Source organism: Sceloporus occidentalis, unplaced genomic scaffold, assembly GCF_023333645.1.
Source record: "Sceloporus occidentalis isolate IW3139 unplaced genomic scaffold, rSceOcc1.0.p SCAF_29, whole genome shotgun sequence".
Taxonomy (NCBI): domain Eukaryota; kingdom Metazoa; phylum Chordata; class Lepidosauria; order Squamata; family Phrynosomatidae; genus Sceloporus; species Sceloporus occidentalis.
This window is the reverse complement of record NW_028317009.1, coordinates 58,333-177,008: the sequence shown is the minus strand read 5'-3', so window position 1 is coordinate 177,008 and position 118,676 is coordinate 58,333. Positions and strand designations below refer to the sequence as shown.

Here is a 118,676-nt window from a genome sequence, read left to right as displayed (position 1 = left end):
TACTGTGATAATCCCACTTCTCCCACCTTGTACCAGAACCACATTTATTCTTAACGCCCAAAATGCTCCTACATTCAGCAATGAGGTAGTTGCAGTAAAGCGTAACACTCTATCCTCGCACGTGTTCACCGTTTAACTAGGACATTATAGAAAGCGTACAACTTACCGTAGGGGACCTTGTCATCCATGTCCGTCTGGCTGCAAGGGTCACGTCCACACAGTCTAGAGTGTAAGCTTCTGAACCCGTCAGGGTTGCCAGAAACTCTGAACACTAAGTAGGTTTTGTTCAGCAGCACATAGCGGATTTTTTACACACCTCCATGCGCAAATGTGTAAATACACATAACATACGCTGTATACCGTAGGAAATAGAGCCAAGGAGCGGTATATTCTAATCCCAGGGAGGAAAAAGCCAGATGTGTAAAATGGGGATGGAGGGGAGAAGGGTGAAAGGGGTGACCAAAAGGGGGTTGAGATGGCTAACGTGGAGGAGGACAGGGTAAGGCCTGGGGAGAGGTGGAGGAGGAGGAGGACAGGGTAAGGCCTGGGGAGAGGTGGAGGAGGAGGAGGACAGGGTAAGGCCTGGGGAGAGGTGGAGGAGGAGGAGGACAGGGTAAGGCCTGGGGAGAGGTGGAGGAGGAGGACAGGGTAAGGCCTGGGGAGAGGTGGAGGAGGAGGACAGGGTAAGGCCTGGGGAGAGGTGGAGGAGGAGGACAGGGTAAGGCCTGGGGAGAGGTGGAGGAGGAGGACGACAGGGTAAGGACTGGGGAGAGGTGGAGGAGGAGGACGACAGGGTAAGGCCTGGGGAGAGGTGGAGGAGGAGGACAGGGTAAGGACTGGGGAGAGGTGGAGGAGGAGGACAGGGTAAGGACTGGGGAGAGGTAGACGGGCGATCTTCCTGGTTACTGGGGCATGATCGCTAAGAAGGGGTTGAGATGGGAAAGTCTGGGTTACAGTAATGATTAGGCGGTGAGCAGTGAGCTGGGGATAGAATGACAGTTTGGACCGCTTCACAGCGCCAGGCAGAGGTCTTGCGGAGAAGAAGAGGGTTATGGGGATTAAGGATATGGTGATGGGGAACAGGAATGAGGAGACTGGGGAAAAATATGCCACCGGTGCTCAGGATTTAGTTTTATTATACCAACATTACAGAAAAAAACTTTCCAGAACTGTTGACTGAACCTTCTTTAAAAGCAATGGTTATTTACACCGATTACACTGGAAACGTGCTGATAAACGAATGTCCGTAAGCAGATGTTTCAAGAGGACCCGACTACCACTAAAACTACGGAACAATGACTTTTCATATCAAAAGAAACCGCAGAAATGCCCCCTAGGACTGTAACTGCTTAGCACGTGTAACAAAAGGAGCAGCAGGCTTTTTCAAATCCTTTTTTTAGTTGGTCGTCGTAAATATATTTTTAAAAGGCAGGAAAGCCCGCTGCAGATGTTCTAACTGGATGTAAGAGGGTGCGTTATTTATTATTGAGTGCACTAATAATGCATTTTAATATAAGGTCTGCTACCCCCTATCTATCACCTAGAATGGCCATCATCTGCAGAACGGGCACATCGGGGGGGACGGAGGACATAAAAGAGCCGCGGAGATGGAAACTTATTTTGGTTGCCCTGCCAGGTGCTGATGACAGTTATGTAAAACATTGCAAGACGGCCCCCAGGGACAGCATGCGAAACCAGCGGGGCGGATGAATTCCCCCAGCTCTTAAAGCCATCACAATGCACACAATAATATCCGTTACGTCAGATTACCTGCATTTATCTAGGAGCACACAGATGACAGAATATCAGTGGCTCAATCACGCATATTAATAAGACACGCGTTTACATTCATAGTTCTGTATTGATGTCGGTGAACAAATAAATACATAAACGTGGAAATATTTAGTGTCCATTACAATGTACAGAAAACATTTACCGTTACAAATAAATGACTGATGGGTACAAACAGCTGATTTTTAAAGCAAAGCCGTCTTCTATAGAAATCGGCGCATATACAAAATCATCGTTCGACTAATGAGAGGTTAATCGTTGGGATAGTAAAGATAAACATCGGGCGTGTATTGATTGGAGGGGATAGAAAAGACTCTCTGGATGCTTTATCAGTTCCTGTTACTTCTCCTTCCCCCATATAAAGAGGTAGCTAAAACATGATGGCGACATGACAAGACATTAAGAGAGTCAATTAAGCGTGTCGCGTGGTAGGAAACCATAATTACCCTTTGAACCCCCTGTGCAGATAAAACAAAGGCTTTGTGTGCCGGGTATATACCCGGGTATATGACTCCTGTGGCACTGTGGGCAAGGGGCTCAATTTGCCTTATGGGGAATCCAGTTCTGGGTGGTCCAGAGGCTTTGGAACCAAATATCTCCTTCATAAAGTGAAAGCAATAGTTGGACACGTGGCAGGGCTGGCAGCCACCAAGCGATATCCGTATTTATTCTTTGGGCTCGGAGGTAGGAGCGGAAGGCCGTGAACGAGGGGGTGTTCTCTGTAGCAGACGTTACTGGCAATACATCGTCAGCACGTTCTTCTGATTGCCCCGGGTCAGTAGGACTGGAGGCCTCAGATCTTGGGAGAGAGTCTCCAGCCAGGCCATGTACAGAGAGCTGGGACACTTGCCCTTCCTTGCAATGGGCATTGTTCTGAAAAGAACAACATTTTGGTTACAAGGGACTGCAGTCTTCCAGGCAACGCAAAGGGGAAGCTAAAGCATTTAAAAGGTTTACTTCACCTTCTCTCCGCCAGGAACGTCTAGCAAGAATCCTGTTTTGTGTTTAATATTTAAGCTCAATAAAAAATGAGTTTGGGTTCAAAAGGAGGAGTTGCCTTAAAAAATGTGTTATTTCTCCGACAGTCTGGAGCAAAATATATGTCGTATGCGGCCAGGCTGGACCTGTAGGCACGGAAAACACAGTACGGGAGAGGTATTTACTCACATAACAATGAGAGCAGCATCCCGGGAATAATCCAGCAGCACCTCGTTCAGACGGACTTGTCTCAGGGACTGAGGAGAATAATTCAAGTCTGTTAATTCAGTATATTCACAATAGCACCGTGAAACCATACTAAGAAGGTTACATTTTCCCAATTCCTTTTTGGGCTTAAATGTCCTCATAATTAGAACATAGACTGTAAAAAGTAACCGAGTACTCTCGGCGTTTAAAATGCTCCACATTTCACGACATTATACATCTCACTCACTTGTGCCATTCAAGGGAGATTATTGTCGGCCGCTTGCGCTTACCTTCAATCTATTCCTTTTAAGTTCTTCATCTGAAATCTTCCAGGGACAGTCCCGTCTCATCTCATTCACCACTAGCTCGTCTTTGAAGCCATCATTCAGCATGTATGGAGCGATGAGGTCCTCAAACCGCTTCACACTAACAAAGAGATGCAAACTCAATATAGCAGCCAAAAAAAAGTTTATCTGCTGCTATAATCTGAACGTAGATTCCATAGTAACATGATTACGAGCGGCATTAAAGACCTGGCGCCATCTGTGTGGTATAGGCAGGTCAGACACTGTGATTGACAATGGCCATCAATGCTATGTTACTGTCAGGTGCCAATGCATTATAAGTGAATGTCCAGAAGCCGGATACATCTAGCACATGGCTTTGTGATCACCAGATGTAGTGCAATGGCCCACTAAAAAGCATGCCTACCTATATAGCATTTATTTCATTCTGTCTTAAATATAAATCACCCCCAGCCATAGGCACCAGCATCCCCACTAGGAAAGCCAGATATGGTGTGCAAACAGTTAAGTACCGAGGGGAGGTCTATGCACCATATAGATGGCAGATCTCACTTGCCTTTACACAAAATTAATACTATTCCTCCCTCGGACTAAGCGCCCATACACAATACATGCTGCACATTGCTGGTATCTACTTACTGCTCTGGGCGAGGTTTTTGGTTGATATCTGGCAAAACGTGGACTTCATGGAACCCGATTCTGAACGTATTCAACAGAGCGATCATCCTACAACACACAAGAAGAAGATGAGGTTTGTGCTTTACTTGCGTGCGATGGCTATGCATACAGTGAATTATATGATAACAAACACTGATACAAGAGCCAGCAGCATCCTACCGACTCTTACGTTCCACACTAGATGCGATAGAGCGTTTGTCTCACAGCGCAACAGAACACAGCCGGGGCTCGGCAAGGAAGAGGCCGATTGCATGTATGACATGTCAACTTTTTACAGGATTTTAGAACCAATATCAGGTTAGAATTCTAAGGCTATCTTACGCTTTGCGTTCTTCATCCATCCTGTTGATTTGTCCTCCTACAAAAACACGAATTTTAGCTTTCTCCCACCTCTTCTTACGACTCAGCAAATATGGGATCAAAAGGGTCAGTCCTGCCAAAAAAAAAAAAAAAAATCACAATTCTTTACGTTGAATAAAACTGCATATGGTTGTTGAAAAGAAAAAAAAGTTAGATCATCTCTGTCCTCCCCAAAGCAAACACTGTTTTATCAAGGATCCTAAAAGATCTACTTCCACCTAAATAATGGGGCCCTTCAAATTATGGAGGATAGGGTAAGGATCTAGAGCAGTGCTGTCCAACTTGATTGGTGTGGAAGGTTGGGCCCACACAAGGAGAGGTGCCTCATACGTATGGAGGTATGCCGAGAGGCCAATATACAACAAGCGGTCACCTTTTACATCTCATAGACAGCGCCTAACGCAAAAGGTGATACCGTCTTAATGTGCAGTTTCTAAACTGAGCAAAAAATTGCTGCATATCCTGCGGGCCGCCGGTTGGACAGCACTGATCTTGGGAAAGCAAGCGAAGAGACGAAGATAGGGATTGATACTTTAAGCCATACTATTTCACATTAACTCTTTAACAGGCTCTGTTAGCTCTGCCTACCTCCGTCGTCAAACAGCCAATAAATATCAATCGTCTTTTTCTCCTGCTTAATCTGGAAGATGGTGCTCGCCTGCTGTTCCACAGTAAGAGCTTCTGGATCCACTGCAATTCACACAAGATACAGGTTAGCATGTAGCGGACACAGCCGTCATGTACGGTATATATTGTGCGCGGGTTACGTGTACATAGCAGCCCACGAGGCAGCCTCCGCATAGCCCAGGGTAAGATATGTACAGCAGCACCATGGGAGGCAACTGGAAAAATCTCTGCTTATATCATCACGTGTGGCGTTAACGTACACGTCTCATGCGGGATGCAGGTGGCTCCATTCTCTCCCCCATCTTTCGCGTTTGGTTCCTCTGATTGTTGAAACACTGGATTAACTGGACAGGGTAATACAGAAAAAGCGCATGTAAACATGGTTTGTGACGATCAGCAAGATCTGTACAGGTTCAGATGCATTATTTTACAGTCACACAGACGTGAAGTAACGCATGCAATCACAGTCGGTGGTAAACCATAAATTATGTCCCAAACTACACTCAAGGATGAAGTTTTTGCAAACACATACCATGGACTATTGTAACACACAGTCAAGGAAAGGTATGTGTTGGCAACACACACACATTTGAGGATACTTACTGTGAGCCTGCATGACACGAGAGATATTGAGGCCATCTTTCATCCTCAGCAGACACAGCCCATAGTTAAAGTCAAATGCATCGCTGCAATAAGAACATAAAATGAATCTGTGGGAAAAACCGGACGTTCTACCCCTTAAAGAATATCATACTTACTGCAGTATTCCTACGTAACTCTCGATGTTCCTGGGGTGCGATGTCTGCCAGTTCTTCTTAAATCCCATAACAAGCATGTTTGGCCGGATGTGCCCCAGGCCTGTTGCCTTCAACACGAGAAAGAAAAAAAGCACACTTTGGTTTCATGGCTGCATAATATGCTTGTATCCTGCTGTTGCTAGACTAGAACCACCATTAGAGTCTGTCTGAGGATTATGGGAGATACAACAGTAGAACATCAAAGTCAAGAAAGTAAACAGATTAAAGAGGTACTGCTTCTTCTATACAACCCTGCTGCCAGTGTGAATCTACACACGCCCCGTTAACAGCCTTAACTTATATCCTTCTGCTTCCTCTTGCCAGTCATACTTTAGGGTGAAATCATTAACTACAGGGTTCGGCTAATTATAGGATGATGTAGAATCAGAAAAAAAGGCCCTCAGCATGACAGTATCACCTGTTGGTGTAATTTAATGACACTTAACTAGAAACTATAAGAATTTCAGATAAACGAGACCCTTTTAACTGGTGTGAGGTTTTTTTCTCTTGAAAAAAGGAAACAGGTTTACCTGAATGAGCATTTGAACTCCACTGCGTAGGTCATCAGCAATGAGTCCGGTGTAAAAGGCTTTAATCTTCCTTTTGTTTAACCACTTGACATGGCCGGCTGGGTTCAACTCCTGTATTTTCTGTTTTCGGGGTCCCTGATCAATCGAATCGCAGTAACACGTTTGTTTAAAAACGACACTCCAGCATTCGTATGCACTTTAACGTATAGGATAGTTGCATGGTCCCGTTAAATTATTGATGTGATTTAAGGGAATCTGTATAAATCACCTGAGATATAGGTATATACAGTATACTGTTTTTTAACATAGGGTCCTTTTCACATACTTACAATAATTACGTTGCCACAGACCATCAGACTCAGGTTCTTGGTAAAGGTCCCGACAAAGTCCACAAGAGCCGGGCGGAAGTTTGGAGGTCCAGTTAGGACCAGACATTGAGGCCTACGATGGGATGACATCACGCACAGATTAATGTTTACACCAAAAAAGGTGCATTGATCAAACTGCCTTAAAGGATAGCGGGATATGATGCGATGACATGTGGCTAGTGTAAGCAATGTGGGAAAGGACACATTGTTTAGTGGGAATGGACAGATTGTTTAGCGGGAATGGACAGATTGTTTTGGCACGCACTGTAAATACGATGAAGGTAAGAGTGGTAAACGAGGTTAGGATGGATTGTGGCGAGTATGGAGACAAGAAGCTTGACCACATTACCTGAAGTTTTTGATGTGCTCCTCCACTTGATTTAGCCCCACACAGTAAGACAGAGCCATGTTATAGGATCCGGCCTGCACCGATGATCCCCAGTTCGCTTCTACAAACAAAATAGCACAAGGGAAGGCATATAGGAGACATTAAGGACACCACGTTTGCCATCATTCCCAAATACACACATGAGGTGCTTAATTCCGATTCACTACCAAAGATTATCTGAGCCAAGGTGACTCAGTTAGCAAACTCCACCTGCGCTTACCCGAGGAGATCCTGAAATCAAGCACCATCAGAGGAGCTTGTGGACCAACATCGAGAAGTCCTGCTGCATTTAATGTTTACAGAGAGCAGCGCAGTACAAGTGTTACATGTGTATGCAGAAGGACAGCTTTGTGAACGTACCGGGCTTCTTATAGAGTACATAGGCCAACAAAAATATGACAATGCCGATGGCAATCAGGGCTGACTCCCAGGCCAGAAGGAACATGATGACCACCGATATTATTGCTCCGAAAAGCGATGCCCATTTGCTGTAGTATTTAAACGAAGGCCTCCAGCCTGCAAGGGAAGCAACAAGGAAGCGTGTGTATCTACATCTCTATCGATATGTCAGATATGCAGTGCACAGTGAGTTATGTACCATACTTTGCCATAGAAAATGAACGCACCATTATAAAATCCATTGTGCTTTTGTAGACACAATAAATAGACACTGATGTGTGAGCACAGCAGACCACGAGGTTAAGGATCACCAAGCCAGGGACTTTTGCCGTTCACGAGTTCAGCCACACTGGGCAGCACAGAAATATACTTTGTGTCTGTGTGCCAACTTACACCGCCGGTTCCATACAATGCATTGCATCCGCTGTGTATGCCGGGCTTTGCACATGCTCAGTAAGGGATCAGAAAGAATACAAGGATTCAAATGAGCGTACAAGTCGGGCAAGACGAGGCACTTACCTGGGGAGTTAGTGATGGAGGCATGGAAACAGCTAAAATTAATAAGAGCATAGGAGCACAGGAAGAAATTAGAGATGATCGGGGCGATGGTATTCAGCTCGCCTGTAACAAAAAGAACAATGTGTTATCCCGGAGTGTAAAGTGGCAAGTTTAATAGTGTTTGATGCTAAGAAATACCAAAGACTGGGTATCGTGTTAAAGAGAAGGTGGATTTAGGAATAAATATTCCTAATACCTGATGACTTTAAGGTATACAGGCAACATATTTGCAAGAAATAAGGGATATTACATAAACATTTGAATGCAAGTGCAGATTTCGGAGAGTGGCGGATACATATTCCAGCCTTGTAGCTATATAAAATGTCAACAAGCACATCATGGGCACAAGATTATGGAAGTGGTCCTAATTTGGCAAATCAAAGTGGTCCTAGGTGGTGATTGACCCCGATCACCATTGCCAGTCCACCGCTTTGGTTGGGCGCTAATAAACATAAGGCTGAAAGGCGTCTCTATAGAAGTCTGCTGTACGCACCTATGAGGATGAATGCAGATGCAATGAGGAAAGCGAGGAGATATCCACGAATTGGCTCATTATTCTTTCCGTAACTTTTGCCAAAGAATCCGATCAGCGGGTAAAGATTGTCTTTACAGAGACACTGGAAGAGATGGAGAGAGGTATATTAATGTATGCAGTAGTACTTATTGGGACAGATAATGTTTAAAGAAACCGAAGGCATCAGTAAGGTAAATCCTACCAAATAAAGAAAGAAACGGGTCTGGCAACTCACGCTTACTTTTTTTTTGGAAAAAGCTTCACACAACAGGCACTTAATCATAGCTTATGACCCAAAATCTTAATTTATTTGGATTTACTAAACACGGAGCACACATTGGCTTCCTACCGAGGAGATGCAATAGCCCAGAACCTTCTTACTAATTCCTACCAGAAGCACTAAGGAAAGATATGTGAAATGTCCCTGGCAGAGAAAATAAAGAGGGTAATTCTTAAAGGGATATTCTGAGGAGGTGAGGGAAGAAAGGGTAATCTATATAGAAAAAGTAAGCACAGTAGATGGAGGCAATTGTCCAGAAAAAAAAAAAAGTGTGTTTCAAATTTAAGATGAACCCACACTACAATCAAATACCATTTTAAATATAGATTTCATAATATCCTTTTTTTATTTATATTAAGCCACCTTTTTTGTGGAAAACACAAGAATGAAGTAAGCAAACAAAACACACGTACAAATCCCATTTCTCCTTGGTAGTGTCCTACAATACTATGGATAGCGGGACGAAGACATTGCACATACACTAAAGGGTTCATTAACAAAATAGTGAGATTGTTACGAGAAGAAACATTTTATCTCACGCACAGTTAGTGTGATGAGAACAGATTTCTGTACCTGGAAGACTTTGGGTGCAGAGACCAGACAGGCTAAGGCAGAAGACAGCGTGGCTCCGAAGATTCCAGCAGTGACAAGAGGTGCAAAGCCAGACACCATGCTCATAGTCTGCAATACACACACAGGCCAATATGGCATTGCTTGCGCTACAACGTATACAGATACACAAGACTATATGTATCCAGTGATATACCAATTAAACCTCTTAGCAGTAAAACATATGCATACTTGCGCTGGTACAACTTGCTTCATATGATTATATAAAAATGTTTGCACGTGTGTGCTTGATATGTCCCTCAGAATACACACCTGGTAGTAATTGCTCAGCCCCTGTTTACAGTCCTGCTTCAGGGCACAGTCGGTGAAGTTCCATCCAAATTGACAGCCCAGACCCACACAGGGGCCTGCTTCAGTGATGGTGTCATTCAGGCTTCCAGAGGCGTCCCGAATTACACAGGACCCTGCAAAGAAATAAAAATAAATGTGTGAGCAATTACTTTTTGCTCAAAAATTACCAACAGAAATATTTTATACTAAACTCCTTTTCTATTCTAAAACTGATGACAAAAGAAAAGCACTAAAAACAGTGTCATTTCCACAAGACAGACCAACAATGTGTTCATCGCCACTAGCGGGTTAAAAAAGGGGTTTTATTGGTGGCTCTGCTCATTACTTTATGGCCTTTTTGGCATATTGCATATATTGCAATCCTGATCCAGTATATATTATTTTCTAGTATTCTTTCAGACCGTGGTGGATACACCAGGAATGTCTTCACCTCTGTTCTATAAACTGCATTTAGCAATTTAAAAAGGTTAGTGACCATCAACTAAAATCCGCACAATGGCACAACAAAGCCTAACAATCACGATTCAGGAAATCAGTAAACGGCGGTAATTACCAATCCTACATACCGATGGTCGCAGATATAACCAGATAGGACACGGTAGTCCAGAAGATTGCCATCAGGGTCCCTTTCGGAATGGCTACAGCTGGGTCCTAAATCAAATAAAAAGCATACATTGTACATTGCAGCATAATGGACATCATTTAATCTGCTAATCTCCAACATTTCTTTTCTTATACCTTCAGGTCACCAGAAATGTTTGCACCGGCCAGAATCCCAGTAGCCGACGGGAAGAAAATAGAGAACATTCCAAAGAAACTTCCATCTTGTCCTCGCCAATTAGGAACAAAATTCTCTGCAAAGATGTCCGCTGCAAAAAAAAGGTTCTTGTTAACTGTTATTCCTGTATGATGTCAAACGTAGACTGCGACTCCCCACCGACAGCAGCTTCTAATCAACACCACTTTCCCAATTATTCACCTCGATAACTGAAAAATCCCTTTGCCATTTTTTCTTCGGTGGGTGGAATCACTGTCCCAACCAAATAATTGACAAATGATATCATGATAACTATGAAGAACAGAACCTGCGCCTGAGGAAAAAGAAAATATATTGGACCAAACGGTTTGTAAGATAAAATACTGACAAATAGTCTATGGTTTGCCCCTCTCCATGTCCGCTGTATTGGCGCTCTCCGTATTCCATACTGAAGACACGGATATGGTACAGAGCCCAGACACCAAGGAGAAATGGACAGCACATGTGAATCTCCAAATATCTCTTTCACCAAAGAGTTTCTAATTTTTAGATTGACTTTGAACACTCTTACTTTTGCCTCCCATTCCATGCCGGCCAGTGATATACCAAGCAGGACCGTGACTGTAATTATCCCAATAATCCGGATGTCATTCACTGGATCGACAATGGCTGATCCATATTCCTGTAAATAAAAAAGGAAATGGGTCATCTACCATTGTATTGACTTTCACATTTCGAGGGATGACACCAGCGCACACATTTTCTTACCGCCATCAGGTCGCGGACAGTCTCGGCAAATCCTACGGTGTGCATAGCAACTGCTACAGCGTTGGCAAACGCAAATATCAAGCCAATAGAACCCCCCAGTTCAGGTCCAAGACTTCTTGAGATCAGAAAATAGGTGCCACCTACATCACCAAAGATTTGTTGGGTGACAAATCATATTGCTTTAATTTCACGTTTTTACATTTAAAGGAAACTGATATACTAAAAATACAAGCAAGATTCGCTTTCGCAGCTTCTGGCTGTCTGAACCCGCTAACAACCATCAGCAATTTAATAATAGGGGATAAATATTAACAGAGATACAGAGAAAAGGAAGTGAAGACGATCGCTCCTAGGGTACACAGAAAAGTTGGGTTTCTATTATATATATATATATATATATAGCTTATTTTAATCTGTAAACAGTTACTTGAACTGTAAAGTGTTGAATAGAGGAAAAATGTCAAATCTGCTTTAATGAGTTAATTAGTCTTACCTGATTTGACTTTCCCGTTGGTGGAAATGGCAGAAATGGATAGCCCAGTGATGCTGGTTACAGTCACAGACATGAAGATAATAAGCCATGTCAGCGCTGCGGGAACATGACACAATAGCCTAACATTACATCCATGCATACAGCCAGTCATTTTCCATGGGAAATCCCGATTTTGAATAACAGAAGCAAAGATGTCTGTCTGTTGCGAGGAAGGGATATCAAAAGAAGAAATAACCACTGTAATTGTGATGGGGTGCACGTAATGCTACCTTCCATATCTTTGCGGTGAAAAGTCCCCCCCTGCCTCCTCCTACCAAAAAAGGAAACTTTGCAGTTCTACTCACCTATACCTGCCTGAGCCGTTATCCACGGCAGCCGAAGATACAGAATCACTCCCCAGATATTCAACATGCAGCGTATCTGCAGGGAAACAATGCATTCGTCACTTTGAATGGCATCATAAAAAAAAAAACTATCTCAGTTTCCAGTAAGACCGGCATTCTCTCTGATTTCATTATCAAAACAAACACCGGCCCTAACTTCAATATTGATCACAGTATAGGCCTAAAATTGTTATAGACTGCACCCTTTATTTTGGATACATTTGAACACACAGATTATCAGTAAATAGGGTGGCATCACAGCTATAGGAAGCACATGGCAGGTGCTGGCCATCGGGCACACCGGGCAAATGCCCAGAGGGCTGCTAACCAACAGAATACTCACCCAATCTCTCTAGACTGGGTGCTGCAGTGTGTGGACGCCATCTGTATATACCCGGCCGCACGCTACATGAGCATAAAAACATAACGCGCGGCATCGCACGTCCATCCCTTGGCTGTACTAACTGCATCATGCGGCCACTGGCCTTAAAGTGCCGGGGCCGTCCCCTTACCGCTCGTCCAGTCTTATTTATGATGGAATCATCTTGGAAAATGCAGTTTGTTTGCCACGATTAGGATGAGAGTGAAGATTAGCCATGAGGTGCACCATTAAACTTACCATCACACCTTTGATCCATCCAAACCTAACAGGCTCTTCAACCGCCTTTTCGTCCGCATTCCCAGCCTCTCCTTCCGGGGTTTCCAGGCTGGCCTCGTAACCCGGAGGCTGCAGGTTTCGGCTGGACTCATGCTGTGCAGAGAGAAAACAGTTCAAATCTTTTGTGCGCACATAAACCCACAGCAAGAATAAAAAGTGATCAAAGAAGATCAGTTTCTAGCAATGCCATTTTTTAACAGATGAATGGACTATTTTTGTAAATGCAATGTATTTGCAAAAATAAAATTACTAGCCAAACTAATAGTTACATATTTGTTTCGGCAATACTCTGATCCTCACCTCCGTCTACTTACTCTTTCCCAATACCTACTCGGGACCCAAACACCGTTGTCCATCCTTCCTATCCTTGTCTCACTTTTTTTCTTAGAATATTTGGGGTATATGGAAGTAACAAGGTGCTTCACTAAGTTACTTAGAGGAAATAACATTTTATAAAATATTTTATTTCTTCTGTAAATAATGTTCCCAATTACATGCGGCAAGATTGCTTAAAAGATCTTTGTAAAGCAGTGTCTCTGAACACACCAACAACTCAAACTCTGCGATGCATTGGTTTATAAGTTATATCAACAGAATGATCTAGACATATATCTGTACCCCCCCCCCCCCCCCAAAAATAAAGATACCACACAGACAAGTGAAAATTGCTAGTATCCTTTCACCGGAGTAAAATAGGAACCTGAACATACGGAAGACGGCCACTTAACTCTAGAGATGGGTAACCGAGGCTTATCTAACTATTCATGCACAGTGGTACATGAATACATTTAATTATATATACATACACACACACACACACACACACACACACACACACACACACACACACACACACACACATATACTAAGTCTATCCCAGGCGCACCATCTACGGAATGCCACAACTATATTAACAGCAAAGGTTATTGGCAGATAAATGTGACCACTTATAGAAGACACTTCTGAACAAAGTGGTCTTTTAGCATCCAGTTGAAGGTTCCTGCACATTAGACATAGTTTTTTTTTATAGTGAGAAAACATTGTTTTTGCACTTTAGTTTTAAGCATCTACAGAGTTCCAAAAAATGCCAGACATGTGTTACTATCAGCTGACAACTCAGGAGAAATCCAGGTAGACTACTTTACGCACTCACATGCCAGTCGGCTTTATCACATGTACAGAATAAGGCAGTTAACAGGTTGGACTGCAGGCTACATGGGCATATTTGGGTAAAATGAACCTTAGAGAAGTCTGTATCTCAAAAATCCTACGCACAGGTCAGATAAGTAGAATAACCGCTCTATACTACTTATACAAAAAAGGGATTAATGTAACTGCCAGCCATCAGTTTGCCAAATTATTTATCTTCATATTGAACTGGTCCGTACCTAATTTATGTGTTATTTTTTACCTATGGAACTATGAACTATGAACTACACAAAATGTTTGTGTGACTTTTTCTCCAAGTCTCTCACCTTTAAAATGGAGTGAAGATCCTCAAGGGTTGGTCTGACCTTTCTTATTTCCCCAGAGATTTCGGTGTTGGCATAATGGTCATAGTTTGGCACGGCATCCACTGTATTGTACCCAAAAGTCCTCATGTACAAGGTGCTGGACTGCGTGAGATTGGGGTTGAATGTGTCATAAGTGGTTTCCTGAGGTCCATTTGAAGAAGATTTGCCACTTTCCTCTGTGCTGATCAGCGAACGGATTGTAAACCTGCCGCTGGACGGGGCATTGTCTGCAAGAATCTCATTCCTACTCTCCGCCATTTCATTCCAACTGGATTTTGGGCAACTAATTCCATCCAAGTTCAGAGTGGGGGGTTTTATACCATGAAGAACCAGTGAGAACCAAACCTGCAAACGCTAACAAGAACAGAGGACAATTAGGCAAGCTTACTTAGAATAACACAGCCTGGGGGCAAAGAAAAGGGCAATTACTGAGCAGAACAACCACAAACTCTGATCAGCAAACTGATTAGGGCAGCCATAATGAAAGACTCACAGAAAAAAAGTTAGTAGTCTCAAAACTCCTGCAAGTACACATGAAGCCAAAGGGAAGTTCTTCTGGTATTTTCTATTTGTAATACTCCAAATAACTCTTAATAACTACGTGCATTTTTAGGGGAGTATCAGCTAAAATACCAGTTATCTATATATACACATACATAAATATACACACATGGTATATATCTACATACTGCAGAATGGGATCTATACTTCCTTAACAGCGAGGTGGAAGAACATTATGCCCCCTATCTTAAGTAACTTTGGAAACACCAGGTACCCCAATTGTCTCAGAGACGTCTGTCTCAATGTGAAAGTATTTCCTTATGTCTTACAAGTTGTCAGGCCTTACCCTTGGCATTCTCTGCATACAACCTCCTTCAAAATGCCAAATTAAAAAATGCAGAGGATCCGGGTCATCACAATCAGCAGCAAGGGTGCCAGCCCCGTCACATTATCCAAGTGGTCATATACTCTGTAACACAAGGTGGTAGCAGCGAGGGTTTACATGTCCAAACTGTGTGCTTCCAGGTATTACCAATCTACCACTACTTGCATCGGTAGATCAGATACAGCTCCATGGCTAAGACTTTAGACAGTCATAATAGACAATCGAAATTACATATAAGAAGTGATCAAGGTGCCGACTAAAAACGTGGTCTCTTTGTGCAGAAGCTAATCGAACATTCGTGCCGATCTGGACCATTCTTTTGGTTTCCATGGTGACAACTTCTGGAACTATGCACCAAAGTATTTCCCTTTGCAGACGGTGACCCTCATTCATCCACACTGTATAATTTGAGTTTTACCTAAACAGCCAAAACAAGTAACATTTGGATTCATTTAATTGATAATACGGCATTACAGATTTCCTTTAATTAATAAATGAACCTATAAAGTTTCTAATTTATAACAAATTGTGCCCCCAATTTTTCGTTTATTCTCAAGGTCTACGTCAACAAAAATAGGTGCTGTTCCACATTAATTAGTGTTTTTGTACATCGGTTTTTTTTCCCGATTTCCTCGGAAGGTTTAATCGCATGAAAATGCACACTTTTCAGAAGTGCTTTCTGTTTCTATAGCAACAACTTATGCGGGCCCAAAATTGCATCACATGAAAATGAAGCATTCCGAGTATTCCAAAAAGATATAAATAATAAATATAAAACCCAAGTGTGATTGTCAATTAACACTGTGCTTTAATTACGACATATAAAAGGAAAATTAAACAAACACACTTTGCTCTAATACCTCAGAACAGGTTGCCTCCTGGACTTACTGATCTGAAAAAGACAAGAGTCAGAAAAGAATAAGCAAGAACATGAAATAAGGTATCATGGAAACAACGGTGATTCACAGTAAAATTATTCTTCAGAGGGTCAAAGCAACCTAATTTTCCATGGATCAGGTTACAAAAATCATTAAAATTACTGACGGCTTCGGTCACATGCAGTCGTAATTGGTACAAGAGATAAAATCTTTATCAAGAACAATTGAGACGACAGCAGGCACATTCTTTACACTAGAATGAGTTGGCAGGGTCCTGGAAAGTTAATGGAAAACGTCTGTTTTTCTGCCCTAAAGCCAACAGCTTTTTTTTTTTTTTAAACTTGAAATAGTGAAATAATTCATTTAATTTTCATTATTTGTTCTCCTGAGCCGAAAAGCGGATGGAGGAAGAATAAATTCAAGGGAACTGCAGTTTATGATACCACGCTGATCACATTATAAAAAGGCTGGCTTTTTAAATGACATTGAGGTCACTTGAGGTCATCGGTACATATTAGAATATCGCGATACCAGACACGGCATGTAATAAATCCAAAATAAACAAGTCAAACAAAACTGAAGCATACGATTAAGAGAAACCTAAAACTCATCCCTTTTCTATTTTCTACATTATTTTGCATTTCAAATATTTATAAATTTGGTGCCAATAAAGCTAATAAATATTTTAATGCAGAGTTCCGTGTTAAACATCACAAGATAATGTATATAAAAGCTTGGCGAAGGTACCTCTGCAACTTCTCATCTGAGCACAGGTGATCCATAAATTAGGACAGGTGTGCAAAGCTACCACTTACTGGCCCACCTGTGCTCAGACCGTGACAACCTGAGCTTTGTACAATGTACATATAGAGGACATACTACTTAATATTAAAACACGTCTGTTCTAATAATTCAAACTTACCAATATGACGGCATCGCAGCAAAAGAATCAACTTGGCCTACTTAGAAACGTAATCACGTAAACATGAACTTCCGTATAACGTCTGCATCTACATGTACCAAACACAATGGAAAAATATATCTTATTGAATGATTACAGCTAAAGCACCCATGCGTTACATTTTCTAATTTGTGATAAACTAAACCTGATTTTATTTTTTAAGCAAAAAATAAATAGAAGCCTTATGCATAGACCACAAACACCACAAGGCTAAACCAGGCTTCTTGTACACAGTACATTTTTATGACTGCCTCCTTCAAGCTTCACAGCCATATGAACTTGTTGATTAAGATCAAGCAGAGATAACGAGAGAACAGTATTATTCCCATTACACAGGTTAGTTAATATATCCCGCAGCACGTACTACATTGAATGCACAGCTCTGTAACTAAGTCTAGCCACCAGTGATATGAATACTAAATGTGATTGACTTTCCTCTGCAATCAGACATGTATACAGAACGTATACTACAGGACTGTGTTGAAATGAAGCTGCCCTGCTTGATGCATTTTCATGTATGCCCAATAAAAAAAATGTAATCTGGTCACCCTGTTCATCAGACATTAACCAACTGCTCCTAGAATCCAAGAGTTTGGAGTTTCTTTTCAGGCAACTGTGAAAGCAGTTAATGCACGAGAACATTGACAACTTATATCTCAAAGGACCACCACTAGAAATGATGTGCTTCTAACACCTTTGTATCCAAGGCACATAAAGAAATGCCACATTTCAAACTTTGAACCAGTAAAACAGTTTATATCTAATCCCGAATGTTTAACCCTAATGCTTGGTGGCTCTAACTTAGCCACTTAACATGCCACTGATTTTAATAACATCCTTTCAGTTTGAACGAGTTGTGACACAAGGAGTATATTTTAAAATAAAATAAAATAGATAACAGAACAAAAACAAGATGATTTTGGAAACGGATTATTTATTTCGCTATAACAAATTCCATTATGGGACACAGTATTTGGAGGGTGCGGGTATGGAGATGGTAAGGTGTTATTTAGGGGTCAGTTCATAAGAACTTCCATCTGAACGAGCCGAGCATTTGTGTCCCCAGACATCCTGTATGGAATCATCCCCGCGAATGTGATGAGGGCGCGAGCCTGACTGCGCAGGACCTAACAAGACATGAGAGTTGTTAAGGGAAAAGAAAAAAAAAAAAAAAGATTTTCCTACTAAATTCATACAGCTCTTCACTTACAGAATCTTTATCCTCCAGCATTCTCTGAGGTCGACCAAGTGTGGAGGGCCCACTGCCCTTCAACCTCTTGTACTGAGTAAACAAGATGTTCATTGTTGCTAGAAGAACTTCAGACAAGTTATGTCTGATCTGGGAAATAAAAGTTATATTTACAATTTACCTCTGTGTTAAAAAAGTTAATGTGCCCTGATACAGACCTATACACCTAGTGCAGTATCAAGAGCTGACAAGAGGTGCCCAGATTCCTTAAAGGCTGTTGGAACCAGAGTTACTGTAGGTAAGCAATACTTTATGAAGTGACATTAGGGTTGTGCTAGCTGCCATGATGACTTTTTACATTTAAAACCCACTGTATAAGTAGTGATCAACGCAACAAAAGACCCGAGGAAGTCAGTTAGCCCAACATTTAAAACCCACTCCACTCACCTCGTCACTGAAATTCTTGAAAGCAGCTACTCGTTCTCCTACACTGTCCTGGCTCAGAGGCACCAGCTTCAGCTTTTCAATTACCTCGATAAATGTAAAACACCATAAAACAGACATCCAAAGAGTTCCTTTGCAGAGGAGTATCAAACTGCACATTTGGTAGTGGAATTACTGTTGATCGATGGCAATAAATTATGTTTAGATGGATTTGCACAAATAAGTAACGAAGACAAGTGTTATTAAATTTGTGAACTTACATCGAAAGCTTGGTCTACATGGCCAGCATGGTACTCATCAAAAAACGTAATGAGGTCCAGCAGCAGGTAGAATGTGGAGTTTATAGATTTTTCTGCACCGATACCCTGTTTTCTATATCTGAAAACAAATGGGGGGGGGGGTCAAGTGTTAGCCCAAATCATATTAAAGAAAAACATGAAAGGAACTGACACGATAAACTTTGGGCAATCCGTACCTTTCTGCAATAGAAAGAGCCATGTTCTTCAGCCTGTCCCTGTTAGACTGTGGAGTATTCGCATGAGATACAACAGGGCTCAGTAACTTATTGGTCAGTTCCAAAACTTTGTCTGGATTCTAAAAAGAATAAAGTTTGAACAATAATGAATACTGAAACACTTCATAGCCGTATGTGTTATATTGACAAACTGTAGGTACGCATGTACGTTGCACTTTTAGGTTATTCCAAAATACTGTTGTCGGTGATAGGACTTTGAACAGATTACACAAGGCCACTCCCCACGTATTTTGATCTGCAACCACTTAATAGTTAAAAATATAAAAGAAAGCAATTATGTAGCTAGACATAAAAAAATCTTCATTATACATTCTCCTTTGTTTTCCAAATAATAGGCCAGAACATGTGAAGGTAAGCTTATGGACAAATAATATTACTGGGAGGAATCACTAAAAACATTCTTTGTTGCGCTGACAAACCCCAGGACACTAAAGATCACTGGCGATCATCTATTCTGACAAGAAAGTGAACATGACAGAATTCATTAGATGGTGTAAGAACAGCTGGAATGCTTTTCCCAGGCATGAACTATTACAAATTTATATAGTGACACAACAATACAGGCCCAGGTCAAAACTCCTGTAAAATTCCACCACTAAAAGGGGGTTACCTTTGCCAAGTCATAGAGTTTAGCGGCTTCCTCAAACAGCCCCTTGCTTTCTGCCACGGACGCCACATGATTAATGATTGGCTTTGTATCCTTTGTGAACTTATCAATAGCTCCAAGCTGCCAACAAAACCAAAAAAATGTTATAACTCAAACCGTATGTCTTTTTAACGGAAGAAAAAGCTGCAATGCAACAGTCTAATAACTGTGATGCCACCATCAGTTTTGCATTGGCAGCAGGCATAAATAAAGCACATTTCTTAACAGGAATAACTGTGGTTCATAATAAATCTTTTAAAAGAAGCTACTCCTTTAAAATAGTTTGCTTCTACCAAAAGAACCTTCTCTACAGCAATATTTGTGTCACTCAAGACTTTACTTCAGATGGATACAAAGCTGAATTATATCAATATTGTTAAAATATGTTTCCTTGTGTACAGTTAAATGTTTACATCAACTCATACTGACCAATTCCAGAAATATGCCAGAAACATATAATTAATAATTAACGGCCCTTACAATCAAACGTGTGCAGTGAACATAGATTACCTTTCGGCTCCCATCTTTCTCCAGTTTCCCCAAGAGCATGTCAAACTAAAAGAGAAACAAAAATTAAAACCAAACTGTAACAGGCAAAAGAAGTAAGTGAAGAAGAAAAACATATTATAGCTGTGAACATGCATCTACCTCTCTGCTTTCAATCACCAGCTCGCTGACACATCTCATGAACATGTTTTCTCCCTGACTATCTTTTTCATTCCTGTAAAACAGAGAGATGCGAAGATTATTATAACCATAAATATACCACCGCAATCTAAAGTCATAAAAATAAATGAATGAATTTAGAGGAAAATATGTTGGTTGCTATGAAACAAAAGAGGTTGTGCATAAAGATAATCACATGCTATTTGTTGCAATGATCACACAGTGACCCACAGAACAAGTGGGATTACCTGAGGAAGTAAAAGTACTGCAGCGCTTCTCTGGGGTCTGTGGGCTCAAACTTCCGTGTATATAGCATCAGAAGACGCACAAAGTTCAGACGGCGGATACCTGGTGGGTCCCCAGGCTCCTGAGTCACTACAAAAAAATAAAAGTATAATTACTACACATGCAAAGAGAATATAGAAGCTAAGTGCCAACAGATAGGTATTGCACACAGGGGTAACTGGGAAGTTATTGACCCTCCTCTACCATGATTGATGACTGCAGGACTCATTTATGGAGCAGAGGGAATATAGCATTGATGCCACATTCTTTTTTGTGGTTGCCCTAAAAACCACAAGTGATTCAAAGTTCATGTTAAAGACACAGGAAGTGGGGGAAACAAGTTTCAAGTCACACCACAAAACATATAGCCAAGGAGCACTAAACTGCTTGGATCAACAAGCTAACAAACACTACATTTACTAAACAAATAAAGCTTTGAGACCAAAATATAAAATACTGACATAGACAAGTTACAGATTCTCTATAAAAACACTTACACAGTTGTGCACTCTGTCCTGATGATTTTAGCAGCAATTTCAAATCAAAAAGGGCAAGTGCCACATGTACAGCGTGACAACGTGCACGTTCTAGGCGGAACAGGAAGGCAATGGCGGCTTCAAATTGAGCGGTAAGGAAAAGTACTTGGAAGTAGAGGAATGGTTGTTGATTAACTGCAAAATGAGACTCCCCTGAAACAGACAAAAAGAGTGGCACTTAGTGTCTACCTCAGTACCCCCTTTAAGCAAGGTTGGCATGTATTATGTGTTAAGGACACATACCATAATCTTCAAACAGCTGCTTCTGAAACTGTGGAAGTGTCAGTTTGTCCTGGGGGGAACTGTTCGCATCTCCTTCAAAACACACCTGACTCAACTTAAAAAACATACACAAAAATATTACGGGGGCAGCCAGGGGGAAAATAACAAATACATTGTTATATATACACACATATATATAGATACACACACACACACACGTACACATACACGTACACACATATATAGATACACACACACACATATATAAATGCAGATCCTTAGACATTCTGAAAGGATAGCAGTATAAGGAGAAGCATTTGGTTGGGAATCTGTGAAAGCAAAGAGCTCATCTTTGTTGAAACATATTAAATAATATGCAAGTACCACGGCAAAATGCAAAAACAGATACCGAGTAACTTGTTATGCATGTTAAAGTAAAGTAGGATACCTCATCTAATACCGAGTGAACATTAAAAGAGTTTGGTGAGCTATTTTCTAGATCAACAAAAGCAGGTGGCTGGCTCACGACCAATATCATAAGGAGTGTCACCCAAAATAAATAAATATGAGGTTATGTTTAAAGAGCAGAAATGATGTAACAGGAAATCGTAGAAGGATTCTGCTGCTTTGTGTCTACCAGCTTATCTCCTTTATACACAAAGGCATCCTAGTCAAATTGTTGTGTGATACATTAGCATCAAACGTATGTAAATATCCCTTTTTATCAATAACTCCCTTTCAAACACAGAGAAGATGGGTTAACAGAGCAACTGACTTTTAGCCACAAGTAGTCCTCTGTTTTGTCAGCCACCTCGCAGTGGTTATCTGTCACATCACACCGGCCAATGATACAATACACAGCTCTCTTGTACGGATCAGTACTAGATCTCACAGCTCTTCTGTAATGAAGCCGGAGCTTGCTCTCAAATGCTGGAGATAACCTGAAAGGAGAAAAAGTCCATTTGTGCATCACGTTACAATGACAAAAATAAAATAATGCTGGAAAAAGTTTTTTGCATAAGATACGCTAAAGGCAGTGGCAAATCGCATCTCTATCTCGAGATTATATATATATATATATATATATATATATATATATGTCTTCTATGCTCCAACAATACATAGCTGGATTTACTGTAAAACATGCAAGTGCCTGAAATAGAATAGCCAGCCTTCTATGTATGATGAGTTCTTACTAGTATGCCCAAGATAAAACAATTTACCAAATGTGTAGCATAAATTATGTACAATATGTAGCATCTTTATACAAGAAAGTGAAACTAATTTGGGGGTTCACTTACCCTCTGTCCTCACTGTGAACGTATTCCTGAAACCAGTTCTTGAACTCTCCCAGCTGATGCTGCGCTTTGTTCACTACATGTAGGGCCGCCATTAGGTCACCACAGCGCATGCAGTAGTAAATCAGTGCCCACACTGGATACCCATCAACTTCCCCATCCTGCAAACAAAACAACAGAACTTTGTAAGATGCCAACTATTGGAGACTATATTCAAGCATTTACAGTTTAGTCATCACCGCACCTGCAGTCCAGGTATTGGGGATGGCAATCTGATATTTAGGAAACTTCGCACAAGGTTGAAGGTTCCAGGGATGCCACCTAGCTGAGCCTGCTGTAGGTTAGCAAACACGCTCATCAGTGTGTAGTTTTTATAGCTGGAAAAATTGGAAAACAAAGGGCAGCTCAATCAAACCACTCAGAATATTTTCATATTTTTAACTATCTTGTATGGGCTCATTTATGACCATCAAAGATGATTTTGGACATATTACCTCTCTTCCAGGTAGTTTAATGCTTGCCGCACAAATGCCATCTGCATTGGTACACTACAACGACTTTTCAGAGGGTCAGCTGCTGGCACCAAAAGGACATCAGTCATATGTTTCACCATAGTCCATAAATCAGACACATTCTGTAAGGAGAAATGTGGAACATGAGGCACGTATTTCCAAAAGAGCAGGTTACCTGTGCAGTATTACTGGGCTGGCAGTAATCTGTGGTCACTGTAAAATTATAAGGGCAATACCTTGTCATCCAATCTCTCTGCAACCGTCGTGCACAGGTCCACAAGGCTGGGCTGTAGGTGACCACTCACCACCTTCTCATTGTACACATAAATCTACAGAAAAGAAAAACGGACATCTAAATATGCAAACCCGCACAACGTACAAGAAATGTAAAATATATATATTTTTTAAACTCCTCACCTGTCGGGCATATGCCATTTCCACGTTATCTAAAGAGCTGCGTCCGGGTGCAACGGATTCACTGACATAACTGGTCTGGTACAAAGAAATAAAGAATGGGATTTTACAGGACGTCCACCGGTTTAAGTCTGAGGATTTATCAATGCAAGCAAGGCTTGAATTCCTAAATACAGCTTGGATTATAAAAACAAACAGTACACTTCCTACTTTCATATACTGTCAGGAATCCAAGCCTTGTTTGCATTGATATACATTGACACTAATGCAGTATTACATATGGTACAAACCTCACTCTCCTGTGTGAAGTCCAGAGCATCCTCCCCCGAGGCAAGTAGAGTGTGGAGGATCTTCTGCTTTACGTGTTCCCATTCAACAAGCATGGACTCTCTGCGGTACTCTTCTGCCATTGCAAACGTCTACAGAATAAACAATTGAATGCAAACAATTCGCAAGCGTAAGATGGAAACTCAGAGCACCAGAATGATATCTGAATGTGCATGAACTAAGTGGAGCAGGTATGTCCTACTGAAGCAGAGAGACAAGATGTACTTACCCTCTTTCTCGACTCTTCAATTGCAGACAAAAGTGCATTGTCCTTTTCATTCTTTAGGAACCCCTAAAATATATTATTTTACACAACTATAAGTACTGAAATCTGTTATACACTAAAAGGTAGCTAAACAAGTGAAATACAAGTAAATAAATTAAATAAGAAAAATAACATATATACATACACAAACACACCACATTAAGCAAGACAACGGAAATTATATATTTCATATAGACTGTTAAACATTTGCAACCTAAAAATAAAATACAGAAATCTCTGCCAGTTCATTGTCTTAGCGGATGGCTCCTGACATCTAACTAACGCAATGGGTCTCTACTGATGCAGATGTGAACTCTAGCAGCTGAGCACAGGATTGACCCCATCTGTGAAACTGGCATTCTAGTATGCGGGATAACAGACAGGATAGGGGGATTAGCAGTTTTTTGACAGAAGTACTATTGAAGGAACATGATAGGTAAACTGACTTCAATTTAACTAGATTTAGCTCAGTCATATAAAAAATAAATTAAAAATCCTCAGCTCAGTACGTATACCATTCCCAGTACAACTACTTAATTAAAATTCATGCACCTGAATGTCCACTACAGCTCCACCAAAGAAAAGTGTATAATAAACAACTTTTAATTGTATTACCTGTAAAGAAATAAATACAGTGACATATCTCACCTGGATGTCGGTGTCTTTTACTGGCTCAAGAGGCTCAAATGTTGTTGCTGCACTAAGGCTCTCTAGTCTTTGAGAGATGTGAGAAATGTCCAGACCTCTGGACCCCAGAAGAACAGATCTGTAAGGAAGGCACAATTTAGACTTGTTTTTCATCTAGCGGGCTGAAGCACAGACCGAGTACTCTAGGGGTGTTCTATTAGCCGTATTTAGGAAGTAAGAGGTCCACTTGAACATCTCACAGAACACTTTGAAAACAAGACCTCCTTAGCCAAGATCCATCAAACTGGATAAGGCCTCTCACAGCTCAGTCATTCGCAGAAATAATCTACCTCCTCCACGTATCTGAACATGTTTTCTCCCTCATTTGATCACACAGAAGATACTTATTGTGCTCTTTTACAATCCCATAACCAGCAACATCTGCACTCCACAGCCCTAAAGCTCGCCCCTGGGATCCTTACGCTTTAACATTAGCCGACTCTTGCGAGGTGCGGGTCATAGTCCTGGAGCGCAGCCTTTCTCCAGCCTGCTGGATCTCTTGCAGATTCCTTTCGACATGGGGCAGCTCTGTAACACCCTCAGTCTCAGCAGCCAACTGCTCTGCCTGCTGCAGGAGCTCTCCAAATCCTTCAATATCCATGGTCGGAGAAGATCTGTAGCAAGAGAAACACCCACTAAAAACTACAACAGTACCGTGCAGACGGAGCTTACAATCCATACAACATGAATGAAGAGAGGAAAAATAGCAGCTAATGTTTGTTCCGCAAATGATACTTACCATCATATATATAAATATACCGATTAGAAAAATGTTATGTACATTAAATATATTTTTAAAGCACTGACACATTATTGATTGTACTGGTATCACTGCCTGTCTTTCCAGAACGCGTACCTATGCCTGTCACTTTCCTGCTTCTATCTGTCATTTTACCTGAAATCTCTCTCTTGCTGGCACTTGTATCCCCACATGTCTCAGTCTGCCTCTTACTTTCATCCATGACTGCCTCTCTTCCTGGCATTTTATTCAAGCCACTCTCTCTGGCACTTTTAGACAATACTATCCACATTGACTCTGACTGGCTGTCATTTCTATCCATGCCTGTCTCTCTGGCAATAATACCCCGTGTCACCCTGCCACTATTACCCATCTCTCCCGGGCGTTTTTTTTAGACAGACACGTCTCTCATGCTGGCACTTCTCTATTAACGTCCCTCTCTCATTATTAGGCAGACATCTCTGCTGAAACTTTATCTCGACATGTCCCTGTCTCCCTGACACTGTTACGTGTCTCTCTCCTTCTCCCTCTCACTGACTGACAGACAGCCACGTCTCTCCTGCCGGCCCTTCTACGCCACCATGCCCGTCTCCCTAACACTTCTACACGTCCCTCGCAGCCACTTCTAACCCGACACGCCTGGCTCCCACGCCGGCTTTTCTCCTCCATTAGCCCCTCTACCTTGCCCCATTTGTCTTCGCGCCTCCCTTTTCTGTCATTTCTACAGACTTTGTCCGTCTCTTCTGGAATTATCAATTTCTATTACTTCATTAAGTTTCTTCATTATTCCCACCTCACCTCCGCTGTTATCCTCGCGCTCTCAGGCCCCTCTCGCTAATTGGTCCGCTTCCCTCCCAGCATCCTCCGCGCGCGACACATAACTTTATTGACAAAACAGTACCTAACAAAGTGACAACATGCCATGTCAATGTGGGTTTACTAATGGCCATGTTGCATTACTTATTCACCCAATGTATTAAAAATAAAAATAATAATATTTATACAGAGCAGACACACGCTATATCTGGCTTTCATTCAAGAACGAGATAGAAAAAACCTCAACCAATACCTATTAGATCCATGTCTGTTATAAGTTAAAATGTGCATCTCAATTATTAAAATGTAAAAAAAATATTTTGATAAAAAAACAATTTTTTAAACATTAAATATATATATATATATATATATATACGATTTTTACAGACATTTCATTGTCATATTGGAACCCAACATGGTAGATGAAAAGAAACAAAGAAGCTGGAGCTTACGGAAAAAAGAAAAATATTAACTGAATATTGCGTTTCCTTTACACGACGCGTTTCATTACATATGACGATGTGAAATGCTAAATCCTTTATTAATTTCCATGACGATTGCTCTATATTTACAGCCTTGCCCATGCAATGCCATTTAGGAATCCAGTTCAATGTCTATTTGTAGTCAATCGATTTACTCAACTGAACCCCGTATAGTGGAAACGATAGAATAAAGTAAAGACCTCGCTGGATCAATGAACTTTGGAAGCAAATAGGAATCTGTGCCCGAATCTGGATTGCGCCTGCGAAAGGGCAAATGATGAAATATGATGGGCCATGTTGGTACACGGGCTCCTGGTTATAACCGAGGCTTCCTTCTCTTGACCCAGGTCATTATACATATGTATCTCTGTAATTTCAATCACCTTTCTTCATTGTTCAAAATCTTTAGAAGACTTGCCTTTTATCGTAGAGGATATCACACATTAATGATCTTTGTAACACTTTTGGAACTGGTGGTTCCACTGCAATAGTCAATGAGTTGAACAGAACACAGACAGGGGGTCCAGGTATCAGTGAAATCATAAATATTATGTTTATTCAGTCAAATAAACAACAATTTGATACACACCGCCTCCGCTTATTAATTTTTTTTTCTCTGTGGTGTTTTGCGTGCGGCTGTAGACAACGAGTCCAGAGGCAGGGAGCGCGGATGTCATGTCTTATTTCAATCAGAAAATGATGTAACTAAGGTGATAACTTTTAAAACAGCCAAGACGATGAGACCACTATATTTGGGACGTTACCTGCTACCACGACCAATAATTGGATGTCTTTTAATCTACTCACAAAATATTGTTGTATACATCTGCTAGTGAAGTTTTTAAATATCAGCTAAACTCGACCAGAGTGAAATAGATTCACATCACGTGAGACCATTACACGAGTTCCTACAGAAGAATACGAGATGTTCATGGGTACGCGGAATACAGGAACCTTCCGAGAGACCAGCACATCCATCTGGGGATCCACTGAGCAACAACAAGCTGTATACGGAACAAGACAATAGAAGAACTTGATTGTGAAGGATGTAAAGAGTTTAGGAGCTACAGGAGATGGTGAACAATCTGGAACACATCAATGTAATAAAGTTAATTTGTGTAACTTTCCAAATATACTGAAAATATATTTTGATATCTTGTTATTACCTGGAAGGAGTGAGCCCAGTATCCAGCTGTTCTACTGGAAACACCAAGCGTTTGGACTGCGTGGCGGGCGTAGGTCTCTGGCGTCGGGGCGAGAATGGGAAAGCGGTGTAATTTTCTGCAGGAGGTCATCGATTTTGTTGCTATGCAAAGTGGCATCAGGGTCTGAACAAATATCCCTTTGGGAGAAAGCTCCAAATGAAGGTCCCGGCTTAGTCTATCTAAATAAACCTAAAGATGTGAAAAACAAAACATTCACCCTGGTGATCATTATTGCCTTGAAAATACAATTCTAATAACGGCCGGGCTCCGAGCCACGGCGATAAAGTTATAGACAAAAGACTATCCTGTATTATGTATGTATTGATGAATTACCTTGGAAGCACAAGATATGGTTAGTTGAGGATTTGATTTATAGCAGGTGCCACAAGCCACGTTGACAATGGCCCCCTTCTTCCGCTGTACCATACCCGGTACCACTATATGCACCATCATTGTGGCTGCAGCTATATTGACATTAATGATCTCCCACACTTTGTCCTCTGGGACCTCGGTAACCCTCTCGGGATATTCATACACAACTCCGGCGTTGTTCACCAAGATGCCGACATCCACGTGTTTGAGGCCATCCCTAATGGCAGGAAAGACCTCCCGGCCCTTGCTGAAGTCTGCCTCTATGAAGCTGGTTTGAACCCCATACTTAGCAGCGATGGCCTCAGACACTCTCTGTAACTTCTCTCTATTGCGGCTGATCAGGATAATGTTCATGCCACGGCTCGCCAGCTCCTCTGCGTATGCCTTCCCAATACCATCAGTAGCTCCTGGGGAACAGCAGAAAAAAAAACACCCCTTACACATTACTGATTGCTGTTTGCTTGGGGTATAATGCTAGCAGGCGGTGGTTAGTACTACTTGCCTGTCACTACAGCCCACTCTCCGTACTTGTTAGCCAGGCTGGTCCTGTGGAGCAGAAGAGGGTTGATGTGCGAGCGGAGTACATTGTAGCACTCACATAGGAGACAGAGACCTTTCCACGACACGTAACAGGCTCCTACAACGGTCAGAATTTCCACTTGGTGGTGACACGACCTGGCTATCTCCTGGTATAGAAGGTGAAAGCTGTCCACGGCCGCCATTCTGCGATTAAACGTTTGTTAGAATATCACCCGATGACATCAATCACGGTGTAACCCAAATACAGCGATGACCTAAAACGTTCATTCTGAGCACCATGCCGCAAACCCATGTCTTAAGGACATCACACCAATGGCCCTCGTTGGGACCCATATCCTTCTGTCTCTCTTTCCTAGGTGCTCAGAATGAATATATATATATTTATTTATTTATATATATATATACTTACTTATATATCACATTTGCGAACCCAATGTTTTGTATATAAACAGCAGATTGTGTTTATAAATTCCGTTCTGAAAATGAAACACACAATGTACATTAAACACATAACATACCCGTGACATTTTGCAGGCATCGCATTTCATGATCAAATAAAAAGTGAATTTGCCTATCAATTATTTCTACAATAATATTTAAGGTTGTTCCGCCCCAGCAATCATATCACCCGTATCACTGGATTCGCCCAGTATTTTTATTAAAGCATGTAAGACCTATTCTCACCATACCACCCCGATGTCACCGAGTTGTTATGTATTGATTTAAAGAGCACCACCATATTCTGCAGCGCTGTACAACGGAGTGCAGCTTATCTTAGATCCGTAGAATTTGAGAGCAGATAAGACCCATCTAGCCCGCCATATTTCCTGATGTAAAGACGCAGACCTTAATCAGTCGTTGATCTCGTCTTAGCAAGAGCAGTATGTCTATCCCATGCATGTTTAAATCCCCTCACTGTATTAACCTCTACCACTTCTGCTGGGAAGCTGTTCCATTGATCTCTTAAAGCACCTAAGTGGTTAAACACTCCCCCACTCCCAGTGGGTTAGACTGTCATTAATACTCTATTGCAAGTTTGCCCCCAGCTCTCCCGCCACATGCCCCTGACCTCTTGGGTTACGTTCATGCGGTGACTTCAGCATCCAATGACAGGAAGCAGCGCAGCAGTAATGTGGCTGCCATAAGCTCTGCCACAACATGAGGTCCCGGCAGCGCGTGTGCAAGCTACACACTAAACAGGAGGCGTGGGGGCAACAACACGCGTGTGCAGTAACACAGACACCGTATCACTGTACACGCACCCGGCAGATATGTGTAGAAGCCCCGGGAACGCAACGTTTCGAGAAATAAAACGCAGCCATTTACTTCCCTGCAAGGACCTGCTGGTGTTAAAGCACGCCGATCACTATTAACCCCGCCAGTGCCTGCAAAACGCCCAGCCTCAGAATCCAGGCAGTAATAGAATGCTATTATTATCACGACGTACGCCCGGTAATGCGATAAGAACGTATTATCGTGATAGTAATTAATAAAGAATAGATTGTAAGCTTGCAAGAGCAGATCTCTTGATTATTCTGTCTCGGCATGTCTTACAGACATAGATGATGCTAAATAAATCAATGCAATGCATACCTGGGAACCCGGGTACACTACTAGGAACGCTCCCTCTTCTGGGGAGTGGCTTTGTAAGGGGGCAGGGCAAGGGGTGGGGTTATCCCTAGGGAGGGGGAGTGAGAAGGAGGAAAGTGACTCAGAGATCCCTGAAAGCAGTGTTTCCCCCCTGGAGACTCTGGGTAATAATAACACAATGAACAGCCCTGGACAACACATCTCACCTTTAACTTAAATACAATTAGCCCTTTATTTAGCTAAGGCAGTTGGGACCAGCACCAATAAATCTGGTTGCTGGGACTGTTGCAAGCGCACTGGGGCTGTTGACAGCTATAAAATGAGTATATTTGGAGTTTCCATGTCTGCCCTTTTGAGGATTTCCGAAAAAGATTTGCCTCCGTGTGCATATCATTTACCAACACTCCCCAAATGATTTCACTTTGGGGTCTGAGGACATTCTGTTAATGCTTTATTTCTAGTAATGTACAAAGGAGCAGGAAGTGTACACCGGGTTTGGCAAAATAAAAAGAAAAGTATCAATAATACCGGAAATTCACTTATTTACAAACACAACATTTTTTTTTTTAATCACATTCGGAATGCCCGTCCACTCCTGGCCCATAAGACCCACTGCCTACAAAGCAGGACAGTGAGCAGGTAAGCGGGACAGTGGCACAGTGCCCAAAAAAGGGACTGTTCCTTGTAAATTAAGACACTTGATGCTTGATAAGGATGTGAAACATGACCAGAGTAACCGTAACAGACCACATCGAGAAGCCTCTAGCAGTAAATCCAAGGAATCATCCTTTGCGACATTTTTACAACAGTTTAAAAACATTAAAGAAGATTCTACTGCTGAGATTCCGTCAATTAAATTTATACGCAATCCAATCATTTATTTTACACATTTAATGCTCTACTTAATAACTGATGAAAGTGCAGCATAAAAAAAAAACTAAAATTTTCTATGCGAGAAGATATTGCCTTATTATTTTGCGCCGATGATGTAAATATTTTATTAGCTTGTAATTCATATTTCATTTTATTACAGATACTGTCGTTTTAGTGAATTTGATAAGCTCTGTTATTCTTTCCAGCAGTGAAGAAGTCACAACGCAGCCATATTTATTATCTTTGTGGAAGTCCCAGAGTATAGAAGGTGGAGAACCGGCATCATTATACACTTCATTATAAGGGAGTGACATCACATTCTCTGTAGCAGTGACATCATACCACAGCTTTTTTCCTTTCCAGATTGACACGCAAAGTCCCTGCAAGTTATTTCAGCAGAAAAGGGCTTTTTTAGGTTAGAGGAAGGCAAAGAAAAGGGTATTTTTAGCCAGTTAACATGGAATGCACCACCAAGTGAAATATAATCATTTAACGTTAGCTTTGGTAAAGCTGATTGTCTTTGGAATCAGGAGATTTTCTCTTGAGACAATACTGTATATGTCTTATTGATCTTCAGGATCAAAGGATATGGATACTTAAATGGCTGATGCATTTTCTTTAACCAGTTAATTGTATATCAATATTTACAGTAGTAATTACTACATCTTACTCTTAGGACACGTTCCCAGTGGGAATAGAGACTTACAAGTTGCAGAAATCCACTACATCATGGATCTCTTACCTTGCTGCTGATACTACCTTCCATAATCTCTAATACTACTATTGCAATGTATTTTTAGCTCTCATTAAAGGTGTTGTTCCACTTCTCTAGCATGTTCAGCAGATTAGGAGGTAGATCACCAGATACCTTCTAATTCGTGGATCTTTCTCACACTCAGCTCTATAATAGCACATGTATTAGCAGCCATCCAGAAGAAGTCTATTTTAAGTCTTTTTATGGCTTCAGGAAAAAAAAAAAAAAAACAACCAAAATTAATTAAGTGGGTAACTAACTCAATTAACATCAGACACCGTAGGTATTAAATATTTGCTTGCTTTGTCTCAGGCTGTTAAGCAAATATTTATTGTTCGGATTAATAGGCCTCCTCGCATCTCTGTTAATTAAAATAAACAAAACACTAATTTGTTTTGTTCCCCAAAGAGCCATCTAATGTAGTCGGCAATAAATGATGCCGTAAAGAGGCCTGTGTAACACTGTCACTCTGTCAACGGAGAACATGGCATCCAACAGTGACAGTGTTTTAGAGGTGGGGTCAAACTTGGATGCCATTTTAGTGGGTGTGGTCAGATATGGATGTCATTTAGTGGGTGTGGTTAGGTGTGTGGTCAAACATGGATGCCATTTAGTGGATGTGGTTAGAGGTGTGGTCAAATATGGATGCCATGTTAATGGGTGTGCTTGGAGGTGCGGTCAAATATGGATGCCATTTAGTGGGCGTGGTTAGATGTGTGGTCAAATATGGATGTAATTTTAGTGGGTGTGGTTAGAGGTGTGGCTTTGGGGTAGGAGCAAGACTTTTTTATGTGACTTTATGAACTATGGATAAGAATAAATGTAATTTAGGCATTTAGAAGAATACTGTCATTTACTTACACAAATTACTCTATCTCTGCTGCTTAAATATGTATTATTGTGACATTTAGGAGTAGACGTGTGATGCGCTCATATGTACCAAATGCTCTAGAAAAGGGGGACATCAGGGAAGGAAAGAAAGTAGGAAGCATGCATTTAGGTCCAAAGACCCATTGTCCTTTCTACATGATAGTGTGTGTGGGTTTGTCTCAAATATCGGTAGGTTTGCATTTTATCCGCGCCAATTTGAGTATCTTGGCATATCCTGAGCATATCCAGGGCATACCAGCTTCTCTGCCAGGTTGTCACGTTAACTTGTAGCAATTTTATTTGGGGGGTCCACAAAAGCCCAGCGTTTCACATATAAGGAACGGGGTCTCTTCACCGCTTCTTTGGCTGCACCAAGGAGAACATCACAACCAGCTGGACCGAAGCAGCATTTTTATTACTCCTCACAGATTAGCTCTACTCGAATACACATATTTGACATCCCAAAAACGACATTATAATAATATTATTTCTTTTTAAACATACCTTAAACAGTGGAGTCATTTTACAGACCAAGGTTATATGAGCTTTTAGCTTTGCGATCACACCATGGACCCCAAAAACACACGTTATGATTTTTTAACCCACGTAGCATGTGGCCGAGGATAGGCAGCTGGTGGTCGCACATTACATTACTAGGACGGCAGATCTGGTATGCATGAAAGGTGTTGGTAGCGGCATTTGCCCGGTGTGCCAGGCCTGTAAACACCACATTACCTCCTTAAAGCTGGAAAGTATCACACAGCTCCGTGATCCCGGGATCAGTATTTCATGGTCTATTAACAAAACACAAAGACATTTACTTTCTAATCAATTTAACTTTTATTTATTGCTAGTTGGAGCATAAGCCATGGAATTTGCACCTTCTGGAAAGACAAAATATATATATATATTTATATATCATTTTTTTGTGATGGGATAGCTAATAAATATTGAGATGCCAATGATCATCTGTCCACGGTTTAGAATAAAAAAAAAAAACAACAAAATGCGGAGACGCAAAGGACTAAAGTTGCAGGTTATTCTTCTACGTCAGATATGTATAGAGCACGATGAGACATTGTCAGCTATCCAATACTACAGAATAATAAGCAAGTCATAAAAAGAACGCTAGTTTTGTCCCTAAATCAGTTGTGTATCATTCACATAATTTCATGAATCATAGAAAATATAATTCTCAGCCTTCATCAAGTTGAGACTCAGATTACAAGGTGAAATTTAGCAACCGAGCATCATCAGAGTATCTGCAAATGCATGGAAGTAAAGCGAAATCCTAAGGGCAGTATGTATTTGTGTGTAAAACACGTGCGATGTAGACCCAAAACAGAAACCTATATGATATGTTTTGTTGTACATTCCTAAACCAGAGGGCATGCCTCTAATCCTTATTATTTAGCATGGGATCAGAGGAGATCTGGGCCTTAGAGAGCACAGACCTTCACAGTCTTCTTATCGTCTTCTTATACTCCGAGTCATTTCTAAGTAATGCTTTTCAGATCATATGAGGTTTTGATCGAATAATGTAGACTTGAATAAAATTCCATAAATAATATGGAGAATATTATGATGGATAATCATGTTAGCCCAAGAGAAATTGAATCTTTAGTTGAAGTTGATTCCTTTATTGGGCCAACATTGATTTCAAGTGAAGAAGACAAAGCGGAGGGAGCGAAAGCTTATATCACTTTACATCTTTGCTCCATGTTGATCCAGTAAAAGGTATCAATTTCAATTTAAGACTTGATTTTGGCAGGAGTGGGATTAAAAGGGCAAAATCTTTATCACAGACAATTATTTTTCACACATTGTTAACCGGTTTATCTTGTCCAGCATCAGAGAAAACATGGGTTCCTTGCCGTGTCGGCTAAAAGTAGAAAAAAATAATAATAAAAAAACAAAAACAGAGCACCGTAGTGTCTTAAATGTTTGTACTATTAATATTTATCTCCGACGAGAAAATCAGAAAGCGCTAATTACAAAAAATCAGAAAACCTATGTGGGTATACAATGAAAGATGCCTGAATCTTAAAGTGGGTCTCCTAGCTGAATTTCATTTGTTTCATTGGTAAATGTATACATTTTCATATGCAATAAAAGGACAACATCAGAATAATTCAACTAATTAAATTGGTTCCCGTAACATCTGTACATGGGATTAGCTCTTATTTACAGACTTTTGAAAAGTTCAAAATGGCCGCCACAGATTTGTCAAACAGTAAAGGCAGTAAATCATTTTTAAACATGAGAAAATCATATAAGGTCATAACAAATATAAACAATTAATGTCCTACACAAGGGAAAATGTACTTCCCTGTACGACAATGGCATCTCATTTATTTGGTTTTGTTTTGTATTTAAGTCGGCTTTTTTTTTACTTAAAATGTTCATCAAAGTTCTGTTTTAATGGACACAGTTATCTCTATGCACACAGCACCAGTAGAATAAAAATAATTAAGTATTTTACTGAAATGATGTTATATAAAGTTATATCATGATGATATTTATTGAGCTGGGCATTTAGGAGGAAAATGGCTATGAGATGCCATATTGGAGCTTTGCTTAGTGCTAACATTAGAAATTATATTAAACGTTCAAGGTTGAAGAGTAGGAATTGTAATTTGGCAAGAATGATGACCCCTTCATAAAAATATGGATTAAGGCGCTTGCTCTCCAAACAGTATTTTTATAATGAATTATCGTTTCATATAGAGCCATCATATTCCACAGCGCTGTACACGTTTTAAAAAATAAGTTTATATATTTCTGTTTGAGCACATCTAGTTCATCTAGAATAATTAAGGCATAGTTTGTGAGGGGAAGTTTGGAGTTAAGTAGCCTCGTTAGGACATTTCAGTAGACTATCACAGAACAGCCTGTCTTGCTATGTATTTGCTTTGTGTACCGGCTTGCGCTGTTTTGTGTTTTACAAGAGAATTAAATACACTTTTTTTTTTATAGGAGTAAAAATTATACCACACTTTTCATAATTCAACCTTTAAATGTTCAGTAGGACAAAGACATCTTAGACAATGAACTCAAATGCTGTAGAAGTCTTCCACGTCTATACAAAATACTCAATATTTTTTTTAAATACTCTCTCCGCTAACCCTACAGTTTTTATTTCAACGGAAAAGCCTTTATGGTATTTCGGTTTTCAACAATCACAAATAATAAAAGGACAAGTGTAAAATAATAAAAAAAAATACACGTTTATCAATTTGGGTATATAGAGTGGACGTCTTCTAATCCCAGCTTCTCTCCAACAAAATATGTACAATTACAGCCAAAAGTCTGTGGGAGTTCGGTATTTTACCGCAAATGAAATGCAGAGAGTAGTGTATTTTCTCATAAAATTCATTCACAGTTCGCAGACGGTTTATTTTTTTTGTGAAACGGTAGCTTTTTTTTTTTTCAGCAAATGTCTTTTATAATGAAAACCTAAAGAAGGTCCACAGCTAGCTCATTGAGCTTGCGTCTAACTCCTCTCTCCCACTCTCAGTGTCAGACCTGACATGTCTCTGTACAGATGAGCAATATGTCCTCACATGGCCGCAAGTTGTCCGAGTACCATTCGGAACTGTTGGGTACTGTTACTGAGGTCCTTGACCCTATCCACCATGTCCTTGGCGGCTGAGGGAGACGGGTATTGAAGTGCTGCTGTCTTGGTGGTGAGGACTATCTCCTTGAGCTTATCACACAATAAATTGCTATAGTGGGTGATCTTGTTACGAATGTCCTGAGCTTTGGCTTGGCGTGACAACGTGTCCCCTATGAAAACGAGCTTGTGGGCACTGAGGATGACAAACTTGCTGTGAGCAACAAAGATTTTGGGCGGCTGGTTGCTGCTGATTGAGCTATAGAAGGCATCGATGGCATTGGTAAGGGTAGTCACGTTAGCCTCACATTGCTCCTGGTAGAAAAGGAGAAGCTGGCGATCAGAATTGCTCAGAGAGCTACGAACTTGACTGTAGTGTTGAGGAGGTGTCCAGTTTGACAGGTCACTCTCAATAGGTCGAGCAACTTCCTCCTCGAGCCGTTCAAACTGCTTTAGCTGATTAAAGAGCAAAAAAACAAAGGTTAAAAAACATAATTAATTACAGGAAGATCAATGCCTGAATATATACAGAAGAGTATGTTCTACCGCAGAAGAGATACAATATGTTGCCTCACGGATAAGTAGGTTTGACATATGTTAAAGAAATAATGTAATTCAAAGGAAGACCCTAGAACCAGTGAGATCTACTGGAGTTCTATATGGAAAGCTAATTAGTAGACATTAATATGTTTCATTAGTGCTCCAGCATATTCCATAGTTAGGTGCATCATGATAATGTGTTTACCTGTTGCTGTTCTAAGTGACCTTTTCCTTGTCGTATAATATTTCCCTTTTCAAGAAGCTCCTTTTGGGTTTTTTCGAACTCTTCCTTTCCCTGCAAAGGAAAAAAAAAAAGAAGATTTCTACAATTACAGTTTTAATCAAAGGTCTACATCGTAACGTGTTTCTTACTCAGAATAGAAGTGCTGCTGCTGTGTAAGAAATTAAAACGCATGCTATTTATTGGACGGGGTTCTTTAACAAGCTCAAACATGCCATTGGTATGAGATTCTTCCGATGATAAATTTGATCTCCTTAATGTTAAAATGGAATACGAGACTACATCGCAAAAAAAGTTTGCTGAGCCATTCCTGGAATGAATTTCCAACAGGAATTGTACGCTGGATTTATACACGCACAGGATAGTCGTGGACCTTGAATATGGCCAATGGCCAAAGAAAGTGTGAGATGTAACCACAAGCAGTAAACCGACAGGAGACCAACAGGTAGCGGCTGACGATTCCCACAATGAGGTGCCTTTTATATGTATGGAGATACCCAAACTGCACTGGAAAACCAATGCCCTGGGTATTTGCGAGAGCCTCTTCATCTTGAAGGTCAAACTAAGCTATCTAGTGAGTCGTAACACAGCCAATGGTCGAAGTGATTGTTTAAACCACCACTAGATGGTGCACACCAACCACTTCAATTTAAACAAAAATTGCTGGACTGTGTCTTTGGATTGTCATGTAATAAAGACATTGGTGGTTTACATTACAACCTTCTTTACAAAGAACGGCGTTTTACTCCAGTAGGGAGAAGAAGACCACTGAGATGGTGGAGACCTAGTGGTCCCATTATGGAAGGAGCCATAACACATATTTTCTAGTGGGCCAATGTTTCATAGTATATGCATAATAAATGCAGGTTTCCCGCAAAGCAGATAGCTTTCACAAGGACAACATCAATTATTCTGTTAAAAAAAAAAAAAAACTATTTGGAATCTTGAACCGAGGTGAACTTTACTCTGCAAAACATGATGTCAATGTTGCTTATATATGATACATTATATACATTAGCGGAGAACAGTTCAAAGAAAACGTGCTGTTCTTTTTCCCATCCCTTTTCTGCCCTATGGGCTTCTGAGATGTATGTGTACTTTGGTAATGGGAATCTCTTTCTTCCTACAGTTCATTGTACAACATAGATGCCTTGTAAAACCGGATCCAATATCAAACGCCAGGCCTTTCTAAAACTCACAGCGTCCCCTGAGTGACGCGTTTGTTCCAGAGCACAGCAGATCTGTTCAAGAAGGCAACCTTCCCCGATCTTTAAAGAGGGTATCGGAATGTAAAGGAAGGAGAAGGGATTAACAGCCGTCTCTTTGTCCAGCCCATGAGAAAAAGATTTACTCTGCTGTGGGATTAACTAGATCAGAGATATGCAGGCTAAAAAATGTAACATGTGGACACAGTTTGATGTTATTAATCCATTAAAAAGGCCAAAGTTGGTCAATAGTCATAGTGGCGCTATTCACTGTAATGCAGCCAGAGAGTGGAAAAGCAATGGAACAAAGCCTCGCTCTTAAGTATGGGCAATATGGCTTCCATTGGCACATCCTGCCCTACTGATACTCCGTCTCTGGGAGGGAATGCCATCGCTTTGCTGCCTACTATGTGTTGTCTTACTGCTGCTTGGGGGATGATAGAAACCCTATAGATAAATAAAACCCAACTTGCGCTGGCAAAAAGAGGCATGTTTTGCCTATTCTAAAGTCCAAAACTACCAAACAATAATTGTGTTTCTTTGATTATGGTTATTGTTACATATGATAAATCCACAACACCAGAACCGAAAGGCAAAATGTTCATGCCGGATGACAGTATGGTATACTACTACATTATATTTATATTAAGCTATTCTAGTGAAAAATTCACGTTTCTAGTGGCGTAACGATGTTCCTCCTACGTTGAAGTAGACACGTCCCTTTAAAAGCAATATGCTGAACCCCTCCTTGGCACAGAAAGAATAATGTTGTGCTCTAACAGTATTTTTACAAAAATCTGATCTTAGATGTCAGGAAGCGCTGCAAGCACCTCCATTAATATGTAGATCGCATTCAGCGTTGTGATGTGATAGACTTCTGCTGGCACAGTGGAGATAGCATTAAACAAAAAGTTAGACATGCAAATAAACAGGATACATTGTTTTTCGCAGACGCAGCGTTTCAGGGAACAAGCTGTCAACATAGGGTTTGAACGACTTAATTTTGAGAAATAAACATCGAAATGAATTTAAGATGTATCCAATTTGGGGAATATATACGGTAATTGAAGACCAAACTACTATATAGTTCTTTTGTGTTGAAATAATTTAACAAATGGATTAGGATTATGTAGGGCTTTGGGGGGTAACCATTTCACTTGGGGAGGAATACTCATGCACATCTTGAGAACAGGAAGGTAAGACAACGTTCCTAATTATGTAGGCGTAATATGGGTTCTTAATAGGTATACATTTCTAATTTGAACCTGTAACACCCTACGTAGGCTGGAATTGTGAAGTGTAGGATTTGAGTGAAGCAAGAGATCCACTTTAAGAAAAGACCCGGCACAGAAGTATTTGTGGTTGAAGAAAATAAGTGTAGGAATGTGAAATGTAACCTAGAGAGACATTATAATGATTATAAAATCACTAGACGAGTAAATTAGATATCATTAGATGGAATTCAGTAAATTCGGAGAAAATGAGCCATTCATATTAATATGTTGAATACACGCAAAACCATTGATCTAAGGCTCAAATTTCCCAAATGACTGTCCAGCCCTTCTGTAGGACACAGTTCTTAACCTGAAAAGCCTTCAAGAAGCCCGTGTTGTTACCAAACTTGGCAGCTACTGTTGTCGTAACAAATCCCAAAATGTGCCAACGTTTCTTGTATAACACTCTTGTCGACCCATTGTAACATCATTCACAGAAATATTCTCCTAATAGGACTATTCCATAACACACCCAAGGGTGACGCAAGTAAGTAAAAGCCATAATAAAGAATTCTTATACATCACTCTCTCTCATCATCGTTGGCTCATCCAAGCATGACCCAGTCAATCTTTAGCCATTATTGTGCCACTGCAAGGGCCAAACATGACTCAATTTAATGAGGTGGAAATTGAGGTTTCTGCTTTTTGATGCTTCATATGAACGTTACATGAGCGCCTATCTTGCCAGTGGTCAGAGTATTGTGAGGTGGCTGTGTCGAAGCTGCAGTGGAGGTTTGTTCTGCTACAACATGGACCTCCATTGATATTACTGCTTGGTGGCCCACCCAGGGAAGATTAGAGGATCTCTCTAGCCCATGATCTTCACTGCCTGCAAGTGTGGGGCAATGGGGCAGCTATCCGGGACAGCCCGAAAATCAGGACTGCCCTCCAAAAACCGAGACTGTTAGGCAGTATGTAATAATTGTACGTTAACTAAATAAAATAATTAGCCTCTAAACATACAAATAATTAAAACAAATACACCTGCATCATTTGGTGTGCCACAATCATAAACTGTGTTGCAATTTATTATCTATGTATTAAGTTGTTAAGCTTGACAACTTTTATTGTTAATGTTGATGTCTCAGTGTGAGAGGATTACATAATTACTGAAAAGCCTTTCTTCTTTTGCCATTAGGATGTAATATCTATTGCTAATGATTGTCCTTTGATCTGTACATAAGAGCCACAGGGCACATTATCTCATCCCCATAGACATATTACTCATACTGTATCTGTATGAAGAGACGACATAAATTGTGCTTCTAGCTGTCCACGGAGTGCGTAATCTGTCTATTGTACAAAACCTTTTGAAGTTACTTAAAAAGCACCCATTCAATTGTTCTTGGGAGGAGTAATACGTAGCCAAAAAGCCAAATCGTTAACAAGCAAACACCAAGATTTTGCTTTGCTGCTTGTGCACATTGATAGATGTTCAGGCCATGTTGTTGAAATGTGATAGATTAATTGTTTTGTTTAAAGGTGCTGTTCCACTAATTGCTCTCTGCAGTATGCTAAGAAAATAAACAACAGCAGATATAATTTTGATTGCTTTAAAAACAATATTACTAGCTTTTGCAGAACCATGGTATCGCTTTCACAGAACATTGGCTTTTGCCGTCATGGTCCCTGCATTAAAATAGTTAACCAGTTACACTTACCTGCAAGTGAACATAGTCATAATCCTCCATCCAGCCACTCTCATTGTTCTCATACTGCCCTTCCGGAGATTCTTCTGCTACGAACTTAGGGGGTGATGGCAGAGGCCTTGATTGTATACTAACTTTTTCTGTGTGTCCTGGTTGACCAGCTGACAGATTATTGTTATTATTAGCCAATTGATTGCCATTTTCCTGTCCAGACTGGGAATCACCCAAAGAAACATGGTGCTTGGTCCTTTTAAAGAGCAAAGAAGCATTTCCATGTAGAAATGAAGCAAGCTGTTTGGTGTCATCTGGTATCCCTTTGGAATACATGACAAAACGGTCAAGGTCATCAGATGAGCCTTGTTTATTGGTTGCCAAGATGCTCAAAACCCAGTTGCAGCTGTCCAATGCTTGGCTATGCTTGAGAAGATGCTGGTAAACCTCTTCCATCTTCTGTAATTGCTTGTTGAGTTTGGCGTGAAGGGTACGGTCAGATGCTTGGGCAGAGTTTACTACCGCTCCTCTGGCAAACTCTAACAAGTCTTTCACGGAATTTTTCACACCCTCGACCGCCAACTGGATGTTCTGAATATTGACCTCCATCTGTTCTGGGCTTCTCCAGGTGCTGCTGATAAAGGACATAAGGTATGAGATTGAGCTACTAACTCCATGCTGCAGCTTGACCAGCAACTCCATGGCTGTCTCTAAATCCAAATTCAGTTCTTTCCCTACTGGTTTTGATGGAATGACAGCAGATTCTTTCACAGGGATGGTATCAAGCGAAGATGTAGAAATGTTACTTCTGGTGCTTCCAGTGCTTGATGCAGAAAGTCTCTTAAAGCTGGTAGCTAAATCATCAACAGGCTTTACTTCCCTGTCTACCTGAGGAGGAACATCATATATGTAGTCTGCCTCATTATCCAGGGAAGACTTTCCTCCAAGAAACTCTCTTGGAACATCATAAACGTCATGCAGGTAGTTTTGTCCAGCAGGCTTTCTCAGGCTTGGTGGGACATCATAAATTTCTTGAGAAAAGGTTGTATCACTGCCTTTAACTGCAGCTGGAGGAATATCATAGATGTCTTCCGGGATGTATGGCTCATGGTCATGGGCAACATGAGTTGGAAGTTGTGGAGGAGCCTGCATCTTCTGATGTGAGAAGGAAGGTGGGAAATCGTATGTATCTTCTTTGGTAGGGCCGTCTGGGACATCTTTACTAACTGAAGGTGGGATATCATAAATCTACAAGAACAAAACAAAAATTACAAACTATGTAACTATCAGTCTGAATTGTTTGTTGTTAGACACATACTAACCATGTTATGAATTTAAGAAGCACTGGAGTAACAACTGATTTTGTTGAAATGTATGTAGAAAGAGCCCAGTACTCCTTTGCTCCAAGCAACCATCATCCTAGTTTTGCTTAAACTCACTTATATTATTTACATCTGATTAAGTTATGGGAAAAAAATAAATACCAGCACTGTCAGATTAAATTCACATTTTTTGTCAACTGGCATCTCATACTATCAAAGGTAAAACCATAAATTACCCAGCAGGATCTGACAACTGAGAGTCGGCTGCCAAATACGGGACAGAATGTAGGAAATTCACTATAAAACAGATGGCAACAAATAATGAATATAAATAATATCTAGGGCAAGAGTTATAAATGTCCTTTGGTACTGTGGTCCGATTGTTGACGTCATACTTATGGTAGGCTTTCCACCCCAGTGCTGCAATTGGAAATTATACAGACACCTAATAAAGCTTTAGGAAAAAGTTATGTGAGTAGAACGTTTAGCCAAGCATTCTGATGTAATATGGATTACTAAATAGACATTCGTCAGGACTCTGTTAGCATGTTGTCCATCGGCAGTCTAGAAATCTGTAGCTTCTTTGGATCACAGCAGAATAATGATTATGGCCATTATTATTTAAATAACTAGAAATACGTTGATGCATATTAAATCCAAGTAAAAACCGCCCATTATGTTCCCTAAATAAGTACTTAAACGTCAGTGTTATCCAATTCTAAATCTATCAAAACATTCTTTTTAAGTTTCAATCATGAAAAAGCATATATTTCATAAAGTCGGCAGTGACGGATGTGTTTAATTTTCACTGGGGTCTCAGGTTAGTTTAAGCTTCATGCATTCTGCCTTTTGTAGTCTGAAGGTAACACTGAGCTAATTTAGGAAATGGAGCCAGCATGTCCTCCCACCGTATAAAATAGATGTATTTTTGCTTCTGCATATAATCCTGTGATTAAACTTGTCACACTATATGTCTGTGTGGGTCAAACACCCCGAAGCGATGAATAAATCACTCATTGAATAAATCACTGCATTTACTTAATGAAATCCATAAACTGATGAGCCGACTTGCTGTTTAATATAATAATGTAATTAATGTAGTGTTACCATCCTATAAATACAACTGTAGCCTTTGTTTTATTTTATAAAAAAAACAAAAACCTTTCTAAACTCTCGTATGATTCCTATAGCTTTGAAAAAGCTTAATAATCAACCTTTCATGATTGAAGCCTAGCTATGCTCATCCGTTAAACTGAGTAATGAAGGCTGGTTAGCTAAAATGGATTTTAAAGAGGGTTATAATGTTAACCCACAATGTATAAATGTATATTTATATAAGGGCATTTCTGGAGCCCTTCACCCCATAGACAGAGTTGGTGATAAAGTGCTACCTATCAATATTAGATGAGTTATGGTCCCTGCTAGAACACAGATGGGCATTATGCTCCCTATACAGTGTTAACAATGTTTAATGCCCATGAAGCTGTTGACCAAACATATTTAGGAAGATTCATTTTAATAAGGAGTCACTTTACTGGTATTGACCTATAGATTAAAAGGATGTTGTTCACGAGTTTAATTTGACTGCCATGTGTTAATTAAGGAATTTTCCTATCCTTTTATCAAAATGAGCTTATTAGGTTCTCATTTGGTCGTTGGGTCTTCATTTGGATCATGTGCAATTATGAGTATCTTGATGGATGTATGTCTTACCAACCCTACAAACTTTGCAGGGAAGGGCAACCAGACAGTTTTACTCAAACAGTAAAAAAAAAAAAACAATATTGCTGATCATGCTGATCTCCCTGTTGCCTTGGAAGTTAGAAATGCAGGTTTCTGGCACGCTTGGAATCAATTGGAGTCAACAGAGTCAATTTAGTGCCCGACCCGCATAGCAAAACATAGCTCTTCTGCCATAGACAACCTGCTGGTAAAGGCTGTGGCATGCTGGCACGATCTTACCATAGAGTGAGACTGAAGCTGCTCTTGTAGGGTTTTTTCCACACTGGGTGGGATGTCGTAAATCTCTTGGGTTGGCTCTCTGCTGACAGGGCCTTTTACTGCCATTGGTGGGATGTCATACACCTGTGGAAAACCCCAAATTACATAATTGTTTATAAGAATAACATTTCCCGTTGACACTTACCCACAAGAGAACATGCAGTCCATCCTTAAACTGAAGGAACTAATGTGGCAGTTATGAGCTGCTGCACAACAAATAATAGATAAAGAATCCAGGCTGTGCTGGAGACAAATCTTATTTAGTCCATGACCTTGGGCTTTCTCGTAGCCCTGGTCACCACGCCCCGGCCTACATAGGCATTATACAAACAGTATCTTATATAGTTGTGGGAACCTGCTACTCCATGGTTCATAAAACTGATGGTACTAAAAATGCTGTGCCACCAGTAAGTCAGCTCCTCTGTATAAATAGCTGCATACCAGAATTAACACAATAACCCAGTAAACAAGCGACTCCTTTGCACCAACCTCTGGGCTGTAATTGTTCACCAAACATCTGGTGGGCACATCGTAGATTTCTTGAGATCCTGCTGGGAGAAGATGTCTGGGGATATCGTACTCGTCCTGCTGCTCTGTCTTGGGTGATTCATACATATAGACTTGGCCAACTCTGGTTGGGAGGACAACCTGGAGAACCAACGAGAAACGGTGAGAAAAAATGTATACCTAGATATACAGAGAGGTTAATATGTATAGTTATACAGTTACTAATCACCTTTGCTATTATATAGTAAGAGTTGGACGTATGATGTCCTATAGCATTGAAGTACTAAAAATACTTTGTCAAAACCCCAAATTTCCATAATTTAGATATACAAGCCTCTGACTGTAATGGGAAGGGAAGTACAGTGGTTTTTCGGTGTTACCTATTACAAACTTTTAGCAAAAACATCATAACTTTAAAAGGCGCCCTATAATCACTACCCTTGGGGTTCATTAAATGCAAACATTCTTGCTGTGTGAAAAGGTAACGTGTTGGAACTTTATTGCCCCAGGTCAATGTTCTAGCCCGATACATACGTCCAGTAAACGTGTTTACAGTCTACAATGTTATCTAATAAACTCCAAAGATCATTTCGACAATGTTCTCTGTGTCTTGTTTCTTACATATACAAAATCTATGGTCTAACAAACTGGAGCTCGTAACTGTTGACACATGGATTGATGGAGCTCCAGCAAGACGCCACAAGGTGGTGACAAAACTACAATACAATGTCAGGCAGTCCTTGTCCAAATGCAAAGACAGCTGCCAGGACTGGTGATGTTGACCAACATCATCTGATCCCTCAACACACCTGAATACTGGGCAGACCAGTTAGATTAACCTGTGTTCAGAGGTTCTGGACTGAGAATCTTACCCATAAACATTTGACTATAAAACTGGTGGAAATGCTAAACTGGAAGGGTCCGAAGAGAGAGAATATAGTAAATTATTGAGGAGACCAGCAGAGGCGCATGTTTAATATATTTTAACCTCCTTCAATTCACCTTCATGTTATTAACTCAATTTATTTCCTTCGGCCTCCTTTGCTTCTGTTTTTGTCCTTCTGAAACCTCGTTCCTACCAATGTCCACATCCCTCGAATTCTAGAATCCCACCGACCGACTCAGTATTTTCGTTTTTTCCATTGCGGTTTTAACTTATTGTATACATTATACCGGCAAGTAAATGACCTTAATAAGGCATTGAGATTGCATTTGCTTTCCAGAGACTCTAAACAAAGCTCTTTCGACCTCTCATTAGAAGGCATCATAAAATATTTATAGAGCAAGGACAGAAAGATTAGAAATCGCATAATACAAACCAGCTTCAGCTTTACAAAGAACTTCGAGGGTCTGATGCCACTCAACCCTCCCGGTTGCCATCGCAAAAAGACGAAGGAATGCGACGAACCACTTTGTCAGGTAAACATTTGTATTACACAACTTGTCTTTATTGGGTTAACAGGACAAAGCAAAGTGCAATAGTAAAAATCCTACAATTCCCATCAGTCTTCCTTGGGTTACCATAGCAAAGACATCTAATTATATGGATATCCATAGAAACAAGCTATATACAATGCATTCTTCCACACCAAGGGTTATGCAGGCCAAAGTAATTCGGAGACACGTCGGCTGCTCTAGGAATTCACGGCAATAGGTTGGGAAAAATATTACGAGTAAAAGGTCACCGGCGCAGAGAAGAAATCTATATGTTTAAAGGTAAACAGAAAAAAAACAAGCGTCACAACTCATTCTTTTTATATTAGGCACATTGGGTCTTTGTTTTAATTATTTTTTATATATTATATATATATTTTTTGTTCTAATTACTAGCCCGTTCAGTTCCGGCCGAGCGACAAACATAAAGGCTACATAAGAGTTTCCAGACCAAGCAGCTTCCAAGATGCAGCTCAGATGTCCCCGAGGCCTGAGGTGGCTTTAGGAGGCCACCTGCTTAATATCATTTTTGTTCTCCATTAGACGTTCTAGACCGGCCTGTAACGAGGAGCTTAATACCTATTGTGTAATCATTTTAATGGCTGTGTACCTTATATTGGTAAAGAATTGTACTGTGTTAGCCATGGAAAGAAAGAGAGGAAATCTGGTAAAGACGATACCTTTTTTGGCTAAATGAAGTGTGATAGATGGCTATCGCCGGTACCAAATGTGATCCTTTAAAACGATAATTGTAAATCGCATAGTTGGCCATATATAAATATATATATATATATATATATATATATATACATCAAATAACATGGTTCCTACAGTGTGTGTGCTTATCCTATCATTGCTTGGCTACTGGCATTCAAAACATGGCACTAACACGGCCAGGTATCGTGGCATGTAGTGCATGGCTTGCCATAGAAAAGGAAACAACAGTCTTTGTTTTCAATGATTACGCCGGTTTATAAGTGATATCACATGGAAAGGCTCAGACCTTTATTTTCGGGCAGTCTGTGTGTCACAGCTACATGTTTACCAAAAACAGAAGAGATTTCCGACACAGCCTCTGCGCCGGCAGCACTGGAGAGGGCCGTGCCCTAATTCACAACACATGACATTGCACGCTTGTGTCTGACAGTCGCAGCTGGTAGGAAGGAGAAGCCTGGCACCGTTTGATCTGAGCATTCAATCTGTCGGTGGGGTGAACAGGTGGGGCCCCGGTACATTGTAACGCAGGACTTCGACACGTTTCCCCTGTTGCCACCTCCAAATTGCTCTTGATGCGCTGCTAATCGAGCGCCACATATGCCATTTTTGGCATTCCTGCTCAAATAGTCATTGTAACCACGACGGTTTAGTCACTGCGCCCCGAGGAACGAGGCACTCCAAAGAGTTCTGTAACTACACCATGCGGATACACCCTTTCAGTGTCTCAAGGAATTCATTTGCAGAACTGGTAGCCCTTGGCTCGGAAGATTTCCCCAAACTGACGAACCATGCGCAGTAGCGTAAGAACTGTGCCTGCTCCCTTGTTCCTGTACACACCGCGCAGCAGGAAGAACCATATATGGTGATATGATCCATACCAGGGTATTTTTTACACATTAACCCATTAATCAACCCACGGGGCTGGGTACTAAGTCAGTGGGGTGCCGAATAATGGCAGCCGCTACGCCTTTTGCTAGGGGCAGATTGCCCTGTCTCTCTTTCCTCCCATGATGCCCCCTCTTGTTTGTAGGATCTCACAGAACATTTGCAGTGTATGTACGTATCGCAGTGTTCTACAGCATAAAAGTCACAATAATGGGTATAAAAAAATGAAAGCTGTCTAAAACGGGGTAGGTATTGTTACCTGGGGTGCCATTTAATCCGAGACCTGCCCTACCAATCCAGATGGCCAGATGTTATTAAGAGGATGGATATGAAGGAGTGAGTTGGAGACCGTGACCCTGGTGGGGTAAGTACGGGGGTCACATCACAAGCTCTGCATCATCTGGTGAGCACGCATGGTGCCTTCTGTACAGTACAGATTTGCTGCATCTAAAGATCTTTGAAGCTCCAATGATTTACTTTAAATTAAACCTTTAATTAGAAAAGAGCTTGTTATAACGTACCAGAATATTCCCAACGGATGGGCCGACCGTATGTTAACATGAAAATCTAAGCTCATTTGCATGCTATTTTTTTTTTTTTTTTTTTAGGGAAGCCTATTTTTTGAGCCATGTTTTACCCAAAGCAGCGAAGTCTGCTCTGCTAATTACCATTATAAATAACCAATCCCTCTGTGGGTTTTTAGAAATGCATTTGTTTGAAATGAAGCCTAATGTACCATTTGGGGATCAGATACATTCCGCGTATATATCGCCTACATATAAGGTGGTTGCGTGGATAGGGAACATCTGGAAGTCTATGAGCTCTGAACTATGCCTTCCTAAATGAAAACAGAATGGTATCTCTCTTTCTTATCCTAATAAGCCAGACATTGAAAAAACGTAAGACTTAAAAGTCAATTTGGAGAAACAATATCATTATTATTAACAATAATAATAATAAAAAATAAAATGTGTTTGTATTATTGAATTACATTATAGAGTTGGCAAGGACACAGGCAGAGGTTTCGGCTTAGAATTGCGTACTTCTGCCTTCAACCCTTATATGCAAATGACTTGTTCTCCAGCTCTCCTATATATATAGCTCTCCTATATATATAGCTCTCCTATATATATATAGCTCTCCTGTATAGCTCTCCTGTATAGCTCTCCTGTATTGCTCTCCTGTATAGCTCTCCTGTATAGCTCTCCTGTATAGCTTTCCTATAGCTCTCCTTACCTTATATTTCTGTCCCAACTGTTACGTGATGTGCTACTTGTTATGTTACAACATATGCAATGTATATATGTTTCAGACATTCTATATATGCCTTCTTCAGAAGCTGCGGTGTATTTCTTGGCGATGGTGCGCTCCTTGTGGCGAGGCTGCACAACTTCAGTCCTCGAGGGCCACAAACAGATATTCATATCCCTGCTTGAGCACAGGCATCTCAATGAAAGCCTTACTGGACCGTATGGATACACCGAATTCCAGGCCTGTTTTTTTTTTTTATTTCTGCGGCCCCGTCCTGTGATGTCCCCCCCCTTATAGCCAGCTCTGTATTGTAGACACGGACGTTTAAATCCAGTTTTCAGGAGGCATTTAATAGTGGACTGGGAATCGTAAAATCGTCATGTCTTAGCAGTAAATCGCGTGGGGTTTTCCAGCTTTCGAGCGTGGAATGAACAATCCCCTCCACATGGAGGGTCGCCCAGTTTCGTCCAAGAGAGCTTCGCATTTTCCAGATGCCTGAAACTATTCTGAAGATCTTGGCCCTAAGTAATTATCAGAGGGGCAATGATACTTGAACGTAAAGGCTTGAATTGACCCCTGAGGATAAATTCCTGCAAGAAACCACTTGAGTCTTTATTACAGAAATGCCAGACCCTGATTTTGCCTACACTGCGCAGTTTTCTGCGTTATTTTACAAATTTCGTACGTTGGGCTCACATCACTTCTTTCGGCGACACCATGCTGTGACTATTGACATTTTTGATCGTTACGCTCTGGGAATAAGTCTCGATCCCCCCGCTGTTACCCAGAACGCATATGGAAGTGTCGTGTTTTTAGAGGGATCTTAAAAATGTATTATTCTATTTCAATTTAAGCAAATTATGCTTTTTTTTTAGTTGTTTCCTAGCAATCTAACAACAAATAGGAAAATGTATGAATCCCCCCCACACACACACACTGAAATTTAAAGGGTTAAGCCGAGCTGCTCTGTAAAAGCTTGCGGTTTGGGATAAGCCTGCACAAGCCGAGTCCTGACGTTTAATGCTGCGCTGGCAATTGACGTTCCAAAAATACAATCTCAGGGCAACAGCCCAGAGTACCTCCAGAGAGCAGCCGCCTGGAAAATTCCTGACGCACAATCCTGTGGCCAAGGCCCAAAAGTTCAGGCTTGCCCCCTCCGTCAGCTGGCTAGAGGGGTCTCTGAGACTCTAAGCTATCAATTTCCCTGAGTAGGACATCCCAACGTACACGGGGAGATCCCCTGTTCTGCATGTGTGAATGGAGGGGCTAATGCGCAAAAAGGGGTTGTTTGATCTGTGTTGTTTTTATAGAGGTAAACAATCTAAAGAGTACAGTGTGAGACCCTCTTAGAACAGTAACGGCTGAGAAAGGATGTCTCGTGTATGTGGAAAGTGTGTAAACAAGGAACAAAGAACAAGAAACATGCCAGTAGACACGACCAAGGTGACACATTAAGAAGACATGGGCATAAACATTGTATTACAAGAGCAGCCTGGCCCAGTGAGCTTACAGCTTAGAAGAGTTATTAGAGGCTGCTTTGGAACCACATTGAGATCAAAGTCCCATCGACATTGTAATGTTAACTAAACGCAGTTCTGCGGTTGGGTGTCTCCTAATTTGTACTGCGAGATGTTTACTCGCCTCCGAAGACCTGCGCTGGACAAACAATGGAGACAATGCGAGGCTGTAGCATGCGCTGTGTGCTGGGTACACACAGAGGGGCCTCCACTGGACAAAAGGATCGGAAATAGCTGTGACGCTCACATCTGTCTATGGAAAGGTCAGTGCGGGAGCACAAGTCCACCCCAGCCCCCAAAGCCCTGCCGCGCCATGCATTATTTTATTTCTAAGCAGTCAGCGGGGTACGGTGAACATATACGGAGCGCTCAAAGGAGAGACAGATCCATGCATTCATTTTTAGAACAAAAAATATATATTTCATCTCTTCTAAACGAGGAGATGACACACAAAAGCCAAATGGACAGGTGTAGATATTATATATGAACGGGGAATTCTCACTTGACAAGCTTCGAGTTTCATTTTTCTGGGTTCTGCCCATTGTACAGAGCTGTGAAATATGATGGCGCTATATATTTAATATATTTAGATGGCGATGGAATAGGACGGCGCTATATATTTAATATATTTAGATGGCGATGGAATAGGACGGCGCTATATATTTAATATATTTAGATGGCGATGGAATAGGACGGCGCTATATATTTAATATATTTAGATGGCGATGGAATATGACGACGCTATATATTTAATATATTTAGATGGCGATGGAATATGATGGCGCTATATATTTAATATATTTAGATGGCGATGGAATAGGACGGCGCTATATATTTAATATATTTAGATGGCGATGGAATATGATGGGTCTATATATTTAATATATTTAGATGGAGATGGAATATGAGGACGTTATATATTTAATATATTTAGATGGCGATGGAATATGACGACGCTATATATTTAATATATTTAGACGGCGATGGAATATGATGGCGCTATACGAATCAATAAATAATAATAGTAATAAGTATGTCTATCTGCCTAGCTGCATATCCTTCAACGTCCAAACAGCGAATGGGATTTTGGGTTTATCATATTCTGCTTTATCTTCTGTGTGTTCACGCTATCACGCAGAACACTTAAAGCCACGCAGCACCTTCCATTGACAGAAAGGTTCTCCGGGGAAAAAGCATTACATCATCTGCTATTTATATCTCTCATCCCATTCACAGGAGTAAGCGTGATGGCTGCGTTGGGGGAGGGGGTCGTATGTGCGTAAAAAAGCACGGCATGACAGGGGCACTAGGGATTGATAAACACGCTTTGAGATGAAGGGGTGGAATCGTCCCTCATCGCTGTGTGATGAAGCAGGCAGCCAGCTAATTACCATAAGCCAGATGTGAAACGGTGTGTTTTTCCCCCCCGAAACGCACAGGACCCAAGCTGCCTGCCGAGGAGCACTAATGCTGCCTGCTATTAACAGAAAGCACGAGGTCATCAACCTACATCAGTTGAGACCTGATCTTGAGTTACATCGTGGCAGACTCAGACTTACATCATATTGCGTTCTATATATTATGGCGTAATAAAAAAAAAAGGGAAGGGTTGCTGTCTTATGTTCCTAAGACTTAATCATCATCACCGCGCTGCTGTATTAAAGACCCAGCTTTGCTATGTTTAGCAAAAGATTGTACTGTAATGTTCAGTGGGTTTAATATAATTAATTAAACATTCCGTACATTTTCATTTCAATAAGAAAAATGGGTTAGAATTTCGATCGGAAACACAAACTTATTTGTATTGTTTTTTTTGTTATGTACAGTGAAAACCACGATTTATTCCTTCCACTTATACGGGGGTCACAACCTCTAACTGGACCCAACTTATTTTAAGCCCTCTTCTGTACGTAACTGTTATTCCCTTATTTATCTTCCTCTCTATTCTATAAATGATTATTATCTTTTGTTATTATCTTTTATTTCTATAGCGCCAACAGTGTACGCAGCGCCTCTTGCGTCACATACATTTAAAGGGTCTGATAAAACTAAAATATGAAGACTAAGACGAAGCGATACATTAGATAAAGAGGGCCGTGCTTGCGTGCAGAACGGGCTACGCGTGAGATCTGTACATTTCCCTTTGAAGAATTGGAGTTGAATGTCAAGGCAGTGCATGCTGGGAGCCGACGCGGCTCGCGGTGATGGAGGGTATCTTACCATATCATTGTACGGGGGGCCGCGGTAAACATGGCGCTGATAAAGTTGTATTATGCACAGGGCCATCTGTCTGCCTTTTGGAAATGATTTGTGATTTTTCATATTTTTCTCCAACGCTACCTGCAACTGTCTGCCGGGTAAAACATTGTATCGATGACGTGCCAGCCTAATGAGCCATTTAGCGTGCTTTAGGAACTATGCCAGACTGCAGCGAGTGGTATTAAACCATTATTTAACCCGGTATTCACAACCATACAGAGTGGAGGTAGCATTTTTTTGTCTACCATCTGTGTTCTAGGAAATGTTGTTTTGATGAAAGTGGCCAGAAAGAAAATATTTCCTGCTGCAGGAAACACATAATAGTAACAAAAAAAACTGGATCTGTTTGTAAAGTTGTAAGATGTTGTTGCAGGTGGTTAGAGAAATTATGAAGTACAGATACTGAAAAGAGTATATCTGTGGCAGGTCCTGGTGTAGAAACTCTGCCCGATACTTAGACGGGGACAGGGGCTTTCTCTAAAAAGACATGGGGCGTCTGCACACACCTACGGAGGCAAGGACCCCTCCTCGTCTTTCGGTCAAAAGAGAAAGAGAACAGAATGACGGGGTCCCTTGGCCATCTTCAGGGCAGGAACCGGGCCAATGTTCCTTCCTTGGCATGTTCTGGAGAAGCTGGTGCAGAGCACATTTTAGCCACAAAGTTGGACCGCAGCTGGGCACTGCTGAATTGCAAGGTCTGATGCCGTAACGTGGCGAGGGCCACAATGGGAATTCCCTCTCGACTAAAGCAGAATGAAGCCCACGGGGGCCAGAATGGACTAGAGTGGGCCCTGACAGAGTGCTGAGCAGGGCTAGGCTAAGGCAGGAATTGTGGATTTTGGGGGAGGAGTTTTGGTAGGAGGATATTTAAGTTTGGTGATCACAGGGTTAAGGATCCATTTTGTTTAACCTTACCTGGTGGTGTTTGTCCCACCCTCCCTCCCATTATGTGGTTGAGTTTGGGGAGTAGTGTTGCTGCATTAGTCACAGTTGTGGGCGGTAGCTTGCCAGGTATCTATGGGGTTAATGTGGTGGTATGATCCTTGGTGGTCATAACCGGTGGGAGGTTCCTTGCAAGGAATGGTGCTTGGAACCTCGGGTCCGGGTTGGGGCATCCTGGTATGTCCCCTCCCAAATTGGTGTGTGGTATGGTGTTGCTGCATTAGTCACAGTCGTGGGCGGTAGCTTGCCAGGTATCCAAGGGGTTAATGTGGTGGTATGATCATTGGTGGTCATAACCGGTGGGAGGTTCCTTGCAAGGAGTGGTGCTCGGAACCTCAGGTCCGGGTTGGGGCATCCTGGTATGTCCCCTCCCAAAATTGGTGTGTGGTATGGTACCTGGATAACTTGGCAAGCTAGGTTGGTTTTGGTTACGTCATTGTCTCTGTTAACGCATCTATGTTTATTATTTCAGATTTTACAGGACAATGACTGTTAAATAAAACGGCTGTGGCCTTTTCAAACCCATCTTGTGTGTTGGTGTTTTATTTAATTGAGCAAATGAGCCAAGCCTGGCCCGTGAGTCGAAGCTACATCTGTCAGAGCAGCCACGTCCCTGTGTGCAGCAGATCGCGACGCAGGACGCAGGACGCAGGACGCAGACGCCGTGCCACCGCAGTCTGACCAGCTCAGCTTTGAAATAGCAATTAGAAGATAACTCATGCCACTCACACATGGTTTCCCCAGATTTATCAGTCTGATTGTGTTCTGCAGAAGAACCTTCCCTGCTGTGTTATTCGGTTATTCTTAGAGATTAATTAATCAAGCAGTTTTTTTGGGGGGTATTTTCATAAATCAGCACGGTTTAGGAACAGCATGGTGCGAGGATGTATGTACATTACAATCCAGTTAAGTATACGGGCTGAATATTACAGTGCACTAAATGTTTTTAAACAATGGCCTGCTGTACTGCAGCAGCCTTCTTATGATTTGGGCACCAATGAAAGACTGAGTACTGTCTGTCTCCAAATTCATTGTTAACCAAAACATTTTGGTTTATTCTCATTCTCAAAAATGTAACGTAACAGTACTATTTTCATGTTTAAAGCATATTGGAGTCCAGTGCATTTTTCTGCATGCAAATCAGTGCAAGCATTGTTTGGTTATTGGAGTTAGATAATAAGACTCCTCCCCCAGCTGCCTCTACTGAAACCAGGAAGTGTACTTTAGTATACTTCCTGCTTCCTGCACCAGTGCAGTAGAAGCAGCCAATCGTACGTCTAAAAAAAACCCTGATGGTTTTCAAGCAGATATATATACATACATACATGCGGTGCTTAATAGTTTGGGTAGAGGCACCCACTATTTACTTACTGGAGTTCCAAACTCCAATAACTAAATAATACATGCTCCAATTTACACGGTAACACAGATTGGAGTCTTTGCAAACGATTTGAAGACTTGACTCTCCTTTTAGCTTAAGAACCGAATAAATTTATTAAGAGCCAAATATATTTTTTCAAGATCCAGGAAGGAGAAATGTTGTATAAATTACTAAAATGAGGTACTAGCAATGACAATGATTTTTGGAAATATGGTTCTCTATCCATCAAGCTAGACAAATATGAGACGGGTTATTAACATAAGATTTCAAAACATCTGTAAATGTTTAAGTGTAATATTGACTAAATTTAGCTGACACAGAAGGGGTAAAGCCCCATCGCAGAACCCAACCTTCCTTAATCTCTCTGTCGGAAGCAAAGGATTGTGACAAGGGCGTTAGGAACAGCCAGAAGGGACGAAGAGCTTACTTTCTTATTTTCATACAGGGGCTGAGATTCCTGGTTTCCTACTAGAACACTGGCCGGGGCGACTTCAGGTATGGGTATATACAGTATGTATTGGCAACATATATCTTGGTACCTAGAATTAGATCAAACTTTAATGACATGCTTCTAATCTCGGTTATAAAGACATTAGCGCCTACAAGGTCCTACTCAAGTATTTTCCCAAGATATTTTTTTTTAGTTCTGAATTCTTGAAGGTCCATCTTCGTAAACCGACTGGGGAGGACACAGGTGTACGTCTTGGGTGTCAAGGAGACAGAGTGTATCGTAATCTTATCACACACTACTTTTTTTGTTTTATTTTACGAGTACAACATGTTAAACCGGCATCCTCTAATTACCGGATATGAAGCCGTTGTTACAGCTATTTGGCTGAAGGAGAACCCATTGTGTGAGAGTAACACACATCAGTGTTTTCAAAGATAAGAACGCCATACTGATTAATAGCCAAAAGAATGTAATTTCTCTTCGGCTGGTTTAATGAAGACGCCACTGAGATCCTACGGATTCTTTTCTGGTCATCTGATGAAGAAGACACTTTCTTCCCCGCCCGATGATACCCATTTAAGATCAGCATTTCTTATTTGTCGCGGCAGCATATTTTGCCGGTAGTCGCAGGCTAAAGGAATTAGAGAAATGTCCAGCACTGTGTGGGCTATCCGTAAAGCAATGAGGATCGACATGTTTTGTAAGGATACAATCTGGTTATAAGATCCAGACGTACCTAGAAGCAAAGATTAAAGGAATTGTCTGGAGCTAATTAAATAAGCCCTGGCATTAAGATGGAACTCGCATCGAATCGTTAACATTTCTCTAGCGAGAGTCAAGTGTCGGCACATACAAAATCTACAGAACCAATAAAGGGATGATTTTTAATTACATATAAATACAGAATTATACATAAGGAACAACTGTTTGAGCCACATGGCCTACATGTTTTCAATAACTTATGTGATTGTATAGATTGTATAGATATTTAATTCGTATTATTGTATACCCAGCATTTATTATTCAGTAAGACAAAGTAAGGGCAGCACCTTCCTCTGACACCCCAGAGGCTAAGATACGGGTTGGTTCTAATAAAGTATTGTATGTTTTCAAGCACTAAATATTTTTTTGATGAGTGGGGCTTTGGGAGGGAGATTTCCATTGCACTCTTTACTTTCTTGTTGTCAATAGCAGGAGGATACCTCTAGATCCCTCTTTTCTCAATATCTTTAAGAAATCTTACTTTTTTCTGGAAAAAGTTTAAAAATGGGCAATTGAAAAATTTAGAATCACAAAATTAAAATATAAACTTTTAGCTGCGATTCACATTAATTTAATGGATTAAAACAAAGGCAATTGAAACTGACCTGGCATATGAAACCGGATGAACATAATGATCCTGTATAATAATTAGTGACAGCAGTGACAATGCCTTGATCTAAAAATTGAAAGTCACAATTCCAACCAAATTCCAATAAACTTCATTCCAAAGTTTTTGCTTTATCTTGGTCTTAAGGTGTAAGCCGAGGGGTTCCAAATCACCAAATAGACATATATATATATATATATATATATATATATATATATATACACAGTATAGGGGGCTAAAGAGCAGGCTTTTTGAAAGTTTTTATGTGTTTTTTAATAACTATATATCTAATTGTGTAAGAATAATCATATATTTTATTTTTAAAATGTCATATTTTGTACAGTTTCTATATACATTATTGTTGGAGTTGTAAAAAACCATGATACCTTCATAACCTGGGGGGGGGGGGGACCCAGAGCTAAGAGGAGGAAAGAGGGACAAAGAGATGTAGATCACAAAAAGGGATTCAAAATAAAATACTTGTTGGTAGAGATCAGGTTTACATAGCTATGGATTAAGGGGACTCAGAGGGAGCCTTATTAGGAAAATATTTATGCAAAGAAAATATTAGAAAACGTAAAGAAAAAACAAAACATATACACTGTTACAAAATCCCCCACTGTTCTTACAGTAGTTTTTTCGCGGTGGGTGGCACTGACCCTGATATGTAGAACACAAACATGGAATCTATCATTAAACCTCTTGGGAAAACATTAATCTCCGTAAATCATGTTGGCACGTCTCTTCTCGTTGATTGGTATAATCTGCTTCCTTTGGGCAGAGAAAGCTCTTGCATAAGTAAACTAATTTAATTCTACAAATATATGCAATTAAATGCTTTACTCCCTCCAAGGACTACTGTAAACATAGCAGCGGCTATGTAAATCCTTACATGTTTTTTATTCCATTTCCACCTAATTTACGCTTCTTAGACACTGTCTAAAATGTGTGAGAAATGTGTTTCGGAGTATGTGTTAATTAATATGAACTTTTCTCCTTGCTTCGTTTCAAGCCGCGTGCTATCTGTGGGTTAGTATCGTGTGTATTCTACTTTGGAGATATGATTCCATTCAAGGTCTATAGATCAGATATCGATTATAGCGAGAAGGTTTTCCCAGTGCTTTCGTAAAGGAAAGGGAATGGAGAAGCCATTTGTGGTAGCTAAAGAGTGAATTTAGCTTGTTGTGATTGAAGCCAGGGACTGTACGAAAGTCTATCTGGATAACCTTGTGATAACAAATGAGCTTTCACTGGATGAGGGACATTTTGTTAATGTAATGGCTTTGGGCTCAGTTCTTTGTCAGGCAAGGTCCTCTAACCTTGGACAGATATTTGTCTTCAAGACGGAAGCTACTCTGTGTATACAAGACGAAGAAAAGTGAAGCTGCGGATATTGGTGGTTCCTGAAATCGCACTCTACTCCGGTTCCGGGAGCCAATATTTCAGTGCTAGGGTTGTTTTGTTTCGGGATGGACTAACTGTGCAGACAAGAGACACAAGGAGATTTGAAACAGGAGCTAAGGAGGTAGAGCAGGAGACAAAAGAGAGACAGTGATGGAATGGGGGATGGGAGGAAGAGAGGAGACAAGACAATAGGACCAGGGACAGGAGATAAAAGGGATATAAACCCCAGAGAGTATAAGAGTCACAGTGATTGTTTACGTACAATGCAAGTGTGTGGCAGTACTGGGAAAGGAGGGACAGAAAGAGTCTGTGGCCAGAGAGGCAGAAGGGAGATATTTAGGAACTGAACTCAGGAGAGGGAGCAGATACTAATGAGGAACAGATTGAATCTAGATTGAAACAAGAGCCATCATGCTGGAACTAGAAAGGAGAGGGACACAGGAGGTGAAGATGGAGCAGAGGGGGTGCAGGAGCTAGAAATGGGGAAGATAAGGACACAGGAGGTGAAGATGGAGCAGAGGGGGTGCAGGAGCTAGTAATGGGGAAGATAAGGACACAGGAGGTGAAGATGGAGCAGAGGGGTGCAGGAGCTAGTAATGGGGAAGATAAGGACACAGGAGGTGAAGATGGGGCAGAGGGGGGTGCAGGAGCTAGTAATGAGGAAAATAAGGACACAGGAGATGGAGATGGGAAATAGAAGGATTCTGAAACTGGACATAGAGAGGAGAGGCACACAGGAACCGGAAATGGAGCAGAGAGGGATGCTGGTACTAGAGATAGATAAGAGACAGACACAGGAGCTGGAGATGGGGAGGAGAGGAGGCAGGAGCTGGAGCAGAGGGGGGTAGAAGAACTGGAGATATTTGAGGGAGAGGTGGAAAAGAGCAGGCGATGGATACAGGAGCTGGAGAAGTACCACAGGAGCTGAGAAAAAAGAGACACACGTGAAATGAACATGGAAAAAATGACGAGAGACACAGGAGTCAAAACAGACATACAGAATATGGGCTTAGGGGACAACTCCAAAAATGAGAGTTGAAGGAGAGAGATGTGAAATAGTGTTCAGACTGAGTAATTAAGACACTTCAGGACATGTGAATTTCAATGTGTGTTTATGGCAAACTATACATTTCATGCCCAGAGCGACATCTGTTACTCCTTACAGAGGCTTTTTTGAATGTGTATGACAAATTGTCAATACCAGGGCGATCTCAATGAAATGGATGCATTTAGAATGGAATATAAATGGATTTCATGGACATCATTCACCCTGAGGTCGTACAATACAACCCCTACCTAACACTGTGTTTATCTAGCATCCGAACGGCTTTGGCTCTTTGTCCAGTAGAACATGCTCTGCTATCACATTCAGAAAGCAGCCGGCAGTATAACTCCAAAAAAAGCGTAGAGTGAACACAAATAGATAGTATGGCTGCGTGTTCTATACACAGTAGAGATATGTTTCCATATCGGCATTCCACGCACATCCATATAAAAATATTTCTCCCTCTAGGGAACCGTTTACTACTCAGTAACACATTTCACAGCTATTTGAACTATTTCACGGGTGTTGGACCTGCAGAAGAATAGAGTCACCCTATCCAGAACGGCAGAGCACAGACAGAGCGTGTTTAAAAGGCTTGCCAGACCCGCAGTGGCCCATCTGCATGGCATGCATATGAAATGAGCCATAATTAAAGTTAATTTGTAATTAGCAGCCTGCCAGCTGCATGCTATCTCCTAAAATCACAATCAACCCTAGACTTATTCTCCTTGTTTAACTCCTTGTTTTTTGTATCATATTAAAAACAAAACATTGGGTAAATACCCCCTTTAATCCCCTTCTACTGACCCCTTGCCCTTTCAAAGATTAGATTAATGTAAATAAATACAAAATATGGTTTACGGAGTAACCTAAAATCCAAATACATCTGACCCTATTGTAATTATTGCGCATTGCTGTATCATATGAATAACCCTTTTGTAACAGACAATATATATTTCTTTTTAAATACCAGTTTTATTTTACGGTTGTGAATGTTGTGGGACTAAATCGGAATTTTAAGCCTCGGCAGTATTGATGATCTGCTGTATACGTGGATTTAGTTTCCTTTTTGTCAGTGTATAGATTGAACATGATATTGCCATAGACTAGCAGCATGTAGTATTCGCAGGTGGTCCCGTTTTAAATGGCCTGATATATACAGGATTTTCAGTTTTATTACGATACATTGTATTATTGCATAATATTATAACTTAATATTTTCTTATTTTTAATCCGCATATATACCGTATTGGCTCGGATATAGGCCGCACTCGCATATAGGCCGCACCCTAAAAGTTAGGTGCTTTTTTAATGAAAAAGGTTTCTGCCTCCCCCCCGAGATATACTGCCACTCTGTCCCGAAGATGTACCCCCCCCCCGAGATATGCTGCCACTCTATCCCCCCCGAGATATGCTGCCACTCTGTCTCCAAGATGCCCCCCCCCACCAGACTTACCGGTGCAGACTCCACGGGGTCTTGCGGGGCCGGCGGGGGACATCTACCCATAACACTTCAACTTCCGGTGCCTGCACTTCCGCCGTGGGAAGTACCGGCAAGGAAGATTGTTCACGCAGACATTCACCGGCAGCGACGATGCAAGCAGAAACAACCTCCGCTGCCGGCACGTCTGCAAGATGTGCTTTAAAAATCTCCCTTGCCGGGACTCCCCCCGTGGGAATTCGCGGCAAGGGAGATTGTTAAAGCACATCGAGCAGACGTGCCGGCAGCGGAGGTCGTTCACGCTCATCGCGATGCACTTGGACAACCTCCCGTGCCGGCACTCCCCCCCCCCGTGGAAAGTGCTGGCAGGGGAGGCTGTCTGAGCGTATCCGCTGCGGGGGATCTGTATCCTAACCCCGCTGCCTGCCCGGCGCACGGAACTGCATGTCCCGGCCGTCGGGCGCTAGACCCCGAATATAGGCCGCACCCCCACTTTAAAGACTTAAAGTGGGGAAAAAAAGTGCGGCCTATATTCGAGCCAATACGGTATTTAAAAAAAGAGGAATTTTTAAGAGGTACGTTTAATGATGCTTAAACTTGTATAGGTAGTTTACAAATGAATCAGGACAAGTTCAGGTAATATTGTTCGTGTAAACCATAAACATACCCTGGAACTCCGGGTAAAGCCCTGCTTGCCGGGGTCTCCGAGTCAATTTATTCTGTCTCCGGGCACCGGCGCAGCATTTGGCCATCAGATGTAAATGTCATAAAGAACTCTTACTCTCTCTCACAAAAAAGGGTTGAATTTTGTATTTTCTTTGTGGACAACAGTGGTTATAACTATATAATCTGGACATAACATGAAAACCATAGGAGAGACACCAAAACACTGCCAAAACCAGTTTCCATGAAACCATTCCAAAACAGCTTATTTGTGTGCGTTTCTTCCTCTGTAATTATACAGTAAATTACTACCTTACAAAATTACCATCTGTTTTCTTTCTTATTTGACATCTTTCTTTTTTTTCTTCTTCTTCTTTTAAAAAACTTATAGGGCGTTTATATATTTCGTAAATGATTTCCAACACCCGCTGCTCCTTATAAAACTAACTCCTCCTCTTCCGTAGACTTTCGGAGCCAATCGGGTTCCAGAAAAGGGATAAATCTCTTAATGAGGAGGAATAATTATATAGAGTTACAATCTCTGTTTCTATTGATATAGAAGAAATCTGCGACAGTGCAATGATCAGATTGCAAGTTAGTCAAAGGCACAAGTTTCAATGATTAAAAGATAACGTATCTCATTCACTCACACCATGTGCATCTGTCAGATCGCTACCGCTTCGTCAGCCAGATAAAGTATTTATAACTTTAATTAAAGTAGGTGCCAAAAGCCTGGAGCCAAGACTGTGCTCTGGTTCTGTTACAGAACAGGAAATCTACCTCTAGAGTTGTCCGCTAGGACATGTACATAACACAAGGGTGTCTGGAAATTATATATTTATATATATATGAATATTTCCCGAATTGACATCTAAAAGAATTCTAATGGATTCCTTTTATTCCAAGGCTTACCTGGAATATTTTTGTAAATATATTGCCTCTGTTATAGATTGTTTAGTACCGAGCCGACGACAGTGAGCGGCAAACGGTTTATGAAGCCATGCTTGGACTTTTCCATGTATCTATTGGGGGTGGTTGCACAACCTTATGATAAAAAAATAGATTTCTGCGGTAAAATATTGTTGTGCTTCGATGCTCAGAACTGAAATGAGGATGTCGAGAAACTACAGCTGGTACTTGTCTTACTGTTAAGAACCACCAGTCGTGAAATACTACTTTTTAGGAATGCTTAAGCGTCAAAAAAAGTCTCTTTTATATATAATTAATTAAAAAAAATGAATTACCTTTCCTGGGATTTTCTTGGCATCACTGCTCCTTATATCCATGGATGGAGGTACTTGGTAAATGTCTTGTGGCTGGGTCATTGAAGGTGGGACCTGATAGATGTCTTGTCCTGATCCAGCAGATGGTGGAACTTGATAAACATCCTGAGGCTGAGGAAGGTTTGTGGAAGCCACTGGGACTTGATATAGATCCTGTTGGGGGTTCATGGATGGGGGGACCTGATAAATATCTTGAGAACTTGTGAACTGGTGCTGGGAAGATGGGTTTTGGTATATGGTTGATTGTTTGGATGGGGTGGTTTGACCAGGGTGTTGTGGTGCCTGGGGGGTCTGATAGAGAGTCTGTTGCCCTTTTGGTGTTGCGGGCACCAAATAAACGCTCTCTCCACTTTGACTCTGGTATGCAGAATGCATGGTTGTATATTGGCTTGATGTGGGCATCACATTGTAGACACCTTGGTGATGATAAGGCAGAGGGGTTTGAGGTGGCTGTTGCTGCTGCGGTGACTGCTGCTGCTTTTGTTGTCCTTGATCACTGCTACCCTGCTTCTTGTCATACATTCCCACAAGTATTTTTAGCCTGTTACCCGGCACAATCCCCTGCCTCCCATGGAGAGAGCAGAGCCACCAACCATCCAGACCCTGAGTGTTCCTCTCCAGCACAGTCATGATATCCCCCTTCCGGAAGGACAACTCGTCTGGAGACTCCGCCACATTATCATACAGAGCTTTTGCCAGCACGTTCTGCAAACACAAGATGAAGATACATGTAAGTGATTCATTAGATATATTTTATAGTCAAAAATTACTCACTAGTCCACTTTTTGAATCATTTTGACAATACTGATCAGATAATACTATATTATAGATTATGTACAAAGATGCTACAAATTGTGCTTGCAGCATAATGATATCAATAAATAGAATTATACAAGGACAATTCACATCAATTTGATGTAATTGTGAGGCTGGCATAGAAAGACAAACCTAAAGTTCACTCATTGAAGCACACAGGTCAAGTGCTTTCACACGGGAATGACGTCAATCAGTAGTATGACATTTCGTGTTGTAAGTATGCTAATATTTGTCTCTCCAGGACACATCAAGCTTGAATGATAACATTTTATGAGGCAGGTGTACTGATTATATGTGTCCGTGAGACGATACAACTCTGCATAATGCATCACACTGGTTGTATGTATCACCGTGTCTAAAGGTGAAGACGCCTTTGCACGGTAACATAGTTACATGAAGGAATGAAGCTTATCAATTTTATATTACGCATCCTATATTTAACGATAGGTCCTTAGAGATCCAAGGGAAAGTTTTCCTTTAAAAGCATCTATATTAAATTCATCATTCTCTGCACTAGATTTCAAAGTTTAGGAGCCCCTTGGATTTTGGTATTTGTCATCTAGGCAAAGCTCTATGTAGCCACCTGCCGTGAAGAATTGATTTTTCCACGTACAGGGATACCTGGAAAGAAAAACGCTCCATATAATCCGCTGAAAGCCTTGCAGAGTTTCATAACCGAGTTAGAAAGCCTGCTCCTTAGTCAGCCCGGGGAAGGAATTTAAAATATCTTACATTCAGGATTCAAGGGTCACAGGGCTCAAGTTCAAAGGCACTTTTGCTAATCTCTGTGTTTGCGTGGGAGGGGGGGGGAATATTTCCATTGCTCAGAGAGGCTAACCAACACATTCCACCATAGAGCAGCACACAGGGCTCCGTCTGCTGGATTATTTCATGGAAGAAAAGGCAAATAGGGCAAAGGGAAAATCAAACAAATTCAACCCTGATCTTCCAAATTAACCGGTTTTAGTTAAAATTAAAGAGAAAATGGGCATGGAATTTATTCATTCCTTATTTAGTTTGTCTGTCAATTTTAGTTTCGTCATACCCTCGGAACGTATGTATCGTAGGAAGAGCTGCGGAAATTGTAGGCACTATATAAATAAATAATAATAATCATAGACAAGATATATCATGCTTAAATACCCAGGCTATTGTACCCATCACAACCGTGTAGACCTTTAACTTTATTTGTTTTGCCAACACACCCAGCAGTTCAGTTACAAATTAACTTCTTCCAGATAAGTTTCTGTCCCTTGTTTGCCCAGGGAGAACCCTAAGAATGTGTCCGGATACCCCAAATCCAAGGAGGTTCTAGTAAAACGTAAACAATTTCCGTGAATTGCTCAAGACGCAGAAAACTCGTGGTAACCGAGACGTGAGCCGGTTCCCTGTAAATATTTTTACATATGTAGACTCTAGTAGCTTACAGATAATATATACTGTATCTGCGTGCTATGTCCTCCGTGAGCCATGTTTGAAGTGTTGAAGGGTTAAAGTGGAGGATGTGAACCACTCAGTCCCATTTAAGTTTGCCTATTGTTGTGCTCTATACTCTTCCTGTGTATGTTGGGGGAGGTCAGGCTGGATCACAGCTGGATCTGTGCACAACTCCATCTCATCAACGTCGGCGCGAGCCGCAAATATGGGCTCAGCTGCTAGTCCGTGTGCCCGAAGAATGAAACAATTGACGTCCACGGACGTTGACTTCCTTATGGTGTGGAGAGTCCGGAACTAGGAGCATGAATGAGCGACTTAGTGTATAAAGCGGCACTTCCTCCGAAAATAGATTATATTTAACATGAGAGGCACAAAGCGTCTTCAGCACAATAAAGGAACAGTTGTGTCCTGGCTTGAGTGCTGGGGGCAGTTTGTGTTCTGCTTACAAGCGTGCCGCTCTCTATAAAATGAATTAGCATGCGTAGCACTTAATCTCCATCAAACGTGTCATTTTCTAACATTAACTAAATACGTAGAAATTTCCATGGTATTATAGAACTATAGGCTGTTTTGCAGAAGACGTGGGCATTGGGGCATCTTTCTTTCCTTTGTATCTTTCATTTTTGCTGTCTTACAGCAACCCTCTGCTCATAAGCTGCTTGAAGAGTGCAAACATGGCTTCCCTAAGGTTGCTTATTGTGATTGTCCACAAACCTGTAATTCTCTCAATAAACAGAAAGCTTTACACCACCTTCTTCCATCTCATTCCACATTAACCTCTCAATAGATTGTAAGCTCATTAGAGCAGGGCCCTCTTCACTTTGTGTACCAGTTTGAGTTAATATCTGTTAATCTCAGCCAATTTGTATATTATCAATGTTAATGTTCTTGCTAGTTTTCTTATTGTAACAGTCACATGGAATCAGCTGGAGCCCTTTAAATAAATGTAATGTATTTGTGAAGACCGGATTAGCCAAGTGGCATATTAGGTACACCCCTAGTATGCTGTAGTGAGCCATACTCATGCCAGGATATGTGCTACCCACTTCTGACCATGCCTTTTTGAACTTGTCACCCAATTCTTTTCCGTCTTTACCCATTTTAATGCCCTGCTCCAGCGACAGATCAGGTGCTGCAGTGTCTGGGCCAGAATCCCAGTAAGGTATTAGCCATCTTATTCAGTAATCGGAAAGCAATGGATTGGATGGGTTATACACAACGAGCTCTGAGTATGCCAGGCTTCATTCTGCTAGCTAATCTTAACTTGTAGATTTCCCTGGAGCTTTAACCTGAAAAAAGGTATTTATCACGCATATAACGTAGATAAAATCAGGTCTCTTTGTCTGTTGTGTTAATGCAGATTCAGCCCAAAAGCCTGCAGCAAAAAGGAGGCATATTCTCAAAACAATTATGTGAAGTGTCGCTTCTGAACACACAAACCAACCAGCATCCAATATTATTATTTAAATGTATTTTTGTATATATATATTTTTTTTTAAAGAAAGCAGTCAAGTGAAAATCAATTACCTAGAAGGATAGACTATGAAACGTTACATCATAAGCTAGAAACAATTTATAACATCTGCCTTCTTCGGTTACAGAATAAATGATGCCAAATGGAGGTGAATGAAAATATGTGACAAAGGCTTTATTAAATAATGTGATTTTAAAGAAAAATGAACTTCATAAGCGTTCCAGGTTGAAGGCCCATAACTTCCATGGGACAACTTCAGGAGTCCACCAGGTGGAAAAGCCCCTGCGCCACCTTCCACATCTAGAAGAAGATGTGACACCAGCACAGGATGAGACTGCCGACCCCGGCCCTTGGTGACGGCTCTGAAAAACTGGTCACCCTGGTGTATTAATAACCCTTGTTTTTGAGAAAGGGGTTTTTGCAGAGGTGGAATGCCTTAGGAAATATTCCTTGGCTTTTTTTTTTTTGTAAATATCTAATTCTCACGCTCTGTCACATTTTCAAAATTTAGATTTTCGAGGCAGATAAATTGAAATGTGTTCTAAAAGAACACCCCACCTTATCATGATCAGCGTGAAGATACAACAAGCTCAATTTGCCGATGCAGTAAAATGTCAAAAGAGAAGTCCCTTCCCCCTACTCCCCAATGAATATATGGATATATACATATGTGGCTGGATCAAATATGATATATTGCTAGAGTTATCCTGTTTAGCTTACATTCACAACGCTCAGTGATTCTTAGAATAAATTGGGTTTTCATGAACGCCAAGCCCCATTACAATGTAGTAGATGTAAGCATAGGGGTATGACCAAAAATACCAAAAAATTGGAAACTGGATCCATACAGGCAACTGTAAAGACCCAGAGCGCCCAAAGATTGTGTTCAGGAGTTACGGTGCAGGAGCGGAGTCTCAGGACAGGGCCTGGTGGAGGGCGACCGCACTCACCCAGGTGTTGAGCACCTAGGGTTGTGCAGCCACATACCAGCGCCCCGACATAGCAGCTGATGATGTCCAGAACCAAACTTGACTGGATGTGGAAATCCGAACTAAACTTGGAGATATCCTGCAGGCACCCTGGAGCAGGCATGAGACATAGCACTAGACTCATGACAGGGTGCTGCAGGCTGGGAGTATGGAAGCTAAGCAGAGTATCAACAGAAACATAGCAAGCAAGGACAGAGCAAGGAGGAACGAGGACAGAGCAAGGAACAGGGAGACCGAGCAAGGAACATAACCATACATGATACAGGGCACAACAAAGGAGAGGGAACAAGGCAAGGAACACAGGGGAAGGAGTGAGGAGCCAGAATCCTCGGACGCTTCTCCTTTAAACAAGGATAGGACTACTTAACTGGGACATGGGGAGAGGAGAGAGGAACCGAAATCCTCAGATGATTCAGGGAAGAAGGGCAAAGGTACATAAGAGAACGACAAACATGAATACAGGAACTAGCCTAGGACTATGTGATAACAATTGGAGATTCCATCACATCATATGGCCATAGTATGCTTAGCCCACCACTACGCCAAAGTACTCCAATGACGGTGGGTCCTAGTGCTAATCCCTGCATACGAAAGTACTGATAAACAAAACATTAAATCCAAACAAAGTGTTGCTTTAACCCCTTCAGGACCGGGATTTTTAAGCTAGGGTGTCGCTAAAGGACCGGAGCCGTTTTTGTGTTTTTGCCATGTCTTTCTTCAACTGTAATTTTTCTCTTATCAAGTGGTGCACCCACACAAATCATATATTGTTTTTTTCAGCACAAGTAGGGCTTTCATTTGAAATCATATTAAGCTGGGTAGTACATTGTTTTATTTGAAATAAACTGGAAAAAGTGGGGAAAAAATGAAAAAAAACGCATTTTTTTACAGTTTTGTATACATACAAATTGTACACACATTGAACCAATGGGAAAAAATTATCCCAAATATATTCATTAAGTTGTCCTGATTTGGAAACCACCCAACATGGCCAGGATTTTTATCTATTTTGACCAGTATAGGGGAAAATATTGCAAGGCATGCATTACGTTTTTGAAATGTAATTTTTTTCAAATTTGGCATGGTAGTCTAATAACTGCAATAGTTGTCACAGATACTGATTATCCCCCCAAAATTATATGTTTATGAACAGTAGATAAGTCAAGGTGTACAACTAGGGTCATTTTGACACTTTTCAAACAGGGATTTTATCGCCAATTGCTGCCAAATTTTGAGGTATTTTTATATTTTTTGGGGTTTTTTTGCATATGATGCAATGTTGCTTTAGATTTTATATTATATTTTGTAAAGAATATGTGCAACTGCAGAAAAAAACACCAAATTGTGTTCACCAACATCCCCCGGTTCCAACAAGGCCCCACATGCATGGTTCATGCAATTTTTGAGGAAGCTATGAGGGCAAAACTGGAACATGCGCATTTTCGTTTTCACATTTGGAATTTTCAGAAATTGGTTTCCTGGGCCCATATCCCATTTGGGAGATTTTGGAAGCCCCCCAATGTAAATTACCCCATAAAAGTATATATTTATGAACAGTAGACAAGTCAAGGTGTTCAACTAGGGTAGTTTTGACAGTTTTCAGTTAGCCATTTCTTCACTGATGTCTGCCAAACTTCACAGGGAAATTATTTTATTGTGTTTTTAACGCATACATTTCAATGTTGCACTGAATTTCTTGCACACCATAAGTGCAACAGTGGAAGAAAACACCACATTTTGTTCACCAACATCCCATGAGTCCAACAAGGCCTCACATGCATGGTTCATGCATTATTTGAGGAAGCTATGAGGGCAAAACTGGAACATGTGCATTTACATTTTTTTAAATATTTTTTTTTATCAGATTGCTTGTAAGTGACAGGTTTAGGCCGCTGACATCAATCAGGGAGACCGATCAATAATCAGCGACTTAAAATGTCACCGACAAGTGATCAGGTAATAATTATGATTTTTTCATTTATTAATAATTTGTGTTTTTTCATAATTACCCTAGATGACCCCTCTCTCTTTGTAGAGCAGGGTCATCCGTGGGCTGCCATAATGATCCGATCACTCCTATTGGCCAGGAGCGATCTGATCAGCCCAGCATTTGACCTGGAAGCACCCTGGACTTTTTTTTATTATTATTTTATTAATTTTTTTAAATTAATTTATTTTTAAATTTTTTTTTATTATTATTTTTTACATTTTTTTTTAACTCTTTCAATGCTGATGCTCCATTGAAGCACAGCATTGACTGGTATTTAGTCCCCACAAGCTTGTGGGGACTAATATTAACCCTTGCAATGCTGCGATGGGGGTCATACACAATCGCAGCATTGAAGGGGTTAATTGAGGAAGAGGGGGGTAGGGGTTAACTGAGGAAGGGTGAGGGTGGGGGGGCTGGTCTCCACACTCATGTGGAGACCAAAGAACCCTGTCTCCTTGTCCCTGAAGCTGCCTCTGGCAGCTGGGACACAATCTCCAATAGACTGGAGATTGTAGGGGAGGAGTCTCTCTGATCAGTCCTACAGGACTGATCAGAGGACTTCTGGGGGCTCGTTTTTGCTGTTGCTGGTCTGCCTGGGCTTCCAGGCAGACCACCAGCAGCAGAGCCCCCTACAAAACGGGAATTAACCCCTTCAATGCCGCGATCGCGGCATTGAAGGGGTTAACGCTGCACTGACGCTCTCATGGAGCGATCAGGCAGCAGGGGGGTGTTGGATCAGGTCCCCACACTTGTGTGGGGACCCATTCAACACCCCCCACCCTTCCCTGAAGCTGCCTGTGGCAGCTGAAACCGCGATTGCAGATCTTTCTGCAATCGCTGTTTCTGCCTACAAAATCACTCCGTGGGAGTGATCGTAGGCTTGGGGGCGGGTCTAGAGAGGCTGTGCTGTCTGCCCAGGACTCCTGGGCAGACAGTAGCAGCAGCGCCTCTACGATCACCGCGATCGTGGTGATGTGGGGGCGTTTTTTGGAGGAGACGTACCTGGTACGTCCCGGTCTACCGGTGACCAGTAACCAGGAAGTACCAGGTACGTCCCGGTGCTGAAGGGGTTAAGCTAATGTTTTTGGCAAAGCCATGTTTATTTGTGGTCAGCTGCAGCCTAGGGCATCACACTCCTTGTCCATCATTAGCTGCTTGTGATTCAGCCTGCCTGAAGGACGTCTGCTCTATTGTTGTGAAACTCTGGAATTCTTTTAAAGCGTGATGATGATCAGCTATGGAATGCGGGGCAAGGATCAGGTTTATTCTTGCTTTGCTTTACTTTAATGATGAATCAGTGACAGATTGAGCTACAGAGGACAGGGTCACCACGTAACTATTCTGCCTTCTCCATGCTGTCTCCTTTAACCTTTTTGGTGAGCAGAATGATCCAGCTAGGTCACGCTGGCATCTACCATTTTGGCAAATCCTTTTATAAATGGATATTCCGCTAAGCATCTATAGAATATGTCCAAAACCAGTCCTTATGATCAGAACTCAATGCCTAGTGTAGCCCATCTGGTGTCCAGGAGTAAATTATATGACCAGTAAGCTGGTATGCATGGTTGGTTGATCTACCACTTTTGAGTCTGTTTACTGTAGTATTAATGAAAGGGAAACCTAGTTGTGAATATCTTAAGTTTCGTCGTAAGGTTGCACCTCATGAAAGTCTCCAGTCGTGTTCTCTGCAACTATTCATAAAACAGAACAAATGATGTCATCCATATTGGATCAGGGATCAAAAAGAATGTCTTTCTTAAACTCTCCAGGATTAAGTGTAACCTTTTTAATTCACAGAACTACAGCATATGTATTAATGTATATCCAAAGGAGAAGCAAAGATATTGGGGTCTACTGTCAGAACCGCAAAACCAAATGATTGCAGCTCCATCCGTGCCCCAATTCTAAATTAAGCAATGGGCACATGTGCAGATTCTTCTAATTCACCCCCCATGTGCCCTGCTTTATTACACCTATTGATAAGAACATGTTTCACAGATATCTACACATTCCATGTGGGCAGAAAGCTTATTTCCTCCCTTAAATCTTCTATTTATAGCTAAATTGTTAACAAAACCTGTCACATCCTGCTCAGAACATTGTCGGAATAAACCCTTTCCTCTGTCCTTCCACTGATAATTTTTAGTATGACGTTGGATTAAGGGATTTGTGAACCTGGAGCTGAAAATTGTGATGGTTCTTTATAAAAAAAAAAGGCCGGCGGGTGCTTTAAACCAAACAGAAGGTACAAACCCAACAGGCACAAACACTTGGTCGACCCCCTAAATTTATCAAAGCCTTTCTCAACACTCAGGACAAGTGTCCTCTCGTGATTCCAAACCTCTTCGCAGATACACCAAGTCTTTGGAGCGCTTATTCTCGTCACTTTTGAGACTCGCCTCACAATGTGGTCATTCAAAGGGCGATCTTAGGAACTCTTCTGAATAGAATCAAATGTACCCAGGACGTCTCCTTCTACATCATGCTGTTAGATCTTCATTTTTCCATACCACTTTCTATCAATAAGTCATTTCACTGTGATTGGGGCATACATCACATTCTCGCATTGTTTTTAGTATGAAGGTTGACCAAGCAGCGCCATGCTATATATTTTGGGGGTTTTTGGAGTTATGTTTGTGGGGTAAGGATAAATTGTGCCCCTCTGTGCCACGCTGACACGGTTGTAAGCTGCTGCAGCTTGAAGGAGCTACACACTTACGAGATACAGATTTGGTTGCGCCCCATGGCTCTATCTCATAATCCCATTGATTCTTCTTGCACGATGCTGCATCAACGCTCATGGGCTGCAAGTCAATAACAGCCACTAAAAGCATTTGTGTCTCTGCTGTTGTGTTTGACAACTCGTGCTGTCGGTGTCACAAAGTTCCAGATGGGAAGCCAGGATGTGAGAAAGATGGGTACCAAATTTAAAAGTGTCATTTGTATCCACGCATGTCTATATAGATCCTTAATGACAGTTTGAAGGAGGAAAAGAAGCAGTGATACTATTGCTCACAAGAAGGTATTTCTTTCATGTTTAAAGGTCACCTATTAGGTACGGTAGGATGAGTATGTAAAAGCTGTGTGTTGTACACCAGTAGTCACACGCCGTAGGTTGAGCGTCACTATTTTCACTTGTTTTTTAATTGATTTCCAGGTAATCCAGTAACTATAGGATGGTGCTCGGCCTCGCTCCATGTGACAACAGCAACCTCATCAAATAATGCCCGTGTAATGCTTACCCACCAGCTCCACAGGCTCCTTGGCTACACTTCTTAAACTAAAATGGTTATTTTTCATACTGCATACAAGGAGGCCAAATGTACCGTTAAAGCCAAATTTTGCATCTAAGAGTTTATATGTAAAGTCATGTAAAGTAAAGACTCTCCCTCTTTTAGAAGAGTTGTAGTGAGATATCTGGGGGGAATTCTAAGGAGTGGCTTTAACAGTCGGCGATGGAACCTAAAGGAGTCAGACGCGGTTCTAAGAACATTTTTGTAAGCAGAATTCGAACTGGACGAACTTCAGACTTTGCATCACCCGAATTCTCCACGGCTGACGTGTTTCAAACAGTAGTTGTTTCGGAATTTGGAACCGAAGAATCCTGGATAAACACATGACTGCAAAGAGGCTGGAGCTGGAGCCATTGTGTCCCCACCTCCCTTTGTCTTCCAAACTCACTCCCCTCGAAGTTGTGTGTATATTCACACAGTAGCCGGCCTTGGAATTTCCAGCCAGAATCTTTCCAAATAAGGTTGTTATGTCTGTACTTCCTCGGTATAAGAATTACATCCCAACGCTCAGGCTTGGGGGGGGGGTGCTTGGGGGAGGCAGACCTAGTATGAGAAAAATAACTGGTGAACTTCAAACTGTTGTAGATACCACTGAACCGAGACTTACATTCTCTAACGCCAACTTCCGTGCTAGTCAAACATTATCTTAATCCAACTTAAAACTAGAAGGAATTGCCAACAGGTAAGAGCAGCTTGCGCAACTAGACCTGGCCTCACCCCGAGGCTGTTCTTTTTCCAGTCAGCTGTAAAATATCAGACCGCATAAAGTTCCTAAGTCTTGTTTTAAATAAAAGGACTCTTTTTTTCCGTGTCATACATATGCTACATTCACCTCTGCTGGGTGGCAGTTTTTGTATACTGATCTAGTCTTCTGGACTCTAGATTCAGGGGGCTTGTGATAACTTGTGATAATTGGATCCAATGGTTACATTTTTTTTTTTTTAGAGAAATAACCATGAATTCGGAAATATATCACCAAGAGAATCTCATTTATTGTCATAATCTGGGGGTCTATTTATAGAGGCAGGTGTGTCTAGCCTCACTCTAAAGGCCACCATCCCACCACACCATGCTTTCACGATTTTTCCATTTCACATGAAATCAAACAAAAAACAGAGTCCGTTGCTAAGCTGTGTCAATTATCACCCTGTATTTCAACTCCCAACTTAAAATAGCCCCATAATCTAAATACATTAATGAATTATGTGTGCTTAATGATGAGATCATATATATCCCGGCAGGCAACAGACGTCTCCTTCCAACAACACATCGCACGTTATGGATGTTAAGGTTCTATAGCCATCTTAACAATACGTTACATCATTAAAGAGATGAAGAGGGGGAATCGTGCCAGGTTTGGGGGTCTGAGGGACGCTGTCATCTTCATCTCTTTTTTATTTTTTTCCTTTAATTTTTATTTTTGTTATTTTGTTACGTACAAACAAATTAAACATTCAATAGACAATAGACAATTACAACAAAAGATGAAGAAAAGTAACAATTAAAAGGTCTAAATATCGTCCTTAGGTGTAAGTTGTATAATACACCGTAGGATATCTATAAAAAAAAAAAAAAAAGAAGCCGGGAATATGTGTTGATTCTTATATTACTCCTATATTATTTAATTTACTAATCCAGTCCTCATATATAGTTGTTTTTCTTTTCTGTTGTGGACTACTCCATTGCAAGCCTTTCTCCATCTGTAGTTGAACTAACACTGGATTTCTCAATTGTAGATATAAGAATGGTTTGCTTTCTTTCCAATTTCTTGCTATCACTACTTTCGTAGCTGCCAGTATATGAATAGTTATTATTTTTATTTTTAATGATAATTCAGATGGGAATATATCCCATATATATCATCTTCATCTCTTCTGCACAATCATGCGTCACTTTGCCAATAAATGAAGCGGACGCTCCATTTCTAATATCTCCGCTCTCACGGGTGTCTCATATAATCCATGCAATTTCTCAGCCTTAACCAAAATACAGTAATTGCCTTCTGACTGCATAGATAATTATAGACTGCATTAGATGGGACAGAGTAAGCAACAGCAAATTATGGGCTAGGAGAAAAGACATCAAAAGTACTAAAACAAAGGCTCTCTATAGACTCGTACAGTAATGGCCCTATACACAATATATATGAGCTGTAAGCGTGACCAGGAGTGCATTGTTTTTAATGTACTACAATAGAGAAGTGCTATTCTATATTTAAGCAAAGACCATATTAAACCTGCATGAAGACAGGTATGATATCACCAAGGGTGCCAGTGACTGCTGCCCCGATCCCGGCATTCATGGCAGGCCACCGGGGTGCGTTTTCTCCCCTAGCACCAGTCGGGCATGGTAACATACTTCTCTGCTAGGCGGTGTTATCACCCTAAAAGGGGTGGGGCGCAACGGCGCTATATCTACCCTAGGGCAAGAGGGGCAGCTGCCTCAGGCTCCGCAATGTAAGGGGGCACATTCTTCATAATGTTATTTATTTGTTCTTTAATGATGTTGCTACAATATAAATCTTATCTGACCACAGAAGAGTCCATGTGAAATCCTCACCTAGCTGCCCTGTTATAATATGGGCTGGGAAGATTATATCTGATGTCATCAGACAGACCTGAATGACATCATATATTGGTTATTGATAACTCAAGAGCTGTGCTGTATCTTGTTTTATTGGGGGGGCAGACGTCTTACAAAATGAAGAACAGCACTGATATTGCTGAATAAGAATAATGAAGACAGAAAGGGGGGGATAACAGTAAAAGTTGGTGAGTAGATAGGTGGAACAGTCTCCCAGAAGAGGTGGTAGAGGCTAAGGCAGCAAGGGAATATAAACACGCATGGGATAAGCATGAAGCTATAAGTTCTGAGTCTGTACATACATGAAGTATTGGTAGACGTGTCGTCAAGTTCTATGCTCCTATGGGTGCAGCTTTTCTATTATTGAATGCAGATAGGATGACCAGATGGCTCCATGAAACAGGCACCCGTCGGAAATGCACACCTCAGGGCTGTATTAAAGTCATTGCTGTCCTGTCAGATACATTTTATATATGGCCCCCAGTTGGAGGAGCCATCTGGTCCCCCTGCTCTATTGACGGTATTTTCCATAGGGCAATTCTGGGACAAAATGTTAAAAGTGCGGTAATTCCACTGGTTTCCATGGCGATTGCTCCACATTTACAAACTGTGATCAAGATTTGCCTTTTAGGAATCCGGTCCCTGTTTGTATCCCCTTAATGCTCATAATAAAAATTATTTCTTTTTATAGTAAATTAAAATAGAAAAGTCTTTTTTTTATTAAGGACATAAAGGTAAAATGATAAGACTGTGATCCCTGTCTCTCCGCAGATTTCTGTCCCTGAGAATCGCTGCGTGAGATAAACATAATTTAAGGTGTTATGAAAACTTAATGGCCTCATCTGCTTGTTCTGTTGGAAACATAAACCCGACAGCTGAGCGGAGCTCTTCATTTATCCCGCTCCTGACTGCTTGGGACATGTGAGAGGGTGAAAGGGACAGCCTGACGCAGAGACAGCAGCTACTTCTACAGATTGCATTCTGCTGCAAAATCAATGATTTCCAACCCGCTCTGCATACAGCTAGATTAGTGCTACGGATCATGGGAGTTGTAGTTCGGCATTAGCTATTTATACACTTTTGTCTGCGGTCTCCTCTCTGCCTGTCTCTGTCTGCCCCATAACTTGTGAAGTACCTGCTACGTCTTCTCAACATGTACGTCACCTTTATTTTATCCTTCATATCCTTCGGGCTATAATCATATAACATAAAAGCTTTTAGAGGGCACCAAGTCCCAGTATCCTGTCTGTACATCCTGGTATCTTCCGATGTACCAGTCTGGCTGCAAGCGAGGATTTTAGTCCCACACAGCTGGAAGACCATATTTATCTGATGGTTTTATTTATATAGCGCCAGCAATTTCCATAGCGCCTCTTACCGTCCATACATTCAAAGGGTCTGACAGAACTAGAACCGGCGGACTAAGAAGAACCGATCCACTAGATATAGAGGGCTCTGCTCAAAGCTCACCACGGCTGCATGTGATTGAGTTAAACCAGTAACAATAACCAAGTAACAATGTTGCGTGGTTTAATAACATTAATGTGACATTTATATAAGTAACGAGCATTAAACGCAGGGAGTGCAGATCAGAGGATATGATATTTGTAAGCACAGATGCCTGTTTATACTAGCCAGGGGGCATGTGCCGTTTCACTAAGTGCAACTGCCCCAACCATCTCTTTTTCCGCTGGGATTCATTTAAACAAGATACAGGCGCAATATGTCTATTATGCTGCGTTTGTAGAAGGGAAAATGCAATTTGTAAAATTGATGATTCAGCTGAAAATGAAAGCTGTTTTACAGTGCGTTCAGTAATTTATTAGAGGTTAAGTCTCTCTTTTTTTCTGTCTATAAGTATAGGTTTTGGACCAAAACACTACTTCCCAGACTTCTCAATCATTTATAAACTTGAGAGATGATGATGATGATGATGATAGTCTTCCTGGGTGATACCAGTACGGTGCTTTGCTGGTTTAAGGAGTGTTTGCTGGACCTTGAGGTTTTCTACAATCTACAATTTAATTCAGATATCTCAAAATAATTGAAAAGAGGCAAAGAAAAGAGTTGGGTTTTTAGCATCTAGATGAGAATGAAAGTTCTTTCTGGCAAATGTGCCTTGGGGTAACTTGGTGTACCTTGGAGCTTCACCGCGGCCATCTCCAGATATGGACCAGCAAGTTCCCAGCCAAATGAGGAAACATTAAGGCATCATTGTATAGCCACACGGGCCAGTTTGAAGTCGGCGGTATACTGGCATTTTTTCATTTTATTTAACCCACTAAGAAAAATGAGTATCCAGTTGTTGACCTTCATGCCAACCCTTCTACCTGCCCTGGATCTACAGGATCCCAAACCAGGTTGTGAAAGCAGTCTAGTTGATTCTATGTAACTTGATTTATTTTTTGAAACCTATCCGTGGAACATGTTTGTGCTTGGCTTGGGCTACAGAATAGAAAACGCAGAGCCAGACCACAGTCTTGAACAATAACGGTCCACAAAAGTAGCTACAGAGAAACTAATTAGGTCTCCCGTCTGTTAGTGCATGTACTGGAACAATCGGGCATTGTCTGCGGCAGAGGAGTCTGGAATAGTTTGCAGCTAATACACAAATAGCTCTTGTGTATCTCTCATCTCCCCAACTGCTTCATATAAGATGTATGGGATCAGTGCCATGGGTCCTTATCCCAGACACTGCGTGCCACGTCACACGCCGGCTCACACGCTGCTTAACCCTTTCTCCATAATGTAATTTCACAACCATTCCGTCAATGAATGTTCTTACATTCTACAAACGTCTTATGTGCTCCAGACGGAGGGTGGTGAGATCTTTAAAGCGTCACCTTGTGGGCACATGCCACCATTTTCCAATAAACTGCGGGATGTAGGTGAAACAAGGTGAGAGAAGACTTTTTTCATCTTACTTATCATTATGAAGTTCAGCCTTGGACGCCCATCACTGCTTGAACATATCTACAGATGGTTTCTCCTTCAAGGAGGACCAAGGTGGCCTCGCATAATGCGTCATTAATTCAGACAATCAGGTCTAATTGCGGTACAAATGTATTAATTATGGGCTTGGCCTTTGATAATGCTAAGTAGAGGTGATTAAATATTATTTATTTGTAATTATTTATTTATATGTTAATAATAAAAACAAACAAAAATAGATGTTTTATAAACAAAGTACAAGATGTTGCCCAATCCTGCTCTGTATGCAGTAGGAGGAATACAGCTGATCTGGATCAGTGGTGCCAAATTAGCAAAGAACAGCAGGGGACCTTTCAGGTCAACAGCCGACCGTGGGGCCTTAAATACAGAAGAAGGAGCCCACATGCTGAACGTAACTAAAGCAGCATCCCTGACATGTTTGCAGGGCTACTGTGGCAGTGAATTAGTATAGATTTGGTGCGAACTGCAAAGACCACCCCATATAAACACAGTTATTTACACATACACACTACAGGGCAGGTCAGACCCTCCCAGCATCAAAGCATATTGCTAAAAAATTTACTTTGACGAGTGCAATTCCAGGACCACCACCCCATTCATTACAAACAAACGACGCCGGTGTGACATATACGTTTGAAACTAACTGAAGTACCTTTTTTGTTTGTCACTGTTAGAATTTTTGGGAAAGCAGCTTTTACATTTAAATGTACACGCTGCATTCTCTAGCAGCTGATTGGCTGGGTGGGTGTGAACCAATGCTTTGTTTTCCTGGAAGGTAATTATCATATATATATATATATATATATATATATATATATATATATATATATATATATATATATTAATGCTAAAATACCCTTTCTTGCATTTGGTAACCCCTTCCAAAAAATAAATAAATAACATAAAAAAAAAAAAAAATTCTCTCTCTCTCTCTCTCTCTCTCTCTATATATATATATATATATATACACATTTTTAAAAATATGAACATCCTTTTAAATGGGTTTATTGAAATTCAGGTCAGAGATTCTAAGATCCCTATTATAAGCTGCACGGGAGATTTAAAGCCTGCATCGTCCCCCGTTTAAGCTGTTTTTATAATGACTGTCCATTGCGTGCAGGAAGCCTGTCTATCTATAGCTAAGCCTGTCTGTTTATCTCTGCGTTTGTGCCCTCACTGTATTTCTGCCGTCCGAATCCCTAATTGATTTCCTTTATCATTCATTTAGACGCGCATGCACTAATTACCTGCTGCGTAAAGAATAATTTATATATAACCCCCGCTCCATCCCCTCCGGGGCGCAGAACCCTAATATTTGTATCTGGTATCTAGGTTTCTTTTTGGCAGCAGTAAGGGGGGATCTGCCGGAGTGGGGGGATTGATACATAAGGATGACTGCTTTGGGAGTCTTATATCAAGAAAAGGAAGCAGTTCTAAAAAGGTCACCTTAAATAAACCACCCCATTAACACTTTCTCAGCCAGACAGCCAGACAGACCGGCGATGCCAGTAAAGCTGAAACGGCTACAAGTGGATAATCATAAAGCGTTATGAGGATGAATAATGTATTTTATTTACACAGAGAATTCTTTAACATTTCCTGCTGTTTGGGGACTACGAGAAACTCTGGAGGACTGGCTTCTCCTAGTCAGGTTGACTCCTAAATTTGAATGTCTGGCTCCTTAAGGATTTCTCTACCCTACTTCTCCTAGTCAGGTTGGCTACTAAATTTGATTGTCTGGCTCCTAAAAAAATCCAAATACGTCACAACAAATGCCAACCGAGGCTTCCCGTTTATATAAATGGAAGGGACGGAGAGGGCAGCTGATTAAGCTGATGCCAAGGTATTTCTTGCCACTTCATTGAGCGACACCATTCACTGCTGCAAACTGTGTTGTGTCTGGCTCACGATAAGGAGTTTTGAGTCTTTTGACGATGATTAAGGCAGATTGAGCCAGACACCCTGGAACCGTTTGTTAAAGTTTCATTATAAACACATTTTTTTAAAAATGACCTGAGTGTTCTTTTACAATGGAACCAATGGACGATTAATTCACTAACACCATTCTTAAATGGACATGTTAATTGTTCTCAGCCGTTTCAGAACACTCCGTTACTGTAGCTGGTTAGAAACTGGTTGTGCTTGTGTAGTCGTCGTTATACACACTCCATATTTCCATATAAAGGTGGAATTCTGAATCAGGAGGAGACATTCAAGCATACAAACGTGATATCTCATTATCCCGGCTACAAGGAATCTGTTTATCCTATAAATAAGGTTTCCCCGTTCATGAATGACCCAAAGGGCTGGGTTACTAGATTGCTGAAGGATGGGGGATCTGAGAGACTGAAGACAGGTGAGGAGGACTAACCAGAGACTCACACGGTCACAGAGAGCCATTCATTCTGAATGTCGGGGTCTAGTAGGAGAGACGGCATGAGAAAAAATGCATTCTACCAAGGCTTTGAGTGGGAATGACTGATTTCTCATGAGTACGATTATTCTCCAGTGAATAGGACTGTACCCTCTGTCCAGTGATAAATAACAGTCTTTCATTGATCACCTTCTGTCGGAGATCTGTGCTTTACATGGAGAGTTCTGCGCAATAAGTCATGAGACAGACTGGTCTCATAAGAGACTACTCTTTCATGAATGTCTGAGTAATAGTCCTCTTTCTGCTTGGTGCCCTCTTATGACACCGGAGAGCGCATGTAGATCAGATCGCCACCACCAAGACTGTGCATTGGTCTGTCTCTTGATGTCAGACGGTCCGGTGTAATGCTGACTCCATCGGCTGTGCTGAGGTTCTCTATTTTTGCGCATTGACTTTCCGTATTAAACGCTGCCCCCCCCCAACCGGCTTCATGTCCGTCTCCGAAGTCCAGACTTCCTAAGGTCACGCTGCTTCTGTCCCACCTTCCTTCCTACTTTCAGTTCTGTGCTGTGTGCGGCACAAATCACAATTCGCCAAGAAGAGAACACAGAATGCTAAGCGGGAATGCCTAAACGGCACCTGAGATTGTAGCTCGGTCAGGACTTGTTATCCAGTTTGCACTTGCATGAACATGCCTACAATTTACCCCAAGGATACGAGAAAAGCTTAGGAACACATAGTCCCTCTGTACACAGGAATATCGCAACAACATGCCATTTTTTATCTCTAATTCTCCGAGCAATAGCCAAAAACCCACCCCATAAAGCACATTATTGTGCTCGAGTTCCCGGATGGCCATACAACTCGCCATATTCAACTTTGGGAGTTATAATTAGCGTCGCTTCTCCTTTAAGAGAACTCATGACCACTTGGAAAACAGATATATTCAATATTACTGTGCTATTTCCCAACCGTGTGACTAAAACGGGGAAGTTTTAGGGACATTCATTTCCGCAGACGGAGGAAATTCCAAGCAGCGGTTTATTTACAGACATCATAAACATTAATTCTGGTTTGTGATCTGCTAGGTACGTGCGCAACCGGCCAGCAATGGAGATCCTGTTTCTGCCGTGTTTGTTATCTGCCGGTTAATGATTAACGCTGTGCAGTTTCTATACAGCAATCAGCGCTGGGGGCCGCTCGCTTGGAGAGGTTAAACTATGCCGGCTGTTCTATAACACTGAGATCCGAGCCAATTATTTGCAGGGATTTGAGCCGCTGCCAAAAGGAAATTTCATTTCTAGCCTCGGTCTAACTCTGCGACTTGGATTTGAAGTCCAGAAAGCACAAGGCTTTGTAGAATTACTTCCACGGCCAAGGAATTAAGTTTGCCGGAAGGGTTAGTTAGTCTCGGCCATTCGGGGATCATTCTTTCGACCAAAATGACCCCATGTCAAAAGAGTTGAACACTCTGTATCCCTCTGTCGGTATGTCCTGCCCAACTTTCTTATGGCTGACACTAAAGTTTGGGGTCAGTTCTTTCTTATTTAAAATTGTATTCTTAATGGAAACCATTAATGGGAGAAGATCCAAATCTAGCGGTTTAAGATGCCCGATGATGTCATGTAGTCAAAGCGAGGCTTTATGTCTGTTGGCCTTACAGACATAGCAGAGGTCTCCTTCTAATATGGAGTTTAGCCACATCGCTGGCTGAACGTCATGGGAATTGTAGTTATAGACGCTGTTGTGGTGGCCGACACTACACACTAACTGCAGCTCCTATCATATACAGTCAGACATTACTGGCTGGACACCATTACATCACATTCATTTATATAGAAGATGGCCCTGCTCTTGGGAGCTTACAATCTAGACTGGGGTAGTTGGGGCTAATCTCAATCACCCCAGCTATTGTTAACAAAAGTTCTCATGTTGGTTTATTCCAGCGTTAAGGAATATGATGGCGCTATATAAAGCAATAAATAATAATAATTCCCTAAACGTTGCATCGGCCTGAATAGACTCAACACAAAAATCATCAAATCCAGCTTTTTCTAAGATTTCCATCTACTCTTAGCAGACGTTCTAAGTAGCTTTAGGTCTGTTGAGGAGGGCACAGCTGTGCCAGGATGGTGCCAGGTCATACACAATGTCACTTCTTATACTCATCACTGTTTATGGGGTGCGCAGCCTTCCAGTATCCAGCCTGTTCATTAATGTGTGTTTAAGTGTAAGCCTTGTGTTCCTACATCTTGCCAAGAATCCTTCTAATTCTCTAATTCTCCATGGCTACCTCATCCCATAAAGCTGTCATTATATGTTCTTTACTATCTTTACAGCCCTGTTAAAGTGGGGCTTTTTGTGCTCCTGTCCCTTTAAATGTACATTACTTTTAACACTAAAATATCCTCGCTGCACCAATATAGTGCTTGCAGTAAAGCCAGGGAAGGTATATTTTTATAAACATATTGGAAGACGTTAGTAAATATTTGCTATAACTGTTTTCACAATGTATCATTTAGTAATTTGTATTAAAACATCTTTGTTACAGGTCTACCATGTAATGTAAGTAAATCTCCAGCAGTTGTGTTACTTTTTCGTGCTGTAATAATGGGACTAAACCATGGAGCGGAACGCTGCTTTCTAGTACGGCAAGTCAGAAGGCCAAAAAGGATATCATTTACAGGGTTGCAACTCAATACAAGGAAAAAGTGATGTATGATTTTCACGACCAAAGCACTTCTCTAAGTAGCTGCGGGCGATTAAACTCATTTTAAAAAATAATAATTGTTAAACATGAATAAATTGTCATTTGAGTTGGAACACCTACCAGAGATATGTTTACAGCGCTACAGAATTTGATGGCGCTATATAAAATAATAATAATATTAATGTTTATTATTGATCTTTAACAGCAGGATTAATGTGATATCTTAAAACAGCACTAATAAACAAGTCTCTACGATATATATAAAACATATAATATACTAATATGTAAGTCTGTATAATATATAAAATATATATATAATATTGTAAGCTTGCGAGCAGGGCTCTCTCCACCAAATGTATCGGTTTGTCTTAGTCTGTCAATTCTTCTCTTGTCATATCCCTTGAATTTATGTATTGTATTAAGCGCTGCGTAAACTGTTGGCGCTATATAAATAAAGGATAATAATAATAATAATAATATATATATATATATATAATATATAATATACCAATATAAAGTCTGTATTATATATATATATAACATATGTCTGTATCATACATATAATATATACAATAGTGATATATAAATCTGTATTTATGATGTATACACACATGTATTGAAAGATACAGTTTGACAAGCTATACATATGGAAGCGTAGCTGTATATATGGTTCGCTAACATAAATACACCAGGCTCAGAAGCCTTCGAGTCTTATTTCATCTATACAGTTACTCGGTATACTGCTCTCTTACTGGCTGTCATTATAGAGATCCTAGGCATTCCTTTCTGGCTGTCTCATCCACAAATGGCTCTCTATGGCTCACTTCCAGCTACCCTCCTATAGCTCTGTCTGAATGTGGAAATTGATTGTCCTGATCTGGTACTTTTAGCGTCTGGATGTCACTTATAGTTATGCTCTCTTTAGGGTCTTGTTGCTTCAGGAGGATCTCATACATAGTTTTAGTGGTCTTCTTTTTGCATCGTTCTTTAAATGTCCTGAACATTGTTACACTGTAGCACCCGCTAACTGACACTCTTTTCTGTCTCTGTTTGGTCGCTGTCTCCCGAAGCCATTTTTCCATAAGTTACAGTCTATATTCTAGAAAACGAGTTGCTCTGTATCTGGCACCTTTTACATTTGCTGTCTCTTTTCCATTTCTTCGCCTCTCTGTTCTCTCTCTCTCTCTCCCAGAACCCAAATGCTTTCTTGACTGTTGTACCCACGTCTACCTGACTGTGTCTCTCACAACTCCTGCCATCTCTTACTTTACTTAATTTGCCTTCTGCTTCTATTAACTTTATCTACGTGCTCTCGAACTGAGATAAAAAGCCGCAATCTTGACACTCACCAAATAGTTCATTGTCTCTGTTTTGTGGGATCTGTTTGTAATCCAGTCGTTCAGTAGCGATCTGCTCGTAATCCAGTCGTTAGCCGGGGATCAGTATCTGGTGTGGACCCCACAGACACGTCCGGTTTACTCCTACTTTATACCAGGCATCTCCTGCCCAGAAGGTCCCCTTCTCCTGCACGTCTTACTCCTGAGGAATTGACGCTCTTGTATATCCTGGATGGCTGTGACAGTCTCCGGCTCCCGGTGTCTCTTTGTCTATCTATACTTACTATATCTGAACACTAGAATTTGTCATGATCCCTTTTGGTGTCCTTCTACGTCTTGATGCTTCTTGTTAATATCTCAGTATCCTGATCTGTCTCTCTCTCTCAGACAATTGCCGGCGGTCTATGTACTGCTGGCTATCTCGCTATATTCCTGCCTTACTAAGCACACAATATTCCGCACTGCATGGTAGGCACTCGCTCAGCAATCTAAGCAATTCTAGCTGTCTCTTTGGCGTCCCCTTAAGTGTATTTTTTCCAGGTTTGTCTCCCAGTAGAAGCGGTAGTATCCTAGCGTTCCTGAATTTGGTTCCAGGCGGTCTCCTGGTATTCCTGGCTGTCTCTCTGGCAGCCTCTGTCTCATACACAGACTGAGCGAGGGAGGAGAGGGGAGGAGATTCCGGGGGAGAGGTAACATTATCCCATCAATGCCTCAGCCCAGACCCTTTTTCCAGGACGCGCTCCCATTGGTTGTCTTTGCTTTCTAATGCAAATAAGGAAAGGGGGCAGGGGAGGAATTTTCTCCCTATGGTGAAGGAGGTGTGAGACTGCCACAGTCTGGAACTCCAAGGCATAGGATTATGAGAAAATGTATGAATGAATGGAAGGAATACAGCAGAAATGTCATTTTTGTTGGCCTTTCACCTACTACATAGAGGAGAATCTTGTGGAAAGGGAGCTCAGCTTTGGTTGTGGCTGGAGATCATGTTTTAAACGTTAAAAAAAACATTGCCAGATCCGAATTACTTTATACTTTTATGTATCTCGTTAAGTTGTTCCAGTACTTGAGTCTTCAAGTTGGCCGACATCCTGCTGACTTTGGAGAAGACTGTTGGGGCGTCAACTGGTGAAAAAAAGACTTCTTGGCATGGAATAATGGCACCATATGGAGAACTCTTGCTGGACCCTCTAGCCAGAGGCTAAGGGTACCTCATTAGAGCTGAATGCATACGCCAATCCCGGACGCTAAGCCAAGACTGGAAATATGTTAAAAGGAATACTTACGGATGTATTAAAGCCAACAATACAAAGCACAGGATCACTTACTGAGTAACATAGGCAGATTTACTGAGACTAATACAGTAGGGTATTAAGTATGAAAACAGACTATAAAAAATATATATAATAAAAATATATATGTGTAGAAACATAACAATAACGATCATATCGTATTAGTTACCTCGCTCAACAACCTTTAGTTCTAAAGCTTTCTGATATATTCTATATGCAACATAAAACTATATACTACTGGGAATTCAGACAAAACTAGCTGTAAACATACATCCAGTGTAAGCATCATTCTGAAAGCTTGCACAATGTTAAATCCATTGTATCAAAATGTTTATTTTTTAAAAGTTGGAATAAGAGAGGGGATTCTTAATGAATTTCTGCTTGATGGAATGGATTGTTGGATCGGACCTGAAATCACAAACCGGTCCAAACTATTTTTTAATAGTAAACTCCCTAAATCAATACATTGCAGGAAACTTTTAGGTTAAAATAACAGTAACTTGTGATATCCAAACTCTGTCATCAGGTGGTATTGATCGCCAAGTCCCATATAGCTCAGCTTCTGGACCTACAAAGTATAGTTGGCATGGCAGATCAGAGCTCCATTTGGATCTCAGTGGGCTATTTGCAGCCGAATGGCAACTGTGCATCCTTTTACATGACAGAAGCGTTGACTGGAGCGCTATATAACGGGCTGTGGTTCACGGCAGACCGTACCCTGATATGCCTTTTGGTTAATCCCCACTGTGATAATCTACACCGGCCGGAAGAACAGAACTTCTCTGTCTATGGGAGAAAGTGAGATAGCAGACATTGCCAATTCTTCAAAGATACTTTGTAAACACTTAACAATAAGTGTGGTTATCTGGATCTGCAACGTACCGCTTGATCAACAAGAGCTTGTTGAAACAGAGCTCCTTCCCAGTCCCTATACTGCGTCTGCTCACTGTATGGGTCTGATACTCTAGATAGCGAAGGCTATGAATCCTTACAAGTTAACGCCAAACAGTTTATTCCCGGTATTGTTTTGTGGGCCTTGTTTAGCCAGGATTTGCATATACAAAGGTGTAATAAGTAAAACAACACAAGACATTACAGGGTCAATACAATGGAGAATGACGTGGATAACAAAGCTTATTGGGATTGCTTTGTTATCTCCACACATCTACTGATCTTGGAGGAGAGGAGGAGGATTTAATGGTATAGACCAAGTTCTACTAGTAATAGTCATTATAAGATTCATTTAAAGCTGGTATGGATTCAGTTTTGGTTTTGAAACAGTTTTAATACTTGGTGGATAAAGTTGCACAAAAGATGCTCTTCTGGCAGGGGTTTTATGAGTATTTATCATTTTATAGTCACATTGGAGGGAATATGTGTTGAAACTGGTTTAGAAGTTTTCCTGGGAATAGGTTTTATTAGGTTTGGTTTGACTCATGCAACTTTTTTTTAAGTTTTATTATAGAGATATTGGATCACTAGGATGTGGATAGTGAAAAATGGCTTTTTCGATTGTTCTTGAACTACAACTCCCATAAATCTCTGCTCAGACGTTTGCCGGTTCTGCTCACAATGCTTTAAGGAACATGCAATCCTCAAGCCTCATTTGGTGACTGATTTTGTTTTACGTCCGGGGATAGCGTAGCTTGTCAGCCTCCGAAGCTGGTAATTGAATAAACCGGCATTAACAGATTAACGTCCGAGATTAGAATTTTTTCAGGCTCTAGGAATAAACTGGACTGGTTGAAACAGCAATGTTTGGGATATCATAATTAATAATTTGGGATTAATAACTTGCTGTAAGGCTTTCTCTCTTTCACGTTGCATATTTCAGACACGTATAAGGGCCCTTAGGACCTGCATACCTAGATTTACAAGAGAAGATGAAATGTAGAACCAGCCATCAGTCCTGTAAAAAGTAAATACTTTATGGCTGCTAAACCTTCAGCCGCCGCTAAAGAACAGTGACATGTTCATTTGCTCTTAAATACAGGATCTCAAACTTCTATCTTGGGTTCAACGCATTTGAGCAGTTTTTTTTTTATAAACATATATATTCCCACTCCCAAAATACGCACTTAGAAAGGGCAATCAAGTTACTGGTTCTCTATAGGAAGCACTCAACAAAGCAAAGCCCTGGACCTTTAGTTGCTTTGGTACCTCGGATTCTTGGCAGAAGGTTCTGTGCCAGTGGCAAGATGGGGCAATGCTGGGTTAATTTCTAAAACCAGCCTCAAGGGTTGTTAACAACTCTTAGCCTTCAGCTGTCTGATAGTGATCAGAGCTGTAGCATGTCCAAAAGAAGTTAAGAGCGTGCCGGGGTTAGTCATCCAGTTCCCCATTCAGGTTGCCGGCTGACAGCTATTTCTATGATGTCCTGAAGAAGGCATAGACTAAAATTGTATCCCGGCACAATGGGTTTTAGATCCCAAACCTGGAGACTCCCAGACCCCCTGATACTTGGGAGATATATGCTCGGCTGGAACAGCCTTCAGTACAGACTCCAGCTTCTAGCCGCGATGGGAGTCGGATACTTGCCTTTACCATTGTTGGCCTCATATTTTACATCTTTCAACACAATACAGTTTGTGGTCAGCCATGTGGTATTAAACCGACCTGAATCTCTGCTGCTGATAGCTTGAAACAATTCAATGACATTATCAATTCCATTTATGATTTCACTTATTTCTTTGCTATCTAGCTGGCTACAGTACTTTAGTGAGCGCGTCTCTGCCAGTGTCTTGGTGTCAGCCTGCTTTCCTCTGAATCTCCCTTTAGCTATGTCAGGAATGTGCTGCACTTTTTCATATCCCTAGGTCATGGATTATTTTCTTTCTCTTCTTTCTAAACAACATTTCCTCCCAGTAAACACCCCCTCTTGCATGTGAAGCGTTCACGCTCGTTATTAACTTCTTTAATCCCAGAGAGCTACATTTACAGTTCCTGATTGAATTGCTAGCACACGGGGCTACTGCCATTCAGCTCAGCTGCAGGACGCGTATAAATCACCCCCATCCTGATACCCTTAACTGAGTCTAAAGGGATACTACCGTATTTCTTTTAAGGACAAAATTAGACAAGGTTTCCTTTAGTGCTACATTTATAAGACCGTGTTATGCACAATGCTAGCTGATTGTTCTCTAATACCTCCAGTGCCAATCTTATCTGTTATTAGGGACCCCCTTTGGTAAAATGTTTCTTCCAAATCCCATTGAAATTAAACACTTGATAAAGTAAACACTGGCCCCATCGTTATTACTGAAAGGACTAAACATACGACAGGCAAAATAAGTCTTGCTAAGGACGATGGAATGTTCCAGAAATACAGAAGCCAAGAAAAACCATTTGGTCCACACGAGTTTGCAATATTGTGTGGCCACCTAAATGTGTGTGGATCGCAAGCGTTCGTTAAAGACATAGAATGGAGCGCGTAAGCGATCCAGCCCTAAATGATCTCCCCCTAGTGGCCACATGTAGAGTTGCAGGTGTTAAAAACTCTAAACATACACACAAGTACACATCCATGCTTACACACACACACTGACACACACACACACAGTATGGATCCCTGCAGTCATATACAAGTCTTAAAATAATCTAATAGAAATGCAGCCAGTCGTAACTGAAATTAGTACATTTTGTTCTGCAGAGTTAAAATCAATGTGTGTAATCTGACATCTGATGCATTTTACATATGAAAACATGAAATATTTAGGGCACCAGGACCCAGCTTTAAAAAGCACCACCTCTACCTGGGGGCAGATGCATGTGACAACTATTGTCTGCAGTGGTTTTTTTTAATGCTTGCAATCCCAGAAATGTCTGCAAGGTACAGACACATATTTGGAATTACTGCTCTAAGCGGAATGTCTTTTGTGTTCAGTCTTTGGTCTCATCACCAGCTAATGATTGGACTACCTGATTACAAGGACATTGGACTACCCGATTCCAAAGCCATATCTTCAAAGTGACCTTTTTTTTTTTAGAGCTCATAGTACTTGTGCAGTCCCATTGTACAGCTCTACGGAATATGACGACGCTATGTCACACAATAAATAATAATATGAAGTTTGCGTTCCTCTTACATAGGCTGCTTTCAGTTGGTCCGCAATGTTAACTAGTAAATGTCTGTAAGCCTCAAAAAAAAACCCCTCTTGCTACATCTTATTGGGAAGCGTTCTATTATTCAGCCTTACAAAGCGTCTAATCTCTCTGTTGGCCATTTGTAACGTTGGATATTGCATAGAGCTGTATTCTCTCTTTGCTTGAGCTTAATAAAGCCACAGGGTTTTAGTTTCTACAATCAATATTTTGTGTCACAAGACACAGATCCGTAAACCCCGCCATTGTGTGCACCTTTTGAAAATACATGACTAATGGGATTTTCAGCGCATTGCAAGTGAAGTCATTGAGAGGGCAACGATGCTGAATATAATGCGGAACACCGTTATCTTACCTACAGTGACTGCCGCTTTTCCATTCTGGTATTGTAGAAAACTGATAACACAAGAACCGAGGTTACGTTATCCCATTGATCTGTACGCCAGATTCGGCACTCCAATGGCTGATTATAACGTATCCAGATATCCGACTTAAAGGGGCTGTTTACAGACCCTGACAGACTAAAGACGAATGTATATTGAAGTACTATGTGGGTACTATGTATTCTTTAACCTCTTTTTTTAAAAGAGCACTCAGGTAGAAGCGTCCCTTTTAATCTGACTTATTATTTATTGTTTGATATAGCGCCATCATATTCCATAACACTGTACAACGGACTTCTCTCCTGAACCCTTTGTTACACTAAGGGCACTGCCATACCTAGAAAGTATGCCTATGATTGTATGAATACTCTCATTTTAGGACTGAGATCAACATATATCTCTTGCAGATGCTCCTCAAAGGTTATAAAGACAAATTAATAAAACATATCAGTTTACCCTGCTTTTGTAGAGATTTAGATTGTAAGCTTGTGAGCCGGGCTCTCTCCATCTAATGTATCGGTTTGTCTTAGTCTGTCAATTCCCCTCTTGTCATACCCCTTGAATATGTGTATTGTAAGAAGCGCTGCGTAAATCGTTGGCGCTATATAAATAAAAGACAATAATAAAACAATAAATAAAAATAATAATAATAATAAAGCAATAATAAACAATAATAAACAATAATGTGTCTTTACACAAGTGATTTGGAATATCATTCAAACCAAGTCTGGGCTCAGAATGAGCATATTTGGGGCTGGTATAATAGTCTCATAGATTATTTGCACTTCTTATTCTAAGACATATCTATTTTGGCATCAGTGTACTTTATTTTGCTTATTATTCCGTAAAATATAAATAGGCCAGTCGTGACACGGATGGCATTTGATTTCAAGGGAACCCTTAATGTAGCCTTAAATGTCTTAAAACTTGTTTCAGACAAAGATGTCACTATTCATCAGATTGTAAGTTATTTACAGTTGTTTACATTGCGAATTGCTCATGATGTCCTGATTTTATCTATTTTCCAGGGAAACAAAAGAATCACTATTCTATTCAGAAGCATCTAAAGTGCGTATTGTGTACCTAACTCCAGTCTGGACCTGTCATATGTCTCTAACAAATTAGACTATGTTGGGTGAATAATTATATATATATATATATATATATACAGGCCCGGACTGGCCATCGGGCACACCGGGCGTTTGCCCGGTGGGCCGGGCCACGGCAGGGCCGCATTGACTTAGGGGCTAATGGAGCTGCAGCTCCAGGCCCCTATCCTACCTACGGCCGCATTAACGCAGGGCATAAGGGACACCTGCCCCTTAAGCCCGCCGTAACTGCGACCGGGTCCGCCACTCTAAGGGGCCGGGAAGTCCCCACCAAGGCCGGCCTTACGGGTCTGCGGCCGCACAGGGTTTAAATTAAAACATCGGGGTTTTTTTAACTTTATTTAACATCCTCCATGTTAAATAAAGTTTTTTTTAACTTTATTTAACATGGAGGATGTTAAATAAAATGGAAAAAAAAACCCGATGTTTTAATTTAAACCCTGTGCGGCCGCAAACCCCTAAGGCCGGCCCTGGTGGGGGCTTCCCGGCCCCTTAGAGCAGGACCGGCCTTTGGGGTGTGCGACCGCACAGGGCGTCACACTCTAGGGGGCGGTCCGCACCGGGTGCCGCTCATCAGCGGGTGCCAACTTGCGGCACCCGGCACCCCTCCAGAGACGGACAGTAATGTCCGCCGCTGGAGGAGCAGGCTCGCAAGGGAGCGGTATCGGAGGTCTTTAAAAGACCTCCGGTTCCCTTGAGTGATTTTAAGCCGGGTTCAACCCGGTTTAAAATCACTCAAGGGAGCCGGAGATCTGTTAAAGACCTCCGATACCGCTCCCTTGTGATCCGCGCGGCAACAGCTGCTGTGTGCCGGGGTTTGTTGTTAGATCCCGGCGCACAACACTGAAGCCGCGCCCACCGCTGTCCGTGCCCTCTGAACCGGAAGAAGACAGAGAAGACAGAAGAACTGAAGAAGAAGAACGAAGAGGAGGAAAAGGAGCTGTAAGGAGAAGAGAGGAAAGGTAGGAAAATATTCAGTGAGAGTGGATTAGTATATATGTGTGGATTGGTATATATGTGTGGATTGGTATATATGTGTGGATTGGTATATATGTGTGGATTGGTATATATGTGTGGATTGGTATATATGTGTGGATTGGTATATATGTGTGGATTGGTGTATACGTGTGGATTGGTGTATACGTGTGGATTGGTGTATACGTGTGGATTGGTATATACGTGTGGATTGGTATATAGGTGTGGATTGGTAAGTGTGTGAGAGTGATGGGTGTTATGCTGTACCATTTCCAATGTCTTTTTCATGATCTAATTATGCTCTAAAAGTACATCATAACTCCCATCACTCTATACTGTTCCATACAGTGGCAGAGCTGGGAGGCAGAGGCCTTGCACCCTCACCGCAGGACTCCTGAAAGGTAAGTGAACTTCAAAGAGGGAGAGGGTAGATAGTTAGGAGGGGGTAGATAGGGAGAAGGGCGTGAGACGGGGGAAAGGGGGTAGATAGGGGGAAAGGGGGTAGATAGGGGAGAAGGGAGTGAGAAGGGGTAGATGGGGCAGTAGGGAGTGAGAAGGGGTAGATAGGGCAATCATACTCCTATCATGCCAAGTCTGCGAGTATATCCTGGAATCTGGGTATGCCTGGGCATGATAGGAATGTGATTGCTGTTAACAATCATATATATATACATATAATATTGTTTTTTAATTGTTTTGTCCTATTTTGGTGTGTTACTTACTTTAAATAAAAGGTTTTTTTTTTATTGTGTGGGGAGGTCATATTCGGTTTCGGACAGGTAAATGCTGCATTTTCGGTTTCAGTCCAGAATTCGTTTCGGTGCATCCCTACTACTAACCCAGACAATGAAGTGGTAGGCCTACACCACAACAATGTTTGGCGTAGTATATAGTGATTGGGGTTATGCTGCACTATTGTCAATGTCTGGCTCAATGTATAGTGATAGGGATTACGCTGTACCACTGTCAATGTGTGCCTCAGTATATAGTGATAGGTGTTATGCTGTACCACCGTCATTGTCTGCCTCAGTATATAGTGGTAGGTGTTATGCTGTACCACCGTCAATGTCTGCCTCAGTATATAATGATAACAGTGAGAAGAGGCAGAGGTGGTAGATAGTGATACAGGGGGATAGATAGTGAGAAAGGGGAGTTTTGTTACAAGTTTTTATTCCTTTCTTTTTTTGGGATGGGGGGGGCACCAGAGGAGTAGTCCGCACAGGGCGCCAGAACACCTAAGGCCGGCTCTGCCTTAGAGTGGCGGACCCGGTTGCAGTTGCGGCGGGCTTAAGGGGCTCTGCCTTAATGCGGCCATATAGGCCCAGTCAGTCCGGTCCTGACTGGGCCTATTTTAAGGTAGGAGACTGGAGCTGCAGCTCCATCAGCCCCTAAGTCAATCCTGCCCTGCCACAGGGGCGGTCGCAGTTGCTGCTTGCTCTGGCAACAAGGTAAATAGGGTGAGGGAAGGGGCTGCAGTGAGAAGGGGCAGAGGGGGGTTAGGTAGTGAGAAAGGGGGAGAGGGGATAGATAGAGGCGGTACATATTGAGAAGTGGGGAAGGGGGTTACATAGTGAAAAGGGGGAACATAGTGAGAAGGGGCAGATAAGATGATGAGAGGGGGTAGTGTGAATGCGTATGAGAATGAATGAATAAATGTGTGGATGAATTGTGTGAATGCGTATGACAATTAATGAATTCATGTGTGGATGAATTGCTTGAATGATTTGTGAGACTGCATTAATGAATGTGTTAATGATTTGTGTGAATGATTAAATGCAAAGATGGTACATGAAGGGTGGGCTTTAACAATAAATAAATAAATAAATATGGGCTGCTCAGGCTTTAATGCCCGGGCCTATTTTTTGTCCCAGTCCGGGCCTGTATATATATATATATATATATATATATACACTGTATATATAATGGAGTCTTTAAAAGAGGGTGCAAGTAGTTAATGACCAATGACATGAAAGAGTTAAGCAATGTAAAGCGTTGCCTATGTTTGCTTTGGAGTGAGCCTGTCTACCGCACAAGATATAAAGGTCTCATTATCATAACACAAATGATTACTCGGAAATGTCAGCTATATATCGGCTAATAATCATTCAAGCTTAACTTCCCTGGAAGCAAAATGCTAATGCATTGCATACTGCCCCCCCCTCGGTATACCTCCCCACCAGTATAGCGAGTTGGCTTTACACAGTCCAGGGGAACTCCAGACCTATTTTGAGGGTCTCGTGTAATTAGTTAAAAGTGTTGGACAATTAGGTTTCACTAAATGCTAAAACATCTTTTCTGTAGGCAGCAGATTAGCGTCTTTAAGTTCAGGAGCATGCTATATTTTGGTATTCTTATTACCCTCGAAACCAAATTCCATAGATTACCCTCTTGGGTGATCTCTTGGGTGTTTGCTGGCCACAGGGGCGATCTCTGATCTTCCCAACTGGCCAATTTACACTACGGAGGCTGTGGCTGCATTGAAAGCGGCTGCGTACTTTTAAGACCACGGGGTGTGACTGCATAGCTCAGCATCCTTTAGTGAAGAAGACGGCTGGTTTATGCGTAGGGCAGTGCCAAAGCGACATACATTGCTGATTGTGGGTCTAAAACATACCTGCATTATATTCCCAAGATCTTATATGTTTCCAGATGCATACAAATTAAACTGCATGGCTTATTAAACTAGAAGTGGCCTATATGTGATGAAGACCAAGATACAAAGTATCAACTCTTTTGGGATCAGGACCCATAGGGCACTAGCCATATAAAAAAATGGATGTTATTTCACTAACTTTTTTTTTTTTGTTGTTTAAAGTTATCGGGTAAAAATTAAATGAATATGTATAGTAGTGGTTTATATTATGTGTAAGTACTAATTCTGAGCCTCCGAATTTGAATAACAAAATCTATTACCATCTGTTACTACTGAAGCCGGCATACAATACTTAATAATATATGTAAAATGCTTGAAACTAAAACACATACATTTGTCTCGTAGTTAATCGGAATTCTATATTGTGTTTAAAAACATCTGCAAAGAAGAGGCTCCTGTCCACTTAGTGGCCCTCAAGCCACAGGACATCACACAGAAGCCTATGAGCTATAGACGTACCACATTCAGATTATTGCACAGTGCGTCATTGTTTAGCATTCTGCAGAGCATTGCACTGCCGATAACTATATACCTTTTCGTTTAGCATATCACGTGCAGGGCATTGCAGTGTCTTTTAACGCCTCCGGTCCTGCAGCACATCGGTGCGTAATTATAGCCGCGCCGCTCTTCGTATTTTTTGTTAACGTCTAGGAAGCTTGATAGGAGAGGTCTGCTTCTTTTTCTCTTTGGCAGTAATGTAATTCAAACATTACTATTCCAGGATCAATTCAATAAATATAAGAAAAAAACGTTCTTTAAAATCCTGTTCCGCAGAGTTAATCGGATAACGGATATACTGAAAAGTGGGCAGAGGAAACCTCCATGCAGAGCTAGCCCAGTGAACATTAATAAAGATGTAAATAAAATATATTTCCAAAATCGATTTAATTATATCTGCTCCAGGAAAAATATACTCTGTTCCAGCAAGAATGAAATGGACATTAACGTCTGGCCGCAGTGATTACAAACCAATTATCTTTCTATCCGATTAAGTCCATGGCCTCTAAGCTGTCTTCTGCCACCCAAGTGATTCACCTCTCTTGTCTTCTTCATTCTCAGACAGCCGGCAGGTGATATTATTCCGATGTTTGACCATGAACAGGTCTTCACTAGTTCTTAACGGGCCCTTCTGCTGGTTTGTTAGCCTGATCGTGGCCAACAGAGATGGTTTTAACACAATGCCTACCACCTAGATGTTCTTCTCACCACCTCTGGTTAGGTTCTAACATACTTCCTTCCAATGCCTTCTTCTCAAAAACTTCTAAATTCACATTTTCTATTATACGGGAGCGTTCTATTGTGTCTCCTCGAAACGTCAATGGATGGTTACTCCATGAAACGCACCTAGACTTAGACTTTTTCAAACTTCAGTCCTTAGTTGTGAAGGCTTGTCTGGTTTTGGGAGTGAAGGTTGGGGTATTCTCTTTTTGTGTTGTAGGGTGTTTCCAGTAAGTGGAAAATAATGACCATGTGTTGTACGTAAAGACGGTAATATACTGTTTAGAATAAAACATTTCATTGGATATGTATCACGCATTATATTGGGTCTGTATGTTTGGAACATTGTACTGTATGAGATAGGGGAAGAACACAATTATATTCCCAACTTATTTATTGCTTTGGAATTTTTACCTGGCTTTATGACGTGTTTTGACTTGGAAGAAGATGAAAAGATATTTCAAAAAGGTAATTATATGTCATAAAAATTGTATGAAGCTTGGGTTATGCTACATAATGTTTGGAAGATTATAAATTAAATGCTATAAGGTCTATGAGATTTATTAGACAGCCATGCTGTAGAAAAGCCATTGAGGGGTTCATCAGTAAAACACCAATGGTGTAGGCTATACCATCTTACAAGGTGGCTATAAATACATTGTTCAGACAAACATCCATACACAAATGTATGATTTATTAGTGGTTACATAAATAAAATTATTATTATTATTAATATTACAAGCTTGTGGAAAGATCTGGGAAGGGTTCTGTAAATGTGCCAAGGGAAAGGCGGATTTGATTAACGAGATGAAACCTCTCAGCCGATGTGACATGTACAGGCCGTGACTGCCTAGTAATACCTGCCCAGTTCTACAATCCTATCATTACTCCGGAGTAATCAGATGTAGCATGTGTATTTTTTTTTTACATACACAATATATGCATTCACTGACATGGAACATCAGTGTTCTACATGTACTTTACCATCATATGTTTTCTTCTACCTTTCTACTCCGTGGCCTTCCAGCTGCTCTTGGCTTCTATCTCCTATCATTCCAAGGCATTGAGTGGATCCCTGAGAATGATGGGAGCAGACAGAAAGGAATGTTTTTTCTCCCTGTGATGATAATTCACAGAAACATAAGTAAAATAAGCAATTTCAATTGTTTAGTTGTGTCAAGTGGAAGAAGAATGGAACATCTCCTTAGATGACCATCGTTCTTGGTATTTACAATGTTGGGTTATTATAATTCTTCATAGACTCGAGGAACATCAGTGTACTCCCCCTCAAAAAAAAGCTCTGCTGCCGGGTGTAATAAGGCACTCTCACCTTCACTGGATGACTGTTTCATCCTTGTTGATCACCATGCAGGTTGAGTAGAAAAAAAAAGGCCGTAGCAGAAGCCCTCAGAAAGTTTTGTTCGCTTTCCTGTAGGTTTTTCTTAGGATGTCCGGCAGATCAACGATACTAGAAAGTAGGTAAAACCAATGAAACAGAATGAGCTTTTGTTTTAGCATTTAAATTCTATTTGACCTCCTAACTCTAACCTCGACTAGATATATGAAATCGTGGATGCGGGTTGGAGCCTTTGATTCCTTTTAAGTGCTTAAGGGATCTCCTGTACGTTACTCAGTATGTATTGTTTGTGTGAATACAAATCCCTTTGATTTACAATCTTTCTGAACAACTTGTTGCAGTAAAACATTGGAAATAAACTGGAAAACTCCGAGCTGTGGAAATAAAGCCATGTTATTTACAGCTAGAGATTGCGGGCTTAACTCTACAGCTCCCACAGGAGGTATCCAGCACTTTTATACATAAATCACTACTTTAAGAAAGTTTTTTCCAGCAACCTTGTGTCACCTAACATCTCGCCAACAACTTCGAGTTAATAAGAGGGTTTTAGGGGCCATACAGGGACAAAGACAAAACCACGTTCCTGGGAGATCGAAATGTCTGCGGAATTCTGTTTGACGGGCACAACAATCAGGGCAAGACATATTGCTTCGGAAAAGTGGTTTGAGGATTGGGCAGAATTAAACGAGAGGCGCTTTGGTGGACCCTAAACTGGTAATAAATCCAAAAAATAAATGTATACAATCCCCAATTAAGCAGATTTCAAATTAACCAGTCTTGTTTCCACTGTTGTGCTCGGACATGTGCTTGCTAGTGTTGCTGGTCCATACGCATATGAAAAGTGCATGTATGTGTGCGTGTACGTATATGTGCGTATAATATATACGTATGTTAATCAGTAAATATAAACCTCTTTTAGTGTGACATCTTTTCGTATTTAAAGGTAAATATGACCGGGTGACTGGAGCAGATGAAGAACTGCTTGTATTATATGCCATATTTCTCCCCGCAATGCATACAAGTCTTGATTTAGCATTGTAGGCAGGGAAGGGCTTAGTACATCAGTGACCTTTTGTGAAGTGCTGGATAATCCGCTCCGTGAGCGCAATAATGTGCGTCTAGGGAGAAATTATAGCATGAAGCATTATGTAGAGGGTATTATTAGTGCAAAGGAGAGGGATGGGTTTCACGCGCAATGAAAAGCATATTATTACTTTTGAGAATGTTCGCTCTCTTAAAGGAAATTATCCAGAAAAATAAGTTCGATATAATTGACATAGAGAAAAGCTGTTCTTATAGTGCAGGAGGGGTTCTTTATGACTTCCATAGATGACTTGTTTGATGTTTAAATTATAATTTAATGTATAAGCTTGCGAGGGTCTTCTTTATCTAATGTATCTGTTTGTTAATTCTAGTTTTGCGTACATTGTTGGTGCTGTATAAATAATACCATAATAATAATCATAATACAATGGGCTAGGCGTGTGGCAAGCACATGCGTCGATCAAAATCTATTTTGCCCTGTAGCTGAGGTTTTCAAGCCTTCGTTGTGTGATCTTTTACTGTTACTGGAGGGACATCTATCCTCACTGTTCCGTGAAGCAGCCATCAATTGGGGTGCTTTTGGCTTATTCACACGGAGGGGGTCAGACCCCTGCCCTCGGTATTCCCAGAGTCATCGCTGGAGCTGACTGGAGGAGAGCAGATCACGTGCAGGGAGATGTGCTCAGCCAAAAGCACGTCGTGCATGGAAAATAGCTGGGAAGGGGGCATGGGGCAAAAGCACATGGGAGGATTCCGTAGGATCCACCTATGCATTTTCAAGGGGGACATCGTAAGAAAACGTAAAGGTATTTCACAGGTGGTTGGAGTGTCTAAGACACGCTGGACCAAGACGGGAGGACCCTGCTCTTGTGAGTTTGCAACAGACTTAACAGTAGGGATAGTAAGACGTCATTTAACGCACAGGTTGTGCTTTAGTTAACGCTTCTGGATAGGATAGAGCGCCCCCATCAGGCAGCTGAATACCTCTGCACTACACGATGCTCTTCCAGGGGAAGTTCATTGTGGTTTTTGTCTCTGTTTTATAGGGTTCGGTGCTTTGGATGTTGTTCAGACCATCACTCCTCCTCTCATCAGCAGGTTGCTGGTGCTAAGTCTGCAATTAACACTGGAGCTTCAGTAGAAATAAATAGATTTGTTTGATCTTCCTGACCGCAGAGAAGAACAAAGACATTTATCAATGAAATAAATGAGTCAGTGAATTGCTGGCTTTATCTGTACCAGACAGCTTGTGTGTAGATCAAACAACACACTTGAATTGCTACTGATTATCCTTCCAAGCTAAGATGGCAAAATTCCTGTGGTTTACCCATTTTAGTTTTGCCTTTTTTTTTGTGTGTTCCAGAAATTCTCCTTTATTGTTCGCAGTTCTTCCTTTATTACTGTGGGTTTGTGTTTTAAACAAACGGGAGAGGTCCGCAGCCAGCAGATGGCAAATTTCTGTTTAGTGGCAATGCTGAAATATTAAGTCATCGGTTTTGAAGAAAAAGCTTATCATTCAAATGCTATTTTCTAGTATTCAAAGCCTGTAGTGTGCATCTTGTATATGATGTTTTCAATACCTCCCAGAGTTGCTGATATGCCAACCATGCTGCAGTAGTGGGGCTTCCGTTAGAGGGAATGGGGCTTTGGTTGCAAGCAGCAGAGGTCACTTTTTTATGCAAACTATATATATTATATATATAACATTTTCTAACCTCACGTCTATAGGAATGTGAGAATGGCCAGGCTGGCCATAGGGGACACTGGGTAAAATGCCCCATAGGCTACTGGGTGACATTGCACACCTGATCTGCCATGGGAGGCTGCATGTGGCCCCCGACTGGAAATATCCCGCCGCATGCAATGTGACCCTAATAAAAATGCCAGGGCCACCTCTTCATCACCAGTCCGACAGTTGATGTGAGCAGCGATGATATCTTCTTGGATTTCTTGGTGGTCCTCCCTGTAGAAATATATCCCTCCTCATTAATGCAGATAGATTCCAACGGAAGGAAGGAGAATCTCAGCTTTGCTTTTATTATTCACGTATACATTGATAAAATGCTCAATGGTTTTGACTCCAAAATGTTTTTTTTACCCATTTGTATATTTACATGTGCAACGGTTCTAAGAGAGTTTATAAACATGATTGCGTCCAGAACCGTTTTGTGTTTTGTAACCGGTGCGTTTTAGGAAATAACATTTATTAATTCCATTTAGATTGTTAGCAATCACCAACTAAAAATAAATAAATTCTGTAAAGGTAAATATTTTGTTTTATTTTGGCTTAAACTGTAGAAAGGAAACCAAATTGTATAATTTCCCTGATTTTGATTTATATGAAAACGCTAGGAACTCTGGCTGTTTGCAGTGGCTGCCCCTGCTTTATTTTTAATTTATCTTTAATATTGTAACAGTACAGCGGCCGGCCATCTTCCTGACATTCCAAGCCCTCTTAATCTTACAAAAAATTTGCAATCAGCCTAAACTGGCAGACTTTCAGAACCGTTACTATAGAAACCAAAGCCAGGATTTGACTAATTCTGTGTAATGAATATATGTCACCGGTGGCATTACAGAGCGCAGTGGCATGCCCGATAACTCTCTAGATTTCACCCGGTGCCTACTGGTGCTACCAGTCCGTGTGTCAGTGTGTTTTAAGTTTGGATAGGGGAGCGACATCTGGCTATGCCCCCCTCCTTGTACTGATCCCACCCTCTTAGCCCTTATTTGTTCTTTAGTGGGCTAGCTCCACCTTCCTAATGCCGACACACCCCTGGCTTCCTCCTATAAGGAGAGGAAGAGCCTTGGGGAGCCACCCTTGGAAGTTCCTCGGTATGCCAATGGAGCATACGGGGTCACAGACAAGTCTCGCAGCTCCCTGTAAAGAACTAAGATCAGGGATAATCTTCGGGTGCTTTACTGGACCCCCCCCCCCCTCATTAAAAGGCCTTGTATTTGCCAATTCTCTTCCTAAAAAGTTCCCTGTAGGTCCAACAAAGGTTGAGACCGCTTCTCAAACATTACATCTGGATTACTTTTATACATAACATTGTAACATAGTAACATAGTAACATAGTTCATAAGGTTGAAAAAAGACCAAAGTCCATCAAGTTCAACCTATATACATATTGTGTCCCTACTGTGTTGATCCAGAGGAAGGCAAAAAACCCTTATGAAGCAGATGCCAATTGCCCCATACCAGGGGGAAAATTCCTTCCCGACTCCAAATATGGCAATCAGAATAAATCCCTGGATCAACGTTCTGTCCCTATTAATCTAATATCCATAACTTGTAATATTATTGCTTTCAAGAAACACGTCCAGACTCCTTTTGAACTCTTTTATTGAGTTTACCATCACCACTTCCTCTGGCAGAGAGTTCCATAATCTCACCGCTCTTACTGTAAAGAACCCCCGTCTGTGCTGGTGTAGAAACCTTCTTTCCTCCAGCCGTAGAGGATGTCCCCTTGTTATAGATACAGTCCTGAGTATAAATAGGTCCTGGGAGTGATCTCTGTACTGCCCCCTTATATATTTATACATAGTTATTAAGTCCCCCCTAAGCCGTCTTTTTTCCAAACTAAATAACCCCAATTCTGATAATCTTTCTGGGTACTGTAGTCCTCCCATTCCCCTTATTACTCTGGTTGCACGTCTTTGAACCCTCTCCAGCTCCACTATATCTTTCTTGTACACTGGTGCCCAGTACTGTACACAGTATTCCATGTGTGGTCTGACTAGTGACTTGTACAGTGGTAGAATTATTTCCTTGTCGTGGGCATCTATGCCCCTTTTGATGCACCCCATGATTTTATTTGCCTTAGCAGCAGCTGCCTGACACTGGTCGCTACAGGTAAATTTACTGTTAACTAAAACTCCTAAGTCCTTTTCCATGTCAGTCGTCCCCAGTGTTTTCCCATTTAATACATATTCCCAGCCTGGATTTTTCTTCCCCATGTGCATAACCTTACATTTATCTGTGTTGAACCTCATCTGCCACATCCCAGCCCAAGCCTCCAACCTATGCAGATCCATTTGTAATCGTGCGCTGTCCTCTATTGTGTTAACCACGTTACAGAGCTTAGTATCGTCTGCAAAGATTGATACTTTACTATGCAATCCCTCTACAAGGTCATTAATAAATATATTAAAAAGAATAGGACCCAAAACTGACCCCTGTGGTACCCCACTAGCAACAGTCACCCACTCAGAGTATGTACCATTAATAACCACCCTCTGTTTCCTATCACTGAGCCAGTTACTTACCCACATACACACATTCTCCCCCAGCCCAAGCATTCTCATTTTATGTACCAGCCTTTTATGTGGCACCGTATCAAATGCTTTGGAAAAATCAAGATATACGACATCCAGCGATTCACCCCGATCCAGTCTTGAGCTCACCTCCTCATAAAAGCTGATGAGGTTAGTTTGACAGGACCGATCCCTTGTAAACCCATGCTGATATGGAGTCATACATTTATTTTCATTGAGATACTCCAAAATAGCATCTCTTAGGAAACCCTCAAACAGTTTACACACAACAGAAGTTAAACTAACAGGCCTATAATTCCCCGGGTCACTTTTTGTCCCCTTTTTGAATATTGGCACAACATTTGCTATGCGCCAGTCCTGGGGAACAGACCCTGTCACTATAGAGTCCTTGAATATTAGAAATAGGGGTCTGTCTATTACATTACTTAACTCCCTTAGAACGCGGGGGTGAATGCCATCTGGACCTGGTGATTTGTCTATTTTGATTTTTTTTAGGCGGCACTGCACTTCTTCCTGCGTTAGACAGGCGACATGTACTGTGGCATTTATCTCATCCTGCTGTATATTACCTGGCATTTCATTTTCCTCTGTGAATACAGCAGAGAAGAATATATTTAATAGATTAGCTTTTTCCTGATCCCCATCTATAACTTCTCCCTCATTACTTTTTAAGGGGCCAACGCTTTCATTTTTAACCTTTTTACTATTTATATAGTTAAAGAACATTTTGGGGTTTGTTTTACTCTCTTTGGCAATGAGTCTTTCTGTCTCCAATTTTGCTGCTTTTATCTGATTTTTACATATTTTATTTTTTTCCCGATAGCTTTTTAGTGCTTCCTCACTGCCTTAGTCTCTTGTCTCAGATGTTTGTAGTTAATTATCAGTGCTGCATGTCACGGTTCACAATGCAACTTGGTGAACAAGCTTAATCGTTTCTATTGCAACATAATTACTAATAATTTATGATGCCATTATTACAAAGTCAATAATTAGAGATGGTGTTGTACAAACATAGGTTAAGAGCACTAGACACACTGCAATCTATATCACCGTTTTTATAAATGAGGTCAAGCCTTTTTTTCTTTTTTTGAGACACTTCATACAATTTCATTCCTGAAATGCTTGTTTTCGTCATTTCAAATGCCTCGGTGGCCAAACTTGCAATGAAGGGCCTCTGGCAAAGTTTGGTTATTAACAATCTGGAGCCTTCGTTGAGGTTTACTGCATTCGGCAGCCAGTTCCAGCCGATCTGATGGCATGTCCCTCTCTCTTCTTTCTACTTAGAATGATAAACTAGTTGTCAGGCTCATTATATTGCAGCCCTTAACTGGATGTTGGAGTCCAGAGCGCAGGAGTGTAAGAACGCACTGATTTAAATAAACTTCACAAAGGACACAAGCAGAGTGTTTGGTTATAGGTTATACTACAAAAGTAAAGCAAGGCATCTCACCAGAAGCAGCAGAGTAGGAGGCATATCATGCATATGAGGGTAGAAAAGTCCAGGCAAGTACTCAAAAGGGTCTGGGACAGGTAGCAAGCAAAAAAGGGGAAATCCAGTAGGCAGTCCAGGTGAAAGCTGTAGGCAGGTAGGCAGGTAGGCAGGTAGGCAGGTAGGCAGGTAGGTAGGTAGGTAGGTAGGTAAATCCAACAGGCAGATCCAGCGTCTGGCATGAACTATGGCTCCAAAGAACTTAATGAACTCACAACTCTGTTACAGGGAGGCAGGGATATAAAGCCTGTTCATTAGGTCAGGTGTGAGTCGTCTAGGCTTCAGGTGAGGGAGGCAAGGTAATAGCAAAACCAAACAGCTGAACAGAAATACACAGCACATTAAATTATATACATAGCAAGATATGCATACATGGTGCAGGATGCCACAAAGAACAGGCAACAAGGCAAAGAACACAGGGGATGGAGTGAGGAGCTGAGATGTATAAGGGAAAGAGGGCAAAGGTACATAAAATACAGACAGAAATAAACAGGACAGCAAGCTGTGGAGAGGAGTTTAACTCCAGGCAGACCTCTTAAAGGGACGGCCACGCCTGGCAGTTTCCAAGGCTGGGGCTGAACCCTGACAGTACCCCCTCCTCAAAGACGCCCTCTGGGCGTATACAGAATAACCTGGTGTGATATAATCCTCCAAGTCAGATTCACTACCAGTTAGGGAGTCCCATTCATCGTAGGAATCCACTGCATCAGTCTCTGGCACAGCTGGAGGGTGCTCATCACCGTTAACAATAACCGCTATCCCCCCAGCAGTTCCCTCTTTTGCCTTGGGGAGGTCTACAGGTGTGGTATTCCTGGCACTCAGTGCCTTTTCAAATACCTCCAGATCGTGCTTGCGCACTATGGTGCCATTGGAGGCATAAGTACAGTCAGGTGGTAAGGCTTCATTAGCACAACAAGAAGTATTGCTGGTACTTGCCACAGTAGTTCCAGTGAGGGTAGTAGACACAGGCTTCTCAGATGGGAGCAAAGAAGTTGCCTCTAGGACATGATGTGAAGAGGCGGCAGGGTGGACAAACACAGTCCCAATATGTAGAGCTTGAGGCCGAGGTGGACGTGTAGGGCAGTATGTGATGAAGTGCCCCTTCTTACCACAATAAAAGCACAAGCCATTATTCCGTCTTCTAGCCTTTTCTTCAAGGGACAGTGTAGTTCGGAGTACCCCAATTTGCATGGGCTCCTCAATGTCCAAGGTAGGTGCATCAGTCATGCCAGGAGCATCAAGGCTATGGGTAGGTGTGCCTATAGGATCCTCTGGGATGATAGAAGTACTCCTAGGAACTTTTGTATACATAGACACCTCATACGGATCAATATAGCAGGGCAAACTTAGGTCACGCTTATGTCTTTTTGAGCTCTCATGATCAGCAACGTAGTCCTTGCGAAGGCCCTGTTTGCGGGAGCGAGTAGAAGGACAAGGAACAGAGGGATGGTGGGAACCTGCTAACAGAGAGTCCATAGCCTTCAAAAAGGAGTCCCAGGTGTCCAAAACAGGGCTTTTGGTGGTTAGCAGTTTGTGTGCCCAGGTTTTCAGTTGCCCTGACAACAGGGTGATAGCAGTACGCACTTTAACAAAATCTGTAGCATATGTGCGTGGTTTTAAGGAGAAGAGTAACTCGCAATCCATCTTAAAGGTGCTGTATTTAGAGCGAGTGCCAGAGAATTTCTCAGGTAGAGCAACATCAGGTTCAGGATATACAGGTTCCTGTGTATGGTGTACTGTCTCTTTAAATAAAGCAAAGTCCCGCTGCAATTCATGAAGAGATTGGGATAGCTGCGACACCTGCAGGGTAAGGGTACTGAGCGTCTTACTTAACTCTGCGGACTCCATAATGGTGAGTTCATTCTGTCAGGCTCATTATATTGCAGCCCTTAACTGGATGTTGGAGTCCAGAGCGCAGGAGTGTAAGAACGCACTGATTTAAATAAACTTCACAAAGGACACAAGCAGAGTGTTTGGTTATAGGTTATACTACAAAAGTAAAGCAAGGCATCTCACCAGAAGCAGCAGAGTAGGAGGCATATCATGCATATGAGGGTAGAAAAGTCCAGGCAAGTACTCAAAAGGGTCTGGGACAGGTAGCAAGCAAAAAAGGGGAAATCCAGTAGGCAGTCCAGGTGAAAGCTGTAGGCAGGTAGGCAGGTAGGCAGGTAGGTAGGTAGGCAGGTAGGCAGGTAGGTAGGTAGGTAGGTAGGTAGGTAGGTAGGTAGGTAGGTAGGTAGGTAGGTAGGTAGGTAGGTAGGTAGGTAGGTAGGTAGGTAGGTAGGTAGGTAGGTAGGTAGGTAGGTAAATCCAACAGGCAGATCCAGCGTCTGGCATGAACTATGGCTCCAAAGAACTTAATGAACTCACAACTCTGTTACAGGGAGGCAGGGATATAAAGCCTGTTCATTAGGTCAGGTGTGAGTCGTCTAGGCTTCAGGTGAGGGAGGCAAGGTAATAGCAAAACCAAACAGCTGAACAGAAATACACAGCACATTAAATTATATACATAGCAAGATATGCATACATGGTGCAGGATGCCACAAAGAACAGGCAACAAGGCAAAGAACACAGGGGATGGAGTGAGGAGCTGAGATGTATAAGGGAAAGAGGGCAAAGGTACATAAAATACAGACAGAAATAAACAGGACAGCAAGCTGTGGAGAGGAGTTTAACTCCAGGCAGACCTCTTAAAGGGACGGCCACGCCTGGCAGTTTCCAAGGCTGGGGCTGAACCCTGACACTAGTACTCAATTTAATGGATATGAAGTCAAGATTTGCCCAAGGAGTACCTATACCTAAAGTCATCATTCCAGAGTTCCTTCCAGGGTATTCTTCCATCCCAACCTCTAGGTAGACCTCTTGGGTTTAATTGAGACTCTGGATTATAGAAGAAGGTCAACCAGGAGACCGGACTGATGCCAGAGTTTACAGCTCTTTCCTTTTCCTTCCTTTTGTAAAGGAATTTTATGGTATTAAACTATGTTTTTTTACTATTATTTCTGTGAATTGGGATTATTTCTTCATGCTACAGAGCCTACAGCTGGTTCTTAGAAGATCTAAAGGGGAATAACAAACCTATTCATATTTCCCTGTACAATATGTAATGGGATATAATAATTACTTTTTGGTCTGTTTTAGGACAAATTGCAGCTAACATTAGGTGTCTTACAAATGAAGTATTATGATCTCCGGGTCACAGGAATGAACACAATGCTCATTTTTTCACACAGAGATACTATTTCCATCATTTACATTGATGCAAGAACTCCATTCTTTATGGCCAGAACACACAAATCAGATGAGGTTCCGATGCTCCAACAGCCTCAAATAATCTCCGTCTTTTAATCTCTGCGTTTCTTGGTTGTGTGTCTTGTAAAAAATCAACGGCTGCTCTAAAAACAGAGGCACCAAATTGAAACATCCTTTACACGCAGATGGTGGTGTACATGCCATCGTTGTCTGTCCCTCGCACCTCCCGCAAGAATGACCTGTGGGGACTTGTCAAAAAAATGTATTTTTAGATTAGATCCCAGAAAAAATGTTATCATGTCAGTTAAAGATGAGGAGACCAGAGGGGAACACGACATTTTCTTTTTCATTATTAATCATATTGTATGATACACCTGCACAGTACACAATTCTGTTTAGCTGGGGTTAATACGCAGCAGATGACGATCGATCTGTATCCGAGACTGGATCGTGCTTATCCATGCCTTATAGTAGAGTATATCTACGCAGCCACCATCTACCATTGATTTCTCATTTGGGATGAATGTAATGGATCAGTGAAATTTCTGTGAGCTCCCTCTGTAACACGGCTCCTGGCATGATACCGCAGCTTTGATAACGTTGGAATGGTCATTTTCTCTGGCAGTTTTATACTGAAGCAATTACCTCCTTGTGAATTCCCAGTGGCTTAAATGTAGCTATAATATTAATGCAGAATTCACAGTAGGACACGTACCCCTCCTCTTGTGTGGGATAATGAGAAGCAATACCATGTAACGTGAAGTCTCTGCTAATACAGAAGACCACCGAGGCTAAAACCCTTTTATTTGGCAGATCTAGATAGCCATATAGGTAAACTGCAGGCATTAGTCACAGACAAGAGACATAGGATGGATGGCTAGACACAGCAGGGTACGGTACACTAAATGGGAGCAAACAAACGAAGGAATCACAATTCACGAGAGTAGTCTCACAGCAAACAGAACCACAGCAGGGTGACTAGGAACTGCAGTTCCGGATTAGTGGCACCCAGGGCGAACCACCACACAAATGTAGCGGAGTCATGTAACGAGGGGGAGCTGCAGTTGAGGTAAGGTGATGAAGGGAGGGAGCATGCATGTATGACTGTATGTACAGGGGCAATCATGGCAGAGACATGATATTTGGGGACAAACAATGCAAAGACAAGCTGCTTGGGCTGGCCTTCCTCCGTGGTTATACGCATTTTAGGATATACTCGGTCCAACATGGCCCAAGTATCACCCGCATTAACAGCTTGAGTATTTACAAACCCATAGCCAGGTTCATATGTGTCTATCTTGGTGGTACCTTGTGAGATATGGACTTTACCTAGTTCAATGGTAAGTCCCCAAAGAGTTCTACTGATCTTGGAGCAATCCAGACTTAGACTAGAGTTCTTTGATGTGTGTCATGGGAATTTTGTCCCCTTATACTCTATTTCTGAGTTTCATTTATTTTCTTAACTAAGCAAGCATTGACTAAAGTATTAAAATATTTGATATTAGTACCTGCATTTATGTTGGTTTTATAAAGAGATTGACAATAATACATACTATCACGGTAAACTTTCAGCAGAGGAATGCTGTGGACCTTTATGAAGAACATGCGTTGGTTAAAAGAAGAAAAAGAGAGCACATACATAACCACGACATATTAGTGAAACCCTCATAAAGCTTTGAGGTCCAAGGAAGCCAAACATAGGCTTTTTTATATGGGGAAGCATTAGGGTTCTGTATGATAATAGAATGATCAAATAGCCTTTCCATTAGTCGCTATGGTGATTACTTGCACAAGAATCGATTGTTATATGTTGTATATTATTAAATACCTCATTAATCTTTTACACATTTTTTAATTTTTGTTAGAAAAAGGAATAGATTACAGTCTATGTCCCCATTGTAAGCAAGCTCCAGAAAGACCGAGACTAAAGGCAACAACAAAGGCAAATATATGATATTTTAGCAGAATATGTTAGTTATTCAGGTTTAGCTATATCATAAATAAATTTTGTAGGTAGGAAATGTTGTTGAGTAACCATTGATCTATATGCCGCGGTCACCATCTGTACACTGGACTCTAGGAAATCAGTTTTATGAATTCATTTTTAAAATGTGTGTTAGACTTCATTATTAGCATACTGATTACATGTGGTTGTAAGGGATTTGTAACTCAGAACCTTTAATAAAACACTTAATAATTAAGACACATAACACCAAGCTGGATGAAAACAGGCAGTGGTCTTTTATTTAGCTTTACAAAATAACGATACAAAAAAAATTTAACCAAAACATTTACCAACAATATAACAAGCCCTTGGCCCATACCCAGCCAACCGCCCTGAAGGCCAGCAGGCAAAACATATCTATTAACCAGTCCACCAGTCCATATCGATTGCAAAAACTGGTGTGCGGGCAGGCGTCTGTTCAACAGCTCCTCTATGCTGCCACCTGCGGCTCTCCTGTCCCACTGCTGTTCACCAGACGCCGAAGGTCGGTACCGACAGCTAGCAGTTTGCCTTGGGCCACCACATAACACATCTATTTATATATTATATTCCCGTCACTAGCACGTCGTGAGCTCGTTTCCCAACCTGGGTGGGTAAAAAAAAAAAAATAGAAATTTCCTACAATATAAATATAAAGTTCACCTTTATATTCCCAAACATAATGACGTCTCATTGACCTACGTATCCCCACAACATGGTGTCTTTTCATTTCATTTCAGACATTGTAGGCACCAGAAAAGGAATTGAAGTCACCTGGTTCTGCGCAGAAAGTGGTAAGTCCGTTTCTTGGGAGCACACAGGTTACTTTGCTTCTACCCGTCTCCTTTTTACAGTTGACTTCCACCTACCGTCCATACCTGCACGTTCCCACAGGGGCTCTAATACTCAATAATAGCAGTTATTAAACAATACACGGTGTTGAACTATTTATAAATGAGCCAAAGTCACGTAGACCATTGTTTATTAACACAATGAAAGTTTTACATGATGATTTTGGGGAAAACTAAATGAAATGAGCAACTCTGATCTTTCTTGTATTAACCCAGATAATTTTTTCTCTTTCTTTCTTTCTTCTTCTGCGCCAGCTCAAAGCCCTCATCAGATAAAATGTCTTCTTCCTATATGCATTGTTCCTAGCCAAAACAATGCTAGAGACGTACTCGTTTGTTCTTCTGTTTTTTTTAATATTTCTCACCCACGTCACTAATGTTTACAAACATCTTCTCCATTGGAGTTTGCCTTCGTTGGAACCCTACAAACTACCTCTTGCCCCATAAGGGATCCATCATCCTTCTGTGTTTATTGGTTGTGAGGCTATTAATCCAGAGCAGACAGAGCTAATATGCTAAGGTCAGGACAGGGGTTTGAGAGAGCCATTCATACTACGCTTGTGTGTGTTCCATCTCACCAGACATGTCTGCTCCCTTTTCAAACGGCCCCTCAGTTTAATGGGCTGCATGGATTCTACTAGGCTTTCTGGGTTAAAAGTGTCAAAGCAAATACATTCAGAGAGAAACAGCATCAAACATTTTGAAACTATGCTCTGTTAACTTGATAAAGTTCTTCCTGCAGATTGGTTTGCTATGGTCTAATACGGGTCCCAGCTGTACGCAGGGTGCCTTACTCACCATTTCTATATCGTCTGACACTTTTCAAGTCCCTATAGCGATCTCTTAAAATATTAAACATTCACTTGAAAGGGTAGCAATCATCTTCTTAGACGTGTGGTTATACTTTTCGCTTCAGTTATAGAAATGGTTGGCTGTGTACCTATAGTAATAATGTGTGTTGGTAACAAAGCGATAAATGCTAGTTCGATTTCGGTGTAATTGTTTTTGGAACTAAGAAACGTAATTACTATGTTCAAGTTTCTATAGCATTTATGAAGGATCTATAGGAGGCACTATAATATCCATTGTTATGCTACCGAATTTGAAGGATACCTAAAGTAAGTCACAAAAGGTTAGGTAATGAAAACATTGATACCCACTGGCTTTTTACACGGAGAAGAGCTTGGCCTACTCATTTCTTCAAGCACACGAACGCAGACTAAGAAAAGAAAGAACCTTTCTAGTTTGCTATTTCGTTCTAGCCATTTCGATTTACCCCATAGAGTATCGTAACCAAGAAAGTTTACTTTTCCTATCTAGTTCAAACATAAGCCAAGGAACCAGATATACTTGTCAGAGAACGACACATACTTTATTTTCTTTTACGTTTAGCGTCCGGTGGTTTTATTCTAGCTTTCAATTTACATGTTTGTACTTGCCGATGCTATACAGACCTGCCTTTCCTTTTCTAGGTCAATAAGATAGCAGAGTATCTAAATTCCTCGTGGTCTTATCTCCTCAGCCAAATATACCAAGATCCCGGAGAAAGCTCAAGGTGAAGTTAATAGAAAAGCTAAGCACCTGATGTCATAATGTAGATGATCTAATATACGCTACAGGTATCCGTAGCAACAGCCCTTATCTCGGTTTGGTTGCTATATCTACCACGAATATTCAGTTATCTGTCTTCATAATCTTCCTTTTTGCGAGGTTGGGTTGGTTAAAAATCCTGCATGTGATAATGTTCTACTTTGGAAATGCTTTGAAACGGGTTCTGCTTTTTTAGTTTATATTCTGGACACCATGTGGATTTATGAAGTAATCCTGGGAACCTAGAATGTAATGAAAGTTCTGCTTTCAGAAGCCGCCATAAAAGACCCTCTCGTGAGGAGGTCTTATAGTTTTCTGGACTTTGCTTCTGAACATCACGTAACTGAAGACACCGGCAATGCCCCACATTGAAAGATATGCCAATGGCAGACCGGGGGAATGCTCCCAGCCATGTTTCTACTTCACAAGCTTAACTTTCTTATCGAGAAATACTAGTGGTATCGGCTGTGATAAATCTCTGATGGAATTTTAAATTGGTACAAAGTATAACAATCGTATTGGATAGTAGCCAAAAGAGGCAATACTGCTTCATCGTTTTCAGCTAACAAGATCACAGAGTAGTCCTAAATATACGTCACGTGTCTTTCATATGTTAAGTTTTATAGCCAGCGAGGGGCTGCCTTAATTATATACTGACTTGAAGACGTTACGGCCAGCGACAATGATTTAAGATCTGTCCGTGTTTTGATTGGCTACAAACACCAAAAAGTCAACTGGAATTCTTCTTTTGTTTAAAGCATCTTTATTGCCTCTTTTGTTTCTCTAAGGTTATCGTTAGCAGCTTTTCTGAAAACATAAGAACATTACTGCTAATTTCAACACGTGCCAGAATGAAGGACTGGTGCGGAGTAGATCTTTGGACAATGTATATACTTGCGTTAAATGAAACGTGAACTTCAGCCGTAAACACAGATGCCATGGTAGGACCTTCCGCATTCGATTCTTTCAAGATGTTTGGTCTACTTCGGATTTAAGCTAAACAAGACATCTATTTTAAGGCTTACATTGAATTGTGTACAGTTTTGGGACAAGCAGCTTTTCTGAATTTTGTTTTATATTTGTTCTAATGATCTGCTGTGCTTACGATACACAACGTATACGAGATCCTTTGCCTTATTTTGTGCTGATGCCGAATCTCCATTAGTGCCGGTCTTAGTTTGTTGTTTTATATATATGTGTATTTTTAGATTAAAATATCCATATGTTTAATGCAATCCTGGTCTTTTATTTAATCTGACATTTTTATAACCATGTTCAACCAACCAATTTTGAAACTTACCATTGAGACCGAATCAATTATAACAAACATCCCCGTTTCTTAAAGGGGTGCTATCACAGGTGATCTTCTTTGGTGGCGTAGCTGTGCAGGCAGTAGGGGACCCAGTGTTTGCCTGGCTAGCTAGTGTTATGTGAAGTATTCCAGCTGAGTCTTTGATTCTTCTGCGTACACAGGCTCCGGTTTCTTCAGTCTTCTCTGATCTCCAACGTCTTCCAGCTGGACTACTCATCTATTGAGGGTCGATGAGACACCGCTTGCACATATATGTGTGTTGGAGAAATTAAGGATGTGTTCGGGGGTCTTTTTGGCAACCTACTACTTCATAGCTGGGGTCTCCAAGCCATGTGTGGCCATTTTATTTATGCTTTATCACTGAAGTCTTCTGAGCTCCAGGAAGCTTTCAGGTTGCAAAAAGAAGACAGGGAGTGCTAAAGGGAACGGTAAGTCAAAACCATTGAAAATGGTTGAAGATAAAGCATTAAGACGGTATTACTTACATACTTAAGGCTTCATTTAAAAATAAGAACTGGTCAGGGTGGGCGGAATTTTCCCTTTAGATATAGATTGTTACATATACATACCCCCCCCCCCCCCCCAAAAAGCAGTTTTTAAAGTGACTTTAATACAATTTGTGACTGCAAGCTATAAGAAGAGGCGAACGGAAGTAAATCACATCGACCTGGCCCTATTTTTATTCTAAAACAAATTACAAAGATCCACGTGCTGGAAGATGCTTCAACTTGCTTTCTTGTAGACTTAGAGCAAATCTGAACCACTTAAACATACCATGAATCTTTATACACAATGCGAAAAAAGGTTATTTCGCTCTACCTTGACCCATGTTGCGTATAGGGAGGATTTCCCTACTGTGTAATTTAGACAACCTAATGTAATGTTAGTGATCTCCTTACTTGCTAGATTTTTAGACCAGTATAGCATGAAGGTAAATCACAGAGGAGCAAAAGACATTTTGACTGGTACACTGGAGATTCCTGGTTCAGGAAACGACATGTTTTACTGCCAAGTCATGCAGAAGGATCTCATTCCCGCAAAGAAATACAGATTATGTAAGATGAGTAAATGTTCACAGCGAGTTTGATACAAAAATAAACACACTGATTCTACATTAGGACGACGAGCCTGGTGATGCGGTAAATGCACAGAGCGTATATGGATCCTGTAGCAGATTTCACGTTCGGAAAGGCCTGTCCAACTTACACACGTCAAATACAATTAAAATCTACATTTCTGCAGTGTCTGGACAAGTTAGCGTAAACTAGACCCAGGTCGACCTACAGATAACGAGGGGAACAAGAAATTGCTCTGAACTATGATGGCGTGACATTGCTGGTGGCCTATGGCTGTATCGCCTCTATGATGAACCTGTCCTGTCAGTTCTGTGCTTCTGTTCACTGATCCGGGTGCACTGCCCTTATTCAAACATGTTAGACTGTATATACCATTCTCTGCTCTATGCAATGTTTAGTTTCCATAGTCTTATTAAAAAGCATCCCAAATTTACAGTTTATGTATCTTCACTTTGGTTGAACTCTGCTTGTCGCATTAAGTATTATCCAATACATAACATCCAAAGTTCTGGTTGCAGTTGTTGCGGAACTAGAAGAGGGCATTCAGTGCCTTCAGACCCAAGTCTTCACTATATTGCTGGTTGTCAAGTTGGTTCCACTGCAGAGAATGTCAAACTTCTTGGCTGGAAGCATAGCCGTAAAAAAAATCCAAGCCATAGCAGAAGGTTGCCAGGCTCTACCTTCTCAACTGGATGTCCTCAATCCTTCTTATTGTCCCCTGAACTCATCATCATTCACTAGAGGCTTGGTTTGTTAGGTCCCTTGCCGGTGTCTCCCCAAACATCGAAGGAACATTTACCTCCAAAGATTTTTGGGTAATTCTAAGACCCAGATAAGCAATTGTGCAAGAAGGAACATGCAGCTTGCTTCTACTGGAAGTGGACCATAATCCCTGTGATCTTGGCAAAAACAGTATTTTAACAGAAGACCTCTTTCGAGCGAGGCTTTTAAAAGTAGCCCACTAGTCTCTTTATTAACCCCTTGCATATTCAGTAGCAATTATCATGAAATAAGAAGTAGTGCCTGCTTTAGAAAAAAAAAGCAAAGTAAAACAATTTGTCCCGTGAGGCTCTTATTATAAACCGATAGCATTCCTCCAACTGCTAATTGGTAGATGTGTCCATGAAGCTGAGCACGTAGTGTGATAACGTAGCTCAAACGTTTGTGGGTAACATTTTGTACCTAAGCCAAGTGCAATTACATGAAAAAGCGTAAGACAATTAAGCACCGTTCACAGAAAACACATTTAAATAATTTCAAGTCTTTTGTTCATTAACGAGACATTGTTTTTACGTTTGTGTCTTTAAAATCTTTTTACTAGTAGTGACATATTTTCGTTTGGCTATCAGTACTCGTAATCAATGTGAGTTTTTGAAGCAATAAGTCAAATCGTAGCACTTGGGGAAGCACCAAACCATGGCGTTACTCGTAACAAGCATTATTTAAATTATACATTTTAATACATAAATATGGAAAACCGATTACTAACTTAAGAACTTTTTTTGTGTAATGTCACATTATTTCCAGTCTTGCATTTTTTTAATACTAATTCAAAACCATTTTTCTCATCATAATCAAAGGTCTCTATTAAAAAAAAACCAACCTGAAGACATAATAAAATCTCCATATTATTGTCCAAATATACATCTCTCTAAAGTTGCCCCCTCCCAAAACAACAAAAAAAAAAACAAAAAAAAACAACTTACTGAAGAGTGGTCAAAGGACTAACTGAAGAAGCTATGGCTTCATGTTTTTAAGTCTGATGTCACGTTCCTGTTCAAACAGTCGATAATCTACTCTTTCCAGGAAAGCTTTCCTCTCGATATACCTGCAGAATTGTAAATACAGGGATAGAAAGGCAAATGTTTTATAAAGCAGGTAAAAATGTTGTGCTGCCACATCGCGTATTTGAACTTTGTTATTTAGGGAAAAAAATCAACTGAAATAAGCAGCCAGCGGTGGGCGAGGTGCACGCTGGGAAACATCTCAGCGGCAGAGACAGGAAATTAGTATGATTTTACAGATATCTTTAAAAAACTGCCATATGGGGTGTTAAGATGTTCTATGCACTGTTGATTAATGTCTAGGTTTTTTTAGCAAGTTAGCTTTATTTAATCACAGAGCTCCCCGATTGGCATACAAATTAGACCAAAAGCTTATTGGTCTAATTTATCTTTGGCCGGTTGGTTCTAGAATCTCGGCGTTACAGTGAAGTATTCTGTGACACTCTGAACATCGCTGGGATTGAATAAGTTAAATGCTGACCTTCAGCGGCATGTGAATAATTGAGAGAATTTGCAGGGCTTGAAGCATTTGGGCTGGTTACATAACAGAAGCCGGTGCCAGAAGAGCAGGAATAAGCTCCCCTCCAGGACACAAGAAGCCAGTGAGTTCAAGAGCGTGCTGAGTCAGGCCAGCCTTGGCACCAGGCGCCCTGATCTACTCAACAGAGGAGGAACGCCAGCTGCTAACGCGGCAGAATCCCGGGCCGGGGCAGGAATCCCGGGCCGGGGCAGGAATCCCGGGCCGGGGCAGGAATCCCGGGCCGGGGCAGGTGCAGCCGCCTCCTCCTCGGCACACTTAACACTGGCCAGTTAGTTTGTGTTGGCAGAACAACGGGGGTGATCTCTGTGCCGCATCACGATATAGACTGCGATAAAAAGAATTGACCACTGCTTTGGCCTGACGATGCACTCTCACTTGTGTGTCAAAACACCATTTTGCTACTGTTAGCCAACTCTTTACTTTGGTTGCCGCCATGTTTAACCAAAAAATGTAGATCTTTTCTATCGGACAGATGTAAAGCTGGGAAGAGACGTAGGCTATACCTTTATGGGGGGCTTCGTGAATTACTCCCATACAGAGCAGATGTTGGAGAGCTTAGCCGACACCAGGCTCAACGCTCCAAATACTCAAAGCCCTGCTGCGGCAAGTGGGTGTTGGCTGAGATACGTAACCCTGGCGCTCACAATACAGTTTAATACCAGGATATGTTATGATTGCCCGGTTATTCTATGATAATTAGGTGCGAAGGGCTGCAGTAATCACTTTGGATCAGCCTGTGCCGCGTTTACAATGCACAGCAGAACATAATTTCATGAATAAACCA

General features: G+C 41.2%; 5 protein-coding genes across 5 annotated transcripts in view; all 5 read right to left on the bottom strand.

Moving 5' to 3' along the window:
* Positions 1–2,522: 2,522 nt before the first annotated feature.
* On the bottom strand, positions 2,523–14,484 carry LOC149299060 (solute carrier family 12 member 3-like). Its single transcript, XM_089486692.1, has 25 exons — positions 14,236–14,484; positions 12,722–12,853; positions 12,064–12,139; positions 11,720–11,815; positions 11,227–11,366; positions 11,030–11,140; positions 10,681–10,792; positions 10,440–10,570; positions 10,268–10,352; positions 9,663–9,814; positions 9,354–9,461; positions 8,480–8,603; positions 7,948–8,049; positions 7,390–7,545; positions 6,991–7,090; positions 6,603–6,714; positions 6,274–6,408; positions 5,705–5,811; positions 5,532–5,632; positions 4,908–5,009; positions 4,281–4,392; positions 3,921–4,007; positions 3,267–3,402; positions 2,959–3,026; positions 2,523–2,664 (listed from the first exon to the last, which is right to left on the bottom strand). The coding sequence occupies exons 1-25, from the start codon at positions 14,359–14,361 to the stop codon at positions 2,523–2,525; spliced, it is 2,853 nt and encodes a 950-aa protein (XP_089342818.1). The 5' UTR covers positions 14,362–14,484.
* A 3,531-nt stretch (positions 14,485–18,015) lies between these two features.
* Positions 18,016–25,626, bottom strand: LOC149299059 (nuclear pore complex protein Nup93). The gene is made up of 21 exons (XM_089486394.1): positions 25,448–25,626; positions 24,987–25,104; positions 24,303–24,365; positions 24,037–24,165; positions 23,750–23,824; positions 23,569–23,661; positions 23,315–23,454; positions 23,065–23,197; positions 22,824–22,981; positions 22,298–22,463; positions 21,544–21,637; positions 21,262–21,453; positions 20,728–20,854; positions 20,462–20,534; positions 20,324–20,368; positions 19,778–19,894; positions 19,108–19,226; positions 18,893–19,010; positions 18,636–18,719; positions 18,210–18,338; positions 18,016–18,126 (listed from the first exon to the last, which is right to left on the bottom strand). Exons 1-21 carry the CDS (start codon positions 25,624–25,626, stop codon positions 18,016–18,018), a joined length of 2,463 nt encoding a protein of 820 aa, XP_089342520.1.
* A 2,500-nt stretch (positions 25,627–28,126) lies between these two features.
* Positions 28,127–29,361, bottom strand: LOC149299058 (inactive hydroxysteroid dehydrogenase-like protein 1). Its single transcript, XM_089486566.1, has 4 exons — positions 29,142–29,361; positions 28,601–29,046; positions 28,229–28,456; positions 28,127–28,147 (listed from the first exon to the last, which is right to left on the bottom strand). Exons 1-4 carry the CDS (start codon positions 29,359–29,361, stop codon positions 28,127–28,129), a joined length of 915 nt encoding a protein of 304 aa, XP_089342692.1.
* Positions 29,362–36,825: 7,464 nt separating this feature from the next.
* Positions 36,826–107,350, bottom strand: LOC149299057 (breast cancer anti-estrogen resistance protein 1-like). Its single transcript, XM_089486565.1, has 7 exons — positions 106,127–107,350; positions 63,613–64,356; positions 45,592–45,750; positions 45,064–45,186; positions 41,801–43,027; positions 37,625–37,714; positions 36,826–37,335 (listed from the first exon to the last, which is right to left on the bottom strand). The coding sequence occupies exons 1-7, from the start codon at positions 107,348–107,350 to the stop codon at positions 36,826–36,828; spliced, it is 4,077 nt and encodes a 1,358-aa protein (XP_089342691.1).
* Positions 107,351–117,304: 9,954 nt separating this feature from the next.
* The window catches only part of LOC149299056 (heterochromatin-stabilizing protein CFDP1-like), a 12,500-nt gene continuing 11,128 nt past the window's right edge, over positions 117,305–118,676 (bottom strand). The window contains exon 7 of the mRNA XM_089486539.1: positions 117,305–117,395. Within this exon, the coding sequence (XP_089342665.1) occupies positions 117,305–117,395 (91 nt within the window). The remainder of the gene's footprint in view (positions 117,396–118,676) is intronic.

Bases quoted from the DNA above. Each gene is read 5' to 3' on its own strand.
- LOC149299058 (XM_089486566.1), bottom strand. From the start codon at position 29,361: ATGGCGGCCGTGGACAGCTTTCACCTTCTATACCAGGAGATAGCCAGG. The intron at 28,457-28,600 runs GTAATTCATCAA...TCACATCTTTAG, and splicing joins CCATATCTTGTGCTTCCAAG to GTTTATTTAGATAGACTAAG. The intron at 28,148-28,228 runs GTAATAACAAGA...GATGTGTTCCAG, and splicing joins ACTGGGCTCACTCCTTCCAG to ATTGTTCACCATCTCCTGTA.
- LOC149299057 (XM_089486565.1), bottom strand. From the start codon at position 107,350: ATGGAGTCCGCAGAGTTAAGTAAGACGCTCAGTACCCTTACCCTGCAG. The intron at 64,357-106,126 runs GTATACGCCCAG...TTGTGTTTGCAG, and splicing joins ATATCACACCAGGTTATTCT to AACGTGCTGGCAAAAGCTCT. The intron at 37,715-41,800 runs GTAAGTGTAACT...TTTCCTTTGCAG, and splicing joins ATGACTATGTTCACTTGCAG to GGAAAGGAAGAGTTCGAAAA.
- LOC149299059 (XM_089486394.1), bottom strand. From the start codon at position 25,626: ATGGATATTGAAGGATTTGGAGAGCTCCTGCAGCAGGCAGAGCAGTTG. The intron at 24,366-24,986 runs GTGAGATATGTC...AATATATTTTAG, and splicing joins TAAAAGACACCGACATCCAG to GGGTTCCTAAAGAATGAAAA. The intron at 18,127-18,209 runs GTAAGTGAAGAG...ATGTCTTGTTAG, and splicing joins TGCTGGAGGATAAAGATTCT to GTCCTGCGCAGTCAGGCTCG.
- LOC149299060 (XM_089486692.1), bottom strand. From the start codon at position 14,361: ATGAGGACTTTTGGGTACAATACAGTGGATGCCGTGCCAAACTATGAC. The intron at 12,140-12,721 runs GTAAGTTTAATG...GTTTCCCTGCAG, and splicing joins GATGGATCAAAGGTGTGATG to ATACGCTGCATGTTGAATAT. The intron at 6,409-6,602 runs GTAAGTATGTGA...TCGATTGATCAG, and splicing joins TCTGTGGCAACGTAATTATT to GGACCCCGAAAACAGAAAAT.